General features: G+C 43.1%; 1 protein-coding gene across 1 annotated transcript; it reads right to left on the bottom strand.

Moving 5' to 3' along the window:
- Positions 1-45,507: 45,507 nt before the first annotated feature.
- LOC148505498 (otoancorin-like) lies at positions 45,508-125,843 on the bottom strand. Its single transcript, XM_088448118.1, has 26 exons — positions 125,753-125,843; positions 125,209-125,294; positions 107,243-107,370; positions 105,421-105,567; positions 103,394-103,581; positions 101,387-101,475; positions 99,255-99,373; positions 89,078-89,202; positions 85,333-85,459; positions 84,123-84,338; positions 83,865-84,032; positions 80,298-80,435; positions 80,161-80,210; positions 79,946-80,066; positions 79,784-79,857; positions 76,629-76,752; positions 76,335-76,516; positions 73,942-74,032; positions 73,702-73,822; positions 70,079-70,263; positions 69,812-69,967; positions 69,059-69,192; positions 66,843-66,979; positions 66,320-66,414; positions 65,049-65,244; positions 45,508-47,081 (listed from the first exon to the last, which is right to left on the bottom strand). The coding sequence occupies exons 2-26, from the start codon at positions 125,282-125,284 to the stop codon at positions 46,987-46,989; spliced, it is 3,282 nt and encodes a 1,093-aa protein (XP_088304244.1). The 5' UTR covers positions 125,285-125,294; positions 125,753-125,843; the 3' UTR covers positions 45,508-46,986.
- Positions 125,844-144,179: the final 18,336 nt, after the last annotated feature.

The following is a 144,179-nucleotide window of genomic DNA, read 5'->3' as shown; positions in this document are numbered from 1 at the left end:
TGTATCTGTATTGCATTATGGGGTCTGTGTACTAAGTAGTGACAAGAGACAGAGGGCCTGATTCAGAGCCGCTCGTAAGCGGCCGCTCGCTCGCTCCGAGCGATGTTCGCACATCTGCGCATGCGTATGGGTTGTAATACGCATGCGCGAACCAGTCAGTGCGGCCAGAATTCGTGTGCTCGCAAAATAGCGAATGCCTGCTAATTTGAGTGACAGGATGAGGCGTTTGTGGGTGGTAACAGGGGAAGGTCCTTGAAAATGGTGAGTGGAGATCCGAACGCAGGTGTGCCAAACGGTCAAAACGGGCGTTTTAAGGGTATGCATAATTAACAAAGCAGCGTCATTGACCACGTCACTTGGTTGTCTTTTAGCCTGAACTGCTCGCATGATTGCGGTAGGAAAATGCTACCACAAGAATAGCGAGCAGTTCAGACGCCGTCCGATGTACTCGATTAATCTAATAAATAGCGGAGATGACGTATGGTGCGAGCGGCCAGGGGGCGTTTTTTTCAAAATAGCGACCGCATGTTTTGTTCGCTCGTTCAGACATAGAGGCGTCAACAGACCACAAAGAGTGAGCGCTTAATTTAAATATCCGGCCCCTTTATCAGAACGTCCGTCCGCAAATAGTGTCTGGCTCTGAATCAGACCCAGAGTGAAAAGTGATAAGTCTGTGATAAGGTGCCAGCCAATCAGCTCCCAACTGTCATTTTTGAAACACAGCTTGTGAAATGACAGTTGGGAGCTGATTGGCTGGCACCTTATCACTTCCTATCATTTTTCACTCTGTCTCTTATCACTGCTTAGTACATAGACCCCTATATCTCTTGTGTGGTAAAGATTTGAAGTCCAAGATGGCCCCAGGTAAATAGAAAAAGGTTTTAGTTGTATAATATAACGTCAGAGAAACTGAAAGGTATGTATCACCAAAATTATTATATTTTATCAAGTTCACTTTTCAGTTCTCTATGCATAATTCCCACCTTGAATGCACTCAAATTTCCGTTTTTGTCTTTGTCAAAAAGCACACAATAGAATAAATAAGTCCAGCATAGGTCCAACGAAAAACACTAAAGCAAGGCAGTAAAATCCAAGTACAGTATTACTCAATTATAGGGGAACGTGATATGAGATGAATAAATTAATAAATAGGTATACCTTACAAAGTGAAAAATCTGAAGTATATTAATGTATCAAGATATACAGCTAGAAGCAGAAATTCTGGTTGCTTGGAAAAAAGACATAATAATTATAGGTCTTAAGAGCAGAGGGTTGTTATCCTTTGATACTTAGGTCCTGATTCAGAGCCGGACACTCTGACAGAGCGCTTGCTCTGAATCAGGGCGTCTTTTTTTTTTTAATGGAGCGGCCTCCTGGCCGCTCGCATTGCTGTGGGTTGCCATCCACAGCTAATGCGAGCGGCCAGGTTGATGGCCGCGATGGTCAAGACCATCGCAACCATCGGGCTTGCGACGAGACCCTTGTGGTAGGGTCTCGTGGCCGCAAGCCCCAGAGAGCTTTCGGCTCTAACAGAGCCGAAAGCTCTACCACTGACATCACTTGTGATGGCAGTGGGGCCGCCCCCAAACGGTAGGCGTTCTCATGGGAACGCCTCCATCTGGGCAGCCACCCCCCGGCCCACCCACCAAAGGGGGCGTGCTGTCACTCAACATCGACAGCACGCCCCCTTTGGTGCGAGACCCGGAGCGACAGATTGCCCGTCGCTATCCGGGTCTCGCGCATGCGCACAAAAGAGCCGGCTCCATCGTGTGCATACGCTCTGGGCCACCATCGACCCAGTTGCGAGCGCTCAGCGCTTGCGACCGGGTCTGAATCAGGCCGTTAGTTGGAAATAACTCCGGTAAGCATGAAAACATATTTATCACAGTATCACCTAAAAAGGAAGATTGTTAAATTACAGGTAGTGTGGACATATGTTCAAAAACAGTTTATCTGAAAAAACGGACAGGAGGATGTACAAAGACAAAAATATGCAAAATATAGAAGATACTGTCATAGATAGTATATAATTAGACAAAAAGAGTGTGTAGTAGAGGGGCCCAGATATTGTCCCCCCCGCTTCTGCTGTCTCCGCGTCTTGTGTCAGACAAAGGACATGTGATGAGAGAGTGAGGTTGGCAGCTGGTGGGAAGGAAGGAAAATAACACTTTTGCTGTCAGCATGCAAAGACTGTGTCTATCCTGATATCCTGGACATTGCAGGACAGGTACGGTCGGCCGGCTGATGAGAGAGTGCAGAAAGTTTACCTGTGGTTGGCAATATTTAGAGAGTTCCTCTTAGGACTGGCTGTCTGGAGTAGCCTGTAGTGGAAGTAGTGCAGGGATTGCGTTACTTTCGTAATGCACCAAGGTCGCAAAGTAGTGTAATACAGGGCATCTGATTGCCGTTGGTGTAGAGGCAGTACACCAGGATTGCACAGTAGCGGTGTGTAGGGTGGCTGATTGCCGTAGGTGCAGGAACAAATGGCTGTGATCCAGGTAGGTGATAGATTAAGTTCAAATCAGCAACTGGACTAGTTGGCAATATCTAGAGAGTATGGTGACTACATCCCGTCGGTATATTGTATGATAGGAATTTCATAGTCGGGCTTCAGCTAGGCGTTGGGATACTGACAGCGGTATTTAGACTCCTGTCGGGTTTATGTTGTTGGGATTAAGTATGTCGGTATTACATACGGCGGTATACTGACTATATTATTACACCAAATTTTTTATTGTCGGTATATTATATAGTCGGCTAATAGAACGTGTAGTTTTAAATAGGGGTGTGCACCGGCCACTTTTCGTGTTTTGTATTTTGGATCTGGATTGGTTTTGCCAAAACCACCCTTCCGTGTTTTGGGTTCTGGGTTTTGTGTTTTGGATCTGTATTTTTTTTAAAAAAGCATAAAAACAGCTAAAATCACAGAATTTGTGTGTTTTTCTGCTCCAATGCTATTATTAACCTCAATAACCTTAATTTCCACTCATTTCCAGTCTATTCTGAACACCTCACACCTCACAATAGTGTTTTTATGTCCAAAAGGTTGCACCGAGGTAGCTAGATGACTATGCTAAGAGATACGAGTGGGCAGCACAAACACGTGGTCCATCTAGGAGTGACACTGCAGTGGCAGACAGGATGGCAGTTTGAAAAACTAGGCCCCAAACAGTACATAATTCAAAGAAAAAAAAGAGGTGCAAGATGGAATTGTCCTTGGGAACACCCACCCACCCTACACCCACCCACCCTTATGTTGTATAAACAGGACATGCACACTTTAACAAACCAAACATTTCAGCGCCAGGGTCTGCCACACGACTGTGGCTGAAATGATTGGTTCGTTTGGGTCCCCACAAAACAAGCTGGCAATTAATCTGTCCCTGCACAAACTGGCTCTACGGAGGCAAGATGTCATCCTCATCCTCCTCATCCACCGATTCCTCACCCTCTTCAGTGTTGTGTACATCCTCATCCTCACAGAGTATTAATTCTTCCCCGCTGGAATCCACAACCACAGGTCCCTCTGTACGTTCTGGAGGCTGGTCTCCCTGGAAGAGTTGATAATTCATTTTATGAAAATCATCTTCTCCACATTTTGTGGAAGCAACCTCCTACGCCTTGAGGATGCAGGTGCGGCTACTGCGCATACATTTCACACACAAACACAGAAAAAAAGATAATTTTATTTTGTTGGAGTGCACTTTGGGGGTAACACCACCCTTTAACAGACAGACGCACGCTTGTCGCTGCTGCTTTGAGGACAGTATCATATGCAGTGACAGTAGACTTGTCAGAAATTGTTGGCACGTCCATCAGTCCGGACCAGATGTCCAAACCGGCCCTTGACTTATGACACAGGCGCACGCTTGGCGCTGCTACTGTGTTGATGCACGTGCGGCTACATCGCACACAAGTCACAAACACAGAAAAAAAAATGTTTTTTATTTTTTGGAGCACTTTGGGGGTTACACCACCCTTTAACAGACTTATGGGACACAGGCGCACGCTTGGCGCTGCTCCTTTGTTGATGCACGTGCAGCTACAGTGCACACAATTCACAAAGACAGAAAAAAAAGAATTTTTTATTGTTTGTGGAGCGCACTTTGAGGGTTACACCACCCTTTAACAGACAGACGCACGCTTGTCGCTGCTGCTTTAAGGATGCAGGTGCGGCTACTGCGCATACATTTCACACACAAACACAGAAGAAAAGATTATTTTATTTTGTTGGAGCGCACTTTGGGGGTAACACCACCCTTTAACAGACAGACGCACGCTTGTCGCTGCTGCTTTAAGGACAGTATCATATGCAGTGACAGTAGACTTGTCAGAAATTGTTGGCATGTCCTTTAGTCCGGACCAGATGTCCAAACCGGCCCTTGACTTATGACACAGGCGCACGCTTGGCGCTGCTTCTGTGTTGATGCACGTGCGGCTACAGTGCACACAATTCACAAACACAGAAAATATTTTTTTTTATTTTGTTTGGAGTGCCCTTTGGGGGTTACAGCACCCTTTAGCGGTCAATCCAGCCGACCCTTTATTTATGGGACACAGGCGCACGCTTGGCACTACTTTGTTGATGCACATGCGGCTACTGCGCACACAATTCACAAACACAAAAAAATATATTTTTTTATTTTGTTTGGAGTGCCCTTTGGGGGTTACAGCACCCTTTAATGGACAAGCCAGCCGGCCCTTTACTTATGACACAGGCGCACGCTTGGCACTACTTTGTTGATGCATGTGCGGCTACTGCGCACACAATTCACAAACAAAAAAAAATATATTTTTATTTTGTTTGGAGTGTACTTTGGGGGTTACAGCACCCTTTAACGGACAAGCCAGCCAGCTTTTTACTTATGGGACACAGGCGCACGCTTGGCACTACTTTGTTGATGCACGTGCGACTACTGCGCACAAATTCACAAACACAAAAAAATATATTTTTTTATTTTGTTTGGAGTGCCCTTTGGGGGTTACAGCACCCTTTAGCGGTCAATCCAGCCGACCCTTTATTTATGGGACACAGGCGCACGCTTGGCACTACTTTGTTGATTCACATGCGGCTACTGCGCACACAATTCACAAACACAAAAAAATATATTTTTTTATTTTGTTTGGAGTGCCCTTTGGGGGTTACAGCACCCTTTAACGGACAAGCCAGCCGGCCCTTTACTTATGACACAGGCGCACGCTTGGCACTACTTTGTTGATGCACGTGCGGCTACTGCGCACACAATTCACAAACAAAAAAATATATTTTTTTATTTTGTTTGGAGTGTACTTTGGGGGTTACAGCACCCTTTAACGGACAAGCCAGCCGGCCTTTTACTTATGGGACACAGGCGCACGCTTGGCACTACTTTGTTGATGCACGTGCGACTACTGCGCACACAATTCACAAACACAAAAAAATATATTTTTTTATTTTGTTTGGAGTGCCCTTTGGGGGTTACAGCACCCTTTAGCGGTCAATCCAGCCGGCCCTTTATTTATGGGACACAGGCGCACGCTTGGCACTACTTTGTTGATGCACGTGCGGCTACTGCGCACACAATTCACAAACACAGAAAATATTTTTTTATTTTGTTTGGAGTGTACTTTGGGGGTTACAGCACCCTTTAATGGACAAGCCAGCCGGCCTTTTACTTATGGGACACAGGCGCACGCTTGGCGCTGCTCCTTTGTTGATGCACGTGCAGCCACAGTGCACACAATTCACAAACACAGAAAAAATATTTTTTTTTTTAGCACTTGGGGGGAGCACCCCTGACGGACAGAGCACCCCCTGGACAACACTACAGCACCCCTTTAGGACTGGGACACTGCACAGGACTTTGGAGTGGACACAGCCCCTATGAACAACTGACTGCACAACACAGTCCAGCCAGCCCCTATGGACTTTGAAGTAGTGGACACAGCCCCTATGGACAACAGCAGCACAGCGCAGCACAGCACAGCACAACACTACACTGCACTACACTACACTACACAGCCCAGCCAGCCCTAACTCCCACCCTCCCTCTTCACTGTCCACAGCCGAGTGAGAAAATGGCGCCGACGCGGGTACCTTATATAGGATCCAAAACCCGCGAGACCCGGAAGGCGGGATGATGACGTTTTGCCTCGATTTCAGATCCGAGTCAGGCGGGAAAAGTCAAGCCTGACTCGGATCGGCCTCGGATCGGGGGGCTCGGGGGGGTTCGGATTTCAGAAATCCGAACCCGCTCACCCCTAGTTTTAAACAATAGGTATGTTAATTGTCGGTATATTGTTCTTGTCGGTATTAAACCAAATCCGGTATTATATACTTTCGGTATTTCAACAGTAACGGTATAATAATATGGGGGGATAACAAACGTTTCGGCATTTTAATTTGTCGGTATCATATATTTCGACATTTCACATTAATCAGTATTTTAAACTGTTCGGTAAATCAAATGTCTGTATAAAATGTGACGGTATATTATACCCTTCGGTATTTTAAATGTCAGTGTTTAAAATGGATCGGTATTATGGTGACGGGCTAAAAATTATCGGGCTGCTCTTTGTCGGCAAATCATACCGAACCCGTCTGTATGTTATATGTAGTGTGTTGCATACCATTTATCTTAACTATATTAGAATAAAAGTTAAGCTTTAATTAATCAATCAAGATCATTTATCAGAATGCCCCCAACTAAGGGTCTTCTTTTGTTCACTTATAATATTGCATTTTTCTGACTCGGGAGCACCGCCAATATTACTTACCTGGACTTCGGTGTAACACTAGACCCAGCAGGTCTAACCTGGTGGCTAAAACTCAAAGTAGAGGTAACATTGCCAGCTGTACAATGCACAATCCCATTTCTCATGACTAGTGTACAGATATGCCCCCAAGCTATTGGCTAGTATATAAATTCATCACCTTTAACCAGCAGTGATCAATTGTGCCTGCCGCACACAACACAATACGTATAAATAGTACGGATGAATGCTATTTTCTTCCAGGACCTTTTTTTTTCCTTTTCCTTTTTTCATGTAAAAATTCCTGGGGGAGATGTATGAAGCGCAGTAGCGGTATCAACGCACGTTATGTGCGCTGATATTGCTTCTCCCCGATGTATGATCGGGGGGGTTGATCGGTAAATGGCAGAGGCGTTATGCGCCCCTTTCATTATCGGCGCTGCTATCTACAAGATAGCAGCGCCGATAGCCTGGGCCATGTACAGTATGAACGGTCAGATCGCCTGACCGTTCCGCCCACTGTAGCTGTCACTATTGACAGCTACAGCCTGATGATGCCCTATTCCCACAGCAGGGACAGCGCTGTCCCTGCTGCGGGGGCTGCCGGCTCCAGGCTGCACGCGGGGATCTAGTGATACGTGTGAGATCCCGCGCATCTCAGTGGAGCTGGCCGGGACAGAGATACAGGGCATCAGCACTAGGCTGATGCACTGTGGTCTCTAGCGGAGAGGGGGGAGTTAACGCTCCCCCTCTCCGGCCTATGAGATGTTCATACATCTCATCGGTAGTGCTTCCTCCTTTGCCTCGGTAAAGAGGCTTCCTGCTTTGCCTCGGTAAAGAGGTGAAGCAGGAAGCGTTATAGCGGCACGTTAAGTGCCGTAATCACACATCTACCCCCCATGTCCTATGGGTTTTACCTAGGCAGCAGCTTTCTGCTTTCACAACTGTTAAGTAGTAATCTAGCACTTCCATCCAATCAAACTGATCACTCAAAACTAGTGCTTCTATGGAAATCATTTTTTCTCCTGCACTTGTCACGTTAGTGATTAAACAGGTGCTGGGTTCTATACAGCGTTTTTCAAGCTGTGCTCTGTTTTTTTTTACCATGTCTGAATGAATAACGTACTTTTTTCTGCTGTGTAATCAGCTCTCGTGTGACACCTACTGCCCAACAAGTTACAACACATCAAGCAGCAGATTTGGCTCTGCAGCATACAGTCGTAGCCAAAAGTTTTGAGAATGACACAAGTATTGGTTTTCACAAAGTTTGCTGCTTCAGTGGTTTTAGACCTTTTAGTCAGATGTTACTACGGTATACTGAAGTAACATTACAAACATTTCATAAGTGGCAAAGGCTTTTATTGGCAATTACATTAAGTATGCAAAGAGTCAATATTTGCAGTGCTGACCCTTCTTTTTCAAGACCTCTGCAATTCGCCCTGGCATGCTGTCATTCAACTTCTGGGCCACATACTGACTGATGGCCGCCCATTCTTGCCTAATCAATGCTTAGAGTTTGTCAGAATTTGTGGGTTTCTGTTTGTCCACCCGCCTCTTGAGGATTGTTCTCAATGGGATTAAGGTCTGGGGAGTTTCCTGGCCATGGACCCAATATTTCGATGTTTTGTTCCCCGAGCCACTTAGTTATCACTTTTGCCTTATGGCAAGGTGCTCCATCATGCTGGAAAAGGCATTGGTCGTCACCAAACTGTTCTTGAATGGTTGGGAGAAGTTGCTCTTGGAGGATGTTTTGGCACCATTCTTTATTCATGGTTGTGAGTGAGCCCACTCCCTAGGCTGAGAAGCACCCCCACACATGAATGGTCACTGCGAGCACTTCAGTGTAAAAACAAGCCAGGTGACGTGTACTATGATGCTGTCTTTTAATTATGCACACCTCTAACACGCCGTTGAGATGCACAGGCACCTCCACTCCCCTGTTTTTAATGGCCAGCCCCTGTTACCACATACAAACGGCTTCCCCTGTCACTCACTCTGCTGGGCTGTCTATGCGCAGTGAGCGATTGCATTGTGAACTTTTGCTAAAGTATGCGCACGCGCGCTACAATGCTAACACATGCGCACAATGCATACACACTGTATACCATTGGCAGCAGCGAGAGTATGCATCTTAGCGAGCAGGCCTGAATGAGCTCCTTTATCTTAATTTAAACTATATGTAGCCATGTAATAATATCATTACCATGGTCCTCAATACACCCTTCCACCACACACCAGTGCTAAATATAGTCAGCAACAATGTTCACACTGACGTGCTATAATGTTTCTTTTTACCCCCATTTGGCTGCTAAATAAAAAAAGGACCTGGGTCTCTCAGTATGCACGCTGCCAATCAGATTACGGTCACAGGGGCTTATTCTGAATTGGACACAAGTATCAGAACGTCAATGCGAGTACCCGTCAGTCTGCCCGCTGTTTTTCAGTCTGCAGCCATCATCATTATGGGGCCCCTCACACTCATGTCTCACTCGCCCCAGTCCCCATCCCCCCGAGTACCAGCCTCCGCTTGCATGCTCCTCTCTCCGTGGCTGCCTGGACTGGCTCCATCTGTGATGATACCTGCGGCTGCCCCGCCAAACAGCAGACAGTCCTCCGCTGCTTAGTCTTAAGCGTGGTGCGGACAGGCACAGCTGGCATTGGCCTGCACAGTGTGAAGTCACGTCACGCTGCACACAGCCGGGGGCAGCGGACAGCATCTGGGCCGTCAGCTGCAGGTGCTCAGTACTCCCCGGCATAAAAAAAAAAAGTGCATGCGCTGACCAATCCCCAAATCCTGGGTTTGGAAGCTCAAATCCCGACAATTTTAGGCTAAAATCCCGTGATCCCGCCGATCGCGATCCTGGGATTGGCCACCCTACTCCTGAGGAGCTGAAGTTGTACATGGGACGATTCAACTGAGAATGGGGAAGAATTATACAAGAGAATCGCGACTACTTTGGGTTTGGTATCAGAGGTTGCAGGGCTGGATTAAGGCTTGTGGGGGCCCCAGGGCAACTTAGTTGTGGGGGCCCCCTCCGAGCCACACAGAGCCGAGCCTCCCCCCAACACATAAACAGTATACACGCACTAACACATATATACACAGTATGCACAATATCACATACATACATACACACACACTAAAACAGTACACATACATACATACACACACACTAAAACAGTACACATACATACTTATACTTGATGCAGCTGCTGTTGGTACAGGACAGGTTGCAAAAGGACCCGGGCACCTTCTCGATTCATTATGCTCCGCTCCCCACGATGTAATGACGTGATTTGCGGGGATATGGGTCTGGGGCTTGTCGTATTGGCTCCGCCCCCAATGCGGCCAGTGGAGGGGAGACATTGGTGGTGGTGGTGGGGGGGGGCAGATTATACACTAGTGTAAAGCTGGCCCCTCTCCCCCTTAGAAAGCTGATGCTGCATGCAGTCTGTCGAACAGCCGCGGCTCTACCCGGAAACAGCTGCCACTGGACACCTGTTATCAGCAGGGTCACATCAACCTTGTGTGGGAGCCCCGGGACGATAAGCCCATCGCCCCCCCTTAATGCGGCCCTGGGAGGTAGCATAAAAGCTTGAGGGGGAAGGTTCTATTGGTTAAACTAGGGTGAGTGTGCAAAAAGTGTGTTTCTTGAGCAAAGCCACATGAGCCTTCCGACTTTTAAGACATTGTAGAGCCATAGTACGCTTATTAGGGGAATAGAGGTCACTGACATTAAGAGAAGCTCATTTAAGTGCCATGGAGGGTAAAAAAATATGGGAAACATAATGAGGCTGGGAGGAACAAAGTCACTAAATACCGGCAGCAAAGATGAGAGAAAAGGAGTAGAAGTCCCTTCCTCTGAGAATAGACGAGAAGAAAAAGGAGAAAGAATGATAGGTGGTGTTAGTAAGTGGGGGAAAAAGAGAAGACAGAGACATGACTGTAGCACGGAGTGTGTCTCCAGGGAAAATGACAAAGTGTATCCTGTTCACTTAGGGCGCTGGGAGCTCGGGCGAGGCCGAATGTGAAAAGGGAGAGTGAGGGAGGAGCTTAAGGGGCATAGAGACAGAAGAGGATTACCTAACATGCTGGGAAGTGTTGGGACAGCGAAGCAGGGGCTGTATAAGAGAAAAAGCGGTGTGGTAATATAGGAGCAGAAGGGAAGGAATAGCCGAAGGCGACCACCTGAAGGCAAAAGAATGAGAAGAAGAGAAAGATGCACATGAGACAACACAGAGCTTGATTCTAAAACACAATCTAGATAAATAAAACTAATATAAACAGTAGGACTGGACAGCCGGGGCCAGCAGCGCTACTGGGAGACACAGAGTATACAAGGACGAGATAACTGGGGACCCGACACCGGAAGCTCCAGGCCAGATGAGCTACAATTGAAATTTAGTTAAAGGATAAAAGGTGGGTAATGTTATCTCTAGCAATACAAGGACACAAGAAAAAATCAATGAAGGACAATACAGATGTGTCCGCATGTGTCCACATCATTGTTGCAGTTGCTCCAAGCAGCCCCTCTCAGCACTCCAGGTCCTGTGAGACTCTGCTAGTGCCGGGCATCTTTTTTGCCAAAAATGCATCTAAGTCACAATGTGAAGCAACTAGGACGCACCAGCAGACTGTGCTGATTAATATAATCTGTGACACTTGTATATCTGGGTGCGACTAAATCTGTATACTACAATGCAGTGGCCACAGCTTTTTAACGCTGTGCTTCGTATGCAGACTCAGTCGCACACAGATATACAAGTGTCGCAAAAAAGATGCCTTGCACTCCAACAGACATTAATTGCTGAGAAACTGACATCATTTTGCCAATATAGTCCCTGTGCACGTCTAAAATGTGTTCCTCTTATGAGACCTCCTTCTTAATACGCTGCTTATATTGGTGTCCACATGTCATTTGCTGACATCTTCCAATCCCATACATGTTGCTCTACACTTAAGCTTAATGTACCCATGGCTTCCTCCATATGATCTGGGTTTGGATCTGCACCTGGGTCTACTGTGACCTTGCACAACCTCTCACACTTTAATTGCTTACCATTGCAAACTTCCATGTTACATAATTTTCTGCACCTTTTAGCTTGATAAACCCCATTTTGGGTGTAGCTTCTGTATGCATGCTTCTTACAAACATAATTATGCAGCTTTTGTGCTCTAATATGCTTCATTGCTGCTACACTCCACTAGAAAAACTCTGCTGTCACCACTCTGTGTTGTATGGCAATCTGCACTGTACATGTGCTTAACATGGCGTATGTGTGCTGCTCTGGGTGTCCTAGTAGCTTAGGGCTTGTGTACTTAAACTGTGCACCTGGGCCCATAACCTGTTGGAAATTGGTTGGTGTACAGGCTTAAAGATGGAGCAGCGTAACTATACACACCAGCAGATGCCTTACAACTATGAACAGCCCAGTTGCTTAACCAGCGGAGTGGTTTATTGACGAAGTGATGGGTACAGCCGTACTCATTCAGATACACATTGGTAGGATGGAGCAGAGCCTGAGCGGAGTGCGGTGTCATACAGCTCACAAGATGGTGAGTGTATGCAGGATGCTGGTAGTGGTGCAGGATCACTCTGGAAAAGCTTCTGGAGCAGGTAAATCACAGGTCTCACTGGAGCTGAGTGGTACACAGCCATGTACCTCTCAAGTGACAAGATGGCGCCGCACATGCGCATTACTAGGTTCGGTGGACTTCTTGGTTAGGGAATGAAGCCTTTTCATGGGAACTAGCATGGAGTCTGTGCAGTAGCGTGATTCACTCTCAACAGGGGGAGGGCATAGCGGACTGAGCAGAGCAGCTCATATTTAAGGCGCACTGCCAGGAGAAGTGGATTGCACTGAAGACATAAGTAAGGAATGGGGGGAGCCACGGGCAGCGGTCAGACTCAGGACCGTGGAATAGTAAGTAAATTACCATAGGGGTTAAAAGAATGGTGAGGGGAGGTATGTTAGGGGGATGGACGCTTGGAGGACTGTTATCGCTACTCTACAGAAAATGTGGGGGCTGGTATTGTTGTAATAAATGTGGCACAGATTGTATTGATAATTATTAAACAAGAATGCTATTGAGTTCATGTCTGTCAGATCTGGCTGGTGGGAGAGAAGCCTAAAGTATTCCCACATTGACTGGCTTTTCTATGTGTCATCTCATTTATCCCTTTTTCTAAACCCGACCCCACGATTTAAAGATCCAAACAGGCAGCTACAAGCAGTAGCAGGCAGTGAAAACTGCAAGGACAGTTGGGATAGAGAAGCTTGCCAATGTCCTCATTCTGAGAACTGTGCCCACGCAGGGACAGTTGGGAGGTACAGTATTTTATTCTGCTTATTATGCGGGTGCTGCAGGAACAGCATGCAGTGGATGAGGCATGTTATGTCGACAGGCATAATGTCGACATGAGAATACTGACACAGCCGACATACAAACATCATGTAGACACGAATGAATTGCCAACATGTTAGAATTTTGGTGGTGGTTCCAACATGGCGGGTCCTGGTGGTCATGTGACAGTCACTTCCAGCACAGAACTGACCCTCCAGTACCTCCCGGCCTCCAGCAGTCAGAATCCCGACTGCTGACATCCCAATGGTAAGTATCAGGGTTAGACACTAGCAAAAAGGTTAGACTGCGGAGGGGGTTAGGCTGCGGGAGGGAGGGTTAGGATTAGGTTGCGGAGCAGTAGGGTGCGGAGGGGATGGTTAAGGAAAGGTGGGTTAGGGTTAGGATACTTATGATATTCTGCTGGGATTCTGACCGCCGGCATCCCAACCACTGGGTCCCGTACCCAACCCCTTTCCAGTACATATTCTTCCCCTAACCTCCCCCGCAGCCTAACCTCCCCCGCAGCCTAACCCTAACCTCCTCCTAGTGCCTAATTCTAACCCTCCGGTCCTGCAGCCTAACCCAAATGTTGATATTTTGACGATGTCAACATTGGGTATGTCAAGGCGAAATCCATGTGTTAGTTGCAGTTCTTAGTACCCATCTTTAGTGTGTTTGTATGGACAACTGGAAAGTATAACCTCTCTGTGTCCTGACTGCAATTCTCGGTATCTGTGTTATCATTCTCTGTGTGTGCACAACTGCAGAGTGACATGTCATCTCTGTGCTAGGTGTAGTTTAGTAGGTATAGTTCTTCTGTATGTGCGGCTGATGGTTACGTACATCTCAGCTGGTGTGAGATCTATGTATGCGCAGATGCCGGAGTGCACATGAGCAAATCTCCCATTATCAGTATAACTTCCGCTGATTATGGGCCTCATTTATCATTCACAACAAGTGATGAAACTTGTTGCGTATGATAATGGTGCTCCAGCCAATCAGCTCGCAACTGTCATCTGTTGGAAAAATGACAGTTGGGAGCTGATTGGCTGGAGCACCATTTGTCATAGCCAATGAGTTTTATCACTCGTTGTGAATGATAGGGCCTCATTTATCAATGAGTTTTATGGGCCTGATTCAGACCCACTCGCAAGTGGGTGTACGCACGTTCGGCGTATGTTAAAAAATATTTAAATTCAAGCACTCGCTCGTATTTTCATACGCAGCAAAAAATCCGCCCCAAACTCAGGCGACCCCTCCTCTAACTAACGAGCGTGCCAAATAGCGAGCGTACATCCCCGAAATGGCTTGAAGGGAATGCACGCACAAGTACAAACCGGAAGTGGGACTGTCAGATTCCGATGACCTGCTCGTTTTTTCTGCCTACCTCCCTCAATCGTATCATGTCAATCAATGTATCAATTAGCTTAATTGTTTTTTTTTTTTCAACACAATGCAATAAACTTTAATCTTGTCCGTGTTTGTATTTGCTCGCAGAATACGTACGGCTGAAACCTTCGCTTTTATTGTTCAAAAGACATGTTAGCCCCAATTAAACAATTGTTCTATTTGTTTGTCTCCCCACAATTTTTCTGTGGTTCATTTCTTTATTTAAATTTGCTTACGCATGTCACTGCATCAAGCCTATCATAACTCTCAAGAGATTTGTGGCCCTGTCGAACACATGACTCATACACTAACCAATAGAATTTGTCCTGTTAATTTCCCAAATACATTAGCCAATCAAATTTTTTTGGGATGCTTTATTAAAAATATTTTGCCAAAAAAACACCATTGCCATCATGAGATCCGCCGCATTCACCAGGCGCGAACTGCTGGTGCTGACGGAGGTGATGGACAGGCGGATCACCAGTGAGCCTCCACCCATCTCCAATAGGCGCAAGCGTTCCGCATATGCGGAGGTACGTCGACGCCTGCGCTCCTTCGGCTCACGCCGACATATTGGCCAGCTGGAGCGCAGGTGGTCGGACCTGCACCGGCGGACGCCCCGCTTGCTGGCATGCTTTCGCATGCAGATTGCGGAAAGTAAGTGTTCTGGACTGTGGTTTTCAAGTTTATCTTGTGGGCCCTAACTGCGTGTGCATGTTTTCATGTCTGTCCTATTGAGTCCTTGTAGTCATATCTGCATGTGCATGTTTTCATGTCTGTCCTATTGAGTCATTGTAGTCATATCTGCATGTGCATGTTTTCATGTCTGTCCTATTGAGTCATTGTAGTCATATCTGCATGTGCATGTTTTCATGTCTGTCCTATTGAGTCATTTTTTTTTTTTTTTTTTGGATTCCTGTTGAAACTAACCACAATATTTTTTTAATTTTTTAGGGGCACAGCAAACACTACGGCGGCATCGCCAGACAAGACGCCGGTCCCGGCCCCTCTCTCCAACCCCCAATTCATCTATTACCCCCTCCTCCCCAGACCCTGTGGCCGAAATTTCAGGCCTACTTCCCCTCCAGCCCAATTCCCCCTCTCCTCCATCCATCCCTCCTCCAAATACCCCCTCCCAGGATTCCTCAAACACCTTGCCCCTAGGTTTGGGGAATGTAGCCACCTCCGAGGTGGTCCAGGGAGTGGCTTCTGGCTCTGTCGTTTTTGAGAACGGTATGTTTTTAAATTTTATTTTGGACACCACAAACTGTTTGTATGTAATCATGTGTCGTCCCCATTTTTTTTGCCTTTCTGTCGCCTTAGGGTATTTTTGGGGGTTGTCTTTACCTGTTCCTGCTGATGTCACCATACACATATCACACCTGTGTGCCTTTTTTTATGGGCCCTTGTATTTTTGCCCTACGACATTTTGGGGTGCTGGGTTTTATCCGTGTAATGTTTTTTTGGCCCACAAGCTTGTAAGTTTAGGTTTGCTTGTTTTGTGTTTTTTTAGAATGTTGTTTCATTATCGATTTATTATTCCCCAAACTTTTGTCACCCACAGAGGAACAGAGGCATCGGGAAGAGATATTGAATTGTGTGGGCCGTATGCGGGAGCAGGTCACCGGGCTTATGCAGGGCCTTGACCATCTGTTGGTCCTCCTTAGGAATTAGTTTTTTTTTTATTTTATTTTCGAATTGTTTCATAATAAATCAGTTTTAAATCAAGCTCTGTCTCATGCGTTTGGAGTAAATCCAAGATTCTTTACACTGACATAAGTAGACTCTTCAAGCAAGGATTGCCACAGAATCTCACTACAGATTGTGTGTTGTATTTTGAATGCAAACAGGCACAAGAAACACCTCCCAGTACCAATGTCATTTTCCTTTTTTGTGGTGGTCAACATGATAGTTTACACCATTTTTCAGGTTCCTATTTGGTGGCCAACCTGCTTAGGACAATCTTACGAAGGCAACTGATTGTACAGGATTCCTTGTTGTGTTGGTTAGTACCCCGAAAACATATTACATTTTAGCTCCACTTGCTTCATTACTGGGTTACCCCTTAGGTAAAATTAACGTTTTGGAGTTTGTTTACACTTGCTTCTAACGTGCCCAAAAAGGAAACAAATTACACTCTCCAAATATTTATTCACAACAGAAATCAAAATACAAAGTGGTCACTCACAAACAAAACACACAGTGATAATCAGAAATACACCACATACCAAAAACACGAAACAAACACGCAACAAATCAAGAACTGGTTGACGAAGGTCCATGCCCACATGATTTCAAAAATATGGTGTTGCAATATTGGTGTCAGAATATATTCCAGAAGTTTACACATAAAGGTTTTTGAAGGGTAGCAGGAAGTAGTCATCGTGGGAGTGCCAAAGATTATGCAAACAAACAGAAGATGGTGCAAGAATTAATATAAAAAAAGATGAACGCTAAAAAACCGTAACACATTGGGTATACACACTGTTGTTTGGTCAATAATTACCTAAAATATCGGGCCACCACATCATCGCGTATGGCCCCTCCACATACTGACCTCCGACCAACCTCAGGGGGGCCATCCTCAGGTAAGGCATCCTCGGGCTGCATTGGAACACCACTCCTTATGGCGATGTTGTGAAAGATCCCACACAGGACCACAATTTTCGAAACCATATCCGGCAAATACATGAGCTCGCCACCAGAGCGGTGGAGGCATCTGAATCGGCCTTTTAAAAGGCCGATACAGCGCTCCACCACTTGCCTGGTGGCTGTAAGTGCAGTATTAAACTCACTTTGTGGACCTGGTGTGGGAGCCAAATAAGGAGTGAGCAGCCAGGGCATGCAAGGGTATCCACTGTCTCCTGTGAAAAAGAATAGACCATCAGGATCACTGTGTATCAAGCTTAACATTGTTATGTACTAAAGGTCTCCACTTACCCAGAAGCCACGCATCACCAGCTTGTAGGTTGGTTAATTTGTGCCATATCCCTGATTGCCGGATGACGAAGGAGTCATGTGCACTTCCTGGTAATTTAGCATTCAGGGACAGGATCTGGAGGGAGGCATCACATACCACCATTACATTCAGGGAGTGATAGTGTTTCCTGTTTCGAAATATGGCCTCCAGCCGTGCTGGAGGCTGAAGTGGTATGTGAGTACCATCCACAACCCCTATGATGTGTGGGAAGCCAGCTATTTGGTAAAAATTGGCCTTGGCCACACTAAGGGCACCCATATCCAAAGGCATTTGAATAAAATGATGGAGGTGCTTGAAAAGTGCCTCCATCACTGCCCTCAGGATCCGGGAAAAGGAGGATTGGGAGATGCCCGCCACTATTCCCACCGTTGTTTGAAACGATCCTGAGGCACAGAAATGTAACACCGCCATAATTTGCGTAAGTGGTGGTATTGCTGTTGGACTGTCAATTTGCCGCTCAAGATCACTCTCTATTAATGAGAGAGTGTCTATGATGATTTTGGGAGGAAGACGGTAGCGTCTTAAAACCTCATCATCGGGCATTCCAAAAAGGGTGACACGTGTTCGAAATATCTGGGGCCTTGCACGCCTACGATGCCTACGCCTGGGACGAGATTGAGGTTGGTCGGCTTCCGGGAGCATGGCCAGAACAATCCACCCAAGATCAACCTGAAATGGCAAGATTGGAATGTAAGGCTTTGGACCCACCCCAAAAGAAAATTAAGAACAACTTAGCTTGATGATACCATCCATTGCTGCTTACATGCCGGGGTATTGTCATGATACGTCCAAACTGAAATTAATCACAAAAATAATTTTACAAATTTTACTCTGTGCATTTATGTTTCTAAATTTTGTGCTAGACAAAACTTAAAATATGCGAAACACACATGTGGCCAAAGAGCAAAACGACATTGCACACAGTACATCAAAATGGGTTGAAATGTAAGCCAAAAAAATGAAACGGCAACCACAAAAAATTTTTACAGGATTAATAAGCATTTAAAAATGCGCTAATTAGTTCGCAAATACAAGTTAATAAACAAACTGAGAAAAATGCGCTAATTAGGTCGCAAATACAAGTCACAATAGTAAGTAGTAAAAATGCGCTAATTAGTTCGCAAATACAAGTCACTATACAAACAGAGAAAAATGCGCTAATTAGTTCACAAATACAAGATAAAAAATGGACTTACCAAGAGCAAATATATAAGATTCCAAATCAAAAGGTCTTTGGGTCCGAAATTAATAAAAAGCTAAAAGATATGAAATTATGGTTCCAAAAATTAAAAACAAGAAGAAACACAATGAGACACCAATTGAACCAAAGTTAGACTTCACAAAACTTACCAAATCAAGAAACGAGGCCAAAAAAAAATATACCAAAAAAGCGAACGGAAAATAAAAACGCAAATCTACCAAACAAAATAAACTCCAAACGCCAACTCCTTTATCCGCAAACAAGAAACTCCAACCAAGGTAACCTCCAACAATCCAAAAACGCCACCTCGACTCGAGACACACCAAGCCATAAATAGTGTTTCGTTTCCCGCACAAATTAAGGAGGGATCATAGGAACGCACAATCAATGATGCGGCCGCAAAATAAGGACGCATGTATAAATACGTCACGAAAACACATTTAAATTCTGGTGTATTTCTTGTTTGGACCTCAGACATGGCGACAGACCAGGGAAACAATGCCCAAGAGTCAGGCGGTAAATCTTTCATGCATTTTTTATCAATGATTAATTTGAAACATAAGATTGGGCAAGTTGTGAATTAGAGAAATCTGAATATTTACACAAATAGGTGAGGAGGATGACATGGAAGAGGCTGCTGGGCCCAGTATTCCGGCCAAAGCTGCAAAAAAAAAAAAGCAGCCACATTTCACAAGAAAGGAGATGGAGGTTTTGATTCAGAAGTGTGTGGACATCCTGCCACAGGCAGACAGGAATATGAGTCTAAGCCAGAAGTGGAGAATGTGGGAAGAGGTAGCCGTTGCTGTCAATAGGGTGGGTGATTATGTCCGTCTAGCCCGGGATGTCAAACGGCGGTAAGTAAACACTTGCCCCCCCTAAAAACAAACACCATTTTAAACAAAAGGATAATGGCTTCCATTTTTTCCCACAGATGGGCCGACTTCAAATATCGCCTAAAGCAAAAACTCGCGGACAGGGCTAGGCATGCAAGGGGGTCCCACCCCTGTGTCATTGGAGTTGACGGATTTAGAAGAGCTGGCACAGGGGTGTGTGCAGCCTGTGGAGGTGTTTGGCGTGTCCAACATGGATACGGACATGCCAGACTTTGCGGCTCCTCATGTTGTCCCAGGTAAATCTTTTGATGTCACCAACTCTGAAATGTTAGTGGGCCAATATGTAGATTATAATGTGAGTCTTTTCTCATTTTTCCTAACAGAGACACAGGCGGATGAGTCTGCTCCAGAGGGGAGCCTTGGCCGCCGAATTTCTGCTGGCTCTGCAGGGGAGGAACCAGTACATCCGGCTGAGGACCCTGCAGAAGCCAGTCCAGGGCAATCCCCCTCGCAGGCAGTGGCCCTCCTCACAGAACTCAATTTCAAATCGGATTCCCATATGGAGATTCTGCAGGATGGACGCCAGTCTGCTACGGGTGGCTGAGGCCCTGGAGCAAAATGCTGCGACCAACGTGACCATTGGTCAGGCCCTGGCGGAAAATACCAGGGCCAACATCCGCATCGCCAATGCCCTGGAGCAGCTCGTTCGCCAGCACATGGTGGAGCCAACCTCCCTTCCTGCCGGAACATCAGGATCCTCCACCTCTGGCACAACATCAGCCAATCCTCCAAATGTGCCTAACCCTGTGCCTAGTCCAGAGGCCACAACATCTGCCTCTGGACAGGCCAGCCCGATGACATCCCGGACCCGGTCTGGCACCCTCCCTCCCCCATCCAAATGGGTGAAAAAACGGTGACAGCAATGGCGACTTTTCCCACACTCCTTCTGTGCTTGGCTCATATTCCTTTCTGGTCAAAACTTCCCTCTCCTTTCTTGTGAAATGTTTTTAATTTTTTTATTGTACGTTTATGTCTACAGTTATGTTGGGCCAATTTGTTTGATTTTGGAAATGATCTTTGCCAAAAAAAGATGTCCCCAAATTTTTTATTATTTTAGTTTTGGTTTGACCAATAAATTTACGCCAAAAATCTGACATTGTATTGTGACATTATTGTACAAATGGGTTACATTTAATCCTGGCCCAAAAGGCAAAAACTTGCAAAAAAAACCAAAACAACTTTTTAAAAAAAAGGGCTCTTTAAGGAACGTTTAAAAAATCACATAACGAGGCAAATTCAACAGGCAAAAATAAAAAGGTGAGAAAATTAAAACATGATGACATTATTGTTACAATAGGCCCTAACCACCAAATTGAGGCCAAAATAAACCCCCACAAATGTACGCATATTGATTGTGTCATCCTGACATTAGCAGCTATGATTTCCACCTGCGTACGCTTTTGTGCTATCCCCAAAAACTGATTTCAAAACACATACCAAGCCGGTTTTCAATCCAACACTAATTGCTTTTCTGACCACCCGCGATTAATCGCAACAACATCGAGGAGTCCTGGGACGGAGGAGAAGGCCATCGCCAATGTGGTCGAGTAATCCAGACCCTAAGCTGTGCGAGCATTTTGAAGGGAAAGAGGATCATCCAGTGACGTATGAGTCGGTCCGAACACATTTTACGCTCGCATCTGCTAATGTATGTACGCCCCAAAAACGCCTCGCCACGCCTGCGTTTTTCCATCTCCACCCCCGTCCACATCCAAAAACGCCCTGTTCTGTCAATCACATTTGACATGTCACTTCCTGTACGCTATTTGACGAACGAGACCCAAAACACTCGCATTCTGCCGTACGCACATGCGCAGTGTTACACCGACGCATGCGCGGTTAGTCAACATCGGAACGCAACGAGCGTACTGCTGTTTGCGAGTGGCTCTGAATGAGGGCCAATGTTCTATCTAGCTATAAAAATGATTAATACCTTCCTCAACCACTAGAGGGCCTCAATGCAATATGTCATTCATAACTTTCTACTGGATATTTGAGCCTGGTGATTATTATCTGCTTTTCTGTGCTGGGAAAGTTTTTATTCCTCAGGATAAGACAGACTTTAGTAATATAGGTCCCTATTTACTACAATCCGCATTTAAAATTCCATTGTAGTGTGATAGTTTAGACTAAACTTGCATTGTGAATTTAGGAAATATCACTTGGATGTACTAACATCCGCATGCAAGGACAGAGCTTTCAATAAAGCTCTGTCCCTGCTATTCCTCTTCTCACACTTCTCATGGTAGCGTTTGCAATAAACACTGTGAAGGTGTCTGCCGCCAGCTACCGCTACCCCCCCTTTGATTTAAAAAAAAATAAATAAAAATAAAAATAAAAAAAAAATATATATATATATATATATGTATATATATATATATATAAATATAGCGTAGGCTCGGCACTCTTCCTATGACCTCATATAAAGGTGGGTGCCCTCTGTAGTGTATCAAACAGCAAAGTAGGGTGACAGCGGCACTCCGTAATAAATACGTTACAGCGTGGGTTGGAGTAAATTTGTGGTTTCTTACAACCCTCGCTGTAACGTATATATTACGGAGTGCCGCTGTCACCCTACTTTGCTATATATATATATATAATTTTTTTTTTTACAGTAATTAGCTGTGGTCAAAGCAGATCACAGGAGGCTGGGCAGAGGGAGGGAGGAGTCAGGGAACCTTAATTAATGCCATCTCCAGATGGCATTGTTATAGCAGCGCTCCCACCCTGAATTACTCTTCCTGTCCTCCCTAGTGAGTAGAGAAGCATTATTTTGTCCCTTTTTTTTCATAATGCGCAATAGCAAGTTTTATAGTGGACATAAAAATCTAGAGCTCCCCTTTTTAACATCATGGCTCAGTCGCTGGATTAATATGCAGGGGAATTCTATGGGGGTTCCCGGAGCTATTCAATTCAGTGTGCTGTGTGGTCAGAGAATTGCCGGTTATCGCGCCTTAACAAGGGTGTTAAGGCACGTTAACCGGCATTCTCTGACCAAAGTGCCGGGCGCATGGCTGTTTGGTCGGATTTCTCCTCGCATCCCCAGGGGGGTGTGAGAAGAAATCCTTAGCGCACCCAAACAGCGCTGTGAATTGAATACCTCCCGCGGCTATTCAACATCGCGTTGAATTGAATTCCCCCCTATATTCAAAAACAATTTGTGTTTTGCATAATATTGGGCAAATCTGGGCAAAAATAGGCACAACGGTATTTGCGCTGCAGAGCGCCCACTTCTGCAGATTCATAAGTTACAGCCAATGATCTTTCATTTAACATATTAAAATAAACTGCATGAGAAGCATTGATAAAATAATATGGTTAAGGAATCATAATTATGTTATTTGACTGTGGTGATCAGAAGTAATAATAAAATACTGTCATACAAGATATATTCGCAAATATCCTCAGGATCCCGTGCAATGCTGTTTTACACAGGTTAATGCCATAACCATCTACAATATTACCTGATACATTTCAATGTGTAATGCTCATCAGATACAATATATTTCTAATTTATACATTACTAGTGTATACAGCATGGTGCTTGAAAAACCTTAGTAACCACTATTTAAATACTGAGAATTGGCAGCCATCTATTCAGAGGATTGAGGCGGAGAATGGATGCAATGTCCTCACATAGGGGCATATTCAATTAGCTGTGGGGTTTACCCCGAGGCTAATTGTCGCGCTGGTCAGGATTCAATTAGCGGGGATTCCACACGCGGGCGTCCCTGAGACCCCACGCGTGAGTCCCTGCTGTTGGACTTTACCTCGCATCTCATGTAGCTGCGAGGTAAAATCTGCGTAAAGCCGTCCTATTCGGCTTCACGCGAGAGGGAATAACACTGATTCCGCAGTTCTTGCGGAATCAGAGTGTTCACATGCATGAGTCCCGTCGAATGATGCGGGGATAAAGCTATTTAATTGAAAAGCTGATCCCCGCATCGCGGGACTTTTGCCCGACAACGGCTAATTGAATATGCCCCATAGAGATTTGTCATTTGCAGGAAATAAGAATCCAGGTAAAATTTAAGGGATCTGGTCACATGGTTGACAGTTGCCATGTCGGCATTTGTAATAACGCCACTAGAATGTCAACATGGTTCAACATATCAAAAATCACCAAGTCGACATCCTCAGAATACCGACATGTTCACATTGTCAACATTTAAAATGTACCATGTGAATTGTCGACATTCTCTTAATGCCGACGGTTAGATTTAGGCAACGTTAGGCTGCGGGGGCAGGTAAGGATTAGTTACTAGAGGAAGAGTTAAGTATAGGGGTAAATACTCACCGGAAGGGTGTGCCGCCAAACGTCCCCACCAGAAGACGCCGCCGCTGCCTCCGGGACCGGATAAGTTACTGTTGGGCCAACAGGGACGTTATGTTGAAATTCTATCACGTCGGCAAGTCAGTTTAGTCAACTATCTCACTATTTGCCTATAAACAAGATGTTGATGTTCAATCACCTCCTATTTTAGAAACAGGAGATCAGTCATTGGCGCAGTTCATTGACAACATTTTGCTGAGACATCTGAACGACACTCAGCTGCATCAGTCAGACTGGCACAATGTGGTGAGGACTGACTTACCTCTTTGCCAGCCCAGTCTGTGCTGGCTCCTACATACATAGTGGAACTGAAAGATCAGACTGGGGTTTAAAGTTTAACTTAGTAAAAAAATAAAAAATAATAACATTTCAAATCTTTAAAGATAGAAAAAAAATATTTATTGATACTGATAACAGATCAAGTATTGTGGCACAAACATCGCCACAATCCTCACAAAATCGCCTGTGAATTCTACTGACTGCAGGGGTTGCCGTAAAATGGGCGGGGAACCTTTTTTCTGCCGAGGGCCATTTTGATATATATAACATTATTTGTGGGCCTGGTGCAGGCCACACCCCCTCATTGTGATGTCACATGGGGTGGGGCCTCAATCGCCGGTGATTACAGCAATAACTGGAGCATCCTGAGGATGCTCCGGGGAGCTGTAAGGGCAGTGGTGTGACTGTCTAAAGTGTCCTAAGGATGCTCCAGGAGGCACTGCTGCATAGATTCTGGCTGCAGGGTGCCATTCTAGGCACCCTACTAGCCAGACGAGGCTAGCAGAAAAAAGCTCAGAGGGCCAGACCAAATGATTCCACAGGCCTTATACAGCCCCCCGGACCTGATTTTCCCCATCCCTGCCGTAAAAGATGGCATCTGCTTTTGCTGACTGTAGGCTTTCCATCCCTTGATAAATACTCCTGTGTGAGACAAGTTTAATGAATTTCAATTCACTTTTCAAGACAATTGAATAATCATTTGTCTTGTATCAAATTCACTTAGGAAGCTGTATATGGGTTTAAATGTCTGTAATGGAGGAAGGATTATCGTTAACTAACAGTGGCCCTCATTCAGAGCCGTTCGCTATTTGCGGTCGTTCGTTCAAAAACAAGGGGTGGCTATTCAAATGATCCGTTCGCAAATTGCAGTCTGTTCACACCTCTAAGTCTGAACGAGCGAGCAAAACATACGCTCGTTTATTTAATAAAAACGCCCCCTGGCCGCTCGCACCATACGTCATGTCCGCTATTTATTAGATTAATCGAGTACATCGTACAGCGTATGAACTGCTCGCTATTCTTGTGGTTGGTTTTTTCAACCGCTATTTTGCGAGTAGTTCTGAGTTAAAAAAAACCAAGTGACGTGGTCAATGACGCTGCTGTATTAATTATGCACTCCCTTAAAACACCCGTTTTGACCATAAGCACGCCTGAGTTCGAATTCCACTCCCCCGTTTTCAAGCACCTTCCCCTGTTACCACCCACATACGCCTCATTCTGTCACTCAAAATAGCAGGCACTCGCTATATAGCATACAAACGATTTTCGGCCGCACTGACTGGTTCGCGCATGCGTACTAAAAACCGTACGCATGCGCAGATGTGCAAATATCACTCGGAACGAGTGTACAGCCGCTAGCGAGTGGCTCTGAATGAGGGCCAGTGTCAGTATAGTATCCTTAATGTCCCTTTCTATCTTCATTCAAATATTTGCCGCACCTGGCATCTATTCATTGGCTGCAGCAGTCCTGCTTTGAGGTTTCCAGTGCCAAAATTATAGAAACAGTTGTAATAGTCTTTTCCGGCAGATTTAAGGTGCAGCTTAAAATGTACTGCCTGGAGTCAGAAACTAGCGCTGTACCTGCAATCACCAACTGCCAGGAACCGGTGCTCTGCCTGTGGTTGCTTTCAGCGGGACAGTCCTGCTTTTCTGGGACTGTGCTGCTGTTGCACCCATGGGCCCCAGTGTCCCGCAACCTTGAGAGTATGGGGGGTGTACTCTGAGAGTCTCTCCACTGCTTTGCTTGTGGGTAAATAGATACCATGCAGTGAGAGCTTGGGGACAACCCAGCATCTCCAGGAGTGCTGGGCATGACCCCAGAGTGATGAAATGGAGGCGTGCCATGAGGCCACACCCTTTTTCGGTCATGCTTGCCCTGGGTACACACAGAGTCCCAAGTTCCATCTGAGAAAGTAGGGAGGCATGCAGGAACTGGTGCTCCACCTGTGGTTATCATTTGCCCGTAGCCAGGAAATAGTGTTGTATTTGCAATTACCTACTGCTGTGACCCACTGATCCTCATATAGTTATCATTTGCTTGTAGCCAGGAACTAGCACAGAACTGGTATCCAACAACTGCCAGGAACTTTTGCTCCACCTGTGGTTACCATTTACCAATAGCAAGGAACTAGCACTGTACCTGCAATTACCAACTGCTGTGACCCGCGGCTCCTTGTAGTTATCATCTGATTGTAGCCAGGAACTAGCACAGAACCGGTATCCACCAACTGCCGGGAACTGGTGCTCCACCTGTGGTTATCATTTCCCTGTAGCCAAGAGCTAGCACTGTACCTGCAATTACTAGCTGTTGGAAACTGGTGCTCTGCCTGTGGTTACCACGTGCCCATAGCCAGCACCTAGTGCAGAATCTGCATCCACCAACTGCTTGGCACCAAGAACTAGCCCAGTGGCTGTATCCATAGACCAGTATCCCCACACACATCTATAAAAGTTATTCCATTACCTTGTGTATTAAATGTGCCCATCGTATATAATATTGTACACATATTTTGGCAGGGTCACCTTTACCTGCTGCTTCATGTCAATGTATCATGATTTCCATGCTACAAACAAATAGCTTGGTGGGAACCTAGGACTTCTCTGCCTATGTCAAGTTTTTCTCTTATTAATATTTAAAATGTATTTATTATTTATGCTTTAATTAAAATTATCTACTCTCTGCCTTTAGAATGGGGGGAGTTTATTGTTTTTGCCGTGTTCTCACACCCACTTTCCTCCATTTTGCGGCTATCATTTGCCCAGTAAAGCATGGCCACCGATGTTCACATAGGGATTATTGCCTCTCTGGCGTAAGTCCCAATGAAGTGCTGGTTTGTCTGGAAAGATATGACTCCAGCCAAATAATCTTTCCAGTGGGAAATGTTTGGATCCTGTGTTACACTGTTTTCTCCCCTGTAAAATGAGAGATATGATAAGAACTTACCCTTGTTATCTTTCTTTCTTCGAAGTCCATAGGGTCCACAGGGTTGACTTTGGGGTATAGGTTGGGATCCAAATCCGGGCACCACGCAGTTAAAGCTTTCAGCTCCCAGGATGCACTTCCTATAACCCCGCCCCCAACCAGAGGCACCTCAGTTTGTAATTAGCCAAAGGCCGGAGGAGGAAAATAGAGAGAGAAGACTGGAAAACTCAAAAACCATATTCACAGAGAAGGAGACGGGAAACCGGTTACCAGTAATACAGCACATATGAAGCCAGGTGCGTCAGGGTGGGTGCCCTGTGGACCCTATGGACTTCGAAGAAAGAGAGATAACAAGGGTAAGGTCTTATCATATCTCTCATATTCTTCTTCAGGGTCCATAGGGGGTCCACAGGGTTAACCTTGGGGATGTCCCAAAGCAGTCTTTATAAGGCTGTGGACACTCCTGTGATGAGAGGAGAATCCATCACCAAAAGGAAGCATCCTGAGAGGCAAATGAATCCAATGCATAGAACCTTTCAGAAAGATCTGGACAGTAGACCACGTGGCCACTTTGCAAGGCAGAACAACCGAGGCGCCACAGCGAGCCAGAAAACAACAACCTGTGTAGCTACTGCGCAAGGTGGGTGGTGATAATTGTCAATACAGATTATAAATTGTATGTGTGCTCTCTGTTCAAATGAATGGAAGACTGGGTCAGTAAAATAATCTTATTTAATAATAGCACATATATCAAAGTACAATCACTAATATCCAGATAATAATAAAAAATCTGATAGAGGAAATAACAACTGAATAAAAGAATGCTGGCGTCCCAGCTGCTGGCATAAAATACAAGGTCCACTTGATCTCTAGGCCATAGAAAATACTCTGAGCGTGGCCACGCTATTATACATACGGTCCCATGGAGATGTTCACAATCATATCAACAAATTAAAGTAAGTATCGATCTCACGGAATGCAGTGGTGTCAGTAAGAAGTTCACATCAAAGGTGCTAAGAGAAATGCTCTTACAATCTTCTGGTGATAGCTGAGATAGTGATCAGCGTGCCGCTGTTGGAAAGCATGCAGGGCTTGCTGGGCGCTAAGTCCTCCAGTGACTCATGCCCCAGACGCGTGCAGCAGTGTAGCGGCTCCGGCCGCTGGACAATTCCAGGCAAGGTGTAGGTCAGCTGATCGGCACTTCCCGTTGTGCGTGTGACGGGCTGAGCTTGCTGGGCAATAAGTCCTCCAGCAGTACTCACCCACGCACGCCTGTGTGGGGCAAAGCCAAATGCTGGTTTGATGGTCAATAGTCCTGCTGGGCCCCTGAGATATTCATACGAAGCCATCTAGCCAATGTCTGTTCATTGGCCGGCCATCCTTTCCTGTGAAATCCATAGACCACAAATAAGGAGTCTGATTTCCTAAAGGAACTTGAACGGACCACGTAAATCCTGAGAGGCCGACCACAGTGAATGAGACCACCCCAGCTGAGAAGACTGGAAACCGACATGTCGGTATAATAAGTTCCTGAATAATATGGAACTTAAAAACCACTTTAGAAAGAAACACAGGGCAAGTGCAACTCACAACTCTGTCTTGGTGAAATATCCAGAAGAGGGAGCCACATGAGTATGCTCCCAATTCCGACCCTCTCCTGGCAGATGCAAACGCCATAAGAAAGAGAGTCTAAGCCATAAACCATGTAAGGGCTATCAAAACTAGTGGTTCAAAATGGAGGCCCAAGGAGGGCACGAAGAACCACTGCCAAATCCCAAGGAGCCCCTAGGGGGGATAAAGGGAGGTAGAATCCAGAAAACACCCTGAAGGAGGGTCTGGATACCCGAGAGTGGAGCAATTCCACATCCGAACCATACTGACAGTGCAGAGACCCACACTTTCAGGAATGCCAGGCAGAGGGCTAGACCCAAGCCAGCTGGAAGGAATGCCAGAACTTCTGGAAATCCGAAACACCTGAGGATCGTAGCTAGAGGTACAATACCAATAGCAAAAGCTGGCCTATAGGCTCTAAACATCCTGATGATGACAGAGCCAGAGAAGCCTTAGGACCACAGTAGGGACGCAGTCAAAGACAAACAATCCAGGTAAAGGGAAAGGCAAGGACCCCGAGACAACAGGTCCGGATATTGAGGCAGCAGAAACGGAGTGTCAATGGAGAGACTCCAAAAAGCAAAGTACCAGTGACGTCTGGGTCAACCTGGAGCCACCAGCAGGAAAGTACCTCCGTCTTGATTGAACTTCCGAAGAACTCGAGGAAGAAGGGAGACCGGAGGAAACAGGTGCACAAATTGGAAGGTCCATTTCACTGACAAAGTGTCACCGAAGGTTGCTTCAGTACCTCTAGTACTGGACACTAGCACCGGCAGTGTGTAATAGAGTCAGGAGGCCATGAGGACCACCTCTGGCAGGCCCCCTCTGCTCACTAGGAGTTGAAACCTCTCTTGGAGAAGAGACCAGTCCCCGGGATGCACGTTGTGACAGCTGAGGAAGTCCGCTTCCCAATGGAGAACTCCCAGAATGTGTGACATTCCTGTCATTTCTGCCGAACTGCAAGGGTCTCCTAGATGTAAGCCACTGTTGTGGCATTGTCGAACTGAACCTTTACAGGTTTACCATGAAGTATGTGTTAGGCCAGAGCGACGGCCCAAGACAGCTTGAAGTTCCAACAAGTTGATTGGTAGGGCGGAATCAACGGATATCCAACTGCCCCGAAAGGAGTGCGGACTGGTCACTGCACTCCAGAGACTGACGTCCATTGTAAGGATTACCCTAGATGAGATGGCCATAGCCACCCAGATAGAGACAGATGCACCTCCAGAGAAAGCATCATCGTCTGAACAGTGATCCGATGGAGAAACCTGTTCCATCTGGATAGGATCAGTTTTTGCAAAGGCCTGGAATGGAACTGAGCATATTCCACCCTTCCGAAGGTAGACACCCTGGATTCCAGAACCCACATTACAGAGTGTAATGACACTTGTTGACTGAGGAGACATCCGCACACTCGTAGTTGAAGAGTGGAGATCTTGTCTGACATCAGAAGGATCCTCCGATTCTGAGAATCCAGCAGGGCTCCCAGATGAATCATCCCCTTTGAGGGATTCGGGGAGGACTTTTTCCCAATTGATTAATCATTTGTGCTTGTGAAGGAAAGCAATGGTTAACTGGAAATGGCTTTAAAGCACCTTGGTGACTCTGCTAAGAGCAGGAGGCCGTCCAGATACAGAAGCAGTCGGATACCTTGAACAGGTAGGCTGTCATAAAAGCCATAAATCTGGTAAACCCCGATGGGGCTGTGAACAGTCCAAAGGGCAGAGCCCGAAAATTGGAAGTGTTGCTGTGACACAGCAAACCTGAGCTAATGCTGGTGAGAGGGCTCTATAGGTTCCTGTAGGTGTGCGTCCTGAATATCCAGCGATACCATAAAGTCCCCAAGATCCATAGCTCAGATGATGGAACGTAGGGGTTCCCTCCTGAACCTAGGCACCTTTAGGAATTGGTTCAGGGATTTGAGATAGAGGATAGGCCAATGAGGAACATTCGGCCCCTGTACCAGCGAGAAAGTAGAATAACCAGTCCCTCGCTGAGATAGTGGGGCTGGCATAATTACCCCTGCTTACTGCAAGGATTGTAAAGCTTTCTGGATTTGTAAGGCCTTGTTCGAGTCTGAAGAAGGGCCTGTGTAGCAAACCATGTGGGGAGGCCGTCTGAGCAAAGAGAGGGCGTACCCATGAGAGACTTCAACTCTTACCCAAGCATCCGTGGTGACTTGACACCAGCACTGGGTGAACTGAAAAAGTCGGTATCTCACTCTGGGATCCCCCAGATGAAGACTTGTCCCATCAGGCTGAAGGTTTATCCTTAGGTTTAGAAGCAGAGCGTCTGGATGTCCAGGTCTGCTCGGTACCGGGTATAGCGGCCCTCATGGAGGCCAACAGCCTAGGAAAAGACTGGCCTTTAGGCTGTCCCTGAGGACAAAAGACTTACAACAAGATCTCCCCAATATAGGGTATCCATTTTAAGGCCTATTTTAGAGTCCACCTCTGCCTTCCATGAGCGCAGCCAAAGTGTGTGGCAGTGGATACAGTTGCAGGCGAAACCCTGAAGGTTAGGAGACTGGCATCCAATGTTGTTACTCCAACATATGAAACTGCATTTTGAATGTGAGAAACAAAAGGCATCTGATCCCCAGAAGTTTTTGAGGCAAAAAGCTGTACAAATGCATCAGCCCAGCACTCAATAGCATTAGCCACCCATGCGATAGCCTTGGTTGAACAGGCAACAGCCCCATAAAGCGAGTATATTGATTTCAGGCACAGTTACCACCTGCGGATCCCTAGAATCCGTCCAGGCAGGGATGGGAGGTGTAGAAGAGCTCTTAATGAGACGAGTAAAATGAAAATCCACCCCAGGAGGTAATTCCTATTACTTGCAATGACCCTCAGGGAATGGGAAACATGAGGCCAAACGCTTTTGTGATACCTCTTATCTGGCGATAGCCAGACCCCCGCCATCTGATCCACCCTCTGGTCAGAGAAGGGGAACACAGCCGAAGACACTTTAATGCTTAAACTGAGGGTGATTTGGTTTAAGTACAGGCTCTATAACTAGGATGGACTTGACCACCAGCACAAAAGCAGGGAAAATAATACTTGATTTAGGCTCCCCCTCATGTGAGAGGGATAGGATCCGCTACATCATCCAGTTCACCCTTGGCTGACGTCTATGTTAGACAGCAGTGCAGACTGGGAAGTAACCACAGGGCATTTATTACGCCATTTTGTGTTTCGTAGAAACGATATCCACCCAGGGTGGCTGTTGTGGTAATCCCTGCAAGGGAAATGACAGACTATTGTGGTACCTGAGGGAATTGCATGTACTGTAAAAAACCCCGGTAGGGAGAGTCTGTGTCACAGGGGTAAACCGCAAGAAACCCTGTGATGAAATGGTAGCATGTTGAAGTAACCCCAAGTGAGTTACAACAATGGGGGCCACCAGGCGATCTGCAATGGAGGCCAGGGTCTTGAGAAACAAACCACCCATTATCAGCGTATGCAACACACAATTCCACCTAAAATATGGCAACGTGAAGCACGCAACAGTATGTGACAAACCTCACAAATATTGGCAAGTATATATATGTGAGGTCTCAGACCCATCCTAAGTACTCCTGTATTAGGACAGATTGTAAAGAAAAGGGATAGATATACACTGACAGGAGAAAGAATAAAGCACAGACAGTCAGCGCTAGCATAAGTCACATACAATGCAGAAATATATAAACATAAACATTACATATAATATACTGCAAATGGCACTACATTCAACTGCCCAGATTCAGTGCCTGGGAAGGCTATAGCGCTGTGTACACTCACCCAAATGGCCAGGTGCGCAGGGGGACTGGACCAACTGCTGTCCTAGGAGATCTGTGCTGCACCAGAGGGAACATGGCCGCCGGAGACCTCAGGGGAAGCGTGATCCACAGAGGAAGCAGCTCAGGGATGCCAGACTATAGGCTTGAAAGGTGCGCTTAGCTGAGGGGAGGAGCCGCTGTAATAGGGAAGGCTGCCTCCCCTGGCCGGCTATTAACCCCCGGGAAGCCGGCTCCCACTGCCGATCGTTAAGTCCCTGGTGGTCTGTTGGACACAGTGGGTATATATGGGCCCGCCGCCACTGACAGTGCCTTCAGTCTGTCCCCAGAGACCAGAGGCAAGAGACTGCATAAATGCGCAGATCACCGCAAGCGGTGATCTGCGACCTTACCTGCTCCCCGTCGATCTGGCAGCAGTCCTGGGCAACCGCAAAGTCCAGCTGGCACAGACTCTGGGGTCCCGCTGAGATCCCCAGATCTGTACTGGCATCTCGGCGCTGGTGGGGTGACGGAGCGGTGGCTTGGATGTCCAATGGACAGTCCGACGCTGCCGCTCTGTAGAGTCCAAAAGTAACTTAAAAAACTGTGAACTCATAAAAATAAAAACAAGCTTAGGGGCTGCTAATCAGCCTCCCCTGTGATAACGGTGACCCGACTCTGGCCGGGCACCTACTCAAACTGAGGTGCCTCTGGCTTGGGGGCGGGGTTATAGGGAGAGTGGACCCAGTGCATCCTGGGAGCTGAAAGCTTTAATTGCATGATGCCCGGATTTGGTTCCCAACGTATACCCCAAGGGCCGGAAGGGCCGATGGCCAAATGGGCTGCTTTGGCTGAGCCAGGCTTACCTGGCAGTACCCCCTCCCGGGCGGCGCCTTGCTCAGCAAGTAGACATCACAAATGCGCGGCCGCATCATGACGCATCCACGACCAAGCACCATGGCAATGGGGGCAGTGGGAATCTGGGCCCCCGATGCTGCACAGGAGGTGGAGCTGCAAGAGGAGCTGAGGCACAGTACACAGCATACGGAGGAGGCGCACTTCCGGGTTCCATGCTCCTAATGAAACCCGGGCATCAGCTACAGTGCAGCAGGACGCTGCATCACAGGGGACTGCATATGGTGACTCTGCACACTCCAGAGGTATCTCTCTCTGCCATGGCCAGCGGTTCAAATCCTGACAGCGTCTGCCCGGCAAGGGTGAAAATGCACATCGTCAAAAGGTAAGTGTTTCCTAACCATCTCCCCCCCCTAACCCTCCGTTAGGGGCACCTAACCCTAACCTCCCCCCAAGTGCCTAACCCTAATCCCCCCTCTAAGTGCCTAAACCTAACCTCCCCCACGCCACCTAAACCTAACCCTCCCGGGGGGGTCCCTAACCCTAACCTCAGACTGGGGGTGCCTAACCCTAGCCCCCCCTTCCCCTAACCTCCCAGGGGGGTGCCTAACCCTAAGTCCCCCCGTGAGCCCTAAACCTAAACCTCCACCCCCCGCGGCTGTCCGCGGCCGGCATCCCTTCAATCGTGATGCTGGCGCGGGTCTCCCGGCTTAGGTAAAATGAAAGGCGTCGAGATCTCGATGCCTGTCATTTAACCCTTGCCGGGATTAAGCAGTCGGGAAGCCGGCGGTCGGCATTGCGTCCGCCGGCTTCCCGACTGCTTCCCATCCCATCTCCCCCTATTCCTCCTCTCTCTACCAGCTCCTCCTCTTTCTCCTATTGGCTCCATTCAATGCAACATGTATTAAATAGCACTGGGAATGAGCTCCCGGAGCTATTAAATTCTGTGCATTGTTAGGTCGAAGAATGCCCCTTCTCTCACCCCTCGCACCTTAAACAGGGTGTTTGGTCATGAGAACGGGCATTCTCCGACTAAACTTCCCGGCGCGATGCTGTTTTTGCCACGCTAAGGGCAGAAAACAGCATTGCGCTTGAACTTTTGTCGGCTTTTTGCTTGCATCCCAGGAGAGATGCACGAGGAAATCCTTAGTCGGGCTTAGCAGCGTTCTGAATTGAATAGCTCCGGGAGCTCATTACTGGCGCTATTCAATTCGCGTTGAATTGAATCGAACCCAATGTCTCTCTCGGCTTGCCCTATTCCTTCTCTCTCTCTCTCTCTCTCTCTCTCCCAGCTTCCCCTCTTTCTCCTAAGACTCCTGTCTCCCCCCTCTCTCTCCCAGCTTCCCCTTTCTCCTATGTCCTTCCCATCTCCCCCTATTCCTTCTCTCTTTCCCAGGCTCCCCTCTCTCTCCTATGACTCTCACGTCTCCCCCTATTCCTCCCCTCTCTCTCCCAGCTTCCCCTCTTTCTCCTATGACTCTCCCATCTCCCCCTATTCTTCTTCTCTCTCTCCCAGCTTCCCCTCTTTCTCCTATGTCTCTCCTGTCTCCCCCTATTCCTATCCTCTATCTCCCAGCTTCCCCTCTTTCTCATATGTCTCTCCTTGCTTCCACTCTTGCTTCTCTCTCCCAGCTTCCCCTCGTTCTCCTATGTCTCTCCTGGCTTCCCCTAGTCCTCCTCTCTTTCCCAGCTTCCCCTCTTTCTCCTATGTCTCTCCCATCTCCCCCTATTCCTCCTCTCTCTCCCAGCTTCCCCTCTTTCTCCTACAGATCTGCCCAGCTATTTTGTTGCTCATGGCGTGGCGTGAGTCACGCCATGGACTTGTGGCATGGCGTGCAGGCCTCTGAGTCGCGCCATGGACTTGTGGAATACCGTGGTATTCTTCAATAAAGGATATGCTACGGCATGTAATACAGTGCTTAACCACTGGGTGGCAAGTGCTCCACTTTTGTAATTGCATGTAATACAGTGCTTAACCGCTGGGTGGCGAGTGCTCCACTGTTGTAATTTGTACTGAATGCCTTGTACTGAATGCCATAGTAAATTGGATGGATATCACATTCACATTCACAGCATTTGCATGTTCGCACAACCAATACTGTATTTTTAATGTCACTTAATGTACATACTGTACGGTACTGTACCGTACAGTAAGATCTTATAACAGGATGCAAATCACTGCACATACAGTATTGTACGGTACATACGGTACGGTGCAGTAACTGAACAGTAGAGAAGTTGCCCGAGTTGTTGTCACGGTATAACCGATACTGTAGATTAATGAGATGCACGCACAGCTTTCACTGAGATGGGATGAATTACAGTATGACAATTTTTTATTATTTTTTTAATTAAAAACAGCAGCGGGAGGAGTGCACAAGGATGAGGCTGCTCTGTGCGGTTCACTGTAGCTGTCGTGTGGGCTAGTGGTTAGGTGATCACTTTGGTAGAATTATGGTCCCGGGTTCGATCCCTGGAAAAGAATACCGTACCATATATTTTTTTTTTTATTGTCACTGTCTGCTCTGGACACTATAGTGAAACTACTTTAGTAGTGTTGTACTGTAATACTGTAGTGTTGTTGTTTAAAAGGCTGCTTAAAAGTAAGACATTGCAAACTGATTGTGCGTTTAAATAGTTCAAAACTGTTGTCAATGTCTGCGCTGTGGTGGCTGTCTGCTTCGAGGGGTTGCAATGGGATTTCATGCGCATGCCCAGTGGAGGGGTTACAATGGGATCTTTAGCGCCAAGAGAGGGCTCTGTATCACAAACTGTGCTTGGCAATAGTGACCATTGCCAAGGACACCATCCCCCGTCTGCTAGGACAACTAGTGTGCCGCTATGAATGTGCCTGCGATGGGATTTCTGGCGCATGCCCAGTGGGCCGAGAGTCATACACAGTGCATCAGGTCCCTTCCCCCAAAGCAAGCAAGAGCCTCTCATTGCCATAATAAAGGACGCTTTGCTAATCCATTTACTGTAAGCAGTTAGCTCTGCCCTAATGTCCTGAAAAATGCTACGAATTGTGACCATTGCCAAGGACACCATCCCCCATCTGCTAGGACAACTAGTGTGCCGCTATGAATGTGCCTGTACTGTATATAAAAAAACTGACGGTGCCGTTGAATTTAGCACCACAGAATAGTGATTTCATAACTGCAGAAACTGGTAGTGAATCTACTGTATAGAATGAGAGACAGGGCTCTGTATCACAAACTGTGCACGCAAAATGCAAAAATGCGACAACGTAGATGCGTCTCGGCCTTACACACGATAGCTACATCCCTTGGACTGGTGTACCAGTGTACACATGTTACGGCTGATGTACAGTAAGAATGTAATACCCCCCTGTGTTTTTTAAGATACTGAACATTAAATTATGTACTGTATACTGTACTCAGACTGTATACTCATCAACAGTACTGTACCGTATTTCTCTTGTTCTCTCCACAGATTTTGTCGTCAAACATGGCAAAAATCAGCAAAGCCATCAGCAAGATAATTACAAGCATGAAAAAAGAACACAAAACAACACAACAGATCCAGGCCTGGCTGAAAGAGTGTGGTGTTCTTGTTAGTTTACAGACTGTGCGCTATCATGCATTTGATAGAATGCGTACCAGATATAGATTTCCTTCTAAATGCACATGGTAGGTACTTTACATCAACCTTTTTTTATTATACTGTATGTTGCTAGATTGCTACTGTATTGTGTTCCAATTTCAACACTAACTGTCCAATAATTGCTACAGTATATGCTCTGTATGTGTTCTACCATAGGAGCGTCAAAAAGATTGTGCACAAATTGACTTGTGAGGATGATGAGCGTACAGCTTTACAAATAAAACGTATTCTAAAAGCAGAATGTCACCTGGACATCTCCTGTTCCAGCATCAAACGGATGCATAAGGAACTGGGATGGACTTTTGGCCCTACAAGGTACTGTACATAAAATATATATATACTGTATATTAATAATGCACTGATTTTACATGACAGTAAACTAAAACTTGTTTTTATTCCACAGGATAAATCCCATGATAAGGGATGTTAATAAAGTAAAGAGAGTTGAACAAGCACGACGGTGGATAGAGAGTGGAGAGAATTTTAATGACGTAATTTTCACAGATGAAACTTCCGTTTCTCTCGAGAGGTTCTCAAGACTGTCCTTGTGACACCGTGCACATCTCTCACTTAAACCACGTCCGAAGCATCCGTTAAAGGTCCATGTATGGGGAGGTATATCTCGTTGGGGTGCAGGACCGATCTATATTTTTGAAGGTGCAGTACAGTAATGTTTGTTGTAAAAATTATTTACAGTCCTGTACAGTGTACGCTTGTTACTGACAATTTCTCATCTCTTTAGGCATCATGGATAAGACCTTCTTCCAAGAAAATCTAGTAGATTGCAGTATGATGTCATTTGTGAGAAAATGCTTTCCATCAGGACATCGATTATTCCAGGATAATGATCCAAAACATTCGGCTTCAGCGAAATTCATGGAAGAGAGAGGGATAAATTGGGAACGCACACCACCAGAGTGAGTATTGTCCTATAGTACTGTATTAACTGTTTATTGTACCAAAAAGTATGTACAGTACCGAGCAGTAATTATTCTAGTACACTTTTTACTAAAGTACAGTAGTGTGACTGAATATTTGATTTTTTTTTACTTTCCTGTAGGTCACCGGACATGAATCCCATTGAAATGGTCCGGGCCCAGTTGAAGAGGTTCATCAGGTCTGATGTGAAACCAACAACTAAACAGGAACTTTTGGATGGGATAATGAAGTTTTGGAGAACAGTATTGACACGTGCCCAGTGTAACAATTATATTGATCATCTCCATAGAGTCTTACCAGTTGTCATCAAAAGAAACGGTCAAGCAACTGCTATGTAGCTTATACTGTACTGTATATAATTAGTAATGTGGAGGAGGGGGTTTAACTTCCTCTTTTCACTTTGTGATCCGGACTGCTAAGTACTGTACACTGTGTCCATACTGTATGTACAGTATTGTGGTTGTGCTATCTGTCCCTACATTATACAGTATACAGTATTCTCCTAATTTATTTTATAAGCTCTTTATTTACAATAACTTTCCCTTACTGTACCTTACTGTATGTACTGTACTTCATACTTTTCCTCTTTTCCTTACACCTACTTTTACTGTACATTGCAGTTCCAAGGCACACATTGGCATCGTCACAGATTGTGCTGCAGCTGCCAATTTCTGCTACTGCGCTTGATGTTGCCGTTTGTAATGCAGATGTTTCAAGTTTTCAGGTTCCTTTGGTTCATATACAGTACAGTAGTAGTGGCTGCTTCAACATCCACATCCATAGTTGCAGACATACAGTACTGTATAGTAGTGGGTGCACCGTGCATTGAGAGACAGGCTTCTACTGTACATCTACTGTATGGTTGGAGTGGCGGTCCCTTCGACATCAGGATAAGGTGAGAAAAGCATTTTTGCTAATGTTAGTGCTCTGTTATCGCATTCAGATGAATCTTCTGATACTTCTAGCTCCCTGCCAGTTTGTTCTTTGGGAAACCCAGGGCCACCTGCTGCTACAGTAGGGGGGGGGGTTGGGTTATTTTCACTTTTGACCTCAAAATGACAGCTGGTGTTCACCTCCATCTGGGGCACCCAAATACTGTCTTGTTTCATGTATTTTTTTTTTTTTATCGTTATATGGGCTGTGGGCCTAGGGGCACTGCTTACAGTATTTCACCACCAGGCTTAATTATAATACAAATTAGTTAGGTATAGGTGAAACTCTGGATCTGAGGCCAAAAGTGCCAGTGATGATTTTAACTTAAAAGCCTAATCCTTTTGTGTAGTCCTCGGTCCAGTAGGGCGTATTGGTCGGCATTGAGGAAGGACTGTTCTCACGTCATCTCTTTCCTCCTAGGTACTGTACAGTAGTCATGTCCGTGTCCAGCTTGGAACTCCAGGACATGCCAGCGGCAGAAGAAGCGTGGGACAGTAGAGGACTACGGGGGTGGAAAGCTAAAGAAGTCCCCCCCCTCTGTAAAGCATGTTACTGTAGGTTAAATAAAAATTGTCATTAATTTATACAATTGGTGTTTGTACTGTATGTAATTCAGTCTTTAAGTGCGCCTGAGATCCAACACGTGCATCTGTCATTAAAAAGGTACAAAAAAATCAATAACACACAGATGCAGGGGTGTATCGTCCTATTGGCCAGGATTTCACTTACCAGGGGCGCGCAGGCCGATGGGGGTTGCCGCCCACAGTCATATACTGTACAGTATTCCTGTTGCCCATCCCAGTGATTTCACAGCTGCCCGGCACTTACAGTAGTATACAGCACAGTAGACATACAGTACTGTATACACTGAGGGCCGTTTTCAATTTAGGCGTCTATTTACTTTTTTTTAGCCAGTCTCGTCTTTTCACTCCAAGGGGTCTATTTACTGTACTAAGCAGTGTTAGGACACAGAGGAAAAGTGATAAAAAAAGTGATAAGATGTCAGTCAATCAGCTCCCAACTGTCATTTTTCAAACACAGCCTGTGAGATGACAGTTGGGAGCACATTGGTTGGCACTTTTTCACCCATTGGAGCAAAAACACGATTGGCTAAAAAAAGTTTTGCAGATTACGTCATTTCGCCAGGCGTAAAATTATCGCTGTATTCAATTTGAAAGCTTTTCCGCCTACCGTAGGCGGGAAGTCAATGCAATGTACAGTAAGACAGTATGTGAAAAAGTTTCGCCTACTGTATGAATAGCAGGCAGAAAAAATTGGTGAATTGGGGTGCAACGTTGTGGGAAGACTTCAACGTGCAGCCTTAAGACAGTCCCCTAAAGGTACTTCAAACTGCGTAACTTTAAAAAAAAAAAAGTCAGAACACACTAAAAATTCACTTTCATTTTGGGGGCGGAAGAAAAAAAATTCTGGGGAAAAAGTTAAACATGTAGGGGTAAATTTACTAAGATGGGAGTTCTATTTAAGAAGTTACTGTACTGTATGTTGCGCATAGCAACCAATCAGATTCTACTTCTCATTTATCTACAGTAGCACCTTCTAGAAGATACAGTAATACCTGGAATCTGATTGGTTGCTATGGGCAACATCACTTCTTAATAGAACTCCCATCTTAGTACATTTACCCCCCTAATATATAAAATGTACTGAGTTTAGTATGGGTTGGATAACAATACTGAACAAAAGTAGCGAAGACTTTAAAAGAAAAAAAAAAAACGCTACATGGGTATACTGTAGATCTGGGCATGCGCCTGAGATACGATGACGTACAGTATTGTAGGAAATACTCAAGCCAGGTGCAACCTTGGTATTGCAGGCGGCTTTAGTGTAATGGTAAATAACCAAACCAATACATTACGCTGCCTGTACAACCCTTTTGCGGGTTCGAAACTTGAAAGGTTACACTTTTTATTTTTTATTATTATTACACAGTCAAGGTTACACTTTTTTGTCATAAAGTACTGTGGCATAGAAATACCAGAATTTCTGTATAATGTATTAGTGAAGATTTAAAACAAAATAAAATTACCATATACTGTATACTTTAGAGGTCTCGAACCAGCGGGACAAGAAAATGGTAGATGCAGTAGGGCTAGGCATTAGCCCCCTAGACTACTGCATCTACTATACTGTAGTTCCAAGAGTCATGGAACCACTACAATGTCTACCGTATTGTACTTACTATAATACAGACAACTGGGCATGCGCAGTGCTATGAGACTCAATACGCCACAGTGTAGCGCGCAACTAGCAATGCGGTATACTGTATGGCGTACCGTATGGAGCAACAAACTACAGTACTGTAGCTGGGCACATCTACAGTACAATATATTGATTTTTGTAAGGGTTGGATAACAAGACTGAACTACAGTACTATAGTGAACATTACAAAAATAAATTAAATTATCAAGGTCTCGAACATAAGGAGAGAAGTGTAAGCAAGACGGATCACCTAACCCCTTGCTCACAAGTCTCTCCTAGTAAGAATTGCATCTGTCCTCTACAGTACTTTATGTGACATCTACAGTACCATACGATAAAGTACTCAGGTGTCTGTAGCGTAGAGGTAAGAAATCGAACTTCTACATTGCAGATGTCTGTACAACCCGGTTCCGGGTTCGAAACCTGGAAGGTTAAACTTTTTTTTAATTATTATTAGACAGTCAAGGTTACACATTTTATTTTTAATATTATTATTACACAGTCACTGTGTAATACGGAGATCCCACTTTCATTGTGTGTGAATCATGACCCGCTACTGTATGATCTTCCATACTGTACACCATGGCATAGCGCTACAAGGTTATGGCTATGGCGCAGCACCACTGGCAATGCATTGCAACCCCGCCACTGGGCATGCGCCAGGTCCTATTTGTACCGTAACCCATCAGAACTGGCTATAAGTCACCACAGCGCCAACTGTGCTGGCATTGATGCAATTTTGCGGTTTAAACGCAGAGTCAGTTTGTACTACAGGGACCTCTCTCTTAAACAGAGTCAACTATCAGTTACTGAACACATTAAATTATTAAAGTTTCCAAGTCTGGGACAGCATTGTCATTGACGCAAGTTTGCGCTCTACATCAGTCAGTATGTAATACACAGACTTCCCTCCAAACTAAGTCCCCTACTGTAGCACTTTCTGAAGTCATGAATTTACTATTGTGTATACTGTACGGTAAGTCTCGGACAGTGCAGAATGCCACAAGTGTGAAAATTCAACAGTACTGTAGCAATACAGACAACTGGGCATGCGCCATGGCATAGCGCTACTTAGTGTATGGCTTGGCTCCACTGGACATGCGGCACACATTCCTTTGTGATTGAAACCCAACCACTGGGCATGCGCAGACATTGACGCAATTTTGCGGTTTAAACGCGCAGTCAGTTTGTTATACAGAGACCAGTCTCTTTAACAGGGCCCATTGCCACTTGATGGTCATAAAAAATCACTATAATGTCCACGTCTATGTCAGCGTCGGCATTGGCGCAAGTTTGCGTTCTAAGGTACAATACAGTACCTTATTGCACAGTATGTACAATAATAAAAATCCTATTTACGCTGTTTGACTCCCGAAGCACTGGGCAGGCATGCGCTCCACATGTACTGTATTGAATACTGAATATTTTAAGTGAAGATTTTAAAAATAATTAAAAAAACATTTTCAAGGTCTCGAACCCACGGAACAAGAAGAGGGGAGAAGCAGTGAGACTAGGCATTAGACCGCTAGGCCACACGCTTCAGCCATTACTAGAGTTCTGTAGTTTGTAAAGTCTAATGTCTAAGTCTGGGACAGTGCCGACAGTATTTACATTTGCGCAAACACAGTATGATTTCAACCGCACAGTCAGTGGGTAATACAGAGCTTAATGATTTCAAACTGGATTAGACATTCTTCTACCGCTTTATTATACCGTACATTCCTGATTCCATGTGGAAAACGCTGTAATACTGTATAGTGTACCGAATCGCCGCTTCTGTCAAACAATCATCGGGCGGTGATACAGAACATACCGTACGGTACATTGGAAATCACACGCATGCGCTATGTAGTTTAGGGAAAGTGACACCTGGTGGGCAAAATGTTGTATTACACGTAATGACTTTTTTCATTACTAAACTTTCTTTGTGGCGCGACTCATGGCGTGGTGTGTGGCGCGCAATGCGTCGCGTGGGAGATAATGCTGTGATGCCACGTTATAGCTGGGCACATCAGTATGTCTCTCCCGTCTCCTCATATTTCTCCTCTCTCTCCCATCTCCCCCTATTCCTTCTCTCTCCCAGGTTCCCCTCTTTCTCCTATGTCTCTCCCATCTCCCCCTATTCCTCTTCTCTCTCCCAGGTTTCCCTTTATCTCCTATGTCTCTCCCGGCTTCCCCTATTCCTTCTCTCTCTCTCCCAGCTCCCCCTATTTCTCCTATGTTTTTCCCAGCTTCCCCTATTCCTCTATCTCTCGTCTTTCCCTATTCCTTCTCTCTCTTTCCTAGGTTCCTCTTTTTCTCCTATATCTCTCCCGCCTCCCCCTATTCCTATCCTCTCTCTCCCAGCTTCTCCTCTTTCTCCTATGTCTCTCCTGACTTCCCCTCTTCCTTCTCTCTCCCAGCTTCACCTCTTTCTCCTATGTCACTCTCGGCTTCCCCTATTCCTCCTCTCTTTCTCTCGTCTTTCCCAATTCCTTCTTACTCTCTCCCAGATCCCTTCTCCTATATCTTTCTCGGCCTCCCCAATTCCTTCACTCTCTCCCGGCTTCCCCTATTCCTCTCTCTCTCTCTCTCTCTCATCTTTCCCTATTCCTTCTCTCTCTTTCCTGGGTTCCTCTTTTTCTCCTATGTCTCTCCTGGCTTCCCCTCTTCCTTCTCTCTCTCTCTCTCTCTCTCTCTCTCTCTCCCAGCTTCCCCTCTTTTTCCTATGTCTCTCTCAGCTTCCCCTATTCCTCCTCTCTCTCGTCTTTCCCAATTCCTTCCTACTCTCTCCCAGCTCCCTTCTCCTATGTCTTTCCCAGCCTCCCCAATTCCTTCTCTCTCCCAGCTTCCCCTATTCCTTTTTTCTCTCCCTGCTCACCCTATTTCTCCTATGTCTCTCTAGCTTCCACAATTTCTCCTCCCTTTCTCTTGGCTCAACCTGTTCCTTGACTCTCTCGTGACTCTCCCTATTTCTGCTCTCTCCTGGTTCAACCTAAACCTTCTCTTTCTCTAATGGCTTTCCCTACTTCTTCTGTCTCTCTTCCCACTCCCCATATTTCTCCTATGTCTCTCCTGACTCCCCATATTCGCTCTCTACCACTGTTCCTCCTATTCCTCCTCTCTCTCTCCTGGCTCTCCTTAATTCTCCTATGTTTTGTCCCCTCTTTCCTTCTCTCTCCCCAGATGCCCAAATTTCTCCTCTCTTTTTTTCTCCTGGCTCCCCCTTTCCTCCTTTTTCCTGTCTCCCTCTATTCCTTTTTAGTATGTTGCTATTTCAAACCTGCAGATCCATTTAGTATTAATATTAATTGTATACAATATATTGTTTACAATATTTCTATTTTATAATATTTGTTATGGGCAAATATTCATGTTTGTGTATGTAAATAGTGGACACTATTGTGTGACATAACGTGAAAAACGGACACGGATGTAATGTGAAAAAGGGACATTACTGTGTGTCGTAACATGAAAAAGGGACACTACTGTCTGACGAAATTTTAGAAAGGGCACTACTGTGTGATATAACATGAATAAGGGACACTACTGTGCAGTGTAGTATGATGAAGGGATACTACCATGTGGTGTAATGTGACTAAGGGACACTACTGTGTGATGGAATGTGAAAAGGAGACACTACTGTGTGGCGTACCGTGAAAAATTAGGTGGCTACGCCCCTTCCTAGCAAGATCACACCTGACTTTTTTGGCGTGTGCCTTCGGCATGCGCTCTCCGTGCTGCCCCTATGGATTCAGGCACACATGCTGTTTTGTCGAAATGTGTAGTTGCGGCTCTGCTTTGGTGTCCACAGATGTGTCCTCTGAGTTCAGCACCCCTTCCCTAAAAAGTCCTACAGTGAACACTATCTAATTTTCTACAGCTGCTAAACTAGGGCTTGGGGAAAATGCCCAACCCTTTCTTTTGTATATGACCTACACCAGTGAAGTGCCAGCTTTACCTATAGATATCTGTCCTATCTGTCTGGTGGGAAAAAAAATCTGGTCCATTTTCCAGCATCTGGGAGCAAATTTCTATTGTTATTTGCTCCCATACATTCCTAGATTTTCTGTCCCACCACATGAATTGGACAGATATATCTATAGGTGTGTACACAGCTTAACAGAACCAACACAATACCAAATGTTTGACTCCCCTGCAGGATGTGCTCTGTTGTATGTATTTTAATAGAGATTGATGTGTACTTGTCTGTTGTTCTGATATTAATTATATATGTAAGATCATAGACTAAGAAGTGGGAGGGGTCAGGAATAGTAAGGAGAGGAGTCTATGCCAGGAGCCAGATGCTGACGCAAGGCGGGCCTTTGTGCTCTTTAAATGCCAGGGCCTATTTTTAGTCCCAATCCGGCCCTGCCCCAAGTTCAACCCTGTGGATCCCCTAAGAACCCTGAAGAAGAAAGTGAGATGTTTCTCGCTCTTTGGATCATCCCCCACATTGCTATATGGTTTAGTTGACATAAAAGAAACTTTTTTATGTAAAGAAAACAGGTTTTCATGAAAATATGCATTTATTAATTTAATAATATATTACAGACATTTTCTTTGATAAAATCCAATCTTTTTTATAAAAAATAATATTCAATGATTCAGGTATGTTTCATGTTAGACATTTGCACAGATAATCACTCATAGGGGCCTCTATCAAAGCTTGATGAGAGATAAAATTGTGAGAGAAAAAGTATTAACCAATCAGCTCCGAACTGTCATTTTTCAATAGAAGCTGATTGGTTGGTGATTTATATCTCCCAATTTTCTCTCTCATCGAGCTTTGATACATGGGCCCCATAGTGTCTCAAATAAAATACAAATGAACCACTGGCAGCTTTCTGTGTGAATAGTTAAGTGTAAATGTTTGTGTAGTTACGTTACCATCGCAGGATATACAAATTGCCTTCTGGGAAGAATGCCGGATATTATGGTTGCATCAGTAGTGTACATGAGAAAACCTGTGTCTTCCCGGCTGTTGTGGAACTAAAATCCCCCACTCGCCCTCTCTAATCACCCTCCTACCTGAATGAGCCTGCTCCACTGACATCTGCATTTCCAGACCCTTTATTTCAGCATAGCATTCCTGCATACTTTTATAGTGGGAGGTGTGAGAGGCGGGGCCCCATGTATTGCATCATTGCAGCCCATCCCCCCTGTTGTGTAATGCTATGATTTGTGGCAGTAGGGGGCTGGATCATTATGTCTTGATTCAAGGTAACCACCCACTTCACTGTGGAGTGCAGGAGAGCTCTGGTAATTTGGGAGTTTCCCGGATGTTCCAGGAAATTAGGGAAGTTGGCAGCGTAGTGCATCTGGTGTTATTACTCGCTGTGGTCTCTGGGATAATGATTGGTTTATATGTCAGTTTGGCATAATTGGAAATTATTAAACTCAATGGGTACATTTACATTTAGACAAATGTTCCACATGGCTTCTAGCCTTCTACCCATATTTCTGGAGCACAAGATGGATTTAAAAATACAGTATATAATGATATTGTTTGGTGTCTCAGGATGCAAAGGAGATGTCTGGATGGAGATTTTCACTGGGTTCCTCAACTGATCGGCTACATTATGTCTACATTCTTAGTGGTGCCATTGGCTCCCACTGGATTAATACTACTATGAAGAGTTTGGAAGAAGGCAATGAGATGTCTGCAATATAAGCTCCCCCTAGGAGATGTGTCGTCTGATACAGTTCTTCTGCCACATTCCAACCATACCCAACATGTGTTCCGTCATAGACTGTCATGGTCTCGGTACTCATGGTGTGTATAATGAATTACGGAGTGGTTCATTACTGTGTCTGTGGGTCTCTGTAGCTCACAGGCTATTGAGGTAGTGTGCAATATCAAATGTCAGTTGTGTCCCCGGTGGAGAGAAGTTAAATACTGTTTATCTGTATACCTATACATAGATAGTCTAGTAAAGATGACCAGCTTTATTAGACAACATAGATAGGGTATGTAAGAGGTAGCTGGTTACAGGAAGCGGATTTCCATGTAAAGTATAACAGCCAAAGTGCAAGAAAAGAGGAGGGAGAGAATTTGAGGAGAAGCCGCTCCGGAGGTGGGCACTGGAAGAGAAAAAAGACACAATAAATATATTATAGGAACAGTTACATCAATGTAATGCATGGATTGTTTGCCTCAGGCCTAGGTGACTATCAGCTGGAATGTCTGTGACAGAGCCGTAACTAGACTTTTGGTGCCCTGTGAAAGAAAGAGCATTGGCGCCCCTGTCATTTTTCAAAGGGACATAATGCACCCAAAAAAGGGCCATGGCTTCATGGGGAAGGGCCAGGGAAGAGATAGGGGAGGCCAGGAGATGCTGGGGATGAAATAAGAGGAAGCTACAAGTGAGAATGATAATAAACAGAAATTTTACAGGCCCAAACAGTGCCCCCTCCCCTCTGGTGCCCTGTGCGATGGCACCTGCCGCACTACCCTAGCTACGGCCCTGGTCTGTGAGGGATCACAACAGTCTTCATCTGGTTTATACCGAGACCAGTTAGCATTTGGCTGTTGAGGTCAGAATGCCAGGATGTGACATCCCAATGTGAGATTAGCATCCAATATATTAGCAAGACTGGCAAAAGCAGATCCATGTTCAGTTAAGTACACAAGCACTATTTTTTCATCTTTAGTATTTTCTATTGGGGGTGCAATTATTGAGATTACTGCATACTGAGGGACGCCTCAAATTTACTATAGATTGCAATTTGAAGAAATACATAGGACCGTGGTGCCGCTGCATTTTATTATTATATTTGTTTGAAATGATACATGCCGTGTTCTATTTATGAATTATTGACATTATGTCTATACATGTTGTATTTTCGCCTTGTTATTTTGTATTTTCATTATTAGTATAAGATATTATACCATAAGATCCATCGGATATCTATTGAGATAGCTTGTTTTGCATATGTCTCTGGTGACATCCGTATACATATAGCAGGTATATTTTCCAATTCATTGATTTATGCTATTGCACTCAGCGCTTTGAACTCAGCACTTTATGATGAAATTAATTATTTAATTATTTATTTGTTGATCATCGATTTTTCTTTTTCTTTGTAGTAACAATGCTGTTTAAACATATGTACTGATTTGCATGGGCACTGCTCATATTCACGGCTGATAATTGTCTTTTGACATAATAAGTATTTGTATATGTATATATATATATATATTTTTTTTATTTGCATTGTATTACCATTTTTATTAGAGTGTGAATACATTTTCACAGCATCATACGGTGTGATTGCTGGTCAAAAATATTGAAAATTTTTTTGATTATTATTTCACAGATTATGCATTTTCTCAATGAATACTGTATTTTATTTATTATGGATCTATGAGATATGCTAATTTCATACTGTTTCTTTTTTCAAGGGTGTTACATACCTTTTTCTTCTAATTATTTCTTGCACCATTGTATTTTAATTTTTTATATGCTTAATAATAAAAGTAATTTTTTTTACTTTTTGTGATAAAGTGTGCCCCACCCTTAGAAGTTATCTTTTTTTCTCTGCTCTTCTCTGCTTATGGATACCTAACTCTGTGGGAGCACCTTTATCAACCTATATGATCATGGGGCTTTCCTCATAAATTCTTGTATTTTTTATATATAAATCTAAATTTTTTTTGAATTCCTTACAACTTGAGATCAAATTTATTCTCCTGTGCTGCATTCCCTCTTCTCAATGCCCTTTTTCCTCTGTACACTTGGGCCCTCATTCAGACCCACTCGCGAGCGGCTGTCCGCTCGCAAGTGGGTCGATGGTCCGCACTGCGAATGCGCACGACGGAGGGAGCTCCGTCGTGCGCATGCGCGAGACCCGACGAGCGAAGGACTTTCCTTCGCTCGGAGTGTCTCATCAAAGGGGGCGTGCTGTCGTCTGAAGCCGGCCCCACTGACATCACTAGTGATGTCAGTGGGAGTGATTTTGCCTCTGATAGAGCCAAAATCACTCCTGGCCTTGCGGTTGAAAAACTCAACCGCAGGCTTTTGCTCGCAGTTTCGATATTCGCGATGGTCAAGACCATCGCGACCATCATCCTGCACGCTCGTATATGCTGTGGGTGGTGACCCACAGCTATACGAGCGTCCGGGAAGACGCTCCATATTAATGGAGGTGGGCCCTGATTCAGAGCGAGCGCTCTGGTCAGAGCGTCCGGCTCTGAATCAGGGCCTTGATCCCAATGTGACATCAGTCTCTGATGCCATAGTACAACTTGTGATATAAACACCGTTGCTGTTATTTCAAGTATTTCCATTCTCCACAGACCATGCTGGCAGTCATTTTGTTAGTTGAGTAAATATTTATAAGAGTACTGAAAGTAACTCGAAATATTTTTTAAGAAACACCTATAGCATATATACAGTGGAAACAGACATTTTGTGGACTGAGCTGACGTGACTGTACAAAATAGTGATATCACTGATGTTCTTATGACTCACTCATTTACTCTATGCGATATGATGCTTTCTTCTTAATGGTTCAGCCCACAAGATTGCTTTCTGCACTGGATACATGCTATAGTTGTCATTTTATTTTTAAGATACTTAGCAAATAAATCAGGGGCTTTCAAACTGCAGTATTCAAGACAGCAACTAGTGTGATAATACATAAGAAAATATGCTGCTTTTCCCTAGCTATGAGATTAAGGGCTCTATTTATCATACCTCCCAACTGTCCTGATTTCAGCGAGACAGTCCCGTTTTACAGGCACTGTCTCGCTGTCCCACCTACGGGCCGCAGTGTCCCGAGGGCGGGGAGAAGATGGGGAGGACACGCTAACAGTACTGCTCTGCTCTGCATAGCTGAACTGTTCTGCATAGTTGAGCAGCTGTGAATGGTGCGCGTCATCTATATACCCATTGCCGGCTGGGGAAGAGGCTGGGGGACTGTCCAGCGGCTCCTGGAACGCTGGGCAAGCCCCCAGCATGACGAAAACGGCCACATCCCTTGTCAATAGACCACGTCCCCTATTTTCGGGCGCACGTCTATGGTGTGCGCAGATATCCCTCCTCAGCTAAATTAAATGTTGGGAGGTATGTATTTTTTAAGTTAAAAAAATGCCTATATATGGAGAAAATGGATGATTTTTCCAGATATAGGTCTTCTTCCAATCTATGAAAGTTTGCAGCAAAGTATGGGTAAACATACTTAACAAAGATGGTGATTGCAGGGTATGGTCAAAGAAAAAATTCTTTAAGGTTTAGACAGGTGTGGAAAAAATGCTGCAAAGTAAGAATGCTTTAAAAAATAGAAGTGTTAATAGTTATTTGTATCAATTAACAAAATGCAAAGTGAATGGACAGAAGAGAAATCTAAATCAAATCAATATTTGGTGTAACCACCCTTTGCCTTCAAAACAGCGTCATCTCCTCTATGGGCTTCTCCCGGAGAGGAAGAAGAAAAAGTAAGTAAGTATGGTTTCCAGTGCTCCTGCACACGCATGGGCCGGCAAGATGGGTCACACACATGCAGATGCACAAAGAGTACTTTGGTAATGGGATAACAGGCTTTTCTATCGCTGCTATTATCACCATATATTATTAATACATAGGAGCAGGGCCGGATTAAGGGCAGGGCGACAGGGGCTGTCGTCCTGGGGCCCCCACACATAGGGGGCCCCCACACACTGTCCCCGACCCCTGGCCACATGCCCGGCGAAAAGGTTGATCGCGATCTACAGGAAGCTCACGGAGCTCCCGCCTGTAGATCGCGATCAACTTACTGTAAGTGGGAACATTGGCCTCTGAATACTGATCGCTTCAGAGGCCAGCGTTCCCAGTGATGCAGTGCGCGGGTGATGTCATGACGTCACCCGCGCACTGCACAGGAGAGGAGCCTGCGCGCCATATTCAGCAGACAGCGGCAGCAGCAGTAGCAGTGACGGCGGGGCTCTGGAGCTGTGACGGCGTGGAGCGAAGACAGGTAAGTTTTTTTAATAGGGGTGTGGGCGGGGAGGGAGAGCTACTGGGGGCAGTACTTTATGGGGCACATCTACAGGGGGCATTTAAGAAGAGGCACAAATACTGGGGGCATTGGAGGAAAGGCACAAATACCACGGGTGTTGGAGAAGGGGCACAACTACTGGGGGCATTGGAAGATCAGGCAGATAGACTGGTGTGTGTATATATATAATAGATACAGGGTGGGGAACATAATAATGGACAAGGTGGGGGGGCATAATAAAGAACAGAGGGGAGCATAATAAAGAACAGGGGGGGGACAATAATGGACACATGGGGGGGCATAATAATGGACACAGGGGGAGAGGACATAATTATGGACACAGAAGGGAGGGCATAATAATGGACACGTGGGGCATAATAATGGACACAGGGAAGGGGGAGAGAACGTAATAATGGACACAGAAGGGGGAAGGGGGCACAACACAGGACATACAGATGAGGGGGTAGCACAACACAGGACATACAGATGAGGGGATTACAGAACATACAGATGAGGGGATTACAGAACATACAGATGAGGGGTAGCACATTACAGAACATACAGATGAGGGGGTAGCACAACACAGAACATACAGATGAGGGGGTTAGCACAACACAGAACATACAGATGAGGGGGTAGCACATTACAGAACATACAGATGAGGGGATTACAGAACATACAGATGAGGGGTAGCACATTACAGAACATACAGATGAGGGGATTACAGAACATACAGATGAGGGGATTACAGAACATACAGATGAGGGGGTAGCACATTACAGAACATACAGTTGAGGGGGGTAGCACAACACAGAACATACAGATGAGGGGGTAGCACAACACAGAACATACAGATGAGGGGGTAGCACAACACAGAATATACAGCTGAGGGGGTAGAACAACACACAATATACAGATGAGGGGGTAGCACATTACAGGACATACAGAAGAGGGGGTAGCACAACACAGGACATACAGATGAGGGGGTAGCACAACACAGGACATACAAATGAGGAGGGTAGCACAACACAGGACATACAAATGAGGGGGGTAGCACATTACAGAACATACAGATGAGGGAGTAGCACAACACAGAACATACAGATGAGGGGGTAACACAACACAGAACATACAGATGAGGGGGTAGCACAACACAGAATATACAGATGAGGGGGTAGCACAACACAGGACATACAAATGAGGGGGGTAGCACAACACAGGACATACAGATGAGGGGGTAGCACATTACAGAACATACAGATGAGGGGGTAGCACAACACAGAACATACAGATGAGGGGGGTAGCACAACACAGAACATACAGATGAGGGGGGTAGCACAACACAGGACATACAGATGAGGGGGTAGCACAACACAGGACATACAGATGAGGGGGGTAGCACAACACAGAACATACAGATGAGGGGGGTAGCACAACACAGGACATACAGATGAGGGGGTAGCACAACACAGGACATACAGATGAGGGGGTAGCACAACACAGGACATACAGATGAGGGGGTAGCACAACACAGGACATACAGATGAGGGGGTAGCACAACACAGGACATACAGATGATTGGGTAGCACAACACAGAACATACAGATGAGGGGGTAGCACATTACAGAACATACAGATGAGGGGGGTAGCACATTACAGAACATACAGATGAGGGGGATAGCACAACACAGAACATACAGATGAGGGGGGTAGCACAACACAGAATATACAGATGAGGGGTAGCACATTACAGAACATACAGATGAGGGGGTAGCACAACACAGAACATACAGATGAGGGGGTAGCACAACACAGAATATACAGATGAGGGGGTAGCACAACACACAATATACAGATGAGGGGGTAGCACATTACAGGACATACAGATGAGGGGGTAGCCCAACACAGGACATACAGATGAGGGGGTAGCACAACACAGAACATACAGATGAGGGGGTAGCACAACACAGGACATACAAAAGAGGAGGTAGCACAACACAGAACATACAGATGAGGGGTAGCACATCACAGAACATACAGATGAGGGGGGTAGCACAACACAGAACATACAGATGAGGGGGGTAGAACAACACAGAACATACAGATGAGGGGGGTAGCACAACACAGAATATACAGATGAGGGGGTAGCACAACACAGAACATACAGATGAGGGGGTAGCACAACACAGAATATACAGATGAGGGGGTAGCACAACACAGAACATACAGATGAGGGGGTAGCACAACACAGAACATACAGATGAGGGGGTAGCACAACACAGAACATACAGATGAGGGGGTAGCACAACACAGGACATACAGATGAGGAGGTAGCACAACACAGAACATACAGATGAGGGGGTAGCACATCACAGAACATACAGATGAGGGGGGTAGCACAACACAGAACATACAGATGAGGGGGGTAACACAACACAGAATATACAGATGAGGGGTAGCACATTACAGAACATACAGATGAGGGGGTAGCACAACACAGAACATACAGATGAGGGGGTAGCACAACACAGAATATACAGATGAGGGGGTAGCACATTACAGAACATACAGATGAGGGGGTAGCACATTACAGAACATACAGATGAGGGGTAGCACAACACAGAACATACAGATGAGGGGGTAGCACAACACAGAATATACAGATGAGGGGGTAGCACATTAAAGAACATACAGATGAGGGGGTAGCACAACACAGGACATACAGATGAGGAGGTAGCACAACACAGGACATACCGATGAGGGGGTAGCACAACACAGGACATACCGATGAGGGGGTAGCACAACACAGAATATACAGATGAGGGGGTAGCACATTACAGAACATACAGATGAGGGGGTAGCACAACACAGAACATACAGATGAGAGGGTAGCACAAGACAGAATATACAGATGAGGGGGTAGCACATTACAGAACATACAGATGAGGAGGTAGCACAACACAGGACATACAGATGAGGGGGTAGCACAACACAGGACATACCGATGAGGGGGTAGCACAACACAGAACATACCGATGAGTGGGTAGCACATTACAGAACATACAGATGAGGGTGTAGCACAACACAGGACATACAGATAAGGGGGTAGCACAACACAGGACATACCGCAGAGGGGCTGGCATAACACAGAACATACAGCAGAGGGGCTGGCACAACACAGAACATACAACTGAGGGGGTAGCACAACACAGAACATACAAGTGAGGGGGTAGCACAACAAAGAACATACAGCTGAGGGGTAGCACAACACAGAACATACAGATGAGGAGGTAGCACAACACAGAATATACAGATGAGGGGGTAGCACATTAAAGAACATACAGATGAGGGGGTAGCACAACACAGAACATACAGATGAGAGGGTAGCACAACACAGAACATACAGATGAGGGGGTAGCACAACACAGAATATACAGATGAGGGGGTAGCACAACACAGAATATACAGATGAGGGGGTAGCACATTAAAGAACATACAGATGAGGGGGTAGCACATTACAGAACATACAGATGAGGGGTAGCACAACACAGAACATACAGATGAGGGGGTAGCACAACACAGAATATACAGATGAGGGGGTAGCACATTAAAGAACATACAGATGAGGGGGTAGCACATTACAGAACATACAGATGAGGAGGTAGCACAACACAGGACATACAGATGAGGGGGTAGCACAACACAGGACATACCGATGAGGGGGTAGCACAACACAGAACATACCGATGAGTGGGTAGCACATTACAGAACATACAGATGAGGGTGTAGCACAACACAGGACATACAGATAAGGGGGTAGCACAACACAGGACATACCGCAGAGGGGCTGGCATAACACAGAACATACAGCAGAGGGGCTGGCACAACACAGAACATACAACTGAGGGGGTAGCACAACACAGAACATACAAGTGAGGGGGTAGCACAACAAAGAACATACAGCTGAGGGGTAGCACAACACAGAACATACAGATGAGGAGGTAGCACAACACAGAATATACAGATGAGGGGGTAGCACATTAAAGAACATACAGATGAGGGGGTAGCACAACACAGAACATACAGATGAGAGGGTAGCACAACACAGAACATACAGATGAGGGGGTAGCACAACACAGAATATACAGATGAGGGGGTAGCACAACACAGAATATACAGATGAGGGGGTAGCACATTAAAGAACATACAGATGAGGGGGTAGCACATTACAGAACATACAGATGAGGGGTAGCACAACACAGAACATACAGATGAGGGGGTAGCACAACACAGAATATACAGATGAGGGGGTAGCACATTAAAGAACATACAGATGAGGGGGTAGCACAACACAGGACATACAGATGAGGAGGTAGCACAACACAGGACATACAGATGAGGGGGTAGCACAACACAGGACATACCGATGAGGGGGTAGCACAACACAGAACATACCGATGAGTGGGTAGCACATTACAGAACATACAGATGAGGGGGTAGCACAACACAGGACATACAGATAAGGGGGTAGCACAACACAGGACATACCGCAGAGGGGCTGGCATAACACAGAACATACAGCAGAGGGGCTGGCACAACACAGAACATACAACTGAGGGGGTAGCACAACACAGAACATACAAGTGAGGGGGTAGCACAACACAGAACATACAGCTGAGGGGTAGCACAACACAGAACATACAGATGAGGGGGTAGCACAACACAGAATATACAGATGAGGGGGTAGCACATTAAAGAACATACAGATGAAGGGGTAGCACAACACAGAACATACAGATGAGAGGGTAGCACAACACAGAATATACAGATGAGGGGGTAGCACATTACAGAACATACAGATGAGGGGTAGCACAACACAGAACATACAGATGAGGGGGTAGCACAACACAGAATATACAGATGAGGGGGTAGCACATTAAAGAACATACAGATGAGGGGGTAGCACAACACAGGACATACAGATGAGGAGGTAGCACAACACAGAACATACAGATGAGGGGGTAGCACATCACAGAACATACAGATGAGGGGGGTAGCACAACACAGAACATACAGATGAGGGGGGTAGCACAACACAGAATATACAGATGAGGGGTAGCACATTACAGAACATACAGATGAGGGGGTAGCACAACACAGAACATACAGATGAGGGGGTAGCACAACACAGAATATACAGATGAGGGGGTAGCACATTACAGAACATACAGGTGAGGGGGTAGCACAACACAGAACATACAGATGAGAGGGTAGCACAAGACAGAACATACAGATGAGGGGGTAGCACATTACAGAACATACAGATGAGGAGGTAGCACAACACAGGACATACAGATGAGGGGGTAGCACAACACAGGACATACCGATGAGGGGGTAGCACAACACAGAACATACCGATGAGTGGGTAGCACATTACAGAACATACAGATGAGGGGGTAGCACAACACAGGACATACAGATAAGGGGGTAGCACAACACAGGACATACCGCAGAGGGGCTGGCATAACACAGAACATACAGCAGAGGGGCTGGCACAACACAGAACATACAACTGAGGGGGTAGCACAACACAGAACATACAAGTGAGGGGGTAGCACAACACAGAACATACAGCTGAGGGGTAGCACAACACAGAACATACAGATGAGGGGGTAGCACAACACAGAATATACAGATGAGGGGGTAGCACATTAAAGAACATACAGATGAGGGGGTAGCACAACACAGAACATACAGATGAGAGGGTAGCACAACACAGAATATACAGATGAGGGGGTAGCACATTACAGAACATACAGATGAGGGGTAGCACAACACAGAACATACAGATGAGGGGGTAGCACAACACAGAATATACAGATGAGGGGGTAGCACATTAAAGAACATACAGATGAGGGGGTAGCACAACACAGAATATACAGATGAGGGGGTAGCACATTACAGAACATACAGATGAGGGTGGTAGCACAACACAGAACATACAGATGAGGGGGGTAGCACAACACAGGACATACAGATGAAGGCGTAGCACAACACAGAACATACAGCAGAAGGGCTGGCACAACACAGAACATACAGCAGAGGGGCTGGCATAACACAGAACATACAGATAAGGTGGGAAGCTTAGTGCAACACATACAGTTTTGGGGGGAGCGGGTAAACAATACAGGACATACAGACCTAGAGGGGTACAATCAGTGAGTGGAATTAAAGATGGGTGGTGGGTAAGGTAGTGTAGTAAAGGCAGTAATACTTGCAACTGTGCCTGCACAAGGGTGGTGCGATAGGTGACTACTATCGACCTACCAAAATGTGTGTGTGTGAGTGGGGGGGGGGGGGGGGGGGGGCGACGACAAATATACAGTCAGGTGCATAAATATTGGGACATTGACAGAATTCTCATATTTTGGCCTCTATTCACCACCACAATGGCTTTGAAATGAAACAAACAAGATGTGCTATAACTGCAGACTTTCAGATTTAATTTGAGGGTAATTACATCCAAATCAGGTGAACGGTGTAGGAATTACAATGGTTTCTATATGTGCCTCCCACTTTTTAAGGGGCCAAAAGTAATGGCTCTATCAACTTAAAAGCTATTTCATGGACAGGTGTGGGCTATTCCCTCATTATTTCATTATCAATTAAGCAGGTAAAAGGTCTGGAGTTGATTCTAGGTGTGACATTTGCATTTGGAATCAGTTGCTGTCGACTCTCAATATGAGATCCAAAGAGCTGTCACTATCAGTGAAGCAAGCCATCATTAGGCTGAAAAATCAAAACAAACCCATCAGAGAGATAGCAAAAACATTAGGTGTGGCCAAATCAACTGTTCAGAACAGTCTTAAAAAGAAAGAACGCACCGGAGAGCTCAGCAACACCAAAAGACCCGGTAGACCACGGAAAACAACTGTGGTGGATGACAGAAGAATTATTTCCCTGGTGAAGAAAAACCCCTTTACAACAGTTGGCCAAATCAAGAACACTCTCCAGGAGGTAGGTGTATATGTGTCAAAGTCAACAATCAAGAGAAGACTTCACAAGAGTGAATATAGAGGGTTCACCACAAGATGTAAACCATTGGTGAGCCTCAAAAACAGGAAGACCAGATTAGAGTTTGCCAAACAACATCTAAAAAAGCCATTACAGTTCTGGAACAACATCCTATGGACAGATGAGACAAAGATCAACTTGTACCAGAGTGATGGGAATAGAAGAGTAAGGAGATGGAAAGGAACTGCTCATGATCCAAAACATACCACCTCATCAGTGAAGCATGGTGGTGGTAGTGTCATGGTGTGGGCATGTATGGCTGCCAATGGAACTGGCTCCCTTGTATTTATTGATGATGTGACTGCTGACAAAAGCAGCAGAATGAATTCTGAACTGTTTTGGGCAATATTATATGCTCATATTCAGTCAAATGTTTCAGAACTCATTGGACGGCGCTTCACAGTGCAGATGGACAATGACCCGAAGCATACCCTAAAGCAACCAAAGAGTTTTTTAAGGCTAAAAAGTGGAATGTTATGCAATAGCCAAGTCAATCCTCTGACCTGAATCCGATTGAGCATGCATTTCACTTGATGAAGACAAAACTGAAGGGAAAATGCCCCAAGAACAAGCAGGAACTGAAGACATTTGCAGTAGAGGCCTGGCAGAGCATCACCAGGGATGAAACCCAGCGTCTGGTGATGTCTATGCGTTCCAGACTTCAGGCTGTAATTGTCTGCAAAGGATTTGCAACAAAGTATTAAAAAGTGAAAGTTAGATTTAGGATTGTTTAGTTTGTCCCATTACTTTTGGCCCCTTAAAAAATGGGAGGCACATATAAAAACCGTTGTAATTCCTACACCGTTCACCTGATTTGGATGTAATTATCCTCAAATTAAATCTGAAAGTCTGCAGTTAAAGCACATCTTGTTTGTTTCATTTCAAAGCCATTGTGGTGGTGAATAGAGGCCAAAATATGAGAATTCTGTCAATGTCCCAATATTTATGCACCTGACTATATATGCGAAAAGGGTAGGATATAGGCGTTAGCTATGCCAATCATGGTGTTAGCCACACCCCCTGTACAGACCACTCCCCAACACAGTGGTCACGGCCCCCACATCATTAGTCACACCCCTGTGACACTGGTCACACTCCTACGGCATCATACAATAGGCCCTTCATAAATATCAACTCCAGGCCCATTTGGACCTAACTCTGGCACTGGCTAGGCACTAAGGGGAGGGTTAGGATGTCGACCCTGTCTCCTTATGTACCTGTCGACCTTATTTACCTGTCGACCTTCATCCATGTTAACCCTTTCTTTGTCGATCTTTTGTCCCTGTTGACCTTTTGTCCCTGGCGAGTGCGATCTATTGCCTAACCTTCTGTTGTCTATCTAGACACTGTCTATCTAATTCCTGTCTATCTTTTATACTAAACCCATGTACATTATTAGTGTATTGTGCAATATAACATACGTGTTACTTCCTATAATTGTCAAAGATCTCAAGTATCTGTAAAATTCTATAAGGTCTCTTTTTGATGCCAAGAAGGTAGTGTTTTATAAATAAGTTCTGTATCACTTGTCCTCCACAATATGCTGCCTCCACCTCCAATTCAGAGATGGAGGCAGAAGCACCCGCAGCTGAGTCTATGGGTGACCGCCCGCCTGTGGCCTGTGGCTTTATGCAAATGCTGATACAAAGGCCTTCCCTTTCATACATCCGTGCGTACGAAAGTGCAAGGACTGAGACGCCCGCTTTCAGCCAAGCATGTAGTGGGTCTGATTCAGAGGTGGATGCTAGTGCAGTAGCGGCTGCCACTTTGTCGCTACCGTGAATTTATGCTAATAGGTTCGAGTCCCAGGTATGTCATTATTTTAAATTAAGGAGAATGTGAAGTAGCTTGGCCTCTTATGTGAGCGGTCAAGCGTCTGTGTCTGTGGCACTTTCATGCGTGTGCTAAGACACCGCCCAGGAATGCTCAACTACATGTTCTTTACAATTCCCCCTGCGTGAGCCTGAAATTGCCACTGCGACCCTGTACGGACACAGTCAGGACGCTTTCACGCATGCACATCAGCAAAAGATCACTCAACTACAGGACGTTCGACATCGGCAGTGCCTCCACCACTGAATCAGGGCTTTGCCAGTATATCATTAGGGTAACAACAAGTAATTGTATTTTTCATTTGTCTGTTACGAAGATTATTTCAGTAAGAGAATATTATCACAGTGTAGCAGTTACCTATACTAATGACGATGAATCCATTGGGTGTGGTCCCCGCTGCTTCTGCTGTAATGTTGTGCCCTGCATTAGTTGTGGTCCCCGCTGCTCCTGCTGTAACGCCGTGCCCTGCATTGGGTATTGTCCCCGCTGCACCTGCTGTAACGTTGTGCCCTGCATTTGGTGTTGTCCCCGCTGCTCCTGCTGTAACGTTGTGCCCTGCATTGGGTGTTGTCCCCGTTGCTCCTGCTGTAACATTGTGCCCTGCATTGGGTGTGGTCCCCGTTGCCCCTGCTGTAACATTGTGCACTGCATTGGGTGTGGTCCCCGCTGCTCCTGCTGTAACATTGTGCCCTGCATTGGGTGTGGTCCCCGCTGCTCCTGCTGTAACATTGTGCACTGCATTGGGTGTGGTCCCCACTGCTTCTGCTGTAACGTTGTGCCCTGCATTGGGTGTGGTCCCCGCTGCTCCTGCTGTAACGTTGTGCCCTGCATTGGGTGTGGTCCCCGCTGCTCCTGTTGTAACGTTGTGCCCAGCACTGGGTGTGGTCCCCGCTGCTCCTGCTGTAACGTTGTGCCCTGCATTGGGTGTTGTACCCGCTGCTCCTGCTGTAACGTTGTGCCCTGGATTGGGTGTTGTCCCCGCTGCTCCTGCTGTAACGTTGTGCCCTGGATTGGGTGTGGTCCCCGCTGCTCCTGCTGTAACATCGTGCCCTGCATTGGGTGTGGTCCCCGCTGTTTCTGCTGTAACGTTGTGCCCTGCATTGGGTGTGGTCCCCACTGCTTCTGCTGTAACGTTGTGCTCTGCATTGGGTGTTGTCCCTGCTGTTCCTGCTGTAACATTGTGCCCTGCATTGGGTGTGGTACCTGCTGCTTCTGCTGTAACACTGTGCCCTGCATTGGGTGTGGTCCCAGCTGCTCCTGTTGTAACGTTGTGCCCTGCATTGGGTGTGGTCCCCGCTGCTTCTGCTGTAACGTTGTGCCCTGCATTGGGTGTGGTCCCCACTGCTTCTGCTGTAACATTGTGCCCTGCATTGGGTGTTGTCCCCGCTGTTCTTGCTGTAACATTGTGCCCTGCATTAGGTGTTGTCCCCGCTGCTTCTGCTGTAACGTTGTGCCCTGCATTGGGTGTGGTCCCCGCTGCTCCTGTTGTAATGTTGTGCCCTGCATTGGGTGTGGTCCCCGCTGCTTCTGCTGTAACGTTGTGCCCTGCATTGAGTGTTGTCCCCGCTGCTCCTGCTGTAACGTTGTGCCCTGCATTGGGTGTTGTCCCGGCTGCTCCTGCTGTAACATTGTGCCCTGTATTGGGTGTGGTACCTGCTGCTTCTGCTGTAACATTGTGCCCTGCATTGGGTGTGGTACCTGCTGCTTCTGCTGTAACACTGTGCCCTGCATTGGGTGTGATCCCCGCTGCTCCTGTTGTAACGTTGTGCCCTGCATTGGGTGTGGTCCCCGCTGCTTCTGCTGTAACGTTGTGCCCTGCATTGGGTGTGGTCCCCACTGCTTCTGCTGTAACGTTGTGCCCTGCATTGGGTGTTGTCCCCGCTGTTCTTGCTGTAACATTGTGCCCTGCATTAGGTGTTGTCCCCGCTGCTTCTGCTGTAACGTTGTGCCCTGCATTGGGTGTGGTCCCCGCTGCTCCTGCTGTAACGTTGTGCCCTGCATTGGGTGTGGTCCCCGCTGCTCCTGCTGTAACGTTGTGCCCTGCATTGAGTGTTGTCCCCGCTGCTCCTGCTGTAACGTTGTGCCCTGTATTGGGTGTGGTCCCCGCTGCTTCTGCTGTAATGTTGTGCCCTGCATTGGGTGTGGTCCCCGCTGCTCCTGTTGTAACGTTGTGCCCTGCATTGGGTGTGGTCCCCGCTGCTTCTGCTGTAACGTTGTGCCCTGCATTGGGTGTGGTCCCCACTGCTTCTGCTGTAACGTTGTGCCCTGCATTGGGTGTTGTCCCCGCTGTTCTTGCTGTAACATTGTGCCCTGCATTAGGTGTTGTCCCCGCTGCTTCTGCTGTAACGTTGTGCCCTGCATTGGGTGTGGTCCCCGCTGCTCCTGCTGTAACGTTGTGCCCTGCATTGGGTGTGGTCCCCGCTGCTCCTGCTGTAACGTTGTGCCCTGCATTGAGTGTTGTCCCCGCTGCTCCTGCTGTAACGTTGTGCCCTGCATTGGGTGTGGTCCCCGCTGCTTCTGCTGTAATGTTGTGCCCTGCATTGGGTGTGGTCCCCGCTGCTCCTGCTGTAATGTTGTGCCCTGCATTGGGTGTGGTCCCCGCTGCTTCTGCTGTAACGTTGTGCCCTGCATTGAGTGTTGTCCCCGCTGCTCCTGCTGTAACGTTGTGCCCTGCATTGGGTGTTGTCCCCGCTGCTCCTGCTGTAACATTGTGCCCTGCATTGGGTGTGGTACCTGCTGCTTCTGCTGTAACATTGTGCCCTGCATTGGGTGTGGTACCTGCTGCTTCTGCTGTAACACTGTGCCCTGCATTGGGTGTGGTCGCCGCTGCTTCTGCTGTAACGTTGTGCCCTGCATTGGGTGTGGTCCCCACTGCTTCTGCTGTAACGTTGTGCCCTGCATTGGGTGTTGTCCCCGCTGTTCTTGCTGTAACATTGTGCCCTGCATTAGGTGTTGTCCCCGCTGCTTCTGCTGTAACGTTGCGCCCTGCATTGGGTGTGGTCCCCGCTGCTCCTGCTGTAATGTTGTGCCCTGCATTGGGTGTTGTCCCCGCTGCTCCTGCTGTAACGTTGTGCCCTGCATTGGGTGTGGTCCCCGCTGCTTCTGCTGTAATGTTGTGCCCTGCATTGGGTGTGGTCCCCGCTGCTTCTGCTGTAACGTTGTGCCCTGCATTGGGTGTGGTCCCCGCTGCTCCTGCTGTAATGTTGTGCCCTGCATTGGGTGTGGTCCCCGCTGCTTCTGCTGTAACGTTGTGCCCTGCATTGAGTGTTGTCCCCGCTGCTCCTGCTGTAACGTTGTGCCCTGCATTGGGTGTGGTCCCCGCTGCTTCTGCTGTAATGTTGTGCCCTGCATTGGGTGTGGTCCCCGCTGCTTCTGCTGTAATGTTGTGCCCTGCATTGGGTGTGGTCCCCGCTGCTCCTGCTGTAACATTGTGCCCTGCATTGGGTGTTGTCCCCGCTGCTCCTGCTGTAACATTGTGCCCTGCATTGGGTGTGGTACCTGCTGCTTCTGCTGTAACGTTGTGCCCTGCATTGGGTGTTGTCCCTGCTGCTCCTGCTGTAACATTGTGCCCTGCATTGGGTGTGGTCCCCGCTGCTTCTGATGTAATGTTGTTCCCTGCATTGGGTGTTGTCCCCGCTGCTTCTGCTGTAACGCTGTGCCCTGCATTGGGTGTTGTCCCCGCTGCTCCTGCTGTAACATTGTGCCCTGCATTGGGTGTGGTCCCTGCTGCTTCTGCTGTAACATTGTGCCCTGCATTGGGTGTGGTCCCCGCTGCTTCTGCTGTAACGTTGTGCCCTGCATTGGGTGTTGTCCCCGCTGCTCCTGCTGTAACATTGTGCCCTGCATTGGGTGTGGTACCTGATGCTTTTGCTGTAATGTTGTGCCCTGCATTGGTTGTTTTCCCCGCTGCTTCTGCTGTAACGCTGTGCCCTGCATTGGGTGTTGTCCCCGCTGCTCCTTCTGTAACATTGTGCCCTGCATTGGGTGTGGTCCCCGCTGCTTCTGCTGTAATGTTGTGCCCTGCATTGGGTGTTGTCCCCGCTGCTCCTGCTGTAACACTGTGCCCTGCATTGGGTGTGGTCCCCGCTGCTCCTGTTGTAACGTTGTGCCCTGCATTGGGTGTGGTCCCCGTTGCTTCTGCTGTAACGTTGTGCCCTGCATTGGGTGTGGTCCCCACTGCTTCTGCTGTAACGTTGTACCCTGCATTGGGTGTTGTCCCCGCTGTTCTTGCTGTAACATTGTGCCCTGCATTAGGTGTTGTCCCCGCTGCTTCTGCTGTAACGTTGTGCCCTGCATTGGGTGTGGTCCCCGCTGCTCCTGCTGTAATGTTGTGCCCTGCATTGGGTGTGGTCCCCGCTGCTTCTGCTGTAACGTTGTGCCCTGCATTGAGTGTTGTCCCCGCTGCTCCTGCTGTAACGTTGTGCCCTGCATTGGGTGTGGTCCCCGCTGCTTCTGCTGTAATGTTGTGCCCTGCATTGGGTGTGGTCCCCGCTGCTTCTGCTGTAATGTTGTGCCCTGCATTGGGTGTGGTCCCCGCTGCTCCTCCTGTAACGTTGTGCCCTGCATTGGGTGTTGTCCCCGCTGCTCCTGCTGTAACATTGTGCCCTGCATTGGGTCTGGTACCTGCTGCTTCTGCTGTAACGTTGTGCCCTGCATTGGGTGTTGTCCCTGCTGCTCCTGTTGTAACATTGTGCCCTGCATTGGGTGTGGTCCCCGCTGCTTCTGATGTAATGTTGTTCCCTGCATTGGGTGTTGTCCCCGCTGCTTCTGCTGTAACGCTGTGCCCTGCATTGGATGTTGTCCCCGCTGCTCCTGCTGTAACATTGTGCCCTGCATTGGGTGTGGTACCTGCTGCTTCTGCTGTAATGTTGTGCCCTGCATTGGGTGTTGTCCCCGCTGCTTCTGCTGTAACGCTGTGCCCTGCATTGGGTGTGGTCCCCGCTGCTCCTTCTGTAACATTGTGCCCTGCATTGGGTGTGGTCCCCGCTGCTTCTGCTGTAACGTTGTGCCCTGCATTGGGTGTTGTCCCCGCTGCTCCTGCTGTAACGCTGTGCCCTGCATTGGGTGTTGTCCCCGCTGCTTCTGCTGTAACGCTGTGCCCTGCATTGGGTGTGGTCCCCACTGCTCCTGCTGTAATGTTGTGCCCTGCATTGGGTGTGGTCTCACCTGCTCCTGCTGTAACACTGTGCCCTGCATTGGGTGTGGTCCCCGCTGCTTCTGCTGTAACGTTGAGCCCTAGATTGCTTATCTCAGTTCGTGAGTGTACTGACACCCAGGCTTTCAGTACATCGCTGCTGCTAATTGTGTTGATATCAGCAACATTACTTCCAAGCAGGTCCTTAATGTTTTGTGCACTTAATTTCTGTAAGGGAATTGCAAGAGAGAGAGAGAGAGAGAGAGAGAGAGAGAGAATCCATTAAATTGATGCATCAGACTTTCTGTGAAGCTTTAGGTACGTTAGTGCCTTATGTAATGGTTTTCAGGTCAGTGATATCCGCAAATCACCATATTTCAGCTTTACATACAATGTGGTGTTTTTGGTGCAAATAAAATGTTCAAAACCATTGTAAGTACCTTTAAGTGTTGAGCAGAGTTTCATTCATATGAAGGAACGTCTCCAGGAATAAAACTTGTATGTATTTTGTGTAGGGTCTTAAAGTACTTTAGTGCCGAATATTCAGGACTGATTCATAATGTAGCATACCTCCTAACTGTCCTAATTTCCCATCGTCCCACCCCCGGGCCACAATGTCCTACTGGTAGGGAGCTGTAAGCGGATGATGTGTGCATGCCGTGTCAACAGAGGCTGGGGAAGCTCAGAAAGTGCTGAGCATGCCCGCAGCATGACGTGAAATGTGGGCATGAAGCTCTGCTACATCCGTGATGTGCTACGGGCACAGTGTCATGCGAGACCCATCCCCTTTTGTGCGTGTGTCTCGAATCCACCCTCCTAAATGCTGGGAGACATGATGTAGGTGTGTCCATAAAGAGGCCTACAGTACACATGTTCCTGCATCCTTCATTGCCATTGTCACATCTGACAAGTCACAGGGATTCTTGCTCTATGGCTGCCATCGACACATCAGTTTCTTATATACTGTATAGTGAGATCCGCCAGAGAAGACGTCATCTTACATGGACGATCATCATTATTCCTGGACAAAAGTCCAGGAATGATGATGTTCGTCCATGTAAGATGACGTTTAGCCTCTTTCTGAGTTCCGTTTTTTTGGAGGGAAAAATCCGAACTCAACGTGCAAACTCGAACCTATCCGAGCCTGCACATCCCTAATCAAAACACTATGCATTAGTGACATCACTGAGGCATAAGCCACAAAGTGACATCATTAGTTCCATGAGAATTGATTCAGCCCACAAAAATGGCTTCCTCCACAGTGTGCAAGGAGAGGTGATGTAAAACGTGTCTATATGCTTACCTTGACTTCAACTGGATTCAGGCCTGTAAAGACAGTGAGAGCCATTTCTGGCAAACCTGTGGCAAACTGGACAAGATCTTCAGACCTAGCGCCACCTGCAGGAGAAACAGCGGAATAGATAGTTAGCCTCCCTAAAATCTTTTGCAGCTGAGTGGACGTGAAAGACGATATTGTTGTGCAGGGAGAACCCCAGTCAATGCTATATACCTAACCATTTACTTTCAAGGCTGCGTGGTAGCAAAATGCAAGCACCAGCTGAGGAAACTAAAGGTTAATGGATGTTGGCATGTTTCACCCAGGGTTCCTAGACATTTTTTAGGGATCTTGCAAAATTGTTAATAATAACATGAATTGTCTTCAGTACGACAGTACTATCTGCCGCAGGGTGGTGGGTGGCAGCCGGGATAAGGTGGAGTGTGCGTTTGGTTCGGCATTATGCAGCGCTGGGAGGCGCCTGGGGGAGAGTGGGAGTTGTAATTGTAGGACTCACTCAGGGCATTCCTTCCAGGCCACCGTCTCTTACCTATGACTTCCGCCATAATATGGAAGTAGGCATTGGATGAGTTCCCGGACGATGAGTAGGCCATCTTCAGCTTGCTAAACAGAAGCTCCTTCTGGCTTTGTGTGCACAGGGATGTTTTCAGAGGATTGGTAGAAGTTCTAAAATAAACAGTATTTTAAATTCACTGATTGCTGCCCATAATCATAAATTCAGTCTACAGAAACTGGTTCATGTGGGCAGAGTAGGAGTACTGTGGAGTAGGAGTACCGTGGAGTAGGAGTACTGTGGAGTAGGAGTACCATGTAGTAGGAGTACTGTAGAGTAGGAGTACTGTGGAGTAGGAGTACTGTAAAGTAGGAGTACTGTGGAGTACTGTTGAGTAGAAGTTCTCTGGAGCAGGATTACCTTACAGTAGGAGTACTGTGGAGTAGGAATACTGTGCAGTATGAGTACTGTAAAGAAGAAATGCTGTAGAGAGTACTGTGGAGTAGGAGTACTGTGGAGTAGGAGTATCATGTAGTAGGAGTACTGTAGAGTAGGAATACTGTGAAGTATGACTACTGTGGAGTAGGAGTACTGTAGAGTAGGAGTACCGTGGAGTAGGAGTGCTGTAGAGTAGGATTACTGTGGAGTACTGTAGAGTAGGAGTACTCTGGAGTAGGTTTACCTTAGAGTAGGAGTACTGTAGAGTAGGAATACTGTGAAGTATGAGTACTGTAGAGTAGGAGTACTGTGGAGTAGGAGTACCGTGGAATAGGAGAACCATGGAGTAGGAGTACTGTAGAGTAGGAGTACTGTAGAGAAGAAATACTGTAGAGTGGGAGTACTGTAGAGTAGGAGTACTGTAGAGTAAGAATACTGTGGAGTAGGAATACTGTGAAGTATGAGTACTGTAAAGTAGGAGTACCGTGGAGTAGGAATACTGTGAAGTATGAGTACTGTACAGTAGGAGAACCGTGGAGTAGGAGTACCATAGAGTAGGAGTACCATGGAGTAGGAGTACCGTGGAGTAGGAGTACTGTAGAGTATGAGTACTATAGAGTAGGAGTAGTGTAGAAAAGAAATACTGTAGAGTGGGAGTACTACAGAGTAGGAATACTGTGGAGTAGGAATACTTTAGTGGAAGTGTTAAAATAAATCCTTATGCATATTGCCACCATGTGCACCATTGCTGGTCTGCTACTATTTGCTGGGACCAACTGCTTACACCACCTCTGTGCCAACCTGCCTGCTGGCTTACTGTAATAACTATGAGATAGAGTTTTCATACTCGCTTTATCCAGTTCAGATATTACATTTTTCTCCTAATATCATACTTCCCTATCCTCCTGGAACAGCCAGGAGGCTCCCAAACATTTGGTGCCGCTCCAGGCCGCTCGGAAAGGTGGGCAAGTCTCCCAGAGGTCGGAGCCACCCGGTGGCTGAGGACACAGTTCATATTGAGTTGCGTCATCGTCGCTCCGCCCTCACTTCACAATTCCAGTAATCGTGGCATTGCATAGCAGAGGAAGGGGGCTACGGTCACACACCCAGACCCGCCCACCACTACCGCACCAACTTCCCTGCAGTGCCAACCTGGCTGCCAAAATTACGGCAAGTATACACTGCTCAGTATGTGCTTTACATTGATCACGTGAGTAAGAAGACGTCATGGCCTCCATTATTCAGATGTTAAGTTTGTGTGTTTTGAAGGTGTTTAGACCATGATGTGCAAAAGGAAAGTGCAAAGCGGGTGTCATTAATAAACATAGAGACAAGACTTGATCTCCGGGACCTGTGACGTGGTGAGGAACACATATAGTTTTGCTTGTGAATGCACCCTTCCCATCGCTATATTTCATTGAAATAAATAAATAAATAAATCTCGTGGTTTGCACTTCAGTGTAACTGCAACCACATAGCAACCAATAAGATATTAGCTCTAATTTCTCTATTGCTTTCTAGAAAATGATAGACAGCATCTAATTGGTTGCAATGGGAAACAGCTCCACTTGTCTGTTTTAGAAACTTCAGTGAATCTACCCCTCACACCCCTCCACAGGTGCCCCCATTTGGTCACTTCTGCAAAAGTAGGCGCATGACGTCGCAAAAGAGATTTTGCACTGGGTGTTTTTTTTATTGTTTTTTTTTTTGCGTGTGTGTGTGGGTACATTTATTGCCTTTAAAGTTTCATTATATTAATATTGCCATTTAAACAATAATTAAGTTCAGTTATTAAGAGACCTTTAAATACTTACTTGATGCCATCAGAGTTAATTGTTTGAATTAGGGTCTCATTCAGGCCACATACATAAGGAGCCAGGACTGTGAGTGCTGTCCCATCAATAGTATTGTTTTCGTGACTGAGAAATTGTGTTACCATTGCATTTATCTGAAAGGATTACAACCAGAGTGTTAGCTCAGTGTAATAACGTAATGGGTTTGTTTATGACACATTAAAGTAAAAAGGTGTAACATGTTTAGGAGTAAAATAAAGTTAAATCTCTTATGGGCTTCAAATTCTGTAAAATACCCTTAAGATGATTTACTTAGGAAAATATTTGTATTTCTTTTTTTTTATTCTCTAAAAGTGATTGTCTGCTGGTGACCTACTGTATATTGTTATGTGTGCAGGGATTGGCGTACTGCATTAATGAAGCCTAAGTTATGGCCAGTTTGGATGCAGAGTTGTTTTTAGGCGATCAGGCAGGATATTCAGTTATTACTGTAACCTCTGAGACTTCCCAGGCACGGTAATGACTATTACAACTTATACACTGCAGGAGTAGGGATGGCTATCAACCATCTATGATTTTACAACCATCAGTGTTCTATGGTCGATGACAAGAGTCATCCTTTTCCATCGATGGGGCAGCACTGATGCCGCACCATCAATGGCAGCGCCTGATGTTGAGAAGACATGATGGCTAAACCATCGATGGTTTTCTACATATGGTTTAAAACCATCAATGGTTGAGTCATCGATGGTCATCACTATATAGAAGACTCACCTTTACATCATTACTTTGCCAGGACGCGCTTCCTAACAAGGCTGCTAGCGTGTCCACTGTTGCGATGTTCCACTGACCAATCTCCTGTGTGCTATACATCCTGGCAATATTTCCTAACTGAGGGAGATACATCTCTTGTACACCATCAGGAAAGATCTGTGGAAAGACGCATTCAATGTAAAAACACAGATAGAACATCTCCATGCTGCTATATATTTTGATGAATTAAATAAATGCAAAGTTCAGTGGTAACTGTTAGAGACTTACTGTATCCAGTTTCTCTTTGAGCACCATCAGCTGGTCATCGCTAAAGGCCAAAGCTCCAAGGGTAACCAAGTTATCTTTTAGAGTTGGGTTGCTAAGACAGGCATCCAATTGGTTAACAGTATAGGTGGCAACTATGTAGTCCTTTTCTTTAGCGATCATATCTGTGGTGAGCTGGTCACATACAGCTGTACACAATATTACACAGTGAGTATTAGACCCTAACATGTACATCAAACATATTACAGCTGTCTATCAAACTCTATCCTTAGTATTCCTGTAATTTTGCTTATGAAGGGCTTGTCTGGAAGTTGTATTGAATAACTGACAACATACTATAGTAAGGGGTCTATGTATTAAGAGTATCTTGCTGGAAATGTTCCGAAAACAGCCATTTTCGGATGTATGCTCTCCAGTCAACTGCTCAGGTTATAGACCATCCAGATCTACCACCATAATTCCAACCCAACTGGATCAAGTTTTTATTGTTGGTCAGGAGTGATAGCCTTCTTTCTACCCATTGGGCATCTGCCCTCTTATCACCTAGCTGGGATATCCGGCTTTGCCTGGGTTGCAGAATGGACCTTGAAGTCCATCTGCAGCCTTCATTTTTTACATTGCAGACCAACACTGGAGACCACGGCATATGAAAATGTGCTTGGAGGAAATTAGTAACTGTCAGTGCAGGTGCAGTGTGACAGTAGATCCTCCGACTCACTGCTCTTCCGTTGGAGCTCTGCCTGCCCCCCACTGGTACATATAGGGCTGGTTCTAGACCTTGTGGAGCTCAGGGTGAAAGATTCCTTTCACACCCCCCCAAAAAAAAAAACCCTAAAGAGGACTCTCTTCTCCGCAAGGTGCTTGTGCTTCCGAATAGGAGGCGTGATTTCATGACACGCCCCTTGTTCATCACTCTGGGGAGCATGCCCTACGGAGAGGTAATGTCACTTCGGGCTATGGTGAGAAGGAAACGGAGGCGAGGGGCCTGGATATATGCCTTCCTCATCCATCAGATGTTGACTAGACCTGACCAAAGGTGTGGAGTCTAACTTACTGGGAGGTGTTCACCAGTGACCCCTTCAAGCGGGATTTGGGTTTAAGCTGCACCCAGCAAGCAAGTGGTGGCCCTTTGGTCAGGTTTCCAGTACAAGTGGAAAACGGAAGAACACTATCGCAGGAATAGCACAGGAGAATGATATTGTAAGCTTTGCACTTGGGTGACGTACTGGGTACACACCCTGTTGATCCAGACGCAGGGGAGGCTCAGTAGAATGGCACTAGGAGATTGTACTTGAATGATGTACTAAGTACACACACTGTGGCTTCAGATGCTGAACTGGCAGAGGAAAATGGCACTAGGAGATTGTACTTAGATTGACGTACTAAGTACACACACTATGACTTCAGACACAGAACTGGCACAGGAGAATGGCACTAGGAGATTGTACTTGGATGACATACTGAGTACACACACTGGTTCCAGATGCAGAACTGGCACATGAGGATGATACTTCGGAGATAGTACTCGGATGATGTACTGAGTACACACACACCGTGGGTAAACACTAGGAGTATATCACTAGAGGAAAGGAGCTTGGAACCTGGAACGCTGCAACAGCAAGTATTCACTGGAAGTAACGACATTTTACAGGCAACTTCCTGTTGTCCAGAGCCCAGTTAAATACCCAAAGGTAGCAGTCCATTGGAGGATAGTGTCAGCTGACTGCAACCAATGCTACCGTTGGGTAAAGGGCTAATCACGTGATGTAGACTGTCATGGCTGCGTCCATGCCGGTAACCGCAAGAACCAAATCACGGATCAAGCACATGGATGTCCTAGCAGACCCCAGGTATAATCCTCAGTGCGCCACTCACTGCTGCACCTGGCGTCTGACCGCTCGTGAGGTCAGGGGAAGCCAGCACTGAGGTGAGTAATGGCCGTTCCTAGGCCACAAACCTTACAGGTAAAGGATGACAGGGAGAGGCAATGGCTGAAAGGGGAGAGGCAAACAGGGAGAGGCATAGGTGACAGGAAGATGCAGTGGGAGACAGGGAGAGGCAATGTGTGACAGTGGAAGGCAGAGGGAGACAGCAGAATGCACCAAGAGACAGGGAGAGGCAGTGGGTGACAGCGTAAGGCAGATGGAGACAGAGAGGCAGTGAGTGACTGGGTAGGCAGTGGTTGAGAGAGAGAGGCAATGAGTGACAGAGGAGAGGTAGTGGGTGATTGGGTAATTAGTGGATGACAGGAAGATGTAGAGGGTGACAGGGAGAGTCAGTGGGTGACAAAGGAATGTAGAGGGTGAAAGCAGAAGGCAGTGGGAGACAGCGAAAGGCAGTGGGAGACAGCGAAAGGCAGTGGGAGACAAGTAGAGGCAGTGGATGAATGGGTAGTCAGCGGGTAACATGAATAAGCAGAGGGTGATGGTGAGATGCAGTAGGTGACAGAGGAAGGTAGAGGGAGTCCTTAAATACATTTTGCTGCCCCCACCCCTCCTCCCCAGCAGCAGCAGCTCTTACCGTCTGCTGTGTAGCTGCTACTGCTGCCACCGCTGTGTGCGCTCAGGAAGAGGTGCACAGGGTTTGTGGGAGAGTGGAGCTGCTGCCTGAGTCCTGCTGTGATGCTGCAGCACAGCTTGTAAGTATGGCAGTGTTTGGCAGATGAGAGCAGGCGGGCGCTGACATATTAGACTGCGCCATGTGGGTTAACTGCGGCCGGGTCCCCAGGCCACAGCACCCCGGGTGACCACCCTACATGCCCGCCCCTAGAACCGCCACTGAGTACATATCAACCTGTGCCTTCAGATCACTGCAGTGACATCCTGAGCGAACTTGCTTAAACCAACATTTAAAATCAGAGACTCCACAGCCTACTTGGTTGGCACCATGTAGACCTCCATGGCCCTGACGAACTTCAGACATAGCCAAAAACCTAATCCTGGTCAAACTACAGTACATAACCCTGCCAAATTTGGTACAGCTAGGTACAAAACACTGGCAGACACACAAACACACACGCACTTTCTCACTTATATAGATATACACCAAATTTCTCAGTTCTTACTTATTCTTTACTGGTGAGCCTGTCTTCCCTTTCCAAACCCCCTCCTCCCAATTCTTTCCCTTATCACATGCCCTCCCCTCTGTTAATTAACATTATCCAAATTAAGTTGAGTTAAATATATTTTATTTTTCCCTTCAGTTTTCTATTTTTAGATATAAAATTAGTAAGGTCTGTTTACCATTTCAAATAAAGAATTTTAAAAAAGGGTCCGTACTGTATACTGTACAATGGTCCGCAAATATGGACAAGAAATGACCATGGTAATTCTGAACAGTTGAAGTGTAGTGATTACATTGCAATACCTGTAGAGCATGAATTGTTAAATCATTCGAATTATTAAACCAATAATGCCCCAGCCTTACTCTCTCCTTAGCTATTGATCACCTTGGCTAAAACCATCCTGGCAATGACCTCACCATTTATTATCACAGCTCGGCATATAGACTGGAAAGGTGTTAGGGAAACATGTCCCCTATTCATTGTGCTCAGTCTCTGGCTGACCACTCACATCCCTTGGTGCAACTCCATTCTTAAATTTAATGTTAATGCACAGGAAACTCACGTTCTGCACGAATGAAAATCCTTGAGGAGACCTTAATTTGGCTTATGGTATAGGAGAACAAAGACGTACGTAGGGTTTTCATTTTGTTCAAGAATTGTGGGAAGAACTGTCTCTTTACTCTCTGCAATATAATAAGAGACGAGAATGAAATCTGCAATAGTTATAACCATAATTAAAAGCTACTCTATTGGGTATGCTGAGCAGCCGCAACAAAGTGTTGCATCCTTATAATGTTATTACCGTGTCAATGTTCTTAATGGTATTTCTGTCAAGAGCACTGGCAAGAGTTCCCATTGAAGTCATGGTTAAAATTGTCCACTTTGACGAATCGCTACGGGGAGAGAAATACTGTGAGAAGAAGCCAATGTTTCCTCTATGTAGTAAGTTGTATTCAAGAAATGACAAATTTGCTCCAAGCCACAAAAACCATCCTTAATTGAACCCTCTATTGAAAATCTCCAAATTTATTCTGACGTGACAAAAATTGCACCAGATAATGAATATTTACACCAAGATTCACCCTCCCCCCAACTCCTGTCATTCCATATTACATATTTTTAAAGGAACTAAGGAGTTTTAAACAATGACAATTTTACATTACACTTTATGCTAGTTATATAACCGTTAAACCATATTTGACTCCATTTTTAGTAGATATCCCCCAATATGGCAGCTATATGTAGTAATAGCAAAATGTTCCAAACTGTTCCTGAAATTATTGAGCTATTTATGTGTTAGGACAACCCGCTCATCCCTAGTTAGGATGTAGAACTTTACCACAGAGCTGAATAATTTGACCATTATTTCCTAGCTCTATAAACTATAAATAGTGCTGTATCTAAGGCACAGGGCCCTAAGGGTGGCACCGACTCTGTGACTCCTGCATTTAGCTTGTAGGGTGCCTGAAAGGACAGTCTGCTGCCAGTAGAGCTGCTGTAGAGCCACCCCTACTGTCCTTGTGATGCAGAGCTCTTCTACAGGGCGCCGGCCACTACCTGGTGATGTCACATGTTTGGGGGGCATTAAATCACCCTGTTACAGCACTAAATATAAATTTCCTGCAATGCAAATGTACAAACACAGAGCTTTATGTATACAGCTCTGATGCTCTGTTCCTTGAAACAGAGCTGCGTCGTCTATATAATAAATAATTCACAGTGATCTGTTCTGTCTGTCTGATGCACAGTAAGAGTGCACAACACCCCCAATGCATACTTGCCTACCCTTCCGATTTGGCTGGGATCCTCCCGAAAATCGGGTGCCGCTCCCGACCTCCAGGGAAGGCAGGCAATCCTCCCGGCTGCCGCCCACCCCTCCTATCCCCCCCGCAATTACCTTAGAAACACCTGCAGAAGGGGGGTGGGCAGTGACGCTGTATTGCATCATTTTGGCTCTGCCCCCTGCTTCACAATGCCTGTAATATCAGCACTGTGTAGCGGGGTTGGGGCCAAAATGACGCAATTGCGTGGGTCCGCCCACAAATACATGTCATCTGGCCAGCCCCGCCTCCTCACAATGACCACGCCCCCTGTCATGCTGATCTGGCTGCTCCCTCCCAGAAGGGGCCACCAGAAAGTCGGAAAGCCTGCCCCAATGGCTCCCACCATCAGGAGAGGAGGATCATTGCATCATAAGCGGTTAAGGGCCTGATTCTTTGGACGTGGCAGTGACGTGAAAATAGGGCACTGTGTGCGATGATGCGGGAACTGTTCTGCATATGCAAAGGGACCCCCCACCATCGGAGTTGTAAGCAAACCATCTCTGAATGAGGCCCAAAGTGCAGTGTGTGGGGGATTTGGCGGGGCAGGCTGAGGTGGCATAGGCCTAGGCTAGCATATGCCAGTCCATATTACAGGTACGGTATGTAATGTTTACAGATGCTTCTACATACACCTATCCTCAAATCATGCCAATGAGCCCTGTTTAGTGCCTCCCCCCTGGGCTACGAGGAAATATACAACTACTGTGCACCAGCCTTACGGCAGTCATTCGGACAGTGACACCGCCGGTAAGCGGAAAAATCCTTACAGTGGCTCTAAGAGACACCAACCATCCGGACATTGGCAATCATAGTGTGCTTCTATTTTAATTACCATCTTGGATACAGGTACTTCGTTTCAAGATACTCACATTGGGGTTTTTCAGACAACTTTGATAACATTTTCCTATAAGGACAATTGTTTTATGGTGTATCGAAGCTAACTCATATGTATACCTTTTTTTAGATTCTTAAAATAATAATCCATGCAGTATGTGATGTCATGCTGTTAATAAATTGACATTTTATTAGTTGATCGGTTTCAGTGAACCTGATCTTTATCCCCTCTTCTGCTAGAGCTGCTCTCTCTTTTTTCGAGTATGAAAATTTGGAAGAGGCAGTGGAAATGCTACACTCTTACCTCAAATTTGCCTTAGTACATAGATCCCACAGTGCGGAATGACCATTTAAAAAGCAGAATACGCAAAACTTTGCACCTCTGTAAATGGCCTGTTCCACTGCGGAATTACATTTTTGCAAATTTTCCCCTCAGTTTCCCTTACCTCTAATGGGTACATGGTTATTCTAGACATGGTACAGGGATGGTCCATGCGAAAGTTAAAGAGTTTTTCCATTGTTTAATAGTGGTACTTACCCATATTGTTTATTCAGTCTCTGTGTAATGGCCGAGTTCTGCTCATCAGTGAAGGAGGAGCAGCTCTGGAGAGCATGTAAGACGTAGGGGTCGGAGCTAATAATTTCTGCACTTGTCAGGTCACAGGCAAGACTGCCCAAGGTTTGTAGGTTTTCCATGCTGATCGCTGGGCTTATGATATTCTTAGAATAAATACAGAAACTAGCATCACATACATTATTACTTTGGAAAACATTGTTTCACTGCAGACTTGTTATATCATAACCCCCCAGTCCCTAAAAGTTACTTTCTCACCAGACAGGTTCTTGCGCTGCTGAGTAGTGAAATCCTCGATTGAGATCCCTGAGGTAGCAAATTGATGTTAGCCTTTGCTACAAGTTTGAAATACTGTACACAATTAGGTGGAGTCGTGTAAGGGCTGTAAAGAAATAAAAATGTAATTAAATATGGGTGAAATCTTATATATAAAATTAATTGATCTATTTGTTTGTCTGTTCAGTTATGCATTCGGACACTCCTGCAACGATTGGGATGAAACCGATGCGAGGTGGTCCAGTTGGATCCTGGCCAGGATTTAGGGGAGTTAGGGTCCTGGTAGACCTCCTGTTGGTGTACGCTGGGCAGAACTTTGACCTGGGAGCCTGTTCCGGGCCTTCCACTGGATGGATTTGGATGAAAACTTCACAGAGAGGTGGCAATTGGTCTGGGATGCCTAACTTAATAACTTGAAGATTTAAAACCGGGCAACACCGAGTACTTCAGCTAGTAACATATATAATCTAAAGATAATGATATAAGTCTGTCTATTGAGAGACAGTGAATGGCATTAAATGCTATACTATCCAGGGAGATTTATTGGTCAGCTCATTTTCTAGGCTGGGTGGTTATATTATAGCTACACAGTGTCGTCGCTTATTTTATTAACACTGAACAACAATTGTATTATTTTATGTTTTATTTATATTACATATATTTTGAATTAGTCTTTGGCGGATGTATTATCGACTCATTATAGAATCAGTTACAAGCGCTAATTTATTTTGATAATTTCCCAACAAATAATTAAGTTGCATTACAGAATACAAAAAAAGTACTAATTAAATTAAATTAAAAGCAAACATCCATTTGTCTTGCCCTTTAAAAATCAAAGGTGAATCTACTTTTGTGATGAGGTCCTATTGCAAAGTTCAAATAAATATAAATAATGCAATTAGAATGCAGTAGCCGTATTGATAATAGCAATAGCATTAGTGGGAGGGTTTAAGACGCACTCAGCCAATCCGAAATCGCTGCCAATTGTCATTATCGTCAGTGTGTATTTTGCACCAGGGTTGCGTGCGCCCAAGTTATATGCCTCCTGACTGGCGCATAGGTATCTTTCTTGTAGTCTGAATGTCATACATTTCCCCTTACTCTTCTAAACCCTCTCCATCCCCGCTCTTGCTCTCTAAACTGTATGCAAAAAATGCATCAAAGATATAAGCTTGTGCTCAATTCTGTATCAGTCCCTTAGATAGTACCATTGTTCACGCATTTTGCCATATTTTACCACTGTCTTCTTTCATTTCTAATGTTCTTTAAAACTTACAGTAATAGAACTTCATTGAATGGATTATGAATATTTTTTATCTTGATATAGCCTCTAGTACTCAAGCAAGTGTTCCAGGTGTGGCCAAACCAAGGCTGTATAAGATGAGTTTGGCCGAGTTCCTCTTCTCCCATAGTTTAATTTAAAACCCCAGCACAACAGCTTCTTGTGGGTTAACTGTACCGGTGAAAGGCCAGTGCACTGTGCCTATATAAGCATTTAAATCTTAACACAAGTTTAAAAGTAGCAAACTGATTTGGAGCTCACTCTGGTGTTTATGTGGGAATTACTGGTTGTACTGTCCAGCTGCTGTGAATAGGGGCCAGAGCATTGTATTGCCATGGGACCCCCATTCTAGAGTGGGATCAAAGGCTGTAAGTGTAGAGTGTGCGGTGCACACAGACCCCTGAGTCAAGTGGGGCCCTCACTGCACCCATGGACAATACTTGCCTTTCCACTGATGCTGTTAAAATGACTTGGAATATAGAGCTGACTTTTATCAGGTGGCCTAACCTCTGAACAAGGTACTTGAGAAGTTATCAAAAAGGTTTTGAAGCTTTGAGGACTTGGATGGTCCGTCAAGAATAAGGGCCTGAGCTGGACCACCCTGCTTCATCTCCAGATTACTCAAAGAGACCGTATACAGATGTGCTATATGTTCTGTGCTAAAAGCTCTCATGCACTATCTACATTATTCATGTATCCAATTATTTTTACTTTTTAACAATGAAATATTTGTTATAAAAGTGCTGTATTTCAAACATAAAGCAGCAGAAAAATAATATAAAAATTCAACAAATTATGGACCTCATTCAGAGGCACTCGCAAAAAGCGAGCGCTCGCTCTGAATGAGGGTGGCCGCTTTTTTTTTAAACCGGCCTCCTGGCCGCTCACTAAGCTATGGGTGACCACACACAACTTTTGCGAGCGGCCAGGTGATGGTCGTGATTATCGCGACCATCGGGCTTGCAACGAGACCCTTGTGGTAGGGTCTCGTCTGCTGCAAGCCCCAGTGAGCTTCCTGCTCAAATAGAGCAGGAAGCTCACTACTGACATCACGAGTGATGTCAGTAGGGCCGCCCACAAATGGCAGGTTTTCCTTCAGGAATGCCTCCGTTTGTCCAGCCACCCCCCCTCCCCGCCTACAAAACGGGGCGAGCTGCCGATCAACATCGACAGCCGCCCCGTTTGTAGCGAGCCCCGGAGCGAGTGAGTTTCTCACTCACTACGGGACTTGGGCATGCGCAGTGCCCCACCATCGACCCGCTTGCGAGCGCATAGCGCTTGCGAGCGGGTCTGAATGAGTGCCTATGTCTTTATCTAGAAATCAAACTAGGTAGTTCATCTATTTAAGCTAAATAATTGTGTGTGTTTTGTTTTGTCAAAAAGTGTTAGAGATGTGCGTTGACCCCTTTGTTTTGGTTTTGGCAAAACCACCCTGAAATGTTTTGCTTTGGATTCGGTTTTGGTTTCCTTAAAAATCAATCAAAAGCGATAAACAAAAATTTGATAATAAAATCAATAAATTATTTAATTTGGAGCTATTTGCAAGGAATCCAAGACCTGAGTTTTTTTTTAAAATCTGAGTTCCAAACTGACTACAGAACCAAACCAGGACTCGGTTCGACTCGGAACCCCAAATTGATTCCGAACTAGGACTCGATTCGACTTGGAAGGGAACCCCTAAATTCGGGTGTGTTCCTATTTCAGGAACAGCAAACCACACGTCTCTAGTCACAATCTTTGCCGAAACAATCTAGAAATACATCTCATGAAAAGACAGTGTTGGGATATGTTTATATCAATGAATGTGTGAAGCCCACTACTTGCAGTCTGTGGTAACCAATTGTAGGACTCTTACCTGAAGTAGAGCAAAACATCACTGGGATAGCTGGAGAAATCACTGGGTTTGAGTCGCTTGGCCATGCAGCTCAGCTAGGGGAAAATATTATGTACAGTAAATATAACTGTATTGCTATGTACAATGTAAAAATAAGATGGTTGGGTATTTAGAGTCACTTACCTGGCTACTATCTAAGGTCAGTGACTTGCCATTCATGGATTTAATGATGTTCTGATACTGACTGTCACTTAGGATATTTGCAGCTCCACACGTAAATCCTTGTAGCATAGAGACAGACAGCCTAGGAGAGAATGAAATGTTGGTTAACGGAAAACACAGTGTCAAACTTTAGACCAGTAAGAAATGATGGGTATACAGTACAGTAGGTTACTTACCCAGAGTAGTCGGTGAGTTCGATGATTACTCTCTTGAACAACACCTGAGCCTGAGGGGAAACACAACATTAAAATGACATTTGGGATTATAAGTACAGAACATTAGAATCACAGTATGTTTCATGGCTGTGACGTACCTGGCTGATTGTCCATTGCATGTTCATTATTTGGTTGACATTAATACTGGAGCTTAGTAAATCTGATGCTGGGATCTCACTGGCCAGACTGGCTGGTACAGCCTGGAAGATGCTCTTGCCTAATCTGTACTGAATGACCTAACAGATAGGAGACAGCAGCAATGAGTGACATACAGTACTGTTCTGTGAAATATACCTTTATATGCAATAAAACCCAAACAAACAATGAATGCAAATATTTATGGAACTTAGAAGTCCTTAAATAGGCAATAGTGGATGTTTGACTGCTGAAGAGTGATGCTTAGCGAAAGGTATAAAAGCTGTACCAGTGTTAAAGTGATAACGTACCATAGGAAAATAGTGAATGTGATCTGACTATGCAATTAAGTGGGTGCTGCCATATTAGACAAAAGGTGTGAAGGTAGATGCAGGTTATGTGACATCAAATATGGAGAAAGTCTTCATATTTAAGTATCTACTCAGTGGAAATTTTGACATGCTCAGCAATGGGAAACAGTCGGGAAGCCGATGGACGGAATCACGACCGCCGGCTTCCCGACTGTATGATCCCGGCAAGGGTTAAATGACAGGCATCGAAATCCCGACGCCTGTCATTTTCCCTACGCCGGGAGCCCGACACCCGGCTTAACGATCGAAGGTAAGCCGGGCGAGGGGCGCGGACAGCCACATTAGGTTTAGGGTTCCCAGGGGGGACTTAGGGTTAGGCACCCCCCCAGGAGGTTAGGTTTAGGCTAGGGGAAGGGAGGGTGAGGGTTAGGCACCCCCTGGGGAGGTTAGTGTTAGGCATCCCGCTGGGGGATTTAGGTTTAGGAGGCGGGGAAGGGGGGGTTAGGTTTAGGCACTTAGAGGGGGGATTAGGGTTAGGCACTTAGGGGGGAGGTTAGGGTTAGGCACCCCTAAGGGAGGGTTAGGGTTAGGAGGTAGAATAGGTTAGAGAATACTTACCGGGGGACGATCAGGATTTTCAGTGCTGCCGAGATGCTGCTGTCGGGATTTGAACCGCCTACTACTACTACTACTACTACCACTACCTCCACCACTACCACTAATACTACTACCACTATTACTACTACCACCACCACTACTACCACTGCAACATCCACCACTGCAACTACTACTGCTACTACCGCCACGACCACTACTACTGCTACTACTACTACCACCACTGCTACTACTACTACTGTTCTTCTACTACTGCTACTACTACTACTGCTACTACTACTATTGCTACTACTACTGCTACTACTATCTACTACTACTGCTACCACTACTATTACTGCTACTGCTACTACTACTAATGCTACTACTACTAGCACCACCACCACTACTGGATGGAAAGACGGGGGGTTTAAATATGGTAAACCATGTTGGTTTTTTTTAACAGCCTTTTTAAAATTTAATCTTGGGAGTTTGATTTTAGATGCTTCCCCTCGGTGGGTAGAGGGATTTAGATTCTGGATGTTCCCCTTCCTCAGGTTGTGGCTAGAGGGTAGCCAAGTTAAAAGCTTTCAGATTCGGTGTGGTTACCTCCCGATCTACATCATCCAGAGTTTGAAGGTAATGAAGCGTTTTGGAGTGCTGGTGGGTGAAGTAAAAAACTTCTCTAGAAGGGAGTTGGAGAGAAGAATTTTGCAGACTCACATCCATGACCAGCTGTCACTAAGGGACTGTCCGAGTGATGTCGCTTTGGCCGGGTTAGCTCTGTTAAATTCACAGAGGATACTGCAGAAGTTTAGAGACATTGCTTGGAAGACTTTATGTTGGGGAGAATGTCAGGTGGAAGAGTGCCAATGATCGTGGTTGTCCATGGGAGGAATGTCCAGGGGTGGTGGAGACGATGGACCACTTTCTGCTTGAGTGTCCCTTTAATGTAAAGATTTATGAGCAGGTGTCAAAAACCATTGGTATTCCGTGCCTTTCGGGGCTTAGTTACCCTGAGTGGGTTTATAGGGTAGTCAGAAGATACAGTGGATTTAATTTAATCATGATTTATTTAGTTAGTTTAGCAATTAGATTTCACACGTGGAGCGCACGGTGTCAGGTGTCCATAAGGAAAAAGGTCCTCCCCTATAAGAATGTGGTGGATTTGATTCTTCAAGAGGTGAGAAGGATGATGGATCTGGATAGGGAGGGGTTGGATGCTGTCAGCTGGTCTCATCGGTGGGGCCAGTTGAAACCCCCTTGAGTGGGTGGCAGACAATCTCTCTCAATTCCAGCTTTGGGTTTTCTTTTCTATATTTTCACTCCCTTGTAAATGGTTGTTTGAAGTATTTTTGTTTTCTTTTATGGAAAGGTTTGCATACATCTACCTGTAGGTGTTGGTGGTGATGGGTAATATAGGTTAGGGTTTTATGTATGATTTAAATAGGTTCCTTATACTTGAGGTGGTTTCTAAATCCTTGCTTAGTTTTCCCTTGCAGGTGGAGGATTGTATATAGGTAGTAGGGTAGTTAAGTGTGTGTATTAGGTTAGGAAAAGGTATAATATGAAGTAATATTATGTACTTTTTAATTAAGTCTTTGATTTTATGTAATTATTTATTTACATTTTATGTATTTATTATTATTATGCTTGTTGCAAGTTTTAATAAAACGAAGCATGAACACTACTACTGCTACTACTACCACCACCACCACTACTACTACTACTATTACTACTACTTCTACTACCATCACTACTTCTACTACTACCACCACTACTGCTACTACCACAACTACTACCACTACCACCACTACTACTACCAACACCACCACCACTACTACTATTACTATTACTACTACTGCTACCACCACTACTACTACCACCACCACTACCTACCACCACCATTACTATTACCACCACTACTACTACCACCACCACTACAACTATTACTACTACCACCACCACCACCACCACTATTATTACTACCACCACTACTTACCACCAGCATTACTACTACCACTACTACTACTACCACCACTACTGCTACTACTACTCCTGCTACTACTACTACCACCACCACTATTATTACTATTACTGCTACCACCACTACTACTACTACCACCACTACCTCCATTGCTACTACTACCACCACCACCACTACTACTATTACTACTACTGCTACCACCACTACTACTACCAGCAACACCAGCACCACTACTACTACCACTACCTACCACCACCACCATTACTACTACCACCACCACCACAACCGCTACGACTACTACCACCCCCACCACTACTATTATTACTACTACTGCTACCACCACTACTACTACAACCACCACTACTACTACTACCACCACTTCCTCCATTGCTACTACTACTACCACCACCACTACTACTACAACCACTGCTACTACCACTACTGTTACTACCACCACTACTACTACTACTATTACTATTAATACCACCACCGCTACTACCACTACTGCTACTACCTTTACTATTACTACTACTACTACTACTACTACTACTACTACCACCACCACCACCACTACTATTGTATGATGAGTTATAATAGAGGAGGAATTTGCCAGTATTACCAGGCAGGTGGTAGAATATTACCTTCTGGATAAAGCTCTGCTGCAGTACGAAAGGGGCTTGTTCCATGTAAGTAGTAAAGCTTCTGCTAGAAGCCAGTTCCTCAATGTTTGTCGCTGTGAGCTGATCCATTGCAGAAGTCTGTACACCAACAATCAGGTTGCCTAGCTTATGCAAATTGTCCATATTCACCTACAAGAACCCCACACATACAGTACATTATTCCAGACATTTGAACTGTCACCTTCAACTATTGTCTGTAAATCGATCTATCAGTGTTACCTGAAAACCACTTTCCATTATTTTTGCGACTATGACAGATGCCTGTGTGCTGCTCCAGCCATCAACAGCCGCCAAGATGGGCAGACTCTCCTGCAAAACAATCCCGCTGATGCTTTGCAATATCATGGACGTTGGCAGCCCAACGGCGAGAGACCCAAGTGATGTAATAAACTCAGATGATATGTTTGTCATAGAGGAGAGAAGCCCAGACAGCACCTGTAAAATAGACATTATGGTGGAGATGTATCAAGCCTTGGTGGTTGTTGCGGGGGGGAATGTGGCAAGCCTTGGAGATTGATAAAGTGGAGTAGTTGCCAATAGCAACTGATCAGCTTCTAACTCTCCTTTCAAAGACTGCTAAATAAATGACAGCAGTTGATTGGTTGCTTTGGGCAAATACTTAATACAGGTGTTTGTGTTTCTCTGTCTTTCCTATGTATTCCAATAAATGCTTTAATTACAAGTACGGGGCAGGACACCTAATGGACTTTGGAAGAGATGTACTAAGCCTTGTGCCGGGCTTGTCATTTAAATCGCCCACCCAGTTGAGCTGTCAGTGACCGCCGGGTCCCTGCAGCATATGTACGAGCGATCACCCGGTCGCCCGTACCCATCATGAGATGACTGATATATCTTTCAGATATATCAGTCATCTGCTGTGCTGCACAGCAGATAGAATATGTATGTGTACGATGTCATTCACGGATATATGCATCGTACACACACGGCGATGCACTATTGCTATATCGCCTGTTCAATGGAACGGCCAATATATCTATCAATGTGTACCCAGCTTAATGCTGGGTGCACACAATGCGATATATAGTTCGTACAATGGAGGAACAATGCATCGGTTCGTGTGTACACACGATATATCTATGAATTACTTTGGTCACATATATAGTGTGTCGGCTGTGTAGCACGGCAGATGCAATCTATCTTGCAGATATATTGTGCGCATCTGCCGGTTTCTACGGGCAACTGACCCTTACTGCAGGAACCGCAGACACTGACATCACAACTGAGTGGGCCACTTTAAATGCCCGTCCAGTTGTGATGTCTGACTAGACATTTCGAGTGGCCGATTGGCAAGTGCGTATAGCTTACAAAATCTGCCGCTCAGTCTACGGGGCCGGTGGAATGGCCGCTGGGTTGCTTAAGTGTGTAGCCTACATAAAATGAAATAAATAGTAATAAAAAACAAACTTACATCTGCATCCAGGGGTGTGCTTGCACTGTTGCAATTTTGCAATAGATCCAGGATAGCCGCAGCCTGACTCCCAGCTATGTTTATGTTTACGTAACTAATAGCGTAGCAGAGAATATTTTGAGGAATTCTGCAGAGAATTAAAGCAACATTGTTATAAATATAACTGTAATAGGCCACAATAGGCTATTCATTATATTAGGAAAAGGGCATAGATTTTATTATATAGTTTCCAACCTTGTTTCTGTCACCTAAACTGTGAAATATAAACGTCCTTTTAAGAATTTAAACCACATTGGTAAAATTTTTCATAAAAATAGGTACAGTACTTGGAAAAAAAAAATACTGTCATTTGTGTGTAAGGGGTCTATGTACTAAGCCTTGGAGAGAGAGTAGATGGAGATGAAGTACCAACCAATCAGCTCCTAACTTATTTTTTTAAACACAGGCTCTATAGTGACAGGAGCTGCTTGGTTGGCACTTTGGGCCTGATTCAGAGCCGTTCGCAATTTGCGGTCGTTCGTTCAAAAACAAGGGGTGGCTATTCAAATGATCCGTTCGCAAATTGCAGTCTGTTCACACCTCTAAGTCTAAACGAGCGAGCAAAACATACGCTCGTTTATTTGTTAAAAACGCCCCCTGGCCGCTCGCACCATACGTCATGTCCGCTATTTATTAGATTAATCGAGTACATCGACCAGCGTATGAACTGCTCGCTATTCTTGTGGTTGGTTTTTGCTACCACAATCTTGCGAGCAGTTCTGGCTATAAAATAACCCAGTGACGTGGTCAATGACGCTGCTGTATTAATTATGCACACCCATAAAACGCCCGTTTTGACCTTTAAGCACGCCTGCGTTCGGATCTCCACTCCCCATTTTCAAGCACCTTCCCCTGTTACCACCCACATACGCCTCATTCTGTCACTCAAAATAGCAGGCATTCGCTATATTGCGAGCACATGAATTTCGGCCGCACTGACTGGTTCGCGCATGCGTATAACGATCCGTACGCATGCGCAGATGTGCGAACATCGCTCGGAACGAGCGTACTGCCGCTAGCGAGTGGCTCTGAATGAGGGCCTTTATCTCTGTCCAAGGCTTAGTACATAGTGGTCTATGTACCAAGCTTTGGAAAGACCAATCAGCTCCTAACTGTCATTTTACAAGTTGTGTTTAAAAATTTAACACTACAAGGCTTAGTAGATAGACCCCATAGACCTTAAAGTCTCATAAGGAATATAAATCTAAAGTGAGACATGATATAACACCACAGGTTGTGTAAACGATGCTTTAGGGCAAATGAGTGCATGACATGTCGTCCTTAACTCTTCAATAGAGCTGGAAGCCCTATCAAAGAGCTTTATTGTGGGGAGATTTATCAAATGTTGTAAAAAGTCAAAGGGGGTGTTGCCCAAAGCAACCAATCAGATTCTAGCTATCATTTTATAGAATCTGATTGTTTGCTAAAGGTAACTCCTCCACGTATCCTCTTTCAAAGGTTTCCTCAAAACATTGATGTACAGTACAGTATGATTCTCCACAAAGGTGCTTTTCCTGGTTACAAATCCACATGAATGTGAGTGAGAGAATGTAAAAAAATACAAAAATATGAAATAGCATAGCCTGTATACATTAAATCACAAATATCAATGTTTCTATTTCATAATGTGTGTAGGCAGGGTCGGGGCAATGCGGTAGGCAGCAAGGAGGTGCCAGGCTAAAGAGGCACCATTGCCGTTTTCTCCATTTTCCGGGTGCCTGCTGAGATTTTGTTACCAGCGGAGACCCGGCGGCTCCTTCCCTGCAGCCAGAGGCTGGTTCCTGCAGTGGATGTAGGGAGAGAAGGGTCAGGAGCAGGGCTTAAGGTAAGTACAGTGTTATGTGTCTGTGTGGCATAATGCCTAAGGAGCACTACTACTGTGGGCATTGTATAAGGGGCACTACTACTGTGGGCATTATATGTAAGGGGCACTACTACTGTAATAATTGTGTAGGGGGTACTACTATGGGCATTGTGTAGGAATGCTACTACTGTGGGCATTGTATAAGGGGCACTATTAATTATGGATACTATGTGTAAGGGGCACTACTACTGTGGGCATTGTGTAAGGGGCACTGCTGTGGGAATTGCATAAGGGGCACTACTACTGTGGGCATTGTATAAGGGGCACTACTACTGTGGGCATTGTATAAGGGGCACTACTACTATGGACATTATGTATAAGGGGCACTACTTCTGTGGGCATTATGTGTAAGAGGCACTACAACTGTGGGCATCATGTGTATAAGGGGCACTACAGTGGGCATTGTGTATAAGGGGCACTTCTGTAGACATTATGTATAAGGGGCACTACTGTGTGGCATTATGTGTATAAGGGGCACTACTGTGGGAATTATGTGTATAAGGGGCACTACTATGGACATTATGTGAATAAGAGGCACTACTGTGTGTCACAATGTGAATAAGGGACACTATTATGTGATGTAATGTGAATCAAGGGCACTATGTGCTGTGTAATTTGAATAAGATTGTGCTACTGTGTGGCGTAATTTGAATTGTGGGTACTATCGTGCGACCACGCCCTTTCCTTGTGAGGCCACACCCCTGTTTTTGCTGCGCTCACTGTCCCTTTATAAAAAATAAGAGGGTATAGATTTCTAGTTTGCAGGGGGGCGTCCAACACCCTAGCACCGGCCCTGTTTGTAGGAGAAAAATCCCTTTATGTTTGAAGAGGAGTAGAAAGTTGCCCAGCTCCCTTAGGAAATCTCACAATTAAAACCTTTCATATGAGCTCGGCACATACATATGGTCAGCAAACTTGGACTTCTCCTTTCCTGATAGTGGATTAGATGTTTTTGTGTAAAGAGATTTCTAAGGGAGCGTGGCAAATTTTCTATTCCTCTTGAAACCCAAAGGGATTTCTCTCCGACACACACTATTAAATAGAAAGCAGTCACACTGGTGTTTGCGTGTGATTTAATCTATACAGGCTATGCAACAGTATGTCATGTTTTTGTATTTTTTACATTTTATCTGACTTAAATTAATGTGATCTTGTAACCAGGAAAAGCACCTTTGTATCATACATAATGTTTCGAGAATTCAAGTAAGGTGAAGCTTTTTTTATTATTTCACAGGCTGCTATTTCTGATTTATTCCACACCAATAGCACCTAATCTTTTTTATATACTGTATATATTCAGACTCGTTGAATAAATCTCCCCATTAGTCCTCCAGCACCTACGGCTACTTAGTGGGAGGGGGCCCTAGTGGATGAGAAGGAGTGCTCATTTGCTGAACAGAAGGGTCATGTTTGGGATCATAATTAGTCCAAAAGTAGCAAATCCCTTTACAGGTTAAGGGGCCCATTTATCAATATGGACTGGAAAAAAAAGATTCTGTAAAAATAGAAAATAAAAATAGAAAGCTAAAACGGTAATGTATATATATATTTTTTTTATATATTTAACAAAGTAAAAAACCCTCTTTATTACATTAATAAATCATTTGTTCCATCACCGTCTTTCACTATCACCATCTTAATATGGTGATAGGGATCGGAGAACAGTGTCGTCACTTGTTTAAAAGGTGATAGCAAAGCATGGGGAAGCTACTGTACCACCGGTGACAGTCTTTGATACATAGAAAAAATTATTAATCACTGACTTAATCTGCCCTCTTGTATATATTAGATAACAAGTTAGTATAGACCTGAACTAAAGCTACGTCTGTGAAAAATACTTACAGCTCAATCGGAAAATCAGGATTCTGTAGAGCTAGTAACTGTGCATAATATATCTTCAGGTCTTCTCTAAGGTTTAACTTTGCTATGAAATTCAAAGTTTCAGTGTTCACCGAAAATATTTGTAGCTATTGAGGAGAAAATAAAACAATAATTCAATGGCTAGTAAAAAATTGTCACAAGAAGCTTAACCGTTTGTGTATGACTTGTGGCTCTATCTATCTATCTATCTATCTATCTATCTATCTATCTATCTATCTATCTATCTATCTATCTCTAGACAGGCTAGGATTTATTTCTGTTTTGTTGCACATAAAAATAAGCACACCACTCCAGAGTGTTTGGTACAAATAGGCACAGCTATTTTTATTTGTAAAGGTAAAATCTGTATATATTTATAACATAAAGGACATTATTACATATTCGGATGTGAGAAACAAAGGCCAAACAAATTGGCTATCCTTGAAGTGTGGTGTATTTCGATGCTCTGGCTGCATTAATTGTAGGTTTTTACTAACGGGTGACCACTTTCTGGACCCAAGGACCAAGAAATCCTATAAGATTAAATATCGCTTGACTTGTGAGAGCAATGTCCTTGTGAACGAATATATATCGGCAAAACCATTCGTATGCTGAAGGAAAGGATGGCACTTCACCGTTCCTCAATAAAAAAAGCATTTATAAAAGTGAATGGGAATACTCCACCTGTTGCAAAGCTTTTTGTAGAGATGGGACATAGGCCCTCATTCAGAGGCGGTCGCAAAATGCGAGCGGTCGCTCTGAATGAGGGCGGCCGCTTGGGTTTTGAAGTGCGGCCTCCTGGTCGCTAGCTAAGCTGTGGGTTACCACCCACAGCTTTAGCGACCAACCAGGTTGATGGACGCCATGGTCAAGACCATCGCGACCATTGAGGCTTGCGACGAGACCCTAAGGTTGGGTCTCGGCAACCGCAAGCCCCAGGGAGCTTCCTGCTCTGATCGAGCAGGAAGCTCCCCACTGACATCACTGCTGATGTCAGTGCGGCCGCCCACAAAACGGCAGGCGTTCATTAAGGAACGCCTCCGTTTGTGAAACCACCCCGCTGCCACGCCTACAAAACGGGGCAAGCTGTCGATCAACATCGACAGCCGCCCCTTTTGTAGTGAGCTCCGGAGCGAGAGAATTTCTCTCTCGCTCCGGGGCTTGTGCACGCGCAGTGCAGCCGCTGCGTGTGCGCAGGGCCTAAACATCGACCCGCTTGCGAGTGCTCAGCGCTTGCGAGCGGGTCTGAATGAGGTCCATAGTCCCTTGGATTTTATGGTTATGCCAATTGATTATATTCCACCATTTAAATGAGGGGGTGACCGCAACAAATGACTATTACAACGTGAAAGTAGATGGATTTATGATCTCCAATCAGTTTCCCCTATAGGCTTGAATGAAGAATTAAATCTAGAAAGCTTCCTTTAGACACCAGTTTTTGAAATGCATTGATATTACTCTGGTTAATGTATCTTTGTAAATAACGTTATATATATATATATATATATATATATATACTGTATATATATATATATATATATATACTGTATATATATATACTGTATATATATTGTGATAGGATCACTGGTAAAGTGGTCTGTGGCAGGTACATTTGTCCCAGATTCCTGTCTTATGTGTTCTAAACCCCCAGGAGAAAGTCTGCAGTGTAGCAGGCTTGAGTCTCGGCTTTTTGAAAAGCTGGTTTGGGACCTGGGGGTTGTGGGTGAGAGGACAGGGAGGGCTCCACCCACGGCCACTCCAGGTTTTGGGCCTTGCAGCCTGGTAACAGGCTTAGGGTTTCCACCTGAGAGTGGCCAATATAAGCCTAGTGTGTTTAGGGCTGAGTGTCTCAACTGGGAGAGCAGGCAGGGAGTTTGCTCAGAGACACTTGAAAACCTATTTGTAAGTGCTGTGCTGTGCCTTTGTTGCTGGCGAGGGCATTAGGTCCTGCCAGGTTCTGGTAGTGAGGGAAGTCACTTGTGAAGTTAGTGCCCCGACAGGGCTAGGATTTATGTTTGTTTTCTTTATGTTATTTCTGACATTGTACAATAAAGACTGGCGCCGACCAGCTTGTACCCGAATCCAGTCTGGCGTACTGTTTCCCAGCTGCTGTGTGTGAAAGGAAGGAGTCCTCTACCCAGGAGAGGGACCCCCCTAACCTAACTGTGTCACAATATGGTGGAGAATGCGGGCACCCACACACACTGAAGTTGCAGCGAGAGGAAAACTTTCCGTTAAAAAATTAAAGGGACAGACACCCAATTTGTGAGTGTGGAAATAACACTGTGTCCTTGGAGTCCCATAGAGGAGGCGTCAGCCAATGCTCAGAGAGGCAAGGTTCAGCTTCCAACCTACACCCCAGGACAAAATGGAGGACATTATTAAGGCCTTGCTCCAAGCTACAGCAGCTCAGCAGGAGACAAACAAACTTCAGCAGGAATCTACCAGAGCTCAGCAGGAGACGAACAAACTTCAGCAGGAATCTACCTGGGCTCAGCAGGAATCCACCAGGGTGCAACTGTTGGCCTTGGAGACAGCCCAGAGGCAACAACAGGTCGCCATCGGGGAAACCCGCCAGGCCTTAGCGGAAAACAGCCAGGCATTAGCGGAAAACAGCCAGGCCATAAAAGAGGTGGTACAGCACCTGGTCGCCCGGGCCAGAGATGTTACTACTGGTCCTCCCACCACCACTCACTCCATACGAGCCAGTCACTTCCTCCAAAAGATGACTTCGGGCGATGATGTGGAGGCCTACCTCACCGCATTTGAAAGAACGGCCGAAAGGGAAAGTTGGCCCAAGGAGCAGTGGGCAAGTCTGGTGGCACCTTTTCTGTCTGGGGAGTCACAAAAGGCCTATTTCGACTTATGCCTGGCTGATGCCAAGGACTATAAAAAACTAAAACAGGAGATCCTAACTCGCTTGGGAGTCACCACCTTTGTTCGTCCCCAACGGGTCCACCGCTGGGAGTTCCATATGGACAAGCCTCCACGTTCACAGATGCATGACCTCGTCCATCTGTCCTCAAAATGGCTACAGCCCGAGATGCTGACGGGACCACAGATCGTGGAAAGGGTCGTGATGGACCGGTACCTGTGATCATTACCTGTGACTCTGCGCAAGTGGGTGAGCCATGCAGACCCTAAGTCCGCAGACCAGTTGGTCGAGCTGGTGGAGAGGTACGTGGCGGCTGAAGAGCTGATGGGTATGCCCCACCGAGCCCCGATGGCGCATCGGCGAACTCCCACAGACACTGGTAAGACTGTTCCAGGGGAGAAGGGTGCTGGGCGGTGGAATGTACCTAAGACTGAGGGTGCAGAACCTGGAGACAGGCCTGCCAGGCCAGGAAGGTTCTTGCCCCATAAACGACTAGACATTAATATGACTCAGTGTTTCCGATGTGGTGGCTTCGGCCATATTGCCGCTAATTGTTCACTTACAACTGAACCTATGCAATGTGATACTGCTCATGTCTTTAGCAGGCTGGGTATACTAACTGACCAGGGTACACCGTTTATGTCAAAAGTCATGAAAGAGTTATGCCGCCTGTTCAAAATCGAACAGTTAAGAACTTCGGTTTATCACCCCCAAACCGATGGGCTGGTCGAGAGGTTTAACAAGACGTTAAAACACATGCTTAGGAAAGTGGTCGACAAGGATGGTAGGGATTGGGATTACTTATTGCCGTATTTATTGTTGGCCATAAGAGAAGTTCCCCAGTCCTCCATCGGGTTTTCACCCTTCGACTTGTTGTATGGGAGACACCCAAGGTGGTTACTAGACATTGCCAAAGAGACATGGAAGGGGCAGTCTAGTCCTTACAAAACGGTGATTGAGTATGTTTCTCAAATGCAGGAGAGAATTGCTGCGGTAGTGCCGATAGTGAGAGAGCACCTGGAACAGGCTCAACAGGCACAGCAGAGGGTATACAACCGCAATGCTCGGTTACGCAGCTTTGCTCCTGGGGACAGAGTGTTAGTGTTGGTTCCCACTGTGGAAAATAAAATTTTGGCTAAATGGCAAGGGCCCTTTGAAATCTTAGAAAGAGTGGGGCAGGTCAATTACAAAGTTTACCAGCCGGGGAAAAGAAAGCCGGAACAGATATACCATATAAATCTGTTAAAGCCCTGGAAAGATAGAACGGTACTGTCGGCCGTCCGAGCCCCTCCAGTAAATCCAGGGCCCTTAGTTCCCGAAGTGACAGTGGCAAAAACCCTGTCGGCAATTCAACAACAAGAGGTCAAGGAGTTTCTGATCAGAAATAGGGTGCTGTTCTCTGCCGTACCTGGGAAAACCTCGGTCATTAAACATGACATCATCACTGACCCAGGGGTAAAAGTTAATCTAAAGCCCTATAGGTTACCAGAAGCACAAAGAGAATCGGTGTCGAAAGAAATTAAAAATATGCTAGAGTTAGGGGTTATTGAAGAATCACATAGTGAATGGTCAAGCCCCATTGTGTTGATTCCAAAGCCCGACGGGAGTGTGCGTTTCTGCAATGACTTCCGAAAGTTGAACAGTGTTTCAAAATTCGATGCCTACCCGATGCCAAGAGTGGATGAACTGATTGAGAGACTAGGGACGGCAAGGTATTTAACCACTCTTGACCTAACCAAAGGGTATTGGCAAGTACCGTTAACCGAGAGCGCCAAACAAAAGACAGCTTTTTCAGCGCCAGAGGGCTTGTTTCAGTACAAGATGTTGCCCTTCGGGCTACATGGGGCACCTGCTACCTTCCAAAGAATGATTGACAAGATTCTAAGGCCCCATAGACGGTATGCGGCTGCTTATCTGGATGACGTGGTCATTCATAGTCCTGATTGGCAGTCTCACTTACCCAGGGTACAAGCAGTGTTGGACTCCATCTATAAGGCAGGTTTGACAGCCAACCCAAAAAAGTGTTGTCTAGGCATGGAGGAAGTAAAATATCTGGGATACACCATTGGCAGAGGCCTGATAAAGCCTCAGCTCAATAAAGTTGATGCCATACAAAACTGGCCACGGCCTCTGAATAAGAAGCAGGTGAGAGCCTTCTTGGGAATTAAGGGGTACTACAGGAGGTTTATACCCAACTTTGCCACCATGGCAGTCCCACTGACTGACCTGACCAAAGGCAAACAAAAAGTCATGGTAGAATGGAGTCCTGAGGCAGAGAAAGCTTTTCAGGAGTTGAAAGTAGCGTTGTGTTCCCAACCAGTCCTGATGACTCCTAATTTTGAAAGGGAATTCATAGTACAAACCGATGCATCAGAAGTAGGTATAGGAGCGGTCCTGTCCCAGAACAAGGAGGGTGAGGAACACCCTATTTTCTATCTTAGCAGAAAGTTGAATGTACATGAGAGAAACTATGCCACAGTGGAGAAGGAGGCGTTGGCCATAAAGTGGGCGTTAGAGGCTCTCAGGTACTACTTGGTTGGAAGAAAGTTCAAATTGATCACTGACCATGCCCCTTTGAAGTGGATGTCCGAAAATAAGGACAGTAATGCGAGAATTACGAGATGATTCTTGGTGTTACAAACTTTTAAATTTGCAGTGGAACACAGGCCAGGAAGCCAGCTGGCCAATGCAGACGCGTTGTCATGCGTTCATTGTTTGGGGGCTTCAGTTGTTCCGCCCCACAGGTCGAAACAAAGGGGGGGGATATGTGATAGGATCACTGGTAAAGTGGTCTGTGGCAGGTACATTTGTCCCAGATTCCTGTCTTATGTGTTCTAAACCCCCTGGAGAAAGTCTGCAGTGTAGCAGGCTTGAGTCTCGGCTTTTTGAAAAGCCGGTTTGGGACCTGGGGGTTGTGGGTGAGAGGAGAGGGAGGGCTCCACCCACGGCCACTCCAGGTTTTGGGCCTTGCAGCCTGGTAACAGGCTTGTTAGGGTTTCCACCTGAGAGTGGCCAATATAAGCCTAGTGTGTTTAGGGCTGAGTGTCTCACCTGGGAGAGCAGGCAGGGAGTTTGCTCAGAGACACTTGAAAACCTATTTATAAGTGCTGTGCTGTGCCTTTGTTGCTGGCGAGGGCATTAGGCCCTGCCAGGTTCTTGTAGTGAGGGAAGTCACTTGTGAAGTTAGTGCCCCGACAGGGCTAGGATTTATGTTTGTTTTCTTTATGTTATTTCTGACATTGTACAATAAAGACTGGCGCCGACCAGCTTGTACCCGAATCCAGTCTGGCGTACTGTTTCCCAGCTGCTGTGTGTGAAAGGAAGGAGTCCTCTACCCAGGAGAGGGACCCCCTAACCTGACTTAGAGGTGAGCCGGAGAAACCGTGTGTGAGGAAGAGACGATGCCGGACTTTGGTGGCTATTGTTTTCAGGTGAGTGCACGGGGATTGGTGTGTGTTAATTGGGAGTGGAGGTGACAAGTGACTGGACGGGTATTTGAATCCCAACTGGATTCAGTAATATAACGCTGCCCCTGGAAGAAGCACCGAGAGGTGAGCACCGAAATGGCTGTCGGGTGTTTTGCTGCCGGACCTCTGCCACAGATCCTCTCATCATGATTATTATCTGACAATAATTACTCTGACTCTCTAAAGGGCATATACAATTGGGCGCGAGGTTTAGCGAGGTAAAAACCTTGCGTCCCTCGTGCCCAATTTAGAAATACTGCGGGTATGCGCGCTCTCGATACCTGTGGTATTCAATTCCAAAAACACTGGTCGCTGAGTTTTCAGTTGTGAAAACCCCGCGGCGTGTAATTTACTTAAAAAAAATAAATCACTTACCTTGCCGGGGGTCTCCAGTGGTCTCCGCGGCTTCCGGTGGCCTCCCCTATCTCTTCTTACTGGAGAGGGGGCTGCTGGGAGTCACAGGGGCTCCTGGGAGGCTCCAGGGGCTGGTGGGAGGGGCAAGGGCTGCTGGGAGACGTAGTTCTCCCAGTGCCCATTCCGGGGGGCCACACAAACACTGCGGGGGCACACTGACAGTGGGACACACACATATACACACACACACACTCATACACACTTACATACACCACACACACTGACATACTCACCACTGCTGCAGAAGAGCTGGCTCCCGACGCTGGATGAAGAAGACTGCGCTGCAGGAGGTAAGCAATTAAGGACTAATTAAGCTAATTGGATACTTCCAATTGCTTAATTAGTTCTCAGGGGGGGTGCCGCGGGGGTGTCAGAGCAAGTCTCGGTGATTTTACCTAAAATCATCGATTTTAGGAATAATCACGCTTGCTCAGGAGGTACGTAAAAAAAAACCTCCCGACGCATGTTTTAACTAAAAACACGCACCTAATAGAATAGCAAAAAACCCGCAGCTGCAGGAAAAACCTCGCAGATGCAGGTTTTTTGCTATTCTCGCAGCCTATTGAATATGCCCCTAAGTGTGCACTTTTTTGCACTAAGGCACTTTTCGATTGCTTGATCTGATGGCAAATGGAAAATGAAATATATATATTGGATATAAAGAAATTATTTTTTTTGCATACTGTTATGAAGTGCGGATTGTCTATTTTTGGACTATGAATTTTTTGAATGCATTTAATCCAGCACCTGTTCTTGCCAATGTTAGAGTGTGTAGACTTGTGACATCATATTTTCTATATATATTTATATATCTATCTATCTATCTATCTATCTATCTATCTATAGATATAGATAAATATCTATATATATACAGTCAGGTGCATAAATATTGGGACATTGACAGAATTTTCATATTTTGCCCTCTATTCACCACCACAATGGCTTTGAAATGAAACAAACAAGATGTGCTTTAACTGCAGACTTTCAGATTTAATTTGAGGGTAATTACATCCAAATCAGGTGAACGGTGTAGGAATTACAACGGTTTCTATATGTGCCTCCCACTTTTTAAGGGGCCAAAAGTAATGGGACAAACTAAACAATCCTAAATCTAACTTTCACTTTTTAATACTTTGTTGCAAATCCTTTGCAGGCAATTACAGCCTGAAGTCTGGAATGCATAGACATCACCAGACGCTGGGTTTCATCCCTGGTTATGCTCTTCCAGGCCTCTTCTGCAAATGTCTTTAGTTCCTGCTTGTTCTTGGGGCATTTTCCCTTCAGTTTTGTCTTCATCAAGTGAAATGCATGCTCAATCGGATTCAGGTCAGGGGATTGACTTGGCCATTGCATAACATTCCACTTTTTAGCCTTAAAAAACTCTTTGGTTGCTTTTTCAGTATGCTTCGGGTCATTGTCCATCTGCACTGTGAAGCGCCATCCAATGAGTTCAGAAGCATTTGACTGAATATGAGCATATAATATTGTCCGAAACACTTCAGAATTCATTCTGCTGCTTTTGTCAGCAGTCACATATCAATAAATACAAGGGAACCAGTTCCATTGGCAGCCATACATGCCCACGCCATGACACTACCACCACCATGCTTCACTGATGAGGTGGTATGTTTTGGATCATGAGAAGTTCCTTTCCTTCTCCATACTCTTCTCTTCCCATCACTCTGGTACAAGTTGATCTTTGTCTCATCTGTCCATAGGATGTTGTTCCAGAACTGTAATAGCTTTTTTAGATGTTGTTTGGCAAACTCTAATCTGGTCTTCCTGTTTTTGTGGCTCACCAATGGTTTAGATCTTGTGGTGAACCCTCTATATTCACTCTTGTGAAGTCTTCTCTTGATTGTTGACTTTGACACATATACATCTACCTCCTGGAGAGTGTTCTTGATTTGGTCAACTGAAGGGGTTTTTCTTCACCAGGGAAATAATTCTTCTGTCATCCACCACAGTTGTTTTCCGTGGTCTTATGGGTCTTTTGGTGTTGCTGAGCTCTCCGGTGCGTTCTTTCTTTTTAAGAATGTTCCAAACAGTTGATTTGGCCACACCTAATGTTTTTGCTATCTCTCTGATGGGTTTGTTTTGATTTTTCAGCCTAATGATGGCTTGCTTCACTGATAGTGACAGCTCTTTGGATCTCATATTGAGAGTCGACAGCAACTGATTCCAAATGCAAATGTCACACCTAGAATCAACTCCAGACCTTTTACCTGCTTAATTGATAATGAAATAACGAGGGAATAGCCCACACCTGTCCATGAAATAGCTTTTGAGTTGATAGTCCCATAACTTTTGGCCCCTTAAAAAGTGGGAGGCACATATAGAAACCGTTGTAATTCCTACACCGTTCACCTGATTTGGATGTTATTACCCTCAAATTCAATCTTAAAGCCTGCAGTTAAAGCACATCTTGTTTGTTTAATTTCAAAGCCATTGTTGTGGTGAATAGAGGCCAAAATATGAAAATTCTGTCAATGTCACAATATTTATGCACCTGACTGTATATAAGTATTATTATTGTTATTATTAAAGCATACAACTAGTGTTATTGTCCCCCCAGCTACCAGCTGTAAGTTACATCTAAACATAGTACAAAATAAAGTCTCTGGTAGGTGTCTGACTGTTCGAGCTAGCCTCGAGCACCACTGGACAGATTTTGATGCAGTTTTCTCTATTCTGTACAGCATTTATCGAGGATGGTTTAGGTGTATGACACATTAATGTACCGTATGACCAAAGGGAGCCGAGCAGCAATGATTTTAGTGAAGCAAGTCAATGAAAAAACAGACATCCGAGCGCTTGTTTAGATCAAACATTTAACAAACTTGTCTGACGACCATTTTAATCTGTTTTCTGCCATTTAGGAGCAAATTGCTGATCATCAGTTACTCCCATACCTTACCAGATTTTCATTCCAACCAATCAACTAGTTGGCTGGTTGGATGAAAGTTGGTCTAGTGTGTGGCCAGCTTTAGGGTATACTTACTAAAGTGCGGGATTTTAGAAGTGGAGATGTTGCCCATAGCAACCAATCAGATTCTACTTAACATTTATCTAGCACCTTCTAGATGATAATAGCTAGAATCTGATTTGTTGCTATGGGCAAACCTCCATTTCTAAAAACCTGCACTTTATTAAATATATCCCTTAATGTGGCTGGAGCTGACTTAAGTGGAGACTGTTTTTCTCATGGACAAGTTTACATGGTCTTTTTGCGTGTAACATCAAAGCTAAATCTTTGCGTGTTGACGTCAGGAGGAAAAATTACAAATGATGTCTACAAGGCAATCTTATAGGACCTCGGTTAAAAAAGACTATCGCCGTAAATTATTTAAAATGAAATTAATTTTTAGCAATGGTGCAGTAACAGCAAATGTTTGGAAGTTACCAGTGTTTCATCGCTTGTAAAAGAGTACAGATCTTCAGCGCTGCTGAATTGCAGATAATTTTGCAAGTAGTAAACGAGCCAAGCATTGTTACCAGCTGTGTAGCATCTGGGTGAGGGACCTACAGTACCCAAAAAAAATACAAAAAGTTATTTATCCCTCTGTCCTGCTAGGAGAGTAGAATTGGAAGTCAAATTATATATCTATAGACAAGAATAGATTTAAATTAGGTAAAAATAGCATTTAGAAATATGCAAATAAATTCTACATGATAACTGAATGGCCTTATACTGTACGTAATTAAAATAATCCCTTTAAAAAAAGTTAATAATAGTAATGAATCCATAATACATAAATTTTAAATCCTTTTAGAAACACATAAATACATTTGCAAATATGTAAATAAAAAGTGCATACAACAGCAATAATAATTAAAAATACATAGTTTGTTAATAAATGTTTTTAATTTATAAACACATTTAGACATAAATAGGGAGACTAAAATAGGTGATCTTAAGAGTCATACTCTACAAATAATAGTTTGGACCCGTTATTTGCCATGTCGCTAGATTATTGTGCCCAGCACTCAGGAGGCGAATTAAGAGATTGTCCATGTGCAGCCTCCGTGCAGACCCCCTTCTCTCTCTGTGGTGCAGATGGGAGTAGACTCTGCCACTGTGCCAGGGGTAAATTTACTAAAGCTTCTAAAAATTAAAAGTGGTGATGTTACCCATATCAACCAATCAGATCATGTATATCATTTCTCTGTTGCTTCCTAGAAAATTACAGAAAGAATCTGATTGGTTGCTATGGGTAACATCACCACTTTTCACTTTTAGAAGCCTTAGTAAATCTACCCCCCAAGAGTCTACTGTGCATGTGAGTCTCCGGGAATCCTGGTGATTTCTGTACCTCGCATGCGCTAATCTCAGGGAAAATGGCGCCCATGCCATTTTTGTCCAGTGATTTGCTCAGCACCAAGGTGGGACTTCGGAGAGGGAACAATGCTAAATGGGCTCAGGGTATGCAATCTGCCCTCCCTTCCCCCAGTCCCACTGGCAGCGCTGATGGGTTTTGTTTTTCCTCTGTCTCCCCTGTATGTCTCTCTCATCTCTTTCCCCCTCCGTCTCTCAGCTTTGTTCCCTTTCCATTTCTCTATCATCTCTGTTTCTCCTGTTGTTCCCCTCCCCTGTTTGTCTATTTGTCTTTCTCATCTCTGCTCCCCTCCCCCATCTATCCATCTGTATGTGTGTCTCTTTCTCTTTCTCTCTTCTCTGCCCACCTCCCCACCTGTCTCTCTCATCTCTGCCCCACTTGATCCCCTAGCAATGTGTGGGGGCTTGACTCAGGCACTGACAGGTGGGAACAATCCTGTGCATCAATGCAGCGCAGGAGTCACATGAGTGGCTTTGTGCCTGGGAGTGGGGGCGCTGAGAGGGGGGGGAGTGGGTACTAATTACCCGGGCCCGGGCTTGCTGCAGGGGCCCGGGTCCGGCACCGCTTCCCCTTCCTCTTACATCACAGCAGCCCAGCACACGTTGCTGTGTGCTGGGCTGCACTGGGAGACTGCTCGTGGCTTCTAAAGCAGCAGCCGGAGCAGTCTCCTATGCCTATGGGGGGAGCAATCATGCTGATCGCGCCCCCCATTGGCTGTGCGCCGGGCTGAGGGGCACACAGTGCCCCCCTCCCCAGCATGCAAATTGACTTTTGTTCTTTTTTTTATTCTAAAGGGGCCTCCCGCGATTAGGCCACGCCCCCTATCACCTGGGCCCAGCTCGGCTTTCGGCGGCCCTGCCTGGGAGCCAGGCAGCCAGTGAGAGCTGTGAGGGGAGTGGAGGGACAGAGGACTCCTTCAAGCTGTCCCTGCACTTGTGCAAGACAGACATTCCACCAGTCGAGCTAGAGAGCCTTAATCCCTAAAAAAAAGTTGCTTGCAAAATTCAAATAGCAGAGCTAAATATTGTATCCCTAAAACAGATATTGGCAAAGAGTATAGTATTCCATTGCAGGATATTACCCAGATTATAGTATGCAGCCTGTTGTTTGTATATAAGACATATTATCCCCATACTGTACACTGTAATATCTGCAGAAGCATTAGACCAATGCACTGTGTGTGACCTTGTTTACTCACCTGCCTGAAGGTATTCCTTGAAGACACTGTAAATCTCTTGCTGAGTGCTGGGAGTGTAATTATCATAATGTAAGGATAAGGTTTTTACTCTGCAAAATAAGAATGTGAGAATGGAGTAAGTCACAACTTGCACATTATGTGACAGCACATAATGCAGTAGAACGCAGGTCACTTGTAAGGGTGAACTATGCGGGTTAAGGGAAAAAAAACTGAACATGTTTTTTCATTTGGTACTTTTGCATGGCTAAATCTTGTGGCTGGGTGTTAGATGGGAACATCTGCCCCCCGGGCCCTCGCTATCCAATGATCCCCTTCCCCCTTGGATTTCTCCTCTATCCAACGTGAGTTCTATGTTGTAACAACTATGTTTGAAAGTTTTTTCAATTTACATTGTTTGTGACTTGAACCTATTTGCTTGTAAAACTGCCCCTACTAAGAACTGTGGCAAGTAGTCGCTCTACTGATGTGCACTCAGGAAAGCAAAGTAGGTATGCATATTAGCAGGGGCGTATTAAGAGAGGAGGGGACCCGTGTGCATTTCTCGTCCGGGGACCCCTCCTCTCTCCCCGGCGGCCGGCAGCAGTTGACTCTGGGAACTAGTCTGTGCCCAGAGTCTAATGCTAATGTGCAGGTCGCCGGGAAAATGGCAATTTTCCAGCGGTTTGTGCAGGGCTGAGACACCCAACGCGGGACCTCGAAAAGGTGAGTATTAGCTAATATGGGTGCAGGGTGTGCGGTGCACACGGGCCCCTGGGTCCAAGGGGCACACCCATTATAGATTCACCCCTGCATACTAGATTCATTAGAATGTGCAATATTTAGGAGCAGATATAGAAGCCAGGCTGCACCTAGGCATAGCATTATTGGCTGGCCGTCCTGCTCATTAGTCATCCCGTCCCCTTCACATCACCGTTACTGCCGATTGTGTTTGGTTCGGTCCAAATGCCTCCCAAATTCACAGCCACAAACCCCCTTCCCCCAACTGGCTGCAAAAAATTGAGTTGCGATAAGAAAAAAAAGAAAAAGGAATCACCCGGCCACTGGTCTGGCACCATCAGGCCAGCAGTCTACCGGGGCTCTGATGCAGAGGGCATGCTGTGCCGCACTCAGCAAGTGTCGCCTCTAGGCTCATGCATCATGTGCCTAGTTGTAAATCCACCACTGGCAATATTAGCTTATATTAGATCACAGGTAACATAGATCTACTAGTAAGGTCTTTTAGGGGCAAGTCCCTAATGATGTCACATGTTGCATTAAATGAGCAGTGTTTAGCCTGGAACAGTGGGCCTGATTCAGAGACGGACGCTCTGAAAGAGCGCTCGCTCTCAATCAGGGCATTTCTTTTTTTGGGAGTGGCCTCCTGGCCCCTCGCATAGCTGTGGGTGACCACCCACAGCTATTGCGAGCGGCCAGGTTGATGGTCGCAATGGTCAACCCCATCGCGACCATCGTGCTTGCGACGAGACCCTTGTGGTAGGGTCTCGTGGCTGCAAGCCCCAGAGAGCTTTTGGCTCTAATAGAGCCGGAAGCTCTCCCACTGACATCACTGGTGATGTCAGTGGGGCCGCCCACAAACGCATTCGCATGGGAACGCCTCCGTTTGTGAAGCCACCCCCACGCCTCCAAAACGGTGCGAGCTGTCGATCAAAATCGACAGCCGCCCCCTTTTGGTGCAAGACCCGGAGCGACGGAGTGCCCGTCGCTAGCCGAGTCTCGCGCATGCGAACGTCGGAGCCGGCTCCGTTGTGCGCATGCCCAGTGGGCAAACATCGACCCGGTTGCGAGCGCTCAGCACTTGTGGCTGGGTCTGAATCAGGTCAAGTGCTCCCACACATTACAGTGTGGAAAACAGAACAGTTTCTGGCGCTGTCGCTGTATCTGCCAGCTGCCATTTATTTAGTTATGCATCTTCCCAGTCGTAAAGTATTTAGCTGCTGGCAGCTATGGATTATGAAGAAGCTGGAGACTTATTTAATGGAATCATAGAAAGTACTGAAGAAGCCTTACATGGTTTTATAGAAGAGGCAGCTTGCATCGATGATCCCTGTGACATTCAGCTGCTTCAGTGTTATGAATTTTATATAGCTATTAAATCTCGTATTTAACCATTTTTCCATTTCAGATTCGTCCAGTGATCCAGAATTTGACACAAAGGTCAGCCACACTGCATCGTAGACAGCGGCAGACATATCCACCTGCGTAGAAGAGAAAGTTCCATGAGAATATAAGCCATGTCTAATATTCATGTTATTAAATGTTAAACAACAGATTGCGGGATCAAAACATTTAGGGCCTAATTCATCTAATTTGTACACAATGCCGATGTTTTCGCAAATCGAGCGATTTTTTTTGCCGCTGCGTATGCGTCTGAGTAGCACTGCGCATGCATCATGTTACATTACCGTAGTCGCACGCTGCGAGACTTTAGTCACACTGCATTTGACAGGCAGGGAGTGTTTGCGGGAGGCAAAGTGGAGTCCCGGACAAAAACGCAGCTGTGTCTTGACCGTATCAGGGGCGGATCAAATCCAGCATCAGCGATCCCGTGTGCACAGAACATGGCTCCGGCGTCTCAATTACGTCGGCCATTCTGAGTGACCATAGACTCACTCGGGTAGTCAATGTTTGCTGGATCTGCGTCAGGATGCTGCGTTTGTGTACGCAGTTGCGTACAGCTGCGATGACTCCAGGGGTCATGTGATATTTACATACATCCTGATAATGCAAAATCGCAGCTGCGGCAGCAATAGCGTACAATGCTGGATTAGGCCCTTAGTACACAGTTGATAAGTTGTTTATGTTCCTAATACCTTTATTGAATTATATGGGGGTCATATTTATCATTTATCATGCCCTGCATTTCTTCCCCAATAGGTATAATTTCTTACTGCTGCAAATTGCAGCAATAACAAATTATCTGGGCAATGTGTCAATACTTTCTTGCAATAACTTGTGGTCCAATCCCATCCCTGCGAAGAGAAAACAAATAAAACGATTGCTAGCACTATAACTTTACTTCTGGGTTCGTTGCAGAATGCATAAGTGTGATGCGCTCCTTCCAATTCTTTGCCATAAAAAATTGTGCTTGTTTAGCTGATGGATTACAATTGCTAAAGCCATCTAATGCCATCTAATAATGACGCTAGCTACCGGGGCAAAGCTAAGCTTTTTGGCGCTTGGTAAATTAGGCAATGAGCCCATACATCTGTGACTGATAGCTGCAATTCCCCATTCTGCCGACGGCTGGCTCGGGGAATCTGAGAAATGCAACATGTTGGATTCCCTGACTCACCTATTCCGACCAAAAGATGGTTGGGATCAGTGAGTCAAGGAATTTTAACATGCTGTGTTTCTCCAAACTGACAACATATCACTGATCATCGATGGCGGTATTGAATGCCGATTGGCACATCAGATCAGCGTCAGGGAATTGCGGCACTGATGTATGGCCCAAATTAGCGTTAGCAAAGGAAACCTATTTTGAACTTTTCCCAGCTACCTATTATAGGGAGGTGCCACTAAAAAGATGCCATCATCAAATTGGTAAGAACACAATGCACTTTTGCATGTTAGATCAATGTTTAGGTTTATTGTAAGTTTAAGGATATTTGTGAAGCCCACTTTCCTTCCCATGACAATTCTTCAGGTGTAAGGGAGCACCCAATGATTGTAATCGTGGTATCCCAGACACAACGTAGTTTCAGTTAGTATGATGACTTTGCCAATTTTCTTTTTGTGCAGCTTTGACTATTATTATGACTCGCTGGTAAATGGTCATGAATGAACATTGTCACCTTCCCACCAGTCCTTTACTTGGGCTTATACAGTCCAGACCAGAGGACAGATTGTTCCTCTCTGAGGAGCCTTTATAGAGTACCCTCTGGAGGCCGACACCCCTCCTGACATTAGCCATCAGGACTGCACAAAATGGCAAGACTCTGCCACCCCAACAAGATACAATCCAATGTTTATGCCACTTGCCCTAGCGTTATGGACGCATTTGTATCTGAAGTCAAATCGTGGAATACTTTTACCATTTTCAGACTGAGGAGATCCATCACTCGACCCAAGTTGTTGATATTTGTGTAGTGGGACAGCATTATTGACCACAAAGTGCTGTTCACATTGCTGTCAGACTGTAAATAGGCGACCAGGTCCTGTGGTGTCAAGGTGTTCAGCTTCTGTAAGCAGAGACTTGAGATTAGCACATACACTGAAGATAAAGTAAGTGACAGGGAAGGGAGAAAAGAAAAGAAAAGCATGAACTGAAAGCAATAACAGAAAAAGGAGGACCAGGAAAGTAAGTTAATAAAGGGAAGGGGCAGAATAATTAATATGGAAATTGGTTTCGGGATCTGATTTTGCTACTTGGAGGACACATAATGAAATGCCCTCTTCATATCACACATCAGTTCCCTTAGAGAAAAAGGGGTATACATAGTAAAGGTTGCTTTAATTGATTTTGATCAATTTAAAAACTGATGAAAATCGATCAACATCAATGTCGTGTTCTGGGGCTAAATCACACATTTACTAATACTTTAAAAAAAACAAGTATAAAAATTGTCTATTAGTGATTTAGCCCCAGAAACGCAACATCGATGTTGATCGATTTTCGTCTAATTTAAATCAAAATCGATTACAATCTACCATTAGTAAATATATCCTGAAGAATCACTTACAACACAAGAGAGTCAGTTTTACTTTTTAACCACGACTAATAGATAAACACATCAATGTACTGCATAAGAGATCTGGTAAGATAACTGACTATTATACCATGAAATTGGCAGCATACATTACCAAAACGACACCATTAAATGTAGATCATTATGTTGTCCGTATGAACCAGAAACACATTGGTGGAGAAGTTTCTCAAAAGAATTTCTCAAAAAAAAAAATAGGACTATTGTATGCAGCAACAGTTCCTGGCCTCTTACCAGAGGGGGCTGCCGCTGCTGCAGTGTTTCCGGCACCTGCGCAATAGATCTAGCATTGGGACATGCACATAACACTGGCTTCCGGGGCTGCATTGCCTGCAGCCCTGAGAAGCCCTGTAGGGCTGCCCAAAAGGCAGAGCTTCCACTGGAAGCCGTTCTCTGCTACTCGCAGCCTGGACTGGCAGTCCCAAGGAAAGAAGACACCTCCCCCTGGGGCTGCCTGCCCTGTGCGTGACTGGCAGGTGGTGCTTCCAATAGGAAGCGCCATCTGTCACAGACTGCACTGGCTCACTGAGGTGGCTGATTTTACTGGGGGGCGGGGGGGGGGGGCTGCAGCCCTTAGGTAAAATCCGCCACTGATTGTATGTATCTGCCAATAACTCTGCTTCTACCCCAAAGAAAAGCTTACTCCTACTGTACACATTGGGGGTAAGGAACATGAATAAATAGGGTCCACATTTTTGTAAAACCACTTTCAAATCCACATATATTAGAGATGTGTGCGGACCACCGTGTTTTGGTTTTAATTCACCATCGTGTTTTGGGTTTTGCAAAACCACCTTCCAGTGTTTTGGTTCAGATTCAGTTTTGGTTCGGTTTTTGGATTCCTTAAAAATGTATAAAAATCGATAATTTTTTTATAAAAACCGCTAAAATCATGTAATTTGGGCCTGTTTGCCTGCAATCCATAACCAAAATTTAGTTTTTAAATCCAAATTCTGAAATTACAGCATATTTAGCACTCCAAAGTGATTCCGAATTGGGACTCGATTTGACTCGGAACCCTTAAGTTTGGGTTTGTTGGTATTTCAGCAAAAACCGAACCGCACATCTCTAACATAAATATGGCATAATCAATCACATGGCTGGTTCCTATAATAAAAAGTTGCAGCAATACACCCTGTAACACACTCACCACAGACAGCTGATCAGAAGGAATCAGAGTCACCAAGTCCCCAGGACCCAGCAGAGCTGAAAATTTCCCGAAGGATAAGGTAATGAACAAGTGAAGGTCCCCTGATGTGTCACATGCCATGTTAGTCCCTGAAAAAAAAAATGAACATCGTATAATTTATATACAATTGAAAGATTTTTATTTTTCATATTTACACAGCATTCTAGGTATCTGTCTGCCTTAGGTATATCGTATCAAGTGCAGCAAGGACTCTTTTCCATGTCTTCTCTATGCTCATTTATTTTGTGTCTTTTTTTATTTTACATTATTGATGTTTTTTGTGGCAATTATATCACAATTTGAACTTTTAATGAGTATGTGATAAATATTTGTTGCGTAAATATTTTCATGCAAATTTACTATTTTTCCCTTGCCACTTAACGGGCTCTGATAAGAGCTGGACGCAGTGGGATAGCGTAAAGCTATTACGCTGCTTCCTGGTTCAAGACCTCGCTGTGCACACTGTACATGCACAGCATTCGGCCAGCACATGCGTTACCAAGGGCTGACGGAGAGGGATCTAGAGGTTCCCCCTCCTTAAAAATGTGAAATAGTAGCCCATAGGCTACTATGGAATAACACCATCTGTAGATGGCTTTACCTATCGGGGCCAAGCTTCAGAATGCTTCGCCTTCTGGAGTTTGGTAAATCCGTCAACACAGAAGCTCCCATAGAAACCTATTAGGGCAGGATTTTTGGACGACAATAGCGGCCTTCCATAGTACATCCGGAGACCCTTAATATCTGTGAGATCACCCTGAAAACGGCTGTTTTCAGGTAATATTTTGCAAGTATTTAATAATAAATAAGCTCCTTAAAGTTAATCGTGTGTTAGGAGCTGAGAGGATATAATCACCCACTATGTAATGGCAGGATATTTTGTAATTAATCTAACTGAATGACTGTTGACATTTTTTCTCTATACAATTTTACCTGCAATTGGTTGGGCTGCTAGTAAGTCATATGGAAAAATTACATACAGTACAGTATATAGATGAAATAGGTAAGATAGATATGAGCAGAAGAGAGAAAAAGGAAATATAGAGCCTGCTTTAGTGTTGTACGCTATTATTATATTAGCACCTTTGGACGCTGCAACGATAAGAAAATATTCTAATGCTACAGAAGGTGTCTGAGGACAAAAGCGTTGCCGTGACAGCATCATAGATTTGAGTGCTGCATCTGAAGAAGCAGCATCGGATTGCCATAGTCTCCATCGGTCTTGATGGTCGCAGCCAACGGCCATCTGAGTATTCCTAAATTTACTCAGACTGGCCTTTGGAACTGCCAGCCGGGGCCAGGAAATCTGCGTTGGAAGATGCAGACTCTGGCCTCGCCCAGATAATGAGGGCGACATGTTCCCGTTTTCGAGAATGCTGTCCACTCCCTGCCCCCAAACGGCCGCAGAATTTTAATCATGCTGTGGTTCAGGGGCACTTCAAGCATACTCGCAGATAGTGACCTGCAGATCCTGTGAATGAGCAGAGCTCTAACAATTGGACTTGTACGCATACCATCAGGTTTGTGTACAAGTCTAAATTAGGTCCACAGATATGAGAGATAGATGTAACAGAGAGAAACACAGGGGAGGAACTAAAGTTGTTACAGATGGTGAGGGAGTCCAAGAGTGAAGCTCAAGCTGACCAGCTGGCTCCATTTGCTCAGGAGAGCACAGAGTAGGTCTACAATATTTTGCTATGTGGTCCCGTATTAGCAGAGGCTTATCAAGAGGGGAGGAGGTCTCTTTCCGGGGCCCCCTCCTTTCTCTCCAGTGGCTGACAGTGCTCAGAGTCTACTGCGCATGCACAAGTCATCAGGAAAATTATGCGCCAGCCATTTTCCCAGTGATTTCCCTACTGCGCATGTGCAAAATGCTGAGGAAAGTGGCCACGGCAGCCATTATTCTGGCGATTTTTACAGTGATGATACCGCTGACTTGGGACTCCAGGGAGGTAAGTATTAGAAATATGGGTGCAGAGTGGACGATGTTGGCCCCCCTGGACCCATGGTCCCATGTGCCCCACACACCATGCATCCAATATAGATACACCCCTAAATGTTAGGCCCCTGGTAAAGACGACAGAGTACATATGAGAAAGAATTGAGACACATGGCTATAAAATAGATAATTGAGATATATAAAAATAAGAAAGAAAGAGAAGGGAGTGACATAATAACTTAGGTATGTTTGCCATTCATACATTTTTTTAAATGTTTTAAGCTGGGCATAGTAAACAAAAAAATTAAAAAAAGTGTATTTACTTGCTCATGTTAAATCTATTTTTCTGATTCTATTTGCAGGCCACTGCTACCTTGGGATATAGAGGGCATGTGCTTAAATAGGCACCTAGTATGGCTCTGTTAAAACTGTCAGACTGAAGAGCTCCTCCCACTTCTTGGATAGGCCAGAAAGAACCAAACAAGAACAGTAAAGCTGCATACACACACAACGATTTTTTGAACGATTATCGTTAAACAATATCGTTTGACGATAATCGTTTGAAAAAATCGTTCACTTTCTGAGTCAAACGATGAACGATAATCGTTCATGCGCGTTCACGTTTGTAGTTCATTCAGACTTGTCAACCCAACGATTTTCATTAAGGGAATATGCAAAAATCGTTTGTAGTTCATAAAAATCGTTCATTACACTTTAAAAAATCTGACAGATAATCTGACAGATAATCTGACAGAAAATCGTTCATAAAATCGTTGGTAACAAAATCGTTGTGTGTGTATGCAGCTTTACTCTACTTAACAAAACAACAAACACCAATTCTTAAACCCATCTTAAAGCTACAAAAATGGAATCAGAGAAATTATTTTAAAGTAAGTAAAAATCATATTTTTTCCACTTGAGGGACAGTGGTATCTTCAGAACATTCTTCAAATGCTGTCACTAGGTCATGATATGCTCAAACACAGCTGCATGTAAAACATTTCAACCAAGTTAGCTGCTCTGGATACAAAGATGTTAAGTGGGTATAACATTTCAAGAATGGATGAAGAACTGGCTGAAGCCTGTGTCGTAGTACCCAGAAAACACTTGCCAAGCTGGTAGAATTACTGACTTTCCTCTAGAGATATAAGCCTGTGGAGATATAAGCCTATAGAGATATAAGCCTGTAGAGATATAAACCTGTAGAGATATAAGCCTGTAGAACCACTGCTCTAATCCACCTGGCAACAGTCTGTGTCATAAAGAACCAAAAGACTTTCAGTCCTCTGCAAAGATAAAGTTATCTCAACATAGAGCCTACAGATTAAATTTCTAACCATGACTAACAAATGTAGACACTTCCCCTATCTTAGACAAACTTTGATCAAGAGCAGGAATATCTTTGTCTTGATCCAGCTTAAATTTTGTCACCACCTTGGGTTGGAAAGATGGCAGCCTGGCACTGCAAGAATTACTGTAATACCCTTTCTTTTGGCCATTCTTAAAAATCTAAGACAGTTTGGCTATCATGGGGAAGAGATAAATCAGCAGATAGTTCTATGGGCCCATCATGGCATTCACCATGGATGTCTTCAGATTCTTGATTCCCATGTAGTAGTGGTCCACACTTTTCCATGATTTAATGTAAGATAATGGGTGGAGAGATCATTCTCTTAGATCAGGGATGGGGAACCTCAGGTCCGGGTGCTGTGTAAGGCCAGCGGAATCTTTTGGTCTGGCCCTCTGAGTTTTTTCTGCAAGCCTCATCTGGCTAGCAGGGTGCCTAGAGTGGCACCCTGCAGCCAGAATCTGTGCAGCTGTGCCACCTGAATGTTTCAGATGGCACACTGCTGCCCTTACAGCTCCTGGAGCATCCACCTCCTGCATTTCCACCTGCATTCAGTTGGTCACTTCTATGCAACTGCACCATATGCCATCCATTCACTGGTGAAAACACTTATCATTATCATCATCAGCGCCATGCATTTGCTGTACCTGACTGCTCACTGTTAGAATACCCATGACATGCCCAGGGAACATTTATCATACATGCAGATGCCTTGTTATCGCCCCATAACTCCACTCAACCGCAAGTGGAGATCTGACTGAGATTCATACAAATCTGAATAACCTGTAAGTTACATACGTTATGTCGGCCTTGACACATGTACTGTTTGATAAAAATTGCATGATTCTTATGCAGCTGAAACTATATACAGCTCTGAAGAATCCTAGAATGTTTAAAACTGCTTTGAGATTCTTAGCCAATATTTGGTCACCTTGTCAGACCACGCAAGAATCTTGACATGGAAAATTAATTAGTGGAAATATGTGAATAGCACCACTTCTAAAGTAGATACCTTTTTAACATGCTCTTCAAGCAAAGTAGAATTGGTACCACCTTGTGTGTTAAGAGAGACTACACAAGCCTCTGGATTACAATGATATTTCCCTCTGAAAGTAGAGACCCTGAAAATTGATGCGCTGCACCAGAGTGAAGTTTGACAACTGCAGGTTGATGAAAAGAAGAGATTCTGATTCATCTAAGTCATCTAAGTAAGAAATCACAGTTACTGTGCCCTCTTTTATCTCAAGAAGGCAGCCATCACTGCCATATTTTGGTGAATACACTCAGTGCTGTTGCCAGACTGAAGGGTAGGTCACTGAACTGAAATTCAAGACCTGAAACAGCAAATATGAGGAGACTCTGATGCTTTCCCCAAATAGGAACATGAAGAAATAAATCTTTTCTGTCCATGGAGGCCAGAATTTAATCTTATTCCACACTAGTGATGACAGATATTAAACCTGTCCACCTTCAGTTGATTCAGAGATCTCAGGTTCAAGATAGGTAGATAAGTCTGATTTTTGCACAAGTAAGTTTGGGCACTAACCAAATCTTCCTGATCCTTTAGGACTGGGACAAGCCCTGCAGAAAAAAAGCTATGGAATAGATGGGCTCCAGAAGAGCCAGTGGGCCTGATTCAGAGCCGAACGCTCTGACCAGAGCGCTCGCTATGAATCAGGGCCCTCCTCCCTAAAAATGGAGCGGCCTCCTGGCCGCTCGCATAGCTGTGGGTGACCACCCACAGCTATGCGAGCGTCCATGATGATGGTCGCGATGGTCAAGACCATCGTGACCATCAGGCTTGCGACGAGACCCTGCGGTAGGGTCTCGGTGACCGCAAGCCCTGGAGTGATTTTGGCTCTATCAGAGCCAAAATCACTCCCACTGACATCATTAGTGATGTCAGTGGGGCCGGACTCAGATGGTAGGCGTTCTCATGGGAACGCCTCCATCTGGCAGCCACGCCCCCGGCACACCCACCAAAGGGGGTGTGCTGTCACTCACCATTGACAGCACGCCCCCTTTGCTGCGAGACCCCGAGCGACGGATTCCTCATCGCTCGCCGGGTCTCGCGCATGCGCACGACGGAGCTCCCTCCGTTGTGCGCATGCGCACTAGGGCACCATCGACCCACTTGCGAGCGTCCTTCGCTCGCGAGCATGTCTGAATCAGGCCCTGTGTCTCACTCCTGTCTCTCAGAAGCACTTTTGAAGAAAAATACAGCACATGGGTAAGGACAACAAATGGTCGGAGATGTAGCCTTTTTCTATGCTACCACAGGCTATGTTGGCTGGGAGACCAATCCTGTCTTTACCTCTGTTGACCCCCTCTCAGGGATAAGAAAGGGCTTCTTGAGGAGAACCATTTTCATTTGTCCGCAAAACAAAAGGACCTGAAACTAGGAGCATTCACTGGAAGGAGAGAGCTCTTGCCACCAGTTTCTTGAGAGATAATTTTGACCAATTCAGGACTAAAATGCATATTTCCTCTGTAAGTCAAATAGTTTTTTTTTGGCTTCACTTCTGCTCTCCAGGATCTCAGCCAGTGTGTTAATTTGGCAGCTACAACCAAGGCTGAGATCTTGAACTGGAAAAGACCAGCATCAATGACATATTCTACTAAAGGTCCACCAGATTGTAATCCATCACTGATCATGTCCAATCACTTTTTTATCTTCTTACTACAAATGTTCCTGCTAGAGTTGGTCTGAATGATGCTCCTGTGTAAAAAAATAGATTTTTTATTTAATATCCATGTTGTTCTGTAAGGAAACAGCATTAAGTATGGCAAGCCTAGAAAAATGGGCAATAGGGCATCCACTTTGGGTTGGATTTCTCTTATTTGAGTATCATCTTCAGGAAGAGGATAATTACTCTCAAATCACTGTGGAACTTGATATTATCTAACAAGCTAACTGACACAAAAACCTTTAATTTCATTTTGAAAAAAAAAAAAACTGGAAAAGCCAATGCCTCAGACTCCTGAATATTAAGTATAGTAGTAGGGTGAAATCCGCGCTATTATGACAGGGAGTGATATAAAAATTGTATTACAAATCCTTAGGGCTGCCACAGATCAGAGTGACCCCTTCCAAGGTCACCAGAAAAAGTAATTAATATATGGATGTGATCTAATAGGGCGCACCTAATGAAACTGTATGTGTTAAATTCTAGGATCAATGCTGTCAACAGATGTTCTATCGTATACTAATGTGCGTGTCTAGATATATATGAGTAGATGAATATAATGTGTACAAATGAAAGTAGCGTTTATTAAAACATGATATAGCAATTCAATCCAAATAAAATATAGCATATAACAATGAGTATATACAATGTGCATCAAAGTAAGTGGCAGCACAGATTGATATCATGAAATAAAAATTAATCCATAAAGTCACACAGTGTCTATAGTTCAAGACCAGCGTATTTTAAAATCACTGCTTAATAGATGGTTAAGAGACCTGTAATTCTTGAGCAGTCTTCTCAAGATTATCTGTGTAAAAAAACTGGAAAATAACATCCGGCACTATTTGTCAAGTTTTAGGTCCACTTTGTTCTTCCCTTGGTCAATATTCCAAATGTCGTCTGTATAAATTAAATATGACCTGGAACAAGTCCGGTCAAAAATGCTGTATTATAATCGCCGGACAGTCAGATAGTATTAATTTTCTCCAGGTATCATTACTTAATAAAAATCAGAAAAGTCTCTATATAACTTATACAGAAAAAAATATAATAAATTGTAATATGGTTTGAATGTCTGAATGGATGTAGTGCCAATATATGTTTATAAAAAATGGTTTATATGTTTTAAAAGTGATGATAAAGAATAAAAATAAAAAATAACTTTTATGCATAAAAATAATAGTTAAAATTGTGATAGCTTAAGTACTTCCATAATTCAAAACTACTACCCATGGTGCTTGGTTGGTAATATTGGAAAAGGAGAGGAATGTTTCAGATTCGTTTGATTTATTGGACTCAAAGTCTTATATATATTGGTTTTTATATGGATAAGGGTCCTATAGGATAAGTGGAAGGTATCTGATGAAATACAAGTTCAATAATGAAAAAAGAAACAGCTGAGCCTAAACCTTGGTACAGAAAAAGAAGAAAGTTTATAAACTATTTTTTTATTCTTTTATTTTTTATTATTTATTTTTCTTATAAACTGGGTTATAAGTTGTTAAGATTCCTCAATTAGGGCATACATTTCTATGATCTTGTTTTTAATATGTGAGAACATCCATTAGTCTCAAAGTATTGCATTTATTATATTGAAGAGGACATTTTAGATGGATAGTTCAGCTCAGGTGTACCAACCAGTACCAGTGAGAGATGTTCACTTACAGTACCTGTATTTCATGGGTGGTCTCCCTCCCCATTACTCAACAGGCCCATCCCTTCTTAGCTTCCAAGTTCGGATGGTTAATTTGGGTGTTTACCCGGGTGGTATGACTGTAAGTGGTCTCTTTGTCTTAATTGGTATCCCATGAGCCAAAATAGTGCCCGTTATGCATAGGTGTCCCGATCAAAAAGTCTCTATTCAAAAAACTGGAGAGCTCGAAGTCAATATTAAGTCCATATGGTGTTAAAGTTTTTAGTTCGAATATCCACTTACTTTCTTCTTTAGACATAGTTCTAATATGATTTCCACCTCGCCATGAGGGTTTGACTAGCGAGATGGCTAAAAATCTCAATAGAGAGGAGTCTTGGTTATGATGTGTTCTAAAATGATCCGAGACACTATGTGTCCTTAGGCCATTCTCAATGTTTCTCATATGTTCTCCTAGATGTGTGCTTAGTTTTCTTATGGTCCGTCCAACGTATTGTAATCCGCATGGACATGATAGTAAATAAATTATGTTTTTGAAATCGCAGCTGAGTTTGCCTTTTATTTTGTATTCCTTTTGCATGGTGTAGGAAATAAATGTCTGCAAGGGCCTAGTGGTTCTTGTGTTGTTCTTAGAAGTCTTGCATGCTCTGCAATGATTGCAGAAGAAAAAGCCTGTTTTTTTAGTGTCAAGCCAGTTTGTGATGTTCTCTCGAGGGATTTTCCTTGGAGATAGAGAGCTTTTTACTAGTTTTTGTTTAATATTGGGTGCCCTCCTATAGACAAATGTAGGTCTTTCTTTCAGTATCTGCTTAAGAGAATCGTCTTTTAGAAGGATATGCCTATTTTTACGAATAATCCGTTCCAGATCTTTGTGTTAATTTCTAAATTGAGTAATGAATAGTGGTTGTTGTAATTCCTGGTTCTTCTTTTCTTTGTAGGTCAAAAGTTCTTTCCTTTCCATCTCTCTGGCTTCCCGGAGAGCTGTGTCTATCATGGTTGTTTCGTATTTTTGTTCTAGACATTTGTTCTTGAGCATACCTGCTTGATCTTCAAATGTTTTAATATCTGAGCAATTCCTATGGATCCTTTTGAATTGGCCCTTAGGTATACTCCTTATCCAGTTCTTATGGTGGTTACTTGATGGTGGAATAAATGTATGACAATCAACATCTTTTGTAAAGGTTTTTGTGTGAATCTTATCCTCTACTATCATTATGGTCAGATCCAAAAAATCTATTGTGTTTGTGCTGAATGTAGATGTAAATTCCAGATTTCTGTCATTTTGGTTAATGAAGGATGAGAAACATTCCAATTCTTCTTGTGTGCCTTTCCAAATTAGGATGATGTCATATATATATCGTTTCCATATGGCAATTTTCTCTCTGTATGGGTTATTCTTCCAGATGGTATTTGACCCCCCAGTGACCCATAAACAGGTTCACGTAACTAGGGGCAAATTTTGTCCCCATCGCTGTCCCGCGAACCTGTTTGTGGTGGGAGCCCCCATACCAGAAGTAATTGTGTTGCAAGATGAAGTAAATTCCTTTGATGACAAATTGTATTTGTTTTTCTGGGAGCCCATCGTTCATTTCTAGGATCTCTTTTACTGTTTGACATCCTTTTTGGTGGTCTATGCGGGTATATAAAGCTTTCACATCGAATGTCGCAAGCAGGAAACCTTTTTCCCAGTGCGTTTGATTTAATAGTTCTAGTATTTCTGTGGTGTCTTTGAGATGGCTGAGTTGTAATAATACGAAAGGTTGTAAAATCTGATCAATGTACTCTGATAATTTTGTGGTAAGTGACGCAATTCCTGATACGGCATCGTAATCGTGCAATCGCTCAGTAATCGTGCACAAATCGTGCACTTTTATGTCAGAAACGACCAGCGATCTGCACTCCTGCTGGTCGTTTCGGACATTGTCCATCGCCTGAACATGCAGCACAACCTGACGACCTTGTAAGGTTGCTGCATGTCAGGGAATGGGGGAGAGAGCCCACCGCTGAATGATATCGTTAATGATATCGTTCAGCGGCTGTGCTCAATGTCATGAACGACATTGAGCACAGCCTGCCGGGGACACACTACACGATATCGCTCAGGGAGCATATCGTGTAGTGTGTACGCACCTTTAGAGTCCAATAATTCAAATGAATCTGAAACATTCCTCTCCTTTTCCAATATTACCAACCAAGCACCATGGGAAGTAGTTTTGAATTATGGAAGTACTTAAGCTATCACAATTTTAACTATTATTTTTATGCATAAAAGTTATTTTTTATTTTTATTCTTTATCATCACTTTTAAAACATATAAACCATTTTTTATAAACATATATTGGCACTACATCCATTCAGACATTCAAACCATATTACATTTTATTATATTTTTTTCTGTATAAGTTATATAGACACTTTTCTGATTTGTATTAAGTAAAGATACCTGGAGAAAATTAACTTCAGAACTACATTCATTGCTGCTAATTAGAGACACAGTCAGAAACTATTTATCTAGTGATGTTCCAATTGAAGTGCAATTAAGGCACATATGAAAGGAAGGACTGTGCCCATAGCAACACAATCACTGTCCCTGACGAAGCCCACCTGGGAGAAACGCGTAGGATGCATGCACTAACTACAGAATCACACGCTCCGACAGAGCCAGCCAACATCGCAACAGCAACAGGTGACCTGGACCCGTGGTAAGAGCTCTACCAAGGGGGACCCAGACCTGCTGCCCGCATCGCCGGTGCCTGATTGGGACCACACATGGAGGGAGGCGGAAGACACGGACCACTCAGATCAACGAGTTCACGCTGGGCAGGAAACACGCCAAGCTGGAACAAGCGAAGCTGACAAGCCAAAGGTAGGAGGTGCGTGCACCGCAACCACACCAATCTCACCTTGCATTCCTACGCATATACAATACCTTAATTAGGACATCAGAATAAGGAACCCAGCGTTACTATCTGACTGTCCGGCGATGATAATACAGCATTTTTGACCGGACTTGTTCCAGGTCATATTTAATTTATACAGACGACATTTGGAATATTGACCAAGGGAAGAACAAAGTGGACCTAAAACTTGACAAATAGTGCCGGATGTTATTTTCCAGTTTTTTTACACAGATAATCTTGAGAAGACTGCTCAAGAATTACAGGTCTCTTAACCATCTATTAAGCAGTGATTTTAAAATACGCTGGTCTTGAACTATAGACACTGTGTGACTTTATGGATTAATTTTTATTTCATGATACCAATCTGTGCTGCCACTTACTTTGATGCACATTGTATATACTCATTGTTATATGCTATGTTTTATTTGGATTGAATTGCTATATCATGTTTTAATAAACGCTACTTTCATTTGTACACATTATATTCATCTACTCATATATATATATATCTAGACACGCACATTAGTATACGATAGAACATCTGTTGACAGCATTGATCCTAGAATTTAACACATACAGTTCCATTAGGTGCGCCCTATTAGATCACATCCATATTTTAATTCCTGAATATTAAGGACCTGCTGCACTATTAGCACTAACTCGTTGTTGCACTGTCTGCTAGAGAAGCCTGCCAATCTGTTGGGTCCTAAAATTCTGATTCCCCAGAAGAGATCTTGAGAGGTATGTTCAAATCCAGCAACCCCATATAATTCAATCTCGATGGATTCCAGGTGCTTACGAAGCAGAAGAAGATCCCATTAATTTCTCCAGCAAGAAAAACACTTGCACCAATTCCTGAACTGATTATGACAGAAAGCTCCATAGTCCACTGAAATTGACTATGGCACCCCTTGAGTAAACCGCTTGAGAGGTTTTTGTTAATGAATTACAATGGATGAGCTAGGAACTAGGCTGGATCCTTGCCAGACAACCAGACATGCACTGACAACAGTCTTGCATGCAGGGGTGGTGCTACCATTAGGCAGATTCCTAAGGCACCAGCATCTGGGGGGTGCCGCTGGGACCACCTAGCACAAAAACATATTGGGCAAACAGCATATGAGATCATATTTAGCAACATTAAATACATTTCTCTTTAGATTATAACAAGCAGGAATAACAAGTATGAGGTTACTGAAGAGATACATTATCTGCCGAGGTGATACGCACAAAGTTGGAGACAAGCTTTTGCTGGTAAGAGGGGGAGAACTGGGGCCTAGCATATAGCTTTTGCCTAAGGCACCAAGAAATCTTGCACCGGCCCTGCTGGCATAATGCACATTGGGCTGTTTATTAATGTACATTTGGCAATTTGGAAAAGGTGATATACAGTACATAACAGATCTTCCAATAGCGGAAGGATGGGGAGAATAATTGTAGAACACAGGGCCTGATTCAGAGCCGCTCGTAAGCGGCCGCTCGTTCGCTCCGAGTGATGTTCGCACATCTGCGCATGCGTATGGGTCGTAATGCGCATGCGCCAACCAGTCATTGCGGTCAGAAATTTTGAGTGACAGAATGAGGCGTTTGTGGGTGGTAACAGGGGAAGGTGCTTGAAAACGGGGAGTGGAGATCCGAACGCAGGCGTGCCAAACGATCAAAACGGGCGTTTAATGGGTGTGCATAATTAACAAAGCAGCGTCATCGACCACGTCACTTGGTTGTCTTTTAGCCTGAACTGCTCGCAGTGATTGCGGGAAGTAAAACCTACCACAAGCACTGCGAGCAGTTCATACGCCTTTCGATGTACTCAATTAATCTAATAAATAGCGGAGATGACGTATGATGCGAACGACCAAGGGGCGTCTTTACAAAATAGCGAGCACATGTTTCGGATGCTCGCTCAGACATAGAGGTGTCCACAGACTGCAAAGAGCGAGCGCTCAATTTAAATATCCGGACCCTTTTTCTGAACGAGCGTCCGCAAATAACGTCCGGCTCTGAATCAGGCAAACAGTCTCATGAAAAAAGGGAACACTCTGTTTTACGTTTACGTGGACTGTGGACTTGGAGAGTGCAATTGTAGAGACAGACAATCAGCAGAGTAGCAACTGCTCTACTCACTACAAGTAATACAAAGGTAAAGAGTAAAAACAATAAAGCAGTCACACAATTAGAGAATGTTCTGATAGGAGCGATATTATATAGATCTAGCAGTTTTGTCTTGTTTTCTTTTTAGATACAAAACAGAAATTATGGACATCAATAGATAGAACATATCTATCTATCAATACTAGGGATGTGCAGGCTCGGATAGGTTCGAATCTGCATGCCGAGTTCGGATTTTTCCCTCCAAAAATCGGGTCTCAGAAAGAGGCAAAACGTCATCTTTCATGGACAAACATCATCTTCCATGGTCTTTTGTCCAGGAAAGATGATGTTTGTCCATGAAAGATGACATTTGCCTCTTTCTGAGACCCGATTTTTGGAGGGAAAAATCCGAACTCGGCGTGCAGATTCAATCCTATCCAAAACTGCACATCCCTAATTAATACTAATTAGACAATAATCTGTCAGTAATGATCAGCACTACTGTCTACCAGCAGCATATTTTGTTTAGTATCACAGTGAAACCTATTAATATGCCACTTGTATTTACCATTTCTTACCTGTCCAGCAGTGTCTTTCTCATCAGCAGTGTCCTCTGCCAAGCTCTTGGCAGCCCACCGCAGTAAAGTAATGGGTCATAAATAAATAATGTGCAATGACCGTTTGGGCATGGGCATTGTGCTTCAACTCAGTGTGGACTCAACATAGTCTAGAAGACTTTGCTAAATCTGGAAATACTTTTGCTGGATCCCCCTTGCCATACTGCTAATGCCATCTATAGATGGCTTAAGCGGTACAGTCAAAAAGCATTGTTTGCTAAATACAGAATGGATGTCATAACCTCTTTAGCAATGTGGCTTGTTCTTAAATGGAGCCCTTAAGGAGTCAGAGAGGGCCGGAAGAAGTGGTGCAGTTGTGACTGAAGGAGCCTACACACTAGGCAACTTGCAAAAAAAATGCGATGTCGTCAACGATTTCCCTTGAACTACCCCAGTAACTCCCCTGCACTCCCGGACAAAGGATATCGTGCATAAACTGTGCAATCTGACAAACGACCTGATCAATGACCTTAATCTCATTAATGATATTGCCAGATCTTACTGCATGTAGGCAAGATCTGAGGATACAACAAATGTCTCGCGGGACCGCACATCGGTATCGTTATCGATAGTGGACACTTCACAATTTGCACGATTTGTCATTCCAATGATTTGGAAACAGCCAAATCGTGCAAAGTATCGTCTAGTGTGTACGGACTTTGAGAATGGCCAATGAAAATAAAAATAAAACCAAAATACAGTAATTGCTGCCAAGAGCGTTCCAGAGGGGCCTGATTCAGAGGTTGAGACTATTCATTGCATGGATGCGATTTCTTACAGTTTCACATTTGTGAAAATTTGCAAATGCCTGTTTAAGTATTCCTCTTGTGCAGTAACGTTCTACAGACTAAGCAAGCCCCGCAATGCTACTTTGCATATCTCAGAAGTGCTCAAGTCCATTGGTGAATCCAACCACTCTACCATTGTCGCACCATCGGTTGAAACATTGTCTCCTTCAGCAGCCCATGGCTAGCGCAGTCTTTTAACTTTCTTAAAATATGGACATGCTGCAAAATAAAACGCAGCCGTATCAAGACCCTCCCATAACACACCACATCCACTTCTGTTCACCTCCCAGTCTTCATCTGAGATGCCCATAAATTATTACAGATGTTATCTCTAATCATAGCGATGTCGCATGCAACTGCGTACACCATCGCACATCTAGGTTCGCACATTCACAGTAATGGATTCCTAGTCTTTTCACTCAACTGCACAAACATCAGCACTCCATTCACCACTCAATCAGGCCCAAGAAAGGTGTGGGCACTTAAGCCCAGATATTCTTGTTATCACTCGATACTAATCTTAATGGTGCTCCAACCGATCAGCTCCTAACGGTCATTTTAGCAAACATTTAATAAATCTGGGCCTTAGATAAATCTGGTTATTTGGGAAAGGGTGTAGAAGAGGAGGAGCTTCATATTCTGACAGTTTTGCCAGATTTACTTTAGTTACTCTAAAGCCGTGTACACAGGGCCTGATTCAGACCCGCTCACGAGCGAAGGATGCTCGCAAGCGGGTCGATGGTGCCCGAATGCACATGCACACGACGGAGGGAGCTCCGTCGTGCGCATGCGCGAGACCCGGCGAGCGATGAGGAATTCGTCGCTCGGGGTCTCGCACCAAAGGGGACGTGCTGTCCATGGTGAGTGACAGCACGCCCCCTTTGGTGGGCGTGCCGGGGGCGTGGCTGCCAGACGGAGGCGTTCCCATGGGAACGCCTACCGTATGAGTCCGGCCCCACTGACATCACTAGTGATGTCAGTGGGAGTGATTTTGGCTCTGATAGAGCCATAATCACTCCAGCTCTTGCGGTCACCGAGACTCTACCGCAGGGTCTTGTTGCAAGCCCGATGGTCGCGATGGTCTTGACCATCGTGACCATCATCATGGACGCTCGCATAGCTGTGGGTGGTAACCCACAGCTATGCGAGCGTCCAAGAGGCCGCTCCATTTTTAGGGAGGAGGGCCCTGATTCAGAGCGAGCGCTCTGGTCAGAGCGTTCGGCTCTGAATCAGGCCCACAGTCCAGTGTGTATGCGGTAACAACCAATGATGCGCGCTTCCACGGGTTGCTGACAATATCTTTCATCGCCTGAACATGCAGGCCAACCTGATGATATTGTCAGGTTGTGCATGATCAAGGATGAGGGAGGATGCCGGCGCTGAATGATATCATTAATGATATTGTTCAGTGTATATGCTCAATGTCATTAACGACATTGAGCCCTGCACTGCAGGGGAAACACTAGATGACAGGGGCTTATCTACCCATTGGCCAGGATGGCACTCGCCAGGAGCACCGGCCAAAGGGGGGGCGCCATCCGGCAGTGCCACCAGCAGCCAATGGGTGGACTACCCCAGGAACTTGAACTAGTCCTGCTAGTCCCCCAGGCCCCAAGTGTAGGGCAGACCACAGTGAGAGCGGTCTGCCCTACACAGTTACAAACACAGCCGCCAGACAGACTCTCATTGGCTGCTGCATCGTCTACGGAGGGAGTCAGCTGGAGCTCACTCATGAGCTCCATCTTCCAGCTCACCCTGAAGCGGTTGATGGGAGAGACATCATGATGTCTCTCCCATCCCATAGTGCAGAGCAATAGGGGGGGGGAAAGTGTGGCTACTAGGGGGCACGGTATAGGAAGTGGCCGCTACTGGGGGAACGTGGGGGTGGATGGATGCTACTGGGAGCACTGTATTGTGGGGGCTGCTACTGGGGCACATTATGGGGAGGAGATGGCCACTACTGGGGATACTCTATTGTGGGGGCCGCTACTGGGGGAACATTATGGGGTGGATGGCCGCTACTGGGGACACTCTATTGTGGGGATCACTTCTTGGGGCACCTTATGGGGGGATGGCTGCTACTGGGGGCACTGCATAGAGGGGACTACTACTGGGGGCACTGCATAGGGGGGACTACTACTGGGGGCTCTGCATAGAGAGGACTACTACTGGGGGCACTACATAGGGGGGAGTACTACTGGGGGGACTTCCTGAAATTATGGGGGGAGGGGGACACCAGTTCATTACCTTGCCAGGGGTGCTTGGATCCCTAGATACACCCCTGCTGAACGATATCGCTAATGGAGCATATCATCCAGTGTGTATGAGCCCTTAACTAGTGTTGCCTAGTTCTGCTTAATTGTGATCTCTTTTTCTTTTATATATGCTTTACACTCAGATGTAAACACACATTTTATCATATGTAGAATATTTCAATTATTCACATAATAAATGATTAAGTGCTGGTACATGTTTTTACTCAAGCCCTTTATACCCAAGGTGGCAGTGTCCTCCAAAGTGGGCAATAAATATATAGATAGATGATAGAGAATTTGATAGATACATAAATAGATAAATAGATAGAAATATATATAAAATGTGATTCATTAATTTATCTAACACTTGATTAAATATGATATAGGACATGTCTGCATATAAAGTTGGGCATGCATCCATTTATGCATCCATTTATGTTCTATACATTTACACATGAATATCAAATTGCCTCAGCATGTAGATTGGTATCTTAGAATTGCAGCCCCTTCTGAATGCAGAGGCACCATAAGCATGGGTAAGCCTTAGTTGAGTACAGTGAGGTCCTCCACATGTATGTATATAGTGTATATTCCTTTGAGATGTGATCAAATTCAATTAGCAATGCGACTAAATGATGTCAAGTCATAGCCATCGATTTCAATTACTTTTGAACTTTTCCTGGAATAATGATTCTCATTGAGTTTATAAAATGGTTAATAATGGATGTGGTGGTGTTTGCATTTAATTAGATTTTATATTACATCTATATTATATCATTTCACATTCATTAATGACTCTGCCAAGACATGATTCTCCCATCTACTGTATTGGATACTTCAATACTTTATATTTTATGAATAGGGTAATGTGGTGTTCATATTTACCACTAACACTGTCATGCCACATTTGTACGTTATCCATAGGCACAATTTTATGCATTTCTACGCTTGATGCAAGAATAATGTAGATATACTACTGTGTATTGCAATAGAGGAATCTTAAGTTATGTCTGACTTAAATACTAGTATTGCTATGGTATACAATCGGGAAGCCGGCTGCCTTAATACCGGCAGCCGGCTTCCCGACTGTCATATCCCCGCGAGGGTGAAATGCTGGGCGTCTAGATGTAGACGCCTGACATTTACCAGACGCTGGGAGACCGGCGCCCGGCATCCCGATCGAAGGGATGCCGGGGCGCCGCGAGCGGACAGCCGCAGGAGGGTTAGGTTTAGGGCACCCGGGGGGGACTTAGGGTTAGGCACTCCCCGGGAGGGTTAGGGTTAGGCTAGGGGGAGGGAGGGTTAGGGGTAGGCACCCCCGGGGAAGGTTAGGGTTAGGCACCCCCCCAAGGGACTTAGGTTTAGGCAGCAGGGAAGGGGGGGTTATAATTAGGCACTTAGAGGGGGGATTAGGGTTAGGCACTTGTGGGGGAGGTTAGGGTTAGGCACTCCTAAGGAGGGTTAGGGTTAGGGAGGTAGATTAGGTTAGTAAGTACATACCTATTGACGATCATGATTTCCAGCGCTGTCGAGCTTCTGCTGCTGGGAACTCTGCTGTTGTCGGCCTGGCGCCATACGGCCGGCGGTATTTCATACCGATTCCTACTGCTATATATTGTGCTCCTTAATAGATTCCATCAAAGATACTCACTTTTATGATACAAGAACAGGTATTCATAAACTGCCTTTTGTATGTTAGATTTCATCAGGCCATAAGAGGCATTCATAGCGTTGGCTCTGTAATACAGCAGAAGATGAAGCGCAGTAGATTTAAATCTATCAAATTTGATATATTGCATCAAGCATTTGCTTTCAACTGTGTTTCATTAATTCATTATAAAGTTACAATGGTAACACCATTAATACATAGTGACATCTGTGAATGTATGGCGCACCCACCTAAACTGCATTCAAGGTGTGCTTTAGTGGACTGAAGCAGGACAAGTGTGCAGATTAGTACATAAAAAATGCTAGACATGCTCCCATGATGTGAGACCATTCCCACTTATCATTCTTATGTCACCACATTGTGAAGAAAATAAAGTTAAAAAAACAAGATTATATGGCAAATTCAATTTCTTTTCACAGTCATTGTTCTTTGTTCATTAAACTAACAAAACTAAATGTTTTGGAGAAACAAAATATGCTTAAAATAAATAAATATATTTTTCTAGCTGGTGTTATATAGTACTTACATAGCTTGGTAGGAAGAGCAGGAGATGTCAGTTGGAAGAAACTCAAGAAGAGGTTGGTTGAAATATGGAATTAAAAGAGCTAAGTAGTTCTCAAATAATATTGTCCATTCTTGTGTGGTATAAGCAGAGAAGCTAGATCGCATTACATTAAGCTCCACAAACAGTAGAGTCTGCTTGATTTCTATTATAAAATCCTCTGAAAGACTTGCCTATGGACATAGAAGAGATGTTTTACAAAGATTTTCCCAAATATATAATGTAGATGTTTCCAAAACAGATTTTTTTTCCAAGACGCTCCTTTATGTAATATGATATCTTTTATTATTTATTCCATATTATATACAATAGTGGCATCATCTCTGGCAATACTATATGGAGAATATATAAAATGTATCATAAGTCCCAGCCATATTGATGCTCATTGCCTAAATTCCCTGTACAACACCATTAGATGTGATGGTTTATAATAATCAAAAATCAAATAAATCATTTGTAGGCTTTTGGACTGTGGAAATATACAAAAACACGGGAAGAACATGCACACACCACACAGGTGGTGTTCAAATTGGAATTTAATCTATATCCCCATGACTGAGAGGCATCATTTAATAAAACTATGTGAGCCCTATATTATGAACATATTTAATTTTTAAGATGATGGAATCTAATATTACACTTTTGTACCTTTCCAGCAGCAGACATGACGGCTTCCACAAAGATTGTAACACTTTCCAGCTTGATATTACTTAGGATTGAAATGAGCAAGGTTTCATTAGCAAGAACATCGGTTCTGGTCACAAGGTCAGCCTTGACACTTAGAGATGAATCGCCCTGAAAAATAGTTATTATTTTATTTCTTTATATTAATATCATTCTAGTAATTTCAACATGACAGTAATATTTTGTAAGGTTATGCCCACTTAACACCAGGTATATTCTCTGCAGAAATAAATATTAGGTAGATTTATTCTTTTATAGAATACTATTTATAATAGTACTCTCATTGTAATATCAGTATTGATGTGTTTTCCAATATATTAGAAAGAGTGAAGTGAGTATTATATATTTTTTTCAATTTGATTTAATGTATTAAAACAATTGTTTTTTTAATGTAGATATATTCATCATTATTTTATAGATTTCAAAAATAGATATAATAAGCTTTTTACTTTCTTTTATTAAACTATGCAAATAAATATGGAAACAAAAATGGATGTCTCTTCTAAAAGTATATTCAATTCACTGTTGATTCTATGTGAAAAACAATATGATATAGTGGTTTTACCAACAATGCACTTTGAAATGGAAAGAAAAGTTATTTTATAGCATTTACGTTAAAATTAATAATTGTTAGTTATGAACATTTTTTAAAGTTCTCACCTCTATAAGGTTTTTGTTGAAAATAAAGAGGTCTGCGCTTGTTGAAAATTTGAAAAAGTCTCCAAAGTTAATGGAAATCCACAATTCATAGCTTGAAGCATCGCAAGAAACTCCTACAAATGACAATAAATAAAATTTGTAACAATTAAATATTTTATGAATGCAAATGAAAGTTAACAGCAAATACATCAGTGTCATCAGCTAATAGCTGGGTTAATAGAAAACAAACAGTACCTGTAGCAATTGACTGTCTTGTCATGTATGTCTTAATGAAGTAATTGTAGATTTCTTGCTGGGTGTCTTGTGTCATGGATGTAAACACAAGGCTAAATCCTTTCACACTGTTATAGAAAACAAAATTAATATTAAAAAACAAGGTTATATGGCAAATGTAATTTATTTTTACAGTCATTGTTCTTTGTTCACTAAACCAAAAAAGAAACAAAATATGCTTGGAGAAACAAAATATGCTTAAAATAAATAAATGTATTTTTCTAGCTGGTGTTATATAGTACTTACATAGCTTGGTAGGAAGAGCAGGAGATGTCAGTTGGAAGAAACTCAAGAAGAGTTTGATTGAAATATGGAATTAAAAGAACTAAGTAGTTCTCAAATAAAATTGTCCATTCTTGTGTGGTATAAGCAGAGAAGCTAGATCGCATTACATTAAGCTCCACAAACAGTAGAGTCTGCTTGATTTCTATTACAAAATCCTCTGAAAGACTTGCCTATGGACACAGAAGAGATGTTTTACAAAGATTTTCCCAAATATATAATGTAGATGTTTCCAAAACAGATTTTTTTTCCAAGACGCTCCTTTATGTAATATGATGTTATCTTTTATTATTTATTCCATATTATATACAATAGTGGCATCATCTCTGGCAATACTATATGGAGAATATATAAAATGTAACATAAGTCCCAGCCATATTGATGCTCATTGCCTAAATTCCCTGTACAACACCATTAGATGTGATGGTTTATAATAATCAAAAATCAAATAAATCATTTGTAGGCTTTTGGACTGTGAAAATATACAAAAACACGGGATGAACATGCACACACCACACAGGTGGTGTTCAAATTGGAATTTAATCTATATCCCCATGACTGAGAGGCATAATTTAATAAAACTATGTGAGCCCTATATTATGAACATATTTGATTTTTAAGATGATGGAATCTAATATTACACTTTTGTACCTTTTTAGCAGCAGACATGACGGCTTCCACAAAGATTGTAACACTTTCCAGCTTGATATTACTTAGGATTGAAATGAGCAAGGTTTCATTAGCAAGAACATCGGTTCTGGTCACAAGGTCAGCCTTGACACTTAGAGATGAATCGCCCTGAAAAATAGTTATTATTTTATTTCTTTATATTAATATCATTCTAGTAATTTCAACATGCCAGTAATATTTTGTAAGGTTATGCCCACTTAACACCAGGTATATTCTCTGCAGAAATAAATATTAGGTAGATTTATTCTTTTATAGAATACTCTATTTATAATAGCACTCTCATTGTAATATCAGTATTGATGTGTTTTCCAATATATTAGAAAGAGTGAAGTGAGTATTATATATTTTTTTCCAATTTGATTTAATGTATTAAAACAATTGTTTTTTTAATGTAGATATATTCATCATTATTTTATAGATTTCAAAAATAGATATAATAAGCTTTTTACTTTCTTTGATTAAACTATGCAAATAAATATGGAAACAAAAATGGATGTCTCTTCTAAAAGTATATTCAATTCACTGTTGATTGTATGTGAAAAACAATATGATATAGTGGTTTTACCAACAATGCACTTTGAAATGGAAAGAAAAGTTATTTTATAGCATTTATGTTAAAATTAATAATTGTTAGTTATGAACATCTTTTAAAGTTCTCACCTCTATAAAGTTTTTGTTGAAAATAAAGAGGTCTGCGCTTGTTGAAAATTTGAAAAAGTCTCCAAAGTTAAGGGAAATCCACAATTCATAGCTTGAAGCATCGCAAGAAACTCCTACAAATGACAATAAATAAAATTTGGAACAATTAAATATTTTATGAATGGAAAAGAAAGTTAACAGCAAATACATCAGTGTCATCAGCTAATAGCTGGGCTAATAGAAAACAAACAGTACCTGTAGCAATTGACTGTCTTGTCATGTATATCTTAATTAAGTAATTGTAGATTTCTTGCTGGGTGTCTTGTGTCATGGATGTAAACACAAGGCTAAATCCTTTCACACTGTTATAGAAAACAAAATTAATATTAAAAAACAAGGTTATATGGCAAATGTAATTTATTTTTACAGTCATTGTTCTTTGTTCACTAAACCAAAAAAGAAACAAAATATGCTTGGAGAAACAAAATATGCTTAAAATAAATAAATGTATTTTTCTAGCTGGTGTTATATAGTACTTACATAGCTTGGTAGGAAGAGCAGGAGATGTCAGTTGGAAGAAACTCAAGAAGAGTTTGATTGAAATATGGAATTAAAAGAACTAAGTAGTTCTCAAATAAAATTGTCCATTCTTGTGTGGTATAAGCAGAGAAGCTAGATCGCATTACATTAAGCTCCACAAACAGTAGAGTCTGCTTGATTTCTATTATAAAATCCTCTGAAAGACTTGCCTATGGACATAGAAGAGATGTTTTACAAAGATTTTCCCAAATATATAATGAAGATGTTTCCAAAACAGATTTTCTTTCTAAGATGCTCCTTTATGTAATATGATGTTATCTTTTATTATTTATTCCATATTATATACAATAGTGGCATCATCTCTGGCAATACTATATGGAGAATATATAAAATGTAACATAAGTCCCAGCCATATTGATGCTCATTGCCTAAATTCCCTGTACAACACCATTAGATGTGATGGTTTATAATAATCAAAACTCAAATAAATCATTTGTAGGCTTTTGGACTGTGGAAATATACAAAAAGATGGGAAGAACATGCACACACCACAAAGGTGGTGTTCAAATTGAAATTTAATCTATATCCCCATGACTGAGAGGCATCATTTAATAAAACTATGTGAGCCCTATATTATGAACATATTTAATTTTTAAGATGATGGAATCTAATATTACACTTTTGTACCTTTTCAGCAGCAGACATGACGGCTTCCACAAAGATTGTAACACTTTCCAGCTTGATATTACTTAGGATTGAAATGAGCAAGGTTTCATTAGCAAGAACATCGGTTCTGGTCACAAGGTCAGCCTTGACACTTAGAGATGAATCGCCCTGAAAAATAGTTATTATTTTATTTCTTTATATTAATATCATTCTAGTAATTTCAACATGACAGTAATATTTTGTAAGGTTATGGCCACTTAACACCAGGTATATTCTCTGCAGAAATAAATATTAGGTAGATTTATTCTTTTATAGAATACTCTATTTATAATAGCACTCTCATTGTAATATCAGTATTGATGTGTTTTCCAATATATTAGAAAGAGTGAAGTGAGTATTATATTTTTTTTCCAATTTGATTTAATGTATTAAAACATTTGTTTTTTTAATGTAGATATATTAATCATTATTTTATAGATTTCAAAAATAGATATAATAAGCTTTTTACTTTCTTTGATTAAACTATGCAAATAAATATGGAAACAAAAATGGATGTCTCTTCTAAAAGTATATTCAATTCACTGTTGATTCTATGTGAAAAACAATATGATATAGTGGTTTTACCAACAATGCACTTTGAAATGGAAAGAAAAGTTATTTTATAGCATTTACGTTAAAATTAATAATTGTTAGTTATGAACATTTTTTAAAGTTCTCACCTCTATAAGGTTTTTGTTGAAAATAAAGAGGTCTGCGCTTGTTGAAAATTTGAAAAAGTCTCCAAAGTTAATGGAAATCCACAATTCATAGCTTGAAGCATCGCAAGAAACTCCTACAAATGACAATAAATAAAATTTGGAACAATTAAATATTTTATGAATGCAAATGAAAGTTAACAGCAAATACATCAGTGTCATCAGCTAATAGCTGGGCTAATAGAAAACAAACAGTACCTGTAGCAATTGACTGTCTTGTCATGTATGTCTTAATGAAGTAATTGTAGATTTCTTGCTGGGTGTCTTGTGTCATGGATGTAAACACAAGGCTAAATCCTTTCACACTGTTATAGAAAACAAAATTAATATTAGAAAACAAGGTTATATGGCAAATGTAATTTATTTTTACAGTCATTGTACTTTGTTCACTAAACCAAAAAAACTAAATGTTTTGGAGAAACAAAATATGCTTCAAATAAATAAATGCATTTTGCTAGCTGGTGTTATATAGTACTTACATAGCTTGGTAGGAAGAGCAGGAGATGTCATTTGGAAGAAACTCAAGAAGAGTTTGATTGAAATATGGAATTAAAAGAACTAAGTAGTTCTCAAATAAAATTGTCCATTCTTGTGTGGTATAAGCAGAGAAGCTAGATCGCATTACATTAAGCTCCACAAACAGTAGAGTCTGCTTGATTTCTATTATAAAATCCTCTGAAAGACTTGCCTATGGACATAGAAGAGATGTTTTACAAAGATTTTCCCAAATATATAATGAAGATGTTTCCAAAACAGATTTTCTTTCTAAGATGCTCCTTTATGTAATATGATGTTATCTTTTATTATTTATTCCATATTATATACAATAGTGGCATCATCTCTGGCAATACTATATGGAGAATATATAAAATGTAACATAAGTCCCAGCCATATTGATGCTCATTGCCTAAATTCCCTGTACAACACCATTAGATGTGATGGTTTATAATAATCAAAACTCAAATAAATCATTTGTAGGCTTTTGGACTGTGGAAATATACAAAAAGATGGGAAGAACATGCACACACCACAAAGGTGGTGTTCAAATTGAAATTTAATCTATATCCCCATGACTGAGAGGCATCATTTAATAAAACTATGTGAGCCCTATATTATGAACATATTTAATTTTTAAGATGATGGAATCTAATATTACACTTTTGTACCTTTTCAGCAGCAGACATGACGGCTTCCACAAAGATTGTAACACTTTCCAGCTTGATATTACTTAGGATTGAAATGAGCAAGGTTTCATTAGCAAGAACATCGGTTCTGGTCACAAGGTCAGCCTTGACACTTAGAGATGAATCGCCCTGAAAAATAGTTATTATTTTATTTCTTTATATTAATATCATTCTAGTAATTTCAACATGACAGTAATATTTTGTAAGGTTATGGCCACTTAACACCAGGTATATTCTCTGCAGAAATAAATATTAGGTAGATTTATTCTTTTATAGAATACTCTATTTATAATAGCACTCTCATTGTAATATCAGTATTGATGTGTTTTCCAATATATTAGAAAGAGTGAAGTGAGTATTATATTTTTTTTCCAATTTGATTTAATGTATTAAAACATTTGTTTTTTTAATGTAGATATATTAATCATTATTTTATAGATTTCAAAAATAGATATAATAAGCTTTTTACTTTCTTTGATTAAACTATGCAAATAAATATGGAAACAAAAATGGATGTCTCTTCTAAAAGTATATTCAATTCACTGTTGATTCTATGTGAAAAACAATATGATATAGTGGTTTTACCAACAATGCACTTTGAAATGGAAAGAAAAGTTATTTTATAGCATTTACGTTAAAATTAATAATTGTTAGTTATGAACATTTTTTAAAGTTCTCACCTCTATAAGGTTTTTGTTGAAAATAAAGAGGTCTGCGCTTGTTGAAAATTTGAAAAAGTCTCCAAAGTTAATGGAAATCCACAATTCATAGCTTGAAGCATCGCAAGAAACTCCTACAAATGACAATAAATAAAATTTGGAACAATTAAATATTTTATGAATGCAAATGAAAGTTAACAGCAAATACATCAGTGTCATCAGCTAATAGCTGGGCTAATAGAAAACAAACAGTACCTGTAGCAATTGACTGTCTTGTCATGTATGTCTTAATGAAGTAATTGTAGATTTCTTGCTGGGTGTCTTGTGTCATGGATGTAAACACAAGGCTAAATCCTTTCACACTGTTATAGAAAACAAAATTAATATTAGAAAACAAGGTTATATGGCAAATGTAATTTATTTTTACAGTCATTGTACTTTGTTCACTAAACCAAAAAAACTAAATGTTTTGGAGAAACAAAATATGCTTCAAATAAATAAATGCATTTTGCTAGCTGGTGTTATATAGTACTTACATAGCTTGGTAGGAAGAGCAGGAGATGTCATTTGGAAGAAACTCAAGAAGAGTTTGATTGAAATATGGAATTAAAAGAACTAAGTAGTTCTCAAATAAAATTGTCCATTCTTGTGTGGTATAAGCAGAGAAGCTAGATCGCATTACATTAAGCTCCACAAACAGTAGAGTCTGCTTGATTTCTATTATAAAATCCTCTGAAAGACTTGCCTATGGACATAGAAGAGATGTTTTACAAAGATTTTCCCAAATATATAATGAAGATGTTTCCAAAACAGATTTTTTTTTCCAAGACGCTCCTTTATGTAATATGATGTTATCTTTTATTGTTTATTCCATATTATATACAATAGTGACAAAATCTCTGGCAATACTATATGGAGAATATATAAAATGTATCAGAAGTCCCAGCCATATTGATGCTCATTGCCTAAATTCCCTGTACAACACCATTAGATGTGATGGTTTATAATAATCAAAAATCAAATAAATCATTTGTAGGCTTTTGGACTGTGGAAATATACAAAAACACGGGAAGAACATGCACACACCACACAGGTGGTGTTCAAATTGGAATTTAATCTATATCCCCATGACTGAGAGGCATCATTTAATAAAACTATGTGAGCCCTATATTATGAACATATTTAATTTTTAAGATGATGGAATCTAATATTACACTTTTGTACCTTTTCAGCAGCAGACATGACGGCTTCCACAAAGATTGTAACACTTTCCAGCTTGATATTACTTAGGATTGAAATGAGCAAGGTTTCATTAGCAAGAACATCGGTTCTGGTCACAAGGTCAGCCTTGACACTTAGAGATGAATCGCCCTGAAAAATAGTTATTATTTTATTTCTTTATATTAATATCATTCTAGTAATTTCAACATGACAGTAATATTTTGTAAGGTTATGGCCACTTAACACCAGGTATATTCTCTGCAGAAATAAATATTAGGTAGATTTATTCTTTTATAGAATACTCTATTTATAATAGCACTCTCATTGTAATATCAGTATTGATGTGTTTTCCAATATATTAGAAAGAGTGAAGTGAGTATTATATTTTTTTTCCAATTTGATTTAATGTATTAAAACAATTGTTTTTTTAATGTAGATATATTCATCATTATTTTATAGATTTCAAAAATAGATATAATAAGCTGTTTACTTTCTTTGATTAAACTATGCAAATAAATATGGAAACAAAAATGGATGTCTCTTCTAAAAGTATATTCAATTCACTGTTGATTCTATGTGAAAAACAATATGATATAGTGGTTTTACCAACAATGCACTTTGAAATGGAAAGATAAGTTATTTTATAGCATTTATGTTAAATTTAATAATTGTTAGTTATGAACATTTTTTAAAGTTCTCACCTCTATAAGGTTTTTGTTGAAAATAAAGAGGTCTGCGCTTGTTGAAAATTTGAAAAAGTCTCCAAAGTTAAGGGAAATCCACAATTCATAGCTTGAAGCATCGCAAGAAACTCCTACAAATGACAATAAATAAAATTTGGAACAATTAAATATTTTATGAATGCAAATGAAAGTTAACAGCAAATACATCAGTGTCATCAGCTAATAGCTGGGTTAATAGAAAACAAACAGTACCTGTAGCAATTGACTGTCTTGTCATGTATGTCTTAATGAAGTAATTGTAGATTTCTTGCTGGGTGTCTTGTGTCATGGATGTAAACACAAGGCTAAATCCTTTCACACTGTTATAGAAAACAAAATTAATATTAGAAAACAAGGTTATATGGCAAATGTAATTTATTTTTACAGTCATTGTACTTTGTTCACTAAACCAAAAAAACTAAATGTTTTGGAGAAACAAAATATGCTTCAAATAAATAAATGCATTTTGCTAGCTGGTGTTATATAGTACTTACATAGCTTGGTAGGAAGAGCAGGAGATGTCATTTGGAAGAAACTCAAGAAGAGTTTGATTGAAATATGGAATTAAAAGAACTAAGTAGTTCTCAAATAAAATTGTCCATTCTTGTGTGGTATAAGCAGAGAAGCTAGATCGCATTACATTAAGCTCCACAAACAGTAGAGTCTGCTTGATTTCTATTATAAAATCCTCTGAAAGACTTGCCTATGGACATAGAAGAGATGTTTTACAAAGATTTTCCCAAATATATAATGAAGATGTTTCCAAAACAGATTTTTTTTTCCAAGACGCTCCTTTATGTAATATGATGTTATCTTTTATTGTTTATTCCATATTATATACAATAGTGACAAAATCTCTGGCAATACTATATGGAGAATATATAAAATGTATCAGAAGTCCCAGCCATATTGATGCTCATTGCCTAAATTCCCTGTACAACACCATTAGATGTGATGGTTTATAATAATCAAAAATCAAATAAATCATTTGTAGGCTTTTGGACTGTGGAAATATACAAAAACACGGGAAGAACATGCACACACCACACAGGTGGTGTTCAAATTGGAATTTAATCTATATCCCCATGACTGAGAGGCATCATTTAATAAAACTATGTGAGCCCTATATTATGAACATATTTAATTTTTAAGATGATGGAATCTAATATTACACTTTTGTACCTTTTCAGCAGCAGACATGACGGCTTCCACAAAGATTGTAACACTTTCCAGCTTGATATTACTTAGGATTGAAATGAGCAAGGTTTCATTAGCAAGAACATCGGTTCTGGTCACAAGGTCAGCCTTGACACTTAGAGATGAATCGCCCTGAAAAATAGTTATTATTTTATTTCTTTATATTAATATCATTCTAGTAATTTCAACATGACAGTAATATTTTGTAAGGTTATGGCCACTTAACACCAGGTATATTCTCTGCAGAAATAAATATTAGGTAGATTTATTCTTTTATAGAATACTCTATTTATAATAGCACTCTCATTGTAATATCAGTATTGATGTGTTTTCCAATATATTAGAAAGAGTGAAGTGAGTATTATATTTTTTTTCCAATTTGATTTAATGTATTAAAACAATTGTTTTTTTAATGTAGATATATTCATCATTATTTTATAGATTTCAAAAATAGATATAATAAGCTGTTTACTTTCTTTGATTAAACTATGCAAATAAATATGGAAACAAAAATGGATGTCTCTTCTAAAAGTATATTCAATTCACTGTTGATTCTATGTGAAAAACAATATGATATAGTGGTTTTACCAACAATGCACTTTGAAATGGAAAGATAAGTTATTTTATAGCATTTATGTTAAATTTAATAATTGTTAGTTATGAACATTTTTTAAAGTTCTCACCTCTATAAGGTTTTTGTTGAAAATAAAGAGGTCTGCGCTTGTTGAAAATTTGAAAAAGTCTCCAAAGTTAAGGGAAATCCACAATTCATAGCTTGAAGCATCGCAAGAAACTCCTACAAATGACAATAAATAAAATTTGGAACAATTAAATATTTTATGAATGCAAATGAAAGTTAACAGCAAATACATCAGTGTCATCAGCTAATAGCTGGGTTAATAGAAAACAAACAGTACCTGTAGCAATTGACTGTCTTGTCATGTATGTCTTAATGAAGTAATTGTAGATTTCTTGCTGGGTGTCTTGTGTCATGGATGTAAACACAAGGCTAAATCCTTTCACACTGTTATAGAAAACAAAATTAATATTAAAAAACAAGGTTATATGGCAAATGTAATTTATTTTTACAGTCATTGTTCTTTGTTCACTAAACCAAAAAAACTAAATGTTTTGGAGAAACAAAATATGCTTAAAATAAATAAATGTATTTTTCTAGCTGGTGTTATATAGTACTTACATAGCTTGGTAGGAAGAGCAGGAGATGTCAGTTGGAAGAAACTCAAGAAGAGTTTGATTGAAATATGGAATTAAAAGAACTAAGTAGTTCTCAAATAAAATTGTCCATTCTTGTGTGGTATAAGCAGAGAAGCTAGATCGCATTACATTAAGCTCCACAAACAGTAGAGTCTGCTTGATTTCTATTATAAAATCCTCTGAAAGACTTGCCTATGGACATAGAAGAGATGTTTTACAAAGATTTTCCCAAATATATAATGAAGATGTTTCCAAAACAGATTTTTTTTTCCAAGACGCTCCTTTATGTAATATGATGTTATCTTTTATTGTTTATTCCATATTATATACAATAGTGACAAAATCTCTGGCAATACTATATGGAGAATATATAAAATGTATCAGAAGTCACAGCCATATTGATGCTCATTGCCTAAATTCCCTGTACAACACCATTAGATGTGATGGTTTATAATAATCAAAAATCAAATAAATCATTTGTAGGCTTTTGGACTGTGGAAATATACAAAAACACGGGAAGAACATGCACACACCACACAGGTGGTGTTCAAATTGGAATTTAATCTATATCCCCATGACTGAGAGGCATCATTTAATAAAACTATGTGAGCCCTATATTATGAACATATTTAACTTTTAAGATGATGGAATCTAATATTACACTTTTGTACCTTTCCAGCAGCAGACATGACGGCTTCCACAAAGATTGTAACACTTTCCAGCTTGATATTACTTAGGATTGAAATGAGCAAGGTTTCATTAGCAAGAACATCGGTTCTGGTCACAAGCTCAGCCTTGACACTTAGAGATGAATCGCCCTGAAAAATAGTTATTATTTTATTTCTTTATATTAATATCATTCTAGTAATTTCAACATGACAGTAATATTTTGTAAGGTTATGCCCACTTAACACCAGGTATATTCTCTGCAGAAATAAATATTAGGTAGATTTATTCTTTTATAGAATACTATTTATAATAGTACTCTCATTGTAATATCAGTATTGATGTGTTTTCCAATATATTAGAAAGAGTGAAGTGAGTATTATATATTTTTTTCTATTTGATTTAATGTATTAAAACAATTGTTTTTTTAATGGAGATATATTCATCATTATTTTATAGATTTCAAAAATAGATATAATAAGCTTTTTACTTTCTTTTATTAAACTATGCAAATAAATATGGAAACAAAAATGGATGTCTCTTCTAAAAGTATATTCAATTCACTGTTGATTCTATGTGAAAAACAATATGATATAGTGGTTTTACCAACAATGCACTTTGAAATGGAAAGAAAAGTTATTTTATAGCATTTATGTTAAAATTAATAATTGTTAGTTATGAACATTTTTTAAAGTTCTCACCTCTATAAGGTTTTTGTTGAAAATAAAGAGGTCTGCGCTTGTTGAAAATTTGAAAAAGTCTCCAAAGTTAAGGGAAATCCACAATTCATAGCTTGAAGCATCGCAAGAAACTCCTACAAATGACAATAAATAAAATTTGGAACAATTAAATATTTTATGAATGCAAATGAAAGTTAACAGCAAATACATCAGTGTCATCAGCTAATAGCTGGGTTAATAGAAAACAAACAGTACCTGTAGCAATTGACTGTCTTGTCATGTATGTCTTAATGAAGTAATTGTAGATTTCTTGCTGGGTGTCTTGTGTCATGGATGTAAACACAAGGCTAAATCCTTTCACACTGTTATAGAAAACAAAATTAATATTAAAAAACAAGGTTATATGGCAAATGTAATTTATTTTTACAGTCATTGTTCTTTGTTCACTAAACCAAAAAAACTAAATGTTTTGGAGAAACAAAATATGCTTAAAATAAATAAATGTATTTTTCTAGCTGGTGTTATATAGTACTTACATAGCTTGGTAGGAAGAGCAGGAGATGTCAGTTGGAAGAAACTCAAGAAGAGTTTGATTGAAATATGGAATTAAAAGAACTAAGTAGTTCTCAAATAAAATTGTCCATTCTTGTGTGGTATAAGCAGAGAAGCTAGATCGCATTACATTAAGCTCCACAAACAGTAGAGTCTGCTTGATTTCTATTATAAAATCCTCTGAAAGACTTGCCTATGGACATAGAAGAGATGTTTTACAAAGATTTTCCCAAATATATAATGAAGATGTTTCCAAAACAGATTTTCTTTCCAAGATGCTCCTTTATGTAATATGATGTTATCTTTTATTATTTATTCCATATTATATACAATAGTGGCATCATCTCTGGCAATACTATATGGAGAATATATAAAATGTAACATAAGTCCCAGCCATATTGATGCTCATTGCCTAAATTCCCTGTACAACACCATTAGATGTGATGGTTTATAATAATCAAAACTCAAATAAATCATTTGTAGGCTTTTGGACTGTGGAAATATACAAAAAGATGGGAAGAACATGCACACACCACAAAGGTGGTGTTCAAATTGAAATTTAATCTATATCCCCATGACTGAGAGGCATCATTTAATAAAACTATGTGAGCCCTATATTATGAACATATTTAATTTTTAAGATGATGGAATCTAATATTACACTTTTGTACCTTTTCAGCAGCAGACATGACGGCTTCCACAAAGATTGTAACACTTTCCAGCTTGATATTACTTAGGATTGAAATGAGCAAGGTTTCATTAGCAAGAACATCGGTTCTGGTCACAAGGTCAGCCTTGACACTTAGAGATGAATCGCCCTGAAAAATAGTTATTATTTTATTTCTTTATATTAATATCATTCTAGTAATTTCAACATGACAGTAATATTTTGTAAGGTTATGGCCACTTAACACCAGGTATATTCTCTGCAGAAATAAATATTAGGTAGATTTATTCTTTTATAGAATACTCTATTTATAATAGCACTCTCATTGTAATATCAGTATTGATGTGTTTTCCAATATATTAGAAAGAGTGAAGTGAGTATTATATTTTTTTTCCAATTTGATTTAATGTATTAAAACATTTGTTTTTTTAATGTAGATATATTAATCATTATTTTATAGATTTCAAAAATAGATATAATAAGCTTTTTACTTTCTTTGATTAAACTATGCAAATAAATATGGAAACAAAAATGGATGTCTCTTCTAAAAGTATATTCAATTCACTGTTGATTCTATGTGAAAAACAATATGATATAGTGGTTTTACCAACAATGCACTTTGAAATGGAAAGAAAAGTTATTTTATAGCATTTACGTTAAAATTAATAATTGTTAGTTATGAACATTTTTTAAAGTTCTCACCTCTATAAGGTTTTTGTTGAAAATAAAGAGGTCTGCGCTTGTTGAAAATTTGAAAAAGTCTCCAAAGTTAATGGAAATCCACAATTCATAGCTTGAAGCATCGCAAGAAACTCCTACAAATGACAATAAATAAAATTTGGAACAATTAAATATTTTATGAATGCAAATGAAAGTTAACAGCAAATACATCAGTGTCATCAGCTAATAGCTGGGCTAATAGAAAACAAACAGTACCTGTAGCAATTGACTGTCTTGTCATGTATGTCTTAATGAAGTAATTGTAGATTTCTTGCTGGGTGTCTTGTGTCATGGATGTAAACACAAGGCTAAATCCTTTCACACTGTTATAGAAAACAAAATTAATATTAAAAAACAAGGTTATATGGCAAATGTAATTTATTTTTACAGTCATTGTTCTTTGTTCACTAAACCAAAAAAACTAAATGTTTTGGAGAAACAAAATATGCTTAAAATAAATAAATGTATTTTTCTAGCTGGTGTTATATAGTACTTACATAGCTTGGTAGGAAGAGCAGGAGATGTCAGTTGGAAGAAACTCAAGAAGAGTTTGATTGAAATATGGAATTAAAAGAACTAAGTAGTTCTCAAAAAAAATTGTCCATTCTTGTGTGGTATAAGCAGAGAAGCTAGATCGCATTACATTAAGCTCCACAAACAGTAGAGTCTGCTTGATTTCTATTATAAAATCCTCTGAAAGACTTGCCTATGGACATAGAAGAGATGTTTTACAAAGATTTTCCCAAATATATAATGAAGATGTTTCCAAAACAGATTTTCTTTCCAAGATGCTCCTTTATGTAATATGATGTTATCTTTTATTATTTATTCCATATTATATACAATAGTGGCATCATCTCTGGCAATACTATATGGAGAATATATAAAATGTAACATAAGTCCCAGCCATATTGATGCTCATTGCCTAAATTCCCTGTACAACACCATTAGATGTGATGGTTTATAATAATCAAAACTCAAATAAATCATTTGTAGGCTTTTGGACTGTGGAAATATACAAAAAGATGGGAAGAACATGCACACACCACAAAGGTGGTGTTCAAATTGAAATTTAATCTATATCCCCATGACTGAGAGGCATCATTTAATAAAACTATGTGAGCCCTATATTATGAACATATTTAACTTTTAAGATGATGGAATCTAATATTACACTTTTGTACCTTTCCAGCAGCAGACATGACGGCTTCCACAAAGATTGTAACACTTTCCAGCTTGATATTACTTAGGATTGAAATGAGCAAGGTTTCATTAGCAAGAACATCGGTTCTGGTCACAAGGTCAGCCTTGACACTTAGAGATGAATCGCCCTGAAAAATAGTTATTATTTTATTTCTTTATATTAATATCATTCTAGTAATTTCAACATGACAGTAATATTTTGTAAGGTTATGCCCACTTAACACCAGGTATATTCTCTGCAGAAATAAATATTAGGTAGATTTATTCTTTTATAGAATACTATTTATAATAGTACTCTCATTGTAATATCAGTATTGATGTGTTTTCCAATATATTAGAAAGAGTGAAGTGAGTATTATATATTTTTTTCTATTTGATTTAATGTATTAAAACAATTGTTTTTTTAATGGAGATATATTCATCATTATTTTATAGATTTCAAAAATAGATATAATAAGCTTTTTACTTTCTTTTATTAAACTATGCAAATAAATATGGAAACAAAAATGGATGTCTCTTCTAAAAGTATATTCAATTCACTGTTGATTCTATGTGAAAAACAATATGATATAGTGGTTTTACCAACAATGCACTTTGAAATGGAAAGAAAAGTTATTTTATAGCATTTATGTTAAAATTAATAATTGTTAGTTATGAACATTTTTTAAAGTTCTCACCTCTATAAGGTTTTTGTTGAAAATAAAGAGGTCTGCGCTTGTTGAAAATTTGAAAAAGTCTCCAAAGTTAAGGGAAATCCACAATTCATAGCTTGAAGCATCGCAAGAAACTCCTACAAATGACAATAAATAAAATTTGTAACAATTAAATATTTTATGAATGCAAATGAAAGTTAACAGCAAATACATCAGTGTCATCAGCTAATAGCTGGGTTAATAGAAAACAAACAGTACCTGTAGCAATTGACTGTCTTGTCATGTATGTCTTAATGAAGTAATTGTAGATTTCTTGCTGGGTGTCTTGTGTCATGGATGTAAACACAAGGCTAAATCCTTTCACACTGTTATAGAAAACAAAATTAATATTAAAAAACAAGGTTATATGGCAAATGTAATTTATTTTTACAGTCATTGTTCTTTGTTCACTAAACCAAAAAAACTAAATGTTTTGGAGAAACAAAATATGCTTAAAATAAATAAATGTATTTTTCTAGCTGGTGTTATATAGTACTTACATAGCTTGGTAGGAAGAGCAGGAGATGTCAGTTGGAAGAAACTCAAGAAGAGTTTGATTGAAATATGGAATTAAAAGAACTAAGTAGTTCTCAAATAAAATTGTCCATTCTTGTGTGGTATAAGCAGAGAAGCTAGATCGCATTACATTAAGCTCCACAAACAGTAGAGTCTGCTTGATTTCTATTATAAAATCCTCTGAAAGACTTGCCTATGGACATAGAAGAGATGTTTTACAAAGATTTTCCCAAATATATAATGAAGATGTTTCCAAAACAGATTTTCTTTCCAAGATGCTCCTTTATGTAATATGATGTTATCTTTTATTATTTATTCCATATTATATACAATAGTGGCATCATCTCTGGCAATACTATATGGAGAATATATAAAATGTAACATAAGTCCCAGCCATATTGATGCTCATTGCCTAAATTCCCTGTACAACACCATTAGATGTGATGGTTTATAATAATCAAAACTCAAATAAATCATTTGTAGGCTTTTGGACTGTGGAAATATACAAAAAGATGGGAAGAACATGCACACACCACAAAGGTGGTGTTCAAATTGAAATTTAATCTATATCCCCATGACTGAGAGGCATCATTTAATAAAACTATGTGAGCCCTATATTATGAACATATTTAATTTTTAAGATGATGGAATCTAATATTACACTTTTGTACCTTTTCAGCAGCAGACATGACGGCTTCCACAAAGATTGTAACACTTTCCAGCTTGATATTACTTAGGATTGAAATGAGCAAGGTTTCATTAGCAAGAACATCGGTTCTGGTCACAAGGTCAGCCTTGACACTTAGAGATGAATCGCCCTGAAAAATAGTTATTATTTTATTTCTTTATATTAATATCATTCTAGTAATTTCAACATGACAGTAATATTTTGTAAGGTTATGGCCACTTAACACCAGGTATATTCTCTGCAGAAATAAATATTAGGTAGATTTATTCTTTTATAGAATACTCTATTTATAATAGCACTCTCATTGTAATATCAGTATTGATGTGTTTTCCAATATATTAGAAAGAGTGAAGTGAGTATTATATTTTTTTTCCAATTTGATTTAATGTATTAAAACATTTGTTTTTTTAATGTAGATATATTAATCATTATTTTATAGATTTCAAAAATAGATATAATAAGCTTTTTACTTTCTTTGATTAAACTATGCAAATAAATATGGAAACAAAAATGGATGTCTCTTCTAAAAGTATATTCAATTCACTGTTGATTCTATGTGAAAAACAATATGATATAGTGGTTTTACCAACAATGCACTTTGAAATGGAAAGAAAAGTTAT

The sequence above is a fragment of the Taudactylus pleione genome, unplaced genomic scaffold, assembly GCF_031769625.1.
Source record: "Taudactylus pleione unplaced genomic scaffold, aTauple2 ptg000451l, whole genome shotgun sequence".
Lineage (NCBI taxonomy): Eukaryota > Metazoa > Chordata > Amphibia > Anura > Myobatrachidae > Taudactylus > Taudactylus pleione.
The sequence above is the reverse complement of the archived record's forward strand: the minus strand, read 5'-3'. Positions and strand labels throughout refer to the sequence as shown.

Excerpts from the sequence above, each read along its gene's own strand:
- LOC148505498 (XM_088448118.1), bottom strand. The coding sequence starts at position 125,284 with ATGAATGCCTCTTATGGCCTGATGAAATCTAACATACAAAAGGCAGTT. Across the intron at positions 79,858-79,945 it reads TGACCTTAGATAGTAGCCAG|CTGAGCTGCATGGCCAAGCG; the intron begins GTAAGTGACTCT and ends ATTTTCCCCTAG. Across the intron at positions 73,823-73,941 it reads CCATTAAGAACATTGACACG|AGAGTAAAGAGACAGTTCTT; the intron begins GTAATAACATTA and ends ATTATATTGCAG.